General features: G+C 44.2%; 1 protein-coding gene across 1 annotated transcript; it reads left to right on the forward strand.

Annotated features, from left to right (window-relative positions):
* The first annotated feature begins 333 nt into the window (after positions 1 to 333).
* On the forward strand, positions 334 to 121,571 carry LOC124260217 (hemicentin-1-like). Its single transcript, XM_046694476.1, has 14 exons — positions 334 to 604; positions 1,548 to 1,805; positions 31,343 to 31,600; positions 44,436 to 44,690; positions 48,965 to 49,243; positions 95,637 to 95,933; positions 96,134 to 96,241; positions 97,569 to 97,883; positions 99,209 to 99,343; positions 99,597 to 99,618; positions 120,699 to 120,742; positions 120,887 to 120,985; positions 121,245 to 121,334; positions 121,549 to 121,571. Exons 1-14 carry the CDS (start codon positions 334 to 336, stop codon positions 121,569 to 121,571), a joined length of 2,454 nt encoding a protein of 817 aa, XP_046550432.1.
* Positions 121,572 to 138,191: the final 16,620 nt, after the last annotated feature.

Here is a 138,191-nt window from a genome sequence, read left to right on the forward strand (position 1 = left end):
ATTATAACCCACGCTGTCAGCATGTACTAGATACATGGATATGTGCACTATATAAATATCCTATCCTATAATAATATTGAGGAAGGGAGAAGCAGGACTTTGATGAGAGATTATGACAAATAAATAGATAGCAGGGACACAATCCACATGCTTTGTGGACATTTGGACATCGTGACCAAGGCAGTATCTGACTCTCAGTCAAAAGTACCTAAAGCTTTGGCTCAGTTTATGCTGTTGGGGAGAGATCACCATATATTTTATCCAACCTGCTGTTCAACCTGCAAGGAGGCAGAAGAAGTCCTCATATGGGTAAGAAAAAGTTTCTATTTCAACATGTCTCCACCAGATGCCCCAGTGATCACATCCGTCCCCAGCAACAAGGATGTGACAGAGAACACCAGTCCCAACATCGACTGTAGCAGTAACATCACACCAGGCAACCCTTCAACAACAAGCTACAGGTGGACAGGTCCAGGTGGTTACAGCAAGGATGGGGCTGTACTTGACAGACGTGTAACCAGGACTCAGGGAGGAGTGTACATCTGTACTGCCTCCAACACTGCAGGACTGTCAGACACAGCTCAGGTCAACGTCAATGTGCAGTGTAAGTATGTCATTCATGCTACCGCTATTACCAAATATGCCCTTTGCATGAACGCGTGATCACTTTGTAATACTGTACATTGGCATATGTGGTCATCATCAGCTTCATTAAAACAAAAAGTTATAAAAACTGTCGTTACAATATCCTTAAAACTGCTAATGTGGCTGTATTTTTAAAGACTTAGTTTTTAGACATAGATGCATTGAAATAGACATTAAAATACACTTCCTCAGACAGAGTTGAGTTGAGTTGAGTTGAGCTTTACGTCACATCGGCATTTTTCCAGCCATATAGTGACGAGAACAAGTTTGCATTAGTAAATATTGTAAGTACATACTCGGAATGAGTTTTGTTTCAAAGACATTTATTGGTTACATTGTCATTCAAAAGCAGAAAAAGTCATAGCATCAAATTTAAAGGCAGGCGGTTTGTTACATTTCATAGTTACAATTTATGGTTGTTACATTTCACAGTTACAATTTATGATACAGATCAACTTCCCTCAGGTAGTTCAGTATCAGATGGGCGCTCACGCGTGAGAACAGATCTTTTAGGTTTGTTGTATCATAATGTGAGTCCCTTGCAGGCGATAAGTCCACGCAGTCAAGCAGAATATGCTTGACGGTGATCACCTCATCGCAAAGATATGGACATACCTAATGCACGTGCTCTGTAAATTGCCCTGTGCAGTTAACCGGCGACTATATTTCAGTTATGTACATATTTATATTTGGTCATAATCAGACTAATTGAAATAAAGAATTTATAAATGCTATTTCTACAATATGTCTTAAAAACTGCCAATGATGTAATCAATCACTTACATTTGAGACATAAATGTATTGAAACAGTCATCAAGATATGGAAAAAACATATCAACGGTATTGTCCATACTTAAAAGGAGTTAACATGATATGTTCCTTTCACCATTTCTTTCAAACAGACGCCCCAGTGATCACATCCGTCCCCAGCAACAAGGATGTGACAGAGAACACCAGTCCCAACATCGACTGTAGCAGTAACATCACACCAGGCAACCCTTCAACAACAAGCTACAGGTGGACAGGTCCAGGTGGTTACAGCAAGGATGGGGCTGTACATGACAGACGTGTCACCAGGACTCAGGGAGGAGTGTACATCTGTACTGCCTCCAACACTGCAGGACTGTCAGACACAGCTCAGGTCAACATCAATGTGCAGTGTAAGTATGTCATTCATGCTACCATGATTCCTTAAAACACACGAAATTGTGGAAACTCTCTGTGTTATGTTCCCCGAGAACTGCAAAACCTTCTCACCCAGATGGACCCATTCCGGACCCACGTGCCCAAATTGGTGACTTGTTATTCCCTTACTTTTAAGCCAACAGTATGGTTGGGAAGAGTAGTTTCTGTGTTTAGTGCTAGCCATCCTATCAAAATTCTAAATATTTCAAACTATGAGGCCTACGTTATAGTTTTCGATCTTATATTTAACACATCTACTTGTTACCTTCTATAGTATTTAGTAACATAGAAATAGTCCACGCCTTCTTAGTCTGTCTGTCCGTACATCCGTAATCATTTTGTTTCCAGAGCATAACTTGAAAAAAGAAAATTCAACGACAGATATATCAGACAGATCCCAAAATTGTGCCTTTTGCTATTTGCAGATTTGTGGACTTCATTTCACTGATATTGGTGTGTAACTGACATAGATATACAAAGTTACAAATCCGAATTCCATTATATTACTACTACTCTTGTATATGGACAGACAGATCAGACAGAACTTCTCCCATCAAGTTGGACTTTAGGTAACTGTCAGATAATTTGTTCTTTTAATATTTTAAACATATCCTACTCACATAGTGTACTCTCATGATTCGACAGCTGAGTGGAAACAAACTACAAACAGTTTTTGGCCTCTCTTGTAACATTCGCCCAAAAAAACACGCCCCACTGCTCCCGATCCTGGAAAGCCTCAGCCTCTGTGAAGCATGCAGCAAGCCACTGTGAAGGGAACACTTTTTAAGCTCAAATAGTCTACCTCGGGCACAGAAGATTCTACTTCAGGGAAAAGGCAGTTTTGTTCTCAATGCTCTAAGATCTTCTCTTCCTCGGATCCCTGGTCTTCGTGTATGGTGAGTGAGTGAGACATATTTTAAAGTCACATCGGCAATATTTCAGCCATTTTTACTTCGTCATAAATACATGTAAATCACTAAAAGCCTGCCAACGAAGGACAATAAAACCAACTAGAATATCACCGACACAATAAATAAAACTAGTATCTATCTCTAAAACTGGATTTCAAATTAGGACAATGTAATATAAAAGACGGGTTGTGGATCACCAGCAACCGAAGGTAGATCACCATACTAGGGACCATGGGGACTTACCAGCAGCTTTGCTACCTGCATGGACCCCAGCTGGATTTATACCATCCCTTTGTCCGCTGGCGAGTGAAGGAAAGTTAAGCCATAATATAAAATCACATAAATACTACTTTTAAAAATCCTGGAAAGTTGAAATGTACTTTGAAGGTTTTGGGACTTACGTATCCTCACGGGGGTGCAACAATTTTACATTACTTTAACCGCCTTTGAGGGTACAGCCACTAACAATCTTAGTTGATAATCTCAAATACCAAAAATAAAACATTAATCTATTTACAAAACATATTTCAAACCTTATGCAGCAATTCTATTTCCTTTAAAAACTCGATAATTAAATGCTAGTTTACATTATTAAAAAGATCCTTGACCGTTTAAACACTGAAGTATTTATCCCTTGTGATGGAAAAATCAACAGTCAAGCAGGACATTGTTCACCGTGATTCTCCCATCACAAGGCATACAAAATGGAGGCCACTAAGACATCGTCACATAATGAGCTCTTCAAAGCTGAACTGACAGCCCAAGTAGGTGAAACCGATAATAGGCTTTTGTAATGTAATTTATTAACATCTACATGGGTGCCCCACTTCTGCATCAGATCTAGTATATAACACCCACTCCAGATGGGTCAAGATTCATTGCTGCACTAGTGCTGTCTCAAGAGAGAACCCTTTGACAGTAGCAAGAGTTACTTGACCTTCTTTTACCAGCTTTAACTCACTTCTAGTCGAAAGTGTATGAAGCTCCTCTTATCATCATCCGATGTAAAGTTGGAAGATTGCAGAAGTGGCATATAATCTTACTTGTGTACCCACTCAACCATCTATTGCACCAGATATCATTGCTCTTTGGAACTCGATGGACACCCACAATGGTTTCTATGCAGTTTCACTTTATTATCACATGGAGTAAATTCGTGTGTGTGATGTTTCGACTACATATTCGACAAAAGGCTATGCCCATGCACACTGGATCTAAAGCGTCAACAGAGGACTACTGCACTTTCGAAATAACGAAGAGAGCTGTGAAGCAGGTAGCGTTTTTGTGAGACAGTGCGATAATTGCTTCCATGCACAGATCCTACTACTTTCTTCAAATCCATGAGTACATTCAGTAGTGGTTCAACGAATCAACATTTCCGGGTCCGTTCTACGTCTGTTTCACTATGTACTACCCTCGTTGCCCCATCATGACTTGACAATTTGAATCTCTGTGTAAGAGTTTACTTGACACCGTTTACCCAACTCATCACCTTCATAATCATAGAGTGTCAAGGCTGTGGTCAGTAGACGAACAGTCCCTTCACATAAAGGAACTGAAGGTCAAGGTGGTCATTATAACCCTAAGACATGGGCACAGGACTTTCAGTCAACCAGCCTTCTGTTTCAATCAGACAACTCGACAGTAGTTTGGTACATCAATCATCTGGGCTCCAAGGTTCATCAGATCTTCTGGATAATGCGATTTTTCATCTGACACCCTGTGTATTACAGCAAGACTGACACATACCAGGGGTAAAGAATGTCATCGCCTATGCTCTACCACGACCCGACTGGCTGTCACTATCTGAATAGAGACTACATCTACAGATGTTCACATCAGTCTGCCTTCCGATCACCAACACACAAATAGATCTATTTGCAACCAGGTTCAACAGCCATCTTCCCACACTGTGTTTCCAGTTCCAGATGCCTGGGAGGGTCTAAGCGCTTACACATTTCCACCACCAGCTCTAGTAGTATATAGAACAGCGGTACGAGATCACTACTATTGAATCCCCAGCCAACTTCCTGGTCACTATGACCGTGAGCCAATACTTTCCTGGTCATGTGACACTATTGTCATCACTCAACAGTTAAATATTTTGAATCGCTACTTCTTGGGTTGGGGTAACATTGTGTCGTAAGGTATGACCAATAATTCCTCTCTGGCAAAACCTCTCAGCGGGCCATCTTTCAAATAGTACAAGTTCGGTTCGTCGTCTTTGATGTCCACTTTATCTCTGTTGTAAGTGTTGAACGACCATGTCGGGTCGGTGGCTCGTTTCCGAGTGTCTCCTTCATGTTCTCCCGGCTGGTAGAGTTACCTCACGAGAACCTGTTCGGGTATTTGTTTTTCTTTTCCTTTACAAGATGGTGCAGCCAATTCAGCATTCACTGATTTCAATTTAATAACGTCGGCTGTTTTTTTATTTGTGAGACGAGTGATTTTGTGATTGATAGCCGGCACCACTTGAGGTAGACACACGACCCATTCGGTGTTGGGTTTATTTAGACTTATTTCCTGCGCGTACTGATGCCTGAATAAGGGCTTGACCAAAGTCCTATTGAATCTCTCGACGATGGCTTGGCTGTGATGGGCTCCGGACGCACCACTCCTGGCTCGGATGTCATGCTTGGTTAGTAGTTGTGACACGGCACCCATGAACTCCCGTCTTGGATCAACTTGCAGCTCGGTGGGTCATGTCAGCAGACTCCGTTTGTATATGCGTTCGAACGCATGAGCTACTTGGGTCGAGTCTTTCGCGGTTAAGAGTTCCGCTTCTTTGTAGCGGCTGGCAACGTCAACGACAGTTAGGTTTCATGTCTCACCCTGTCGTGAGTAAGAAATAGGAGGTCGGCTTGGTAAATGCGATTGGGCGTTGACCCGTCAAATTTTCTTCAAGGTACGTAGGGCGGGGTTTGTAGGTAGATTTGCCACAGGGCTTGTTTTTCCAACCACACTTTGGCTTCGTTTTGTGATACTCTTGCTATCTCGGCAAGCTTGTGTCTGGCACTCGCGCCTTTCCAGTATCCACGCGGCTGTAATAAATGTTTTCAAATTTGTTTGGTTGTCGTGACATTATATATATATGTATATTTATTCTTTTAGTTCAATTTTTTCGTTTCTGTCGCTTCTCAGCGTATTTATTTGGTGTTTAATAGTGCAAGTCTTGAACAGGGCTTCCTTGAATCTGGCGTGTTTGATTTGGTTTTTAACCACATATTTTTTCACGCCTTTCGCTTTTCTGATTTCATTATTGTCTGCTTTCAGGATGGAATACATTTTGGGCCTCAAGCCGATGTATTCCGCGATGGGTGTGCCGGATCATTTGTCTTTCATCTTGCCGAGCACTTTGTTATTGATAGTGTCATGCATCAGGTGGTCCTTGGGGTAGTCGCTGGTGTCCGCGTACATGTCATCGGTTCGAATTTCCATCAGCAGGGAATCCATGTCTGTATACAGCACTTCAAACCTAGCACCGTACTGGCCCTTCAGTTCATTGTTATAAAAGTCGTACATCAGGTGTTTGGATAAGTCAAGGATGCTCATCCCCATGTAAACAGGCCGGTTGAATTTGATTTGACATTTTCTAATGTGCAACGCTACCAGATCGTCACTGAATATTTTGCTTCGGGTGAATGCTGGGCTGGCTATCAGTTTCCTGAGTTTTTCTTCCACTTTCGATTGGACTAGTTTCACGTTCACGCATGTTCTCAAATTCTCCATCGTCTTACCGAACACCGAGTTGTTCATGATCTTGTAAAGGTTTTTCTCGAAATCACTGTTGGCCTGCTTTTCGTAATCTGTGTTCATTCTAATGTTGGGCTCCATCCACGGACTCTGGTCGAACTTGAGCACCCTATGAATTTTCGTGAGTTTTAGTCCCAGCGACAAGTACAGTTGCAGGTTGCCATAGTGAACGATATATTAACGCATTCGCCCTCACTTTTTCAGAGATCCATGCAACAGGAAAACATGTCGCTATGTCAACACCCCATTGCCACTGATTTTGATGATGGTTTTCTGGATGATTGCACGACCCACGTTCCGCATGAGTTCGCGTTTGTCGTTGTCGGAAGTCAACGCGATATTAAATGCCAGTCGAACTGTGCCGGGAATGATAAGGTCATTCTCGCCCTGGTTTGGGAATCGAACCAACAGCTCAGATTATTGGTGATAGTCACTGACTGACGCACGGCTTTGGCGCTGAGAGGCTCTCTTAATCTTGGGAAAGGATCTAACTTTCTTCTGTATTCTGACATTGTTATATACATAAAATATATAAGTTGAATATAATTAATATAATGGATGATATTCAGATGGATAATTTGGGTGCTGGTGCGCTCGATGAGGGGGATTACGATGAAGAGACTTCGTTTACCAGCAGCGTCTTGAGCGACGATCTTGTCAAACAAACCGTCAACGATTATTACGATGGTTTAAAACGCGATAAATATTCGGTCGAGCCGCCGTACCGAGACTATTCACAGTTTGTTATCGATAACAAGGGCATACTGTGATTGAGAGCCAAATCAAAGATCGATCTCTTGAAACCATGCACGAGAAATCCGCTCGTTCTGTCAATGCTGGTTGGAAAACACAGCGTTAATTTTCTTCTGGATGAATTCAACCTGCAAGATTACAGTGGCCCACGACCCAAACAACTTCCACTCAAAGTAGTCTGTGATCTGCAAAACGTCAGGACCGAACTCAGCAATGCCGGGGACTTGCCCCAACGTGCTGATGAAACGTCGGACAGCATCGAAAAACTGTTGAGCATGTACTGGAACAAGCCTTTGCCGGGTTTCAAATTTCCTGCTCGAGAACTGCGAGGGCTAGACAAGGCCTTGCGACCCGTTCATGGAACTCTTGAAGAAGATTGGGAAACTGAACGAAATTGACGAGTACATCGCTCGAGAGAAAATAGAACTCTGGCAGGTCCAAGACGAGGAGTCTCTGAAAACCATCATCGAAAAACGATTGCGCGACTTGCAAGATGAGAGACGGACCCGATCAGAATTCACTTCATCGAATCTAGAACAGCAATACTCGGGACCTGATGCAAAAAAGGTGGGACACTCAAGTAGGAAGAAACAAACTCCATGAATTGAAGCCAACAATCGGTTATACCTACTTGGGTTGCCAGTCAAGACGCGATGAGGTAATTATACGACGATGTCGTATTGGCCACAGTCGATTTACACATGACTATCTGCTGAAAACGGATGGGGATGGACCCCCCATATGTGTCTCTTGCGATGAGGTGATCACCATCAAGCATATTCTGCTTGAATGTGTGGACTTATCGCCTGCAAGGGACTCACATTATGATGCAACAAACCTAAAAGATCTGTTCTCACGCGTGAGCACCCATCTGATACTGAACTACCTGAGGGAAGTTGATCTGTATCATAAATTGTAACTGTGAAATGTAACAACCATAAATTGTAACTATGAAATGTAACAAACCGCCTTCCTTTAAATTTGATGCTATGACTTTTTCTGCTTTTGAATGACAATGTAATAAATAAATGTCTTTGAAATAAAACTCACTCCGAGTGTGTACTTACAATATTTACTAATGCAAACTTGTTCTCGTCACTATATGGCTGGAAAAATGCCGATGTGACGTAAAGCTCAACTCAACTCAACTCGATCCCAGATCAGGCGCGTGCGGCAAACCATCGACCGAGCCCTGAACTAAGACACCACATTGGCCGACAGGATCCGAATTTTGTTCCGAGAGCAAGGGATCACCATTGCCAGGGTTCTTACGGCATTGGGCTACATCATATCAACTCTAGTCGTATCGCTGACGGGTGGCAGTGGCATACCAACACCACCGCCAGGTGGTGACATCAGAGACTTGGTAAAAAACTCCGCGAAGCCCTGGCTAAGCTTGCAGGCAAAGCCGCCGAAGAGCTTCCGGGTATCCTGTGTAGAATTTTGAACCAGATGAGGCACAGTCCAACCACGATGCCCCCGACCACCAGCGCTGTTTTACGATTGAGGTGTTCTTTATGTTCAACCACCTCGCATGGTGAAAGGGGCTGTGGTGGTTGTGGTCGAATCCCCCTAGGTTTCGGGGATGATGCCACTATGCCAGTTTCACCAGTCATAGTTGGCGTGATGGTTAAGATGTTGATAGTTGGGTTGATACCCAACTTTTGATCGGCGGTGGCGATGATGATTTCGTTGTTGTAGCCCACCATTTTATGGATTCTCAGTTGCATGTCGCTTGGAGCTATATACAATCCCACACAGAACACGTAGTCGACTTTCGACCGGGCATTCTAACACGTTTTGGTACCGTTGGATGGCACTTGGTAGATCAACTGGAGCATTAAAAGCATCCTCAATGTTGGACACGAACTGTTTCTGCGCATCATAAGTAGTCCCTTTATCCACGATGCTGGCACACGTGTGCACCTGCGAGCCCAGCACGGCCAACACATACGTTTGCATCGAACCGTTCAATCTGACAACAACCCCTTCGACGTACCCAACATATATACTTTCCAATCGTCTTCAACGTATTGAGGCTGCTCCACCTTTTGAACGGTGAAGGCAACACCGCCTTTAAGATTCATACGATCATCTTGCCATTCATTATTCGACAGAGCAAAGTCCTGAAGTAGTAAACCTCGTTACAGTAAATCATCGCTGCTTTCTTTCACAGTGCATTCTCCCATTGGCATTTCCGGAATAGCTCTAACTCCTGGCAATATCATTTCACGACTTCTCTGATTTGTTCCACGGATCTACTATACGGATTGCCCAACCCATGGTTCGTACCCGGTATACGCCAATCCGTGTTCAGATCGATTTCGAATTCTTTGTAAATCTCTTCGTAACCCCGCCGATCGTACCGATTTTTCGACGCATCCTACGACTTGTCCTGTGGAAGCACGGCGCTGATTTCTTTGAGTATGCGTCTGATCTGGTAGTACACGTGAAACGAGAATACAGATCGACTCAATGGGTTGCGACGCGTGTCGTTCAAGGTCACGCTGCACCCTGTCGTCGCACACCACAGGTCGAAATTGAATTGATTCTGCCAGAATTGCATAGGGTTGTGAAACCATGTGTGGACTGCCTTGACGTTCGTGACCGAAAGCCTATACTTTTCAAAGACATCGATAAATCGAGCTCGAAAGTGGGAACCATCCTTCGCATCCACCATGATTTTCATGTGCGTGAGATTGGTAGCACTTATATTATCGCTTTTGGGATAAATAACCCCCGGTTTTTACATTTTAAAATTATTATATAATGGATATGTATACTTTAATATGTACGTAACACTTCTAGGAATAACGAGCGGTGAGTCCGTTCAACTGATGCACGCGATCGATAACACGTCAGGTCAACTCGAAGATGCACTCTGCAATATCACCTACCTACAGCGATGGACCCACATCAACAGCAGCAACAACAGGCTATTCGTCAATGATAAACGTAACCACATAACACTACAGTGTGTGCTCGCTCATCGATGAAGTCTTCCGAGTTGAGTTGAGTTGAGTTGAGTTTGGCTTTACGTCACATCGGCATTATTCCAGCCATATAGTGACGAGAACAAGTTTGCATTAGTAAACATTTAAGTACATACTCGGAATGAGTTTTATTTCAAAGACATTTATTGATTACATTGTCATAATAACCTCCTCAGTGACCTCCAATGTGGTTTCCGAAAAAACCGAAGTACCATTGACCATCTGGTGCGTCTGGACTCATTCATCAAAAGCTCCATTGTCAACAAACAACATGCAGTATCTATCTTTTTCGACTTAGAAAAAGCATATGATACAACATGGAAACATGGTATCCTTAAAGATTTACACGAGTTTGGATTGAGGGGTAGACTACCTCAAATCATATCTCGGTTTTTAAATAACAGACAATTTCAAGTTCGGGTGGGTTCCACACTGTCTGACTATTTCCACCAAGATCAGGGCGTTCCCCAAGGCAGCATCCTGTCTGTCACGCTTTTTAGCATCAAAATTAACAGCCTCACTAACGTCCTGAACAGTTGCGTTGATGGGTCCCTTTTAGGTGGATGACTTCAATATCACATGTCGTGGTAAGAACATGCATGCAATAGAAGGCAGCTACAACTCTGCCTTAACAAAATCAAAAATGGGCCAATGAAAATGGTTTTAAGTTTTCAAAATCCAAAACGAATTGTATTCACTTTTGCCGTAAATACAAACCACACAAGGATCCAGACCTAACTTTAGATGGTACTCCCATCAAGGTAGTAGAAGAGGCCAAATTCCTTGGACTCATATTCGACCGCCACCTGACATTCTTACCACACATAAAATATTTGAAAACCAAGTGCTTGAAGGCTCTAGACTTGCTAAAAGTAGTTTCAAATACAGGCGGGGGGAGGATCAGACCACCCTCCTTCACTTGTACAGATCATTAGTTAAGCAGTAAACTAGATTATGGCTCCATTGTCTACGGTGGAGCCTGCAAAAGCAATTTAGAAAAATTAGACTCTATCCACCACCAAGGACTGATGCTCTGCCTGGGAGCTTTTAGGACCTCTCCGGTGAACAGTCTATATGCAGAGGCCAATGAACCTTCCTTGAACAACGCCGCATTAAACTCTCACTGCAGTATATCACTAAATTACGTTCAAATGATTCCAATCCAGCATACAATTGTGTTTTCAACCCACTCTATGAAAACTTATTTCCTAAACTGCCAAGCCTGGTTCCACCACTTGGAATCAGGATCAAACCACACATAACTGCAGTTAAAATTGATCTCGACATCATTGCACCATACCGACTTCTATCCTCACCACCATGGCAATGGGTGAAACCACAGAGTCGATCTCACCCTCACCAAACTCAAAAAGTCTGAAACAAATCCCTTGGTGTTCCAACAGGAATACAACCAGTTACGTTCTAAGTATAACACTCACAGATCCATTTTCACAGACGGATCCAAGGACGATGGCCAAGTTGCCAGTGCTACAGTCATTGGAGCTAAGACTGTCTCCTCTAGGATCCCCGACAACAGTTCCATTTTCACCGCTGAAGCCAAAGCTATCTACTCTGCTTTGACCTACATTCAACAGCAAAATCAGTCCAAAAACTTCATTGTATTTACAGATTCATTATCCTGCCTTCAAGCACTTCTAAATGTGACTTCAAGTCACCCAATCATCCTGGACATATTAGAACTGTACAACGACCTTTTTACTCGCCAATATGACATCATCCTCTGCTGGTTGCTGGGTCACGTCGGCATAGCAGGTAACACTAAGGCCGATGCTGCAGCAAAAGCAGCTCTCGAAAAGCCCCTATCTCCACTGCTAATCCCATACAGTGACCTCAAACCCACTATCAAAAGCTATACTCGGGACCTGATGCAAAAAAGGTGGGACACTCAAGTAGGAAGAAACAAACTCCATGAATTGAAGCCAACAATCGGTTATACCTACTTGGGTTGTCAGTCAAGACGCGATGAGGTAATTTTACGACGATGTCGTATTGGCCACAGTCGATTTACACATGACTATCTGCTGAAAACGGATGGGGATGGACCCCCCATGTGTATCTCTTGTGATGAGGTGTTCACCGTCAAGCATATTCTGCTTGAATGCGTGGACTTATCGCCTGCAAGGGACTCACGTTATGATGCAACAAACCTAAAAGATCTATTCTCACGCGTGAGCGCCCATCTGATACTGAACTACCTGAGGGAAGTTGATCTGTATCATAAATTGTAACTGTGAAATGTAACAACCATAAATTGTAACTATGAAATGTAACAAACCGCCTTCCTTTAAATTTGATGCTATGACTTTTTCTGCATCAGGTCCCGAGTATAACTTTTGATAGTGGGTTTGAAATCACTGTACGGGATTAGCAGTGGAGATAGGGGCTTTTCGAGAGCTGCTTTTGCTGCAACATCGGCCATAGTGTTCCCTGCTATGCCGACGTGACCCGGTAACCAGCAGAGGATGATGTCATATTGGCCAGTAGAAAGGTCGTTGTACAGTTCTAATATGTCCAGGATGATTGGGTGACTTGAAGTCACATTTAGAAGTGCTTGAAGGCAGGATAATGAATCTGTAAATACGATGAAGTTTTTGGACTGATTTTGCTGTTGAATGTAGGTCAAAGCTCAGAAGATAGCTTTGGCTTCAGCGGTGAAAATGGAACTGTTGTCGGGGATCCTAGAGGAGACAGTCTTAGCTCCAATGACTGTAGCGCTGGCAACTTGGCCATCGTCCTTGGATCCGTCTGTGAAAATGGATCTGTGAGTGTTATACTTAGAACGTAACTGGTTGTATTTCTGTTGGAACACCAAGGGATTTGTTTCAGACTTTTTGAGTTTGGTGAGGGTAAGATCGACCTGTGGTTTCACCATTTGCCATGGTGGTGAGGACAGACGTCGGTATAGTGCAATGATGTCACAGATCAATTTTAGCTGCAGATATGTGTGGTTTGATCCTGATTCCAAGTGGTGGAACCAGGCTTGGCAGTTTAGGAAATAAGTTTTCATAGAGCGGGTTGAAAACACAATTGTATGCTGAATTGGGCTCATTTGAACGTAATTTAGTGATATACTGCAGTGAGAGTTTAATGCAGCGTTGTTCAAGGGAAGGTTCATTGGCCTCTGCATATAGACTGTCTACCGGAGAGGTCCTAAAAGCTCCCAGGCAGAGCATCAGTCTTTGGTGGTGGATAGAGTCTAATTTTTCTAAATTGCTTTTGCAGGCTCCACCGTAGACAATGGAGCCATAATCTAGTTTACTGCGAACTAATGATCTGTACAAGTGAAGGAGGGTGGTCTGATCCCCTCTCCACTCTGTATTTGAAACTACTTTTAGCAAATCTAAAGCCTTCAAGCACTTGGTTTTCAAATATTTTATGTGTGGTAAGAATGTCAGGTGGCGGTTGAATATGAGTCCAAGGAATTTGGCCTCTTCTACTACTTTGATGGGGAGTACCATCTAAAGTTAGGTCTGGATCCTTTATTGGTTTGTATATACGACAAAAGTGAATACAATTCGTTTTGGATTTTGAAAACTTAAAACCATTTTCATTGGCCCATTTTTGATTTTGTTAGGCAGAGTTGTAGCTGCCTTTCTATTGCATGCATGTTCTTACCACGACATGAGATATTGAAGTCATCCACGAAAAGGGACCCATCAACGCAACTGTTCAGAACGTTAGTGAGACTGTTAATTTTGATGCTAAAAAGTGTGACAGACAGGATGCTGCCTTGAGGGACGCCCTGATCTTGGTGGAAGTATTCAGACAGTGTGGAACCCACCCGAACTTGAAATTGTCTGTTATTTAGAAACCGACATATGAATTGAGGTAGTCTACCCCTCAATCCAAACTCGTGTAAATCTTTTAGGATACCATGTTTCCATGTTGTATCATATGCTTTTTCTAAGTCGAAAAAGATAGATACTGCTTGTTGTTTGTTGACAATGGAGTTTTTGATGAATGATTCCAGACGCACCAGATGGTCAATGGTACTTCGGTTTTTCCGAAACCACATTGGAGGTCACTGAGGAGGTTATTGGTCTCCAAGTACCAGATTAATCGATTGTTGACCTTGTGCTCCATGGTTTTGCAAAAGCAGCTAGTTAGTGATATAGGACGGTAGTTTCAGGGATCAGTGTGATCGCGACCGGGTTTTGGTATAGGGATGATGATGGCATTGTGCCACGAAGGGGGGAAGTGTGCGGATGTCCAGATGTCATCAAATATATTTAGGAGTGTTTCCAGGCCTGTGTCAGGGAGGTGTTTCAGAAGCTGATAATGGATTTCATCAGCTCCTGCCGCAGTGTCGTGAGCCTGTCCTAGGGCAGTACGTAATTCATGGAGGGAAAATGTTTCGTTGTAATCCTACCCATTATCGGAGTTAAAATTGACTGGTTTCTTTTCTTGTTGAGTTTGATATTTCTGGTTGATAGGAGTAAGAATTGTTTGGAAGTGGTCGCTTCCAAAAAGGTCGTCATGGACCGACCATTCGAACTCATTTAAAAGATTAGAATCTGTAAGTGATAGATCGAGAGCAGAGTATGTTCCAGTGGCAGGATGGAGGTAGGTGTTGAAGATGCATACATCATTATTTAAGAGAAACTCTTCAAGTATCTTTCCCTTACTATTTGTATCAGTACTCCCCCATAGGGGGTTATGGCCGTTGAAGTCGGCCATGATTATGCAGGGCTTCGGGAGTTGATCATATAAGTTCTGAAGATCTGATAGGCGAACAGTTGAGGTGGGAGGGAGATAGAGGGAACATAGTGTAAACCCTATGTTCAGAGTCATGCGGAAAGCAACAGTTTGTAGGTTGGTTTTAAGTGCAACAGGGCTATGAAGGATGCCCTGCCTCACCAGGATAGAAGTGCCTCCTGTAGCCTTTACACCGGGAGGAGAAAAGGAGTGATAGGAACTGTACCGACGGATGTCAAATTTATCGGTCCTTTTTAGGTAGGTTTCTTGGAGACAAAACGCAGATGGTTTGAAGTCTTGAATCAATAACTGTAATTCATTATAATTATTCTTAAGTCCTCTGCAATTCCATTGGATCATGTTTTGTGGAGTCATGGTGCTTCCACTGGTGACATGTCACGTGAACGTGAGAAAGCGTTTGATGAACTTTTATTGGTGTCAGGTGGAGTTACCTCCATATCCAGAGGGCCAAAGGAGTTATGGACCTCGATGGGGACCTCTGAAGGAGAGGTGGCCTTTGGTTTTGTGTTTGGCAGTTCAAGTTGTTTTAGTCTCTCTAGCCTCTTTCTTTCCCTTTTTCTGCGCGCAGTTTCTGTTTCTGGTTTTGGCATTTGTTCTGGTGTTTGTGATTCAGAAGTTTTGACTTTTGGCGTTTGAGATGGAGTGGCTGAGATAGGCTGAGTTGTGTTGAGTTGAGTTGGCTGAGAAGACGTGACCCATGTCAGGTCAGTCTGACATGAGATGGTTGCATTAGTGATGGTAGGACGGGAGACAGCAGAAGAGTAGGTGATGGCTGAAGGGGCTGCAGTTAGACTTGCAACCCTCTTCTTTGCTTCGTGAAAGGAGATATTTTCTTTGTGTTTAATCTTCAGTATCTCGGATTCGCGTTTCCATACTGGGCAGAACTTGGAAGAGGCCATATGGTTACCACCACAGTTTGGGCACTTCACTTTCTTAGTACAGTCGTTGCCCTCATGCTTGTCACCACAGCGGTAACAGACAGCAGAGGAACGACAGGACTTGGATCCATGTCCAATTTTTTGGCAGTTGTAGCACCGGAATGGATTGGGGACATACACCTCCACACCAATGCTACAATAACCAGCTCTAATCGAGTCAGGAATGTTTGCTCGCGCCAAACGTGAAGAGATAGGTGTTCGTTGGTTGAACAACACCATCCTTTTTGAAGGTAAATCGTTTGACGGCTGTGGCCGGATTGCTGAGATAGTTCCTTGACAATTTGTTCTTCAGTCATGTCAGACAGGCATCGAGCTCTGTCCGTACAATGCCTCTACGAATTAAGGGTTTTGTGTGCTGAGACAGCGACCTTGATATTTACAAATTCTTGTATTTTGAGAAGATTTAAATATTGTTGTTTCCGGGTACATTCTATCAGGAGAGAGCCAGATCGGAGCTTTGTGACATTGGCAACCTCTCCGCAGATACCAGCGATACCTTTGGAGATTGCAGAAGGGTTCAATTGCAAAGGTTGCTTGTCACAAACCTCAATAATCAGGAAGCGTGGCCAGTAGTCAGGTCGGGGGGGGGCGTACTCTCGTCAGACGAGGAATGGTCGGTATCCATGTGTCTTCGTTTTGAACAGGGGTATTGGGAAGCCATGTCGTGGGTAATGTGGTTCGGCATCCTCTCTCCCCACCCACCGTGGAGTGTCAACAAGGACGATCTTATATTGCAGCGGATCTTCAAACTGCAAAGACCAGAGATAAGGAGATGGTATACTCCAGCGAATTTGACATGAAATGCTGTAGCTGCCTACCAGATTAAAGGTCAGGATGGTTCTGTACATGACAATCAATTGGAGACGTACAGAAATCGGAGGTCAGCATCACCAGATTGGCTCATGAGCTTTGTCTTCTGTGCATGGGTCTGCGAGGCTAAATTGTTTCGTAGAGTATTTGTTAACATTTTGAACATGGTCAAAAGTGTTATGTAATACCACGTTTTGTATAGACATTCCATGCACAGGGCAAGGCGTGACCAGCTGATTGGTAGAATCGGGCCTATTCTACCACCCATCTAGGCAAAGTTAGGGTCGAAGTGGTGTGTTGGATTATTGAACACTATTGCCGGTTCCGTCATCCTCAACCACCAGACTTCCTTCCTCTGCCGACACAGGGATGCAACCCACGGCAAGCGGGTTGCCCAATTTGGTCGCCTCTTACGACCAGCAATGGGGTGCTGTCGACCTATTCGACCCCGGGTCCACACGGGGGTGAAAAGCCATTCGCCTTACCCAGCACCCACCACAAGGAGGTTGCTCTTCAAGGGGTGCCATGAAGTCTTCAAACCCGTGGGGGTCGAACTCAAAATTAACGACCCGAACGGCATGAATAGACTGTAAACCCACGAATTGGATGTAAACTGTACGCCTTGCAACTTAAAAATAACATTTACAATCGCATTGAAGTCTCCGCCGGGTGATCCGAGAGTAACTTAAGTGATATCATCGATACCCAAGGAGTGAACAGCAACACTTGGTACGCCCTAGTCCGCAGGTCTGGTGTGGTTAAATGGCTGATATACCCAGCGTTTGTTGACAGCAAACTGTTTGACCTAGGCGACGTCGAGGCTACGATCGTCACTCGAAACAAGCAGTACAGCCTCGTCTTCACCGACGACAACAAATTGGTTTTGGTACAATCTCGAACCGACTGGTTTCTCAACATCACGCTTGGCTCCCCATACGTGTTCACAGAAAACAAAGACCACTACCTAAACAAAGTCTTGAACAACGAAACCCTGCTCGTGGCTTACGTCCCGACAGAGAGGCGCAGTGTGATCATCAGTGCACTCTCGAGTACGACATCCCACATGCTATCGAGTAAACCTTGGACCCAAAACGTGGGGTTGCAAATATTGTCTGAAATACGAGGGCATTGTCAACATCCGGGAAAATCGACCGGATAATTCCACGCTGGTCATCCAAGTCTACCTTGGTGAACCACCACCACGTGAAGTCGAAATCGTGAAAGGAATCATACAAGACAACGTTTGCTCTGTTTACGTGCGGGTGAACATTGATTCCCACACCAGTCTGCAGGGAGTCACCATGACTGTGAAAGACACGATATCACTCATCCAAATTTTCCTGCCCGACAACATACATTTCATGGGGTTCAAGTGCACACCGGCGAAATTATCAGAAAAAACAATTGGAAACTATTTTATAACATTTTATATAGATGATGAACAGTTGTCACCCAAACATCACACTCGGTGATCTAGGGGGCACAGAGGGGTTCGATCGACCCGGCGGGGAAAACGCCTTGTGCGTCCTGCCCTTTAAAGACAACGTGTATGAGCGGGTGTATGGCAGACTTGAAAGAACCCGAATGGTTGATCAACATGACCCTCACCACACCTTACATCTCTTTAAACAAAAATAGGTATGTCTCCAAAATTAGGAACAAAGGCGTGGCGTCTTTCATTCTGACTTCTGGTGACATAAGAGTTGGCCAAATACCACATCACACGGGCAACATGTTAGTTTCATACGTGAATTCAAATTTAAGGTTCAACTTACCTGTTTACCTATCAGATCTTATAACTATGAAAGCAGACACCACCCTCGTCATAGAAGTATTTCTCGGAGAGGGTTCAAGCTGAAAACTTTTACCTTTGTTGACAATACATTTGGAAGACATCATACATAGTAGCACCCATTGTCGCATCATCGTTGTCGTATCGTCGGAACCCTTACTGAGATTTATACCCCCCGTAGTAACCCTCTATGGGTTTCGTATAGGCCAAGATTTCCCTGTTAGACTTTCACATATTTTCCTGTACGAGTATCTAAACTGTATAAGCCTCAAATACATTGATCGACCATTAAATAAAACACAATTAAAAAATATCTTATAAAATATATATATGTACACAGGATGGGGATGTACCCAGTCGTAAAAGAAGTAGCAAAAACACTGGCTTTCAATTTCATGGATGGAGCTGACACCACCCTTATGGCAACTAGCATGGGATTAGGCGCGGTAGGTGTCGGGTTATTGTCCACCATCGTAGCCACCATAGTGTGCTAGGCATTGAAATAACAGCTGGAGTGTCAGGGTTGGTGGGATTGGTGTTTAAGTTTGTATCTCGCAAATTACATCATAAAGCATTGAAACACGACGAAATTAGAATTCTAGCCAAAGCAAAGTTAAACACAATAGCTGATCATATTTCCACTGCACTCACGGACAGTAAAATCTCAGAGGATGAGTTTAGTTTGGTCCTGTCTGAACTCACAAAATATCACAAAATGAAACAAGAGATTCGAACCAAGTCTCGTAAAAGCACTGCCATCAGTGAAGACGAGGAAAAAAAGTACATAGAACAAGGAACACAATAAGCCCAACAAGTCTTCATTACGAAACCAAAGAAATCATAAGAGATTCACATTAAATTGTTTCACGGAGATCAACATTATATAGGTTGATATGAAACAACATAGCCGAGTTACCAGGAAGTTGGCTGGGGATTCAAAAGTGGTATATACTTTAGCGGAAGAGATTAGGGCCTGATAAAAGCTTTATTTATGAAATAAAGCCTTACAGGCGCTTTTGTCAAAAGTGATCTCGTACCGCTATTCTATATACTACTGCTCTACTTCCAAGAGTGTTGCAGGAGCTTCAGTCCACCAAGACGAAAACACTGTTTTGGTTGTGTCCGGAGTTGGTTTGTTGATCTGCGGGAGCTCGCCAATCCAGACCCATTGGCTCTACCCAGTCGAGACGACATACTGGTCCATCTGGTACACAAGAAAAAAAATGGTGATTTCCAAAAATTTCCAATTTGGAAATATCATATTTCCAAAAATTTCCAAAATTGGAAAGATGATATTTCGAAGGCTTGGAAATTTTTGGAAATTTAGGAAGGATTTTACGACTACTTCTTTCAGTTTCTCCTTTTGCCAAGGATCCCCGTGAGTGTATAGACTGTGTATTCGTCCTCCTAGGAGTGTATTCGTCCTCCTATGCGATCAACTGTTACCAGGGAGACTATAAGACGTTGTAGATTATTCCTGGTATAACTTCTTTCGTCTGCATCCTTGTTGTTCTATGTGTCAAAAATTGACATTAACTGTCATATTTGCCCTGATATGGCTAGCATTTTCCAAAATACAGTTTTAAGTGTATGGTTTACTTATTATCCACAAAAGCGCAAATAGTTTTTGACCTGTCACGGTTTGCATAAACACAAATTACATAGACCTACGTTACATCATTGATTAAATAAAAGTTTACCGGACCCACTGACTGACTGGCCAGGGTTTATTACATGTCATAAAAGTGAACCCTTGCCAGGGAATAATAGGCTTATTGTAGTAGAATACATTCTTTAATGGTACCCTCTAATTAACACCTGACACAAGGGATGGACCGTTTGGGTGGTTTATCATTGCGAAATCAACAGTCAACAGACCATGAAATGTTGTTTTAAGACTGTAGGCGAATAGAGAGCAACCCGTTTGGGTTTGTGGTCAGAGACGGTGTTATGCAGTTGGTGTATTCACGAAATATCATGAACTTAATAATAGATAATTGGTTATATTGTCCACACACAGGCGGACTGGGGCAAAAAGAACCCAAATGAATTCCTTCTTACAAACTTCATAGTGTAACTAATTAATTTGGTCATATACAATAAAAGGTGACGTAACGTTAAATAATTTCTAGAGAAATCACTACACAAGTTTATATCACAGGTGATTCCAGAGACAAATAGTTTATCAGATTCTAGTTTATGAAAAGCATTAAATTCCAAACAAACCAATCTGTTCTCTAATGCTCATGAATTATTACCACTTACATACCATAGTTTGAGATGTCGACTCAGGAAGCCGACCTTTCGATTCTTATAATGCTCAGGACATTGACAAGGGGTACGCTTTAAAGTTTGGGTGTTATTTTAGCACATGGCTAATCTCATGTGACGTGTTATTACAAACTGGTGGTTGATGGAAGTGAACACATCGCACACTGAAGCCGACGGTGTAAAAACATGATCAAAACAATCATATGGTAAACACATTTAAAAGGACACTGATCCAGAGCAATTTCCGCTCACTGGTTGTTGCTTTTGTTATTGCTTTTCTCCCCTGAGCACCCGGATGATATCCCAGTATTTTGGATTGGTTCGTGACCTTTGCTGCGCAACCCGCATGCGCAATTGATCGTATAGGTGTAGATTGATCAACAAAAATAAAATCTTTTTTACTCGATTATGTTTCCATCATTTAATCATAACAAATGAAAACAGTTTGAAGTTTAATCATCTGCCAGTGGTAAAAAATGTCAGGACTGTAAAATAACGAAGTCAATGTATGTGTCAGGGTAGAGACTGCGATCTGGTAGAATCTCCGATCCTACCAGTAGAGATTGCGATCGGAGTCTCTACCATTCCTGCTGGCAGTTCGTCTCGTATTAGTTCGTATTAGTGTTGATGAATTTTACTTGTTCTGTACTTCTCTCAGGTGCATTAACATAACTACCCTTAACTGGTGCAGCTAGTTATCCCATGTTTGAGAGCGAAACTTCGCGACTCAGTGACCAAGACGCTGTCAAAAATGGGACACTACCTCCACATAAAGGAACAATATGCCATTGATCTGCAGCTGACAGAATCCTGTTCCATGTCAAGTGTCTTTTAACAGTCTAATACCCGAAAAAGGGATACATCGATTCAGTTTTCACATTGGTGTATAATCTCATTGGTCAACTAATTGCATGATGTCCGCCATTCTTTAAAAAGGTAATTTAATTAGCCAATAATGAGCATTTAATCCACTTGTGTTTTTCTTGGCTTGGTCATCTCCTCCTCACCCTCCCCACCCACCCATACCATTGTCTTGCTAATTAACATGGTCTGGTGATCCTCTTACGCCTTAAATAAACAACTTGCCCGACTGGTAAAAGAGGAACACCCCCCTCAACTTACTGGCGGTTAATACATTGAAGGAAAGATATTGTTTTTACACAGGTACAGGGTACAGGACAGGGTGTAATCAGTATAGATTACTAAATCTACATACATAAACACTACTTTTGACAAATCCGCTGTGCAAGAAAAAAGTAATTAATCAATCAGCGTGTTATCGGTTAATCCTTTGATCAATGTTTGTTTTGCATCTCAGCTGATAATTCGTCTTGCTGCAGTTCCATGAGCATATTGCATAACATGTAATACATTTGTCACATCAGACCTTAATTCATAATGCTGAGTAGATGTATTTACTCCAGACACAAGAAATGCGAAATGGGAACCTTTGGCGGGTAACCTGATTGGTATTACCATCATACCTGTTATAAATTCATTAACTGACCATCAAGTGATTGATGACAAATAACAAGTGTAAGTTTATACCACCTAACACTCAGCTGGTTACAGCAAAGAGGGTAGTAATCGCTGAATTGCATGCAATGTTAATTACCTGAAAAAAAGTTATGGGCCGACACTGTTTGGAGGATACGAACGGAACTTCATTGTTGCACAAGAAATACATATAAGCATTTGATGTGTACTGAAGTTAAAATTGTATATACCTGATTACATTTTCATTTGTCATAAATACAATATGTAATAGACATCATATGTTTACATGGCATGATTAAATATCGAGGTAAAAAAACACAGAAATAAGATCAAATTGGAAAATTGGATCAGTCACTATGCCATCTATGCATTAAAAAATTCGAAACGCATATACACTGCTTGTATACTTTATTGCAATCAGACAGGAACTACTGGGGGTATTCTCAAATACATGTAACAGCATCTGATGAGCATCCACCCTTCCTAATGTCCCGCTGTTTGGGTTGAAGAAATTTTGTCAAGGTGGCTAGAAGCCCAGTCCCTGTGTGCGTCACGGTTGAGGGAGCAGATACCGACAAGCATGCACTTTGGTTTGGTAATTAGACTATTGGCGAGAAACATTAATCGCTCTGGATCAGTTCCCCTCTTATTACATGGGGATATATACATGTAATGAGAAGAAGCATGAAAGTGTACATTCGATTTCGAAATGGCTAATGCTCAGCTTGAACATAAGTTTATTCCTACACCTCGTTGGTGCAATATGCCGAAGGCCAAAGACAACCCACGAAGAAGAAATACCGATACCTGGAACGACATCTTCAAGAACTGAGACACCAGTTTCAAAATGAAATGTTAACTGTTAGACAGTTTGCTGATTCAGCGTCTCTTCTTTTACATCTTTAATATATTTATAATGTACTTATAAATGTGTATGTATATTTATAATTATGTAATATTTTGAAACATTTCATAATGTGATGTAATATAACTATTTATAATTCCTGTAAGATGTAGCATGTTGTAACATGATTAAATAAAATCTGTCCATATAGTCTCCCGTTACCACTCGTGGCTTACGCCTTCTATGTTTTTTATGTGTTTTATATTTCAATGTTTATATGCTGTGACTGAAATGAAACACTATCTTTATACATATATTTGGCTCGTTTTCTCATTAGGTGTGCTCTCATTCGCATAATCCGGAATATCCTCTTCTATCAACATGTAGGCCTATCATTGTCTTTATAATCCAATGTTAATTTGCTAACGGACGGGACATCAACATTTCTCTTAACTCATCTGTTTGGACCAAAGGTCGATAGAGGGGAGTTTCCATGTATATTCTCACGCCGTTATCAAGATAACAGTTACTACAACCAGGTGAACAGAAGTATATATGCATAGTGACTAGCAGCAAATTAACACCAGGTAATTCAGCAACTAGCACATCGTTGGGGCCAACAGGACAGTAAGATCAACAAGTCTAAATCCACTCCTTTGTCCAAGTGATGGAATCAATCAACATTCAATCAGCTTGTCTATCCTGAACGTTGTACATCGGAATGCCGCTCTATGCAATAAACATGGAGTTGTTATCACATAAGTGGTATGTTTCGTTGTGTATCCCCATACTGTTTACTGCGGTATAAGTGAAATCTGCTTCACTTTGCGAATGACCAATCTTTTGAAGTTGATTTAAGTTCTACTTAAGTAAACTGCTACCTAACAGATTCATCTTAGATTAAAACATCTCATTCCAAAGTCGTGTTTTCTATTTCAGGTTCTAAGAAATACTGAATTTTACCAGAATCGGTACCAGTTTGACGTGTCTGGTCATGAGTTAACTAACATAGCGATTATATATTTTTGACCATTACATGTGTCATTCACACGTCATGTATGCCATTCTAATGTTCTCTGATCCATTTCATCATACAGCATTTATTTCATTCAATGTTTTGAAGCTCATATGAAACCATGAAAAATGTTACTGTTCCAGTTCCTTTTGAAGAGTGAAATTATTTTTGTTCTTGGAGTGTTCCAACCAATATAGTCATTATGCTTACAATCGGCCTGATTTTAATTAATACCTATCAAGGTAGATGTTATACACGCGTGCATGCACACACACCCACACAAAACATCCGTAATTTGTGAATTCTGTTCAGACGATAAAGAAATATCTAATTTGATAAGAATCACTCTATAAATTATCTTCCCTTACTCTGAGAGAAGCATGGCATTATTCGTTCATTTTTTAATAATTTTATCTGCATAAAAGAAGGTATTATCAAAAATGTGAAACAAACTTCCGTATACTACCATTTCACAAACATTGCGATATTAACCATGGAATAATGTTAAGTTTAGTCTGTTTTCAATGTCATAATATGTGAGGTTCCTCATTCACACATACATACAAACTGACAGCATAACACAAAACAATACTACACTGTTGACGAATCTCTCAGGTGTGTTAGAGTGATAATCACATCGCGACATGATTAACAAACCTACAGCTCAGCAGATTTTAATAACTTACCTTTTTAATAAGAAAAACAAGATTTATGGATGTCAACTTCTTTATTGTGAATAACACGAAGTTTCGGAGTGTATGCTTGCTCCTTCATCAGGTGAAAATCAGATCACAGTAATCCATTCCACTTCTTAATGCCCATCAAAGATTTAACTTACTTCCAGAGGCTTCTTTAAGAGGCATAAAAAACGTGTTAATTAAGTAGGCCTTGTTAACTGGGGACTCTTAACTGCCTTGACTCACTCATCAATCAACAAGGGATTAGGTCCTGGGACGTGCGAAGAACAATAATTTACCATCACCCACCAGTTATCTCCCCTTGTGGACATTTCCAAAATTGTACATTTTGGGAAATCTCATATTTCCAAAATTGGAAACATTGTTCTTGAATATGTCATGCTTCTTGCATATTTCATGCAATTCGAACAGCAACTGTTTGACTGCGTTTCTCCTTTTTTAACACATCCTTGCACTTTGCTATTGCTAGAAGACTCTGAAAATTTACTTAGGTAAATAGGTAAATACAGTTTTAGCACACAGCAAATGTTTATATGTATTTCTTATGCAACAATGAAGTTCTGTCCGTATTCTCAAAATAGTGTCGGCCCATAGGTTTTCACATGCAATACAGCAATTAATACTCCCTTGTTGTAACCCATGTTAGGTGGTATAAACCTACACTTGTCATTTGTCATCATTCACTTGATGGTCAGTTAATGAATTTATAACAGGTATAATCAGTGGTAACACCACTTAGATTACCCGACAAAGGTTCCCATTTTGCATTTCTTGTGTCTGGAGTAAATACTCAACAATATAAACATCGATCAAATGATTAACCCATACTTTTATCTTACACAGCGGATTTGTCAAAAGGTAGTGTTTATGTATGTACATTTACTAATCTATACTGAATACACTCTGTCGTGTCTGTGTCTGCGTAAAACAACATGTATTAGACTGTTGAAAGACACATCATTTGGGACAACTGCAGGTGAATGGTATATCACTCATTTTTGTGGATATTGATGGATACATTCCTTGAACAAAGTAATCGCCTGACATTGTTCTTATAACTCTAATCTGTTTTAATTTTAATAATTGCATTTTGTTGTTTTTTCATTTTTCGTAGCATTCCACAGAATCATTGTTTTCGTCGTGAAGTAATGAGACAGACAACATACACTAGGGCGTGTGCGAATTATGATTTACATTGGCAAACTATAAAATGTCTACATATTCCAGTTATAAGTATAGGCAGATCGCCTGATTTTTATTTAGTTTCAAAATGCATACAAGTATGATAATAAACTAATTAGGATAATAAGACCAAATATAAAGACGCACGTTGACTAGTATCTACATACTGGTGAGTGGACGTTTACCACGTGAATGTAGCAAGAAATTTATTGGGCAGTATTGTCACTTCGACCCCCACCTCGCTTCCGAGGAAGAAATCGTTATGTTACAAGTTGTCTCATGCCAAATCCTGTTGGCCATGATTCAAATACATATTTACCTACAAGTAGAAAGTAGTTTCGATTTTCTAACTTGATGAAAACAAACCATAATCTCATTAATTCTTTAACAGACTTTAGCCCGTGATGTTACGATTATTAAAAAACATCTGCCAGTTTGAGAACAAATGCTATTTAGGTTTGTTTTCACCGAGTTACAAAATCAAAACTACTTTGTACTGGTAGTAAAATCTGTATTTGATTGATGTCAAATAGGATTTTGCATGACATATCTTATAACATAACACTTTCTCTCGTGGAAGCGAGGTGGGTGCCAATATAACACTACTTACAATATTATTGCCACTTCCACCACAACCTCGCTTCCGAGAAAGAAATCGTTATGCTTCAAGTTGTGTCATGGGAAATCTTTTTGGTCATCAATCATATATTTATTGTACTACAACTATAAGGTTGTTTTGATTCTTTAACTTCCGCGAAGCGATCTGAACACATTTAAGATATCGTTCCAAGCTTCCACAACGCTCGCTTCGCACTCATAAACATAACCCATTTAGCACGAACTACGGGGTCCGGTGGAAATTAGTGCATGGTGACACCATCACTCGACCCCTTAGGAGGGCAACGCAACGATTCGTTTTGCCTCGAGTAAGTTTCGTTGTTCAGACCATCCTTTAATGTTGGAATATGGGCGAAAAGTAAATATAAAACAACATGAGCGCTTCTGCCCTCTGTGTATTGTACTTACCATTGAATCAGAGTACCAATTCTTTATTGAATGTTCATTTTACTGTGATCTGAGAAACAGCCTGCTACAACAATACTACATAAATAATCCATGTGAAACTAAATTTATCAACTTATTATTGTCTTGCAATTCTAGAACTGTTAACAATCTTGCTAAGTTTATATTTTTTGCATTGACAAAAAGAGCGAAGTTGTCGAATATAGAGTATAAGGTTAAATGAGACATTGTACATGTTAGCATACAGCTTAATATTATATATGGCGCTGGATTGTATTGTTATCTTCATAATTGTATAACGGGTCGGTGGCCCTTGTACGAAATTAACTCTCACTCACTAGATATAAGCTTCCGATGACACATACTTAAACTAAACGTGACAAAATTCACTTTTCACCCAAAACATTGAACATTTAAAATGTGTTCACCACTGCAATTTCAACTAGTCAAGTCGATCATCCTTTCGTTAACCCCTTAAACAATCATTACTAAAACAACACCAAACATCAAAGACTACCGCCAGTCGCCTTAACGACCCCATGAAACACTCATGCCGCCCCATGCCACTATTGCAATTAGCCCATGCAGAACAGTAATTTACCATCACCCCACCAGTTATCTCCCCTTGCGGATATTTCCAAGATTGGAAATTTTTGGAAACATCATCTTTCCAAAATTGGAAAGTCTTGGAAACATCATCTTTCCAAAATTGGAAATGTCTTGGAAACATCATCTTTCCAAGACATTTCCAAGCTTGGAAAGATGGATTTTTTTTCCAGTGGTACTGGCACAGCAGCTGTCCTCGGGTGTGACTCCATAGACTGTGAGGCAAAGTCTTGTACTGAAGAGGTGATCAACACTCACGCTCACTGTCCTCTATTCTTGTGAGCAATCACATCAGTGAAGACTTTAATTTACTGTATCTTTCTGTAAATTGGGACGAGGCAGGGAAACCTAATTAGCTCGGTCCTTTCATCTTCGGACGAAGATTGCGACTGAAAAACACACTACTGGAAAGTTGTTGCCTAGTACGCCAAGGAAGTCTGTGTAATAGTCACAACATAAGAGTTATGAAGTCAGTCAAGGGATTGTACTCATAACAGGCCTCTGTTGTACATTGCCATCACACGGTTCTTACCTATCTACCAGAAACTTAGTTGTTTACCTATCTACAGACACTGGGTAATGTGCAACCCGCCATTCGACCATGGGATAAGTACAATTTGTGAGACAGGATAAGGTTACAAATCGGGAGGTTTAACTACAAATTGTATATTTATGTAATTATCCTATCTCATACGATGGATGCTCACCCGACTACCCCACTACACAGATTACTCCCCATAAGAGAATGATAAGACAAGGGAGTCACATGGGCAATCAGGATACATGCTGCATGCTTCGCAGAAGCTGAGACTGACGAGGAATCGGAGCAGTGGGGAGTGTTTGAAAGAGAGGTTGTAAAGTTTGTTTGCAGTTCGTGTTCATTCAGCTGTCGAATCATGAGAGAGAGAGTACACTATGTGAGATATGATAAGTATATAAATATACAATTTATAGTTAATATTTCCAAATTTTGGTGATCAAATAAGCGTGTTTAATCAACTAAACTATGACCTCGATCTTCATGTGAAGTTATTCTAGATGTGGACATTGTGTATTAGATCGTGGTCCTGACAGTATCTGCTCAACATGTAAACCTAAGCATGGTAATAACGATAGTACATGTTTTCCATGTGCCCATCTGGTGTATTACGAATATGCCAACTATCTATCCATATATCTTCAAGGAAAAAAGGGCTGATAGTCCAGATTTGATGAGGTCATATTACAACGATGTATTGGCCACAGAAGATACACAGATTAATATTTATTTAAGGGGAAGATCCTCCATTTTGTATCTCTTGCTATGAGACAATCACAGTCAAGCATATTTTGCTTGACTGTGTGGAATTTTCTCTCGCAAGGGATATATATTACAAAGTTTCACATTTAAAGGATCTTTTTAACACACTCCGTTCTCATTTAATAACAAGGTTTTTAAAAGAAATGGCATTGTTAAGTAGCTTTTGAATGGATGTGTTTAACTGAGGTTGATGTAATCAAAACTATTATTATGTTACTATTTAATGGGGTTGAAGTATCGTAAAAAGAAGATTGTCCCCAGATGATGGCATAATGATATTGTAGTACATTGCAGAAAACCGGAATTATATTGCTTCAGTTGTATTGTTTAAATTTCTGGAGAGCATTGTTTACAACTACCAGTGGCTGAATTGATGGTAAAAATCCTGCTGGAGACTCATGCAGGAAGCTGACGTACTGTAAGTCCCCAGGATCCCTAGCTTTGCTTGTTGGTGGTCCATAGTCGTGACAGATATTTATCATATATACTAACTTTGTTCTCGTCATTATATAGCTGAAATATTGCCGGTGTGGCATTAAATGTTAACTGACCCATTCACTAAAGGAAAAAGAGATGGTCAAGAAGGGGGAAATCTCAAGGTCAACTTCTACAGAGCAATTGGCAAAATTAGAATTTGTTCGTTAAAAAAATCCTCTGAAGAGAACATTAATATTCAATCAATTCAATTTTCTTCTGACTCTGGTAGGCGGTCTATGGAGACGGATAGAAATGGTGCACGTAATAAGAGGAGAAGTGTCTTCATAAGAACTGCATAGTTTTCAGAAGTTATCAAAATTGAAGAAGGCATGAAGAAGACATCGTCCATCACAAAACTGTCTGCAAGTATCATTTCAGGATTTGCAAACCATTTGGCTACAGAAGAAGATAATGAGATCTGCAGGCAGGGTTCTCCGAAGAGAACCCTTCACGTAGACCTTTAGCAGGCTTCAGCAGTATTACAACCTCAAATTCTAGATTGACATTCACCGCAGCTACCTACACTTTGTTAAGCGACGTGGAGCATACATCAGACAGACTTCACGCAGCTCAGATTTACATGCAGCCTCAGCCTTTCATTCAACGTCACACCACTCGGCCATACATCATCTTTGAATGATGTCCGTATATATTTTACAGATTTATAGAATAAAAAGACTTTAATCAACGACGCATGAGTCCGATATCAGCTTGATCGTGTTCGGGTGCGATGTATTTGCTGTTCTTGGGTCATACAGCACATAGTTTCCACTATATCTTGGATGAAGGGAGAGAGAAGTATTGAGTATTAGTCAGAATAAGTGTAAAACAATATTATTTCTCTGAAAAATTCATTGTGGAAATCCAGCGAATAACGGCTGTCAAGAAAATCATTTACGTGCCTTATTAATCGTCCTGTGCCATGAAATGCGACAATATTTCAGTTATGTACATAGGAATATTTGGTCATGATCAGCCTAATTGAAATAAAGAATTTTAAAGAAATGCTATTGCTACAATATGTCTGAAATACTGCCTATTTAATCACTTACTTTTGTGACATAAATACACTGAAACAGTCGTAAAGATATGGAAAAAGCATTAACAACAGTCTTGTCCATACTTAATAGGAGTTAACGTGAAATGACTGAGACTCCTTGCTCCCTCTTTTACTATGTAATTCAGAGCAAGAAAGGTACGATTAAGAGAGGTTAAGGACATTCTGAACACATTGCTTATTTTTGATATATAATGTTATCGAGAAGCAAGTAGGATAGATGTCCTTAACTTATGAACAGTTCAGGAGCTTAAGTGACTTCCCACCACCATCTGACGGATTCAGACGATTAGTAGGTAAGTCAGGATAAGGATAAATATGCAATTTGTACTTATCCTGAATCATACACTAGTATAACTACCACTCGTGCACTCCACTAACACCTTTCTCCGAGTCAACAGACTTGATCGTGTTTAGGTGAGATGCCTTTACTGTTCTTGGGTCAGATAACACATAGTTTCCACTATATCTTGGATGAAGGGAGAGATAAGTATTCAGAATAACTGTAAACTAATCGGAATTCAGAATTAGTGAAAAAGAATATTATTTCTCTGTAAAAGTATGGGAGTCCAGCGAATGAGGGTTGTGAAGGAATAACAATGAACATGAAACCATATTTCTGTTATGTACATAGGGATATTTAGTCATGATCAGCCTTATTGAAATAAATAATTTTATAAATGCTATTTCTACAATATGCCTGAAATACTGCCAATGTGACCATACTATTTATTCACTTACATTTGAGACATAAATACACTGAAATAGTCGTCAAGATATGGAAAAGAACATGTCAAGACTATTGCCAATATTTAAAAGGAGTCATATGTTCCTTTCACCTTTTCTTTCAAACAGACGCCCCAGTGATCACCTATGTCCCCAGCAACAAGGATGTGACAGAGAACACCAGTCCCAACATCGACTGTAGCAGTAACATCACACCAGGCAACCCTTCAACAACAAGCTACAGGTGGACAGGTCCAGGTGGTTACAGCAAGGGTGGGGCTGTACTTGACAGACGTGTAACCAGGACTCAGGGAGGAGTGTACATCTGTACTGCCTCCAACACTGCAGGACTGTCAGACACAGCTCAGGTCAACATCCATGTGAATTGTGAGTATGTCATTCATGCTATCATGATTCCTCAAAACACACATCAATGTGCAGTCTGAGTATGTCAGTCATGCTACCATGATTTCTTAAAACACACATCAATGTGCCGTGTAAGTATGTTAGTCATGCTACCACGATTTCTTAAAACACACGTCAATGTGCAGTGTGAGAATGTCAGTCATGCTACCATGATTTCTTAAAACACACATCAATGTGCCGTGTAAGTATGTTAGTCATGCTACCACGATTTCTTAAAACACACGTCAATGTGCAGAGTAAGTATGTCAGTCCTGCTACCATGATTCCTTAAACACTTGTCAATGTGAAGTGTGAATATGTCAGTCCTGCTACCATGAGTCCTTAAAACACACGTCAATGTGCAGTGTGGGTATGTCAGCCATGCTACCAAAATTTCTTAATACACACGTCAATGTGAAGTGTGAGGTGAGTTGAGTTGAGTTGAGCTTTACGTCACATCGGCATTTTTCCAGCCATATAGTGACGAGAACAAGTTTGCATTAGTAAATATTGTAAGTACATACTCGGAATGAGTTTTATTTCAAAGACATTTATTGATTACATTGTCATTCAAAAGCAGAAAAAGTCATAGCATCAAATTTAAAGGCAGGCGGTTTGTTACATTTCATAGTTACAATTTATGGTTGTTACATTTCACAGTTACAATTTATGATACAGATCAACTTCCCTCAGGTAGTTCAGTATCAGATGGGCGCTCACGCGTGAGAACAGATCTTTTAGGTTTGATGCATCATAATGTGAGTCCCTTGCAGGCGATAAGTCCACGCATTCAAGCAGAATATGCTTGACGGTGAACACCTCATCGCAAGAGACGCAAATGGGGGGTCCATCCCCATCTGTTTTCAGCAGATAGTCATGTGTAAATCGACTGTGGCCAATACGACATCGTCGTAAAATTACCACATCGCGTCTTGACTGACAACCCAAGTAGGTATAACCGATTGTTGGCTTAAATTCATGGAGTTTGTACTTCCTACTTGAGTGTCCCACCTTTTTTGCATCAGGTCCCGAGTATAGCTTTTGATAGTGGGTTTGAAGTCACTGTACGGGATTAGCAGTGGAGATAGGGGCTTTTCAAGAGCTGCTTTTGCTGCAGCATCGGCCTTAGTGTTACATGCTATGCCGACGTGACCCAGCAACCAGCAGAGGATGATGTCATATTGGCCAGTAGAAAGGTCGTTGTACAGTTCTAATATGTCCAGGATGATTGGGTGACTTGAAGTCACTTTTAGAAGTGCTTGAAGGCAGGATAATGAATCTATAAATACGATGAAGTTTTTGGACTGATTTTGCTGTTGAATGTAGGTCAAAGCTGAGAAGATAGCTTTGGCTTCAGCAGTGAAAATGGAACTGTTGTCGGGGATCCTAGACGAGACAGTCTTGGCTCCAATGACTGTAGCGCTGGCAACTTGGCCATCGTCCTTGGATCCGTCTGTGAAAATGCATCTGTGAGTGTGATACTTCGAACGTAACTGGTTGTATTCCTGTTGGAACACCAAGGGATTTGTTTCAGACTTTTTGAGTTTGGTGAGGGTAAGATCGACCTGTGGATCGACCAGAAGTCGGTATAGTAAATGATGTTGAGATCAATTTTAGCTGCAGATATGTGTGGTTTGATCCTGATTCCAAGTGGTGGAACCAGGCTTGGCAGTTTAGGAAATAAGTTTTCATAGAGCGGGATGAAAACACAATTGTATGCTGGATTGTACTCATTTGAACGTAATTTAGTGATATACTGCAGTGAGAGTTTAATGCGGCGTTGTTCAAGGGAAGGTTCATTGGCCTCTGCATATAGACTGTCTACCGGAGAGGTCCTAAAAGCTCCCAGGCAAAGCCTCAGTCCTTGGTGGTGGATAGAGTCTAATTTTTCTAAATTGCTTTTGCAGGCTCCACCGTAGACATTGGAGCCATAATCTAGTTTACTGCGAACTAATGATCTGTACAAGTAAAGGAGGGTGGTCTGATCCCCTTCCCACTCTGTATTTGAAACTACTTTTAGCAAGTCTAGAGCCTTCAAGCACTTTGTTTTCAGATATTTTATGTGTTGTAAGAATGTGAGGTGGCGGTCGAATATGAGTCCAAGGAATTTGGCCTCTTCTACTACCTTGATGGGAGTACCATCTAAAGTTAGGTCTGGATCCTTGTGTGGTTTGTATTTACGACAAAAGTGAATACAATCTGTTTTGGATTTTGAAAACTTAAAACCATTTTCATTGCGGCAGGAGCTGATGAAATCCATTATCAGCTTCTGAAACACCTCCCTGACACAGGCCTGGAAACACTCCTAAATATATTTGATGACATCTGGACATCCGGACACTTTCCCCCTTCATGGCACAATGCCATTATTATCCCTATACCAAAACCCGGTCGCGATCATACTGATCCCTCAAACTACCGTCCTACATCACTAACTAGCTGCGTTTGCAAAACCATGGAGCGCATGGTCAACAATCGATTAATCTGGTACCTGGAGACCAATAACCTCCTCAGTGACCTCCAATGTGGTTTCCGAAAACACGACATGAAATATTGAAGTCATCCACGAAAAGGGACCCATCAACGCAACTGTTCAGAACGTTAGTGAGGCTGTTAATTTTGATGCTAAAAAGTGTGACAGACAGGATGCTGCCTTGGGGGACACCCTGATCTTGGTGGAAATAGTCAGACAGTGTGAAACCCACCCGAACTTGAAATTGTCTGTTATTTAAAAACCGAGATATGCATTGAGGTAATCTTCCCCTCAATCCAAACTCGTATAAATCTTTTAGGATACCATGTTTCCATGTTGTATCATATGCTTTTTCTAAGTCGAAAAAGATAGATACTGCATGTTGTTTGTTGACAATGGAGTTTTTGATGAATGATTCCAGACGCACCAGATGGTCAATGGTACTTCGGTTTTTTCGGAAACCACATTGGAGGTCACTGAGGAGGTTATTGGTCTCCAGGTACCAGATTAATCGATTGTTGACCATGCGCTCCATGGTTTTACAAACGCAGCTAGTTAGTGATATAGGACGGTAGTTTGAGGGATCAGTATGATCGCGACCGGGTTTTGGTATAGGGATAATAATGGCATTGTGCCACGAAGGGGGAAAGTGTGCGGATGTCCAGATGTCATCAAATATATTTAGGAGTGTTTTCAGGCCTGTGTCAGGGAGGTGTTTCAGAAGCTGGTAGTGGATTTCATCAGCTACTGCTGCAGTATCGTAGTATCGTGAGCTTGTCCTAGGGCAGTACGTAATTCGTGGAGGGAAAACGTTTCGTTGTAATCCTCCCCATTATCAGAGTTAAAATTGACTGGTTTCTGTTCTTGTTGGGTTTGATATTTCTGGAACTGAGGGTTATAATTTGATGAGGAGAAGTGGTTTGCCAAAGTTTCACCGAGTTTGTTTGCAATTTCAGATTTATTTGTTAGAAGGGAGTCACCTTCTTTCAGGCGGTGAACTCCTGATTTTGACCCTTTGCCCTTGATCTTTTGAATCATGTACCACACGTTGGACATGGGAGTGCGGGAGTTGATTTTGGACACATATTTCCTCCCTGACCGGCGTTTAGTTTGTTTGAAGGTACGTTTTGCCCTGGCATTTGTCATTTTAACAGCATTCAGGTCATGCACTGTAGGATGTTGTCGGAAATATTTTTCCGCCTTCTTCCTATTTTTCCTAGCTTGTTTGCAGTTTGTATCAAACCATGGTTTGCGTATGTGCGGGTTTGCAGAGGACTTAGGAATACTTTTGTCTCCGATGGCATTTAGGACGTCTGAAAATAGTTCCATGGGGTCAGGAACATTCCTGAAGTTGTCCGGCTTAAGTTTTTCTGAACATAGGGTTTGGAATAAAGGCCAATTGGCCTTAGTAAAATTCTATCTTGTTGATGGTGGTTCATCCGTGGGGTTGATGGGAGTAAGATTTGTTGGGAAGTGATCGCTTCCACAAAGGTCGTCATGGACCGACCATTCGAACTCATTTAAAAGATTAGAATCTGTAAGTGATAGATCGAGAGCAGAGTATGTTCCAGTGGCAGGATGGAGGTAGGTGTTTGATCCATCGTTGAAGATGCATACATCATTATTTGAGAGAAACTCTTCAAGTATCTTTCCCTTACTATTTGTATCATTACTCCCCCATAGGGGGTTATGGCCGTTGAAGTCGCCCATGATTATGCAGGGCTTCGGGAGTTGATCATATAAGTTCTGAAGATCTGGTAGGCAAACGGTTGAGGTGGGAGGGAGATAGAGGGAACATAGTGTAAACCCTATGTTCAGAGTCATGCGGACAGCAACAGTTTGTAGGTTGGTTTAAGTGGAACAGGGCTATGAAGGATGCCCTGCCTCACCAGGATAGAGGTGCCTCCTGTAGCCTTTACACCGGGAGGAGAAAAGGAGTGATAGGAACTGTACCGACGGATGTCAAATTTATCGGTCCTTTTTAGGTAGGTTTCTTGGAGACAAAACGCAGATGGTTTGAAGTCTTGAATCAATAACTGTAATTCATTATAATTATTTTTAAGTCCTCTGCAATTCCATTGGATCATGTTTTGTGGAGTCATGGTGCTTCCACTGGTGACATGTCATGTGAACGTGAGAAAGCGTTTCATGAACTCTTATTGGTGTCAGGTGGAGTTGGAGTTACCTCCATATCCAGAGGGCCAAAGGAGTTATGGACCTCGATGGGGACCTCTGAGGGAGAGGTGGCCTTTGGTTTTGTGTTTGGCAGTTCAAGTTGTTTTAGTCTCTCTAGCCTCTTTCTTTCCCTTTTTCTGCGCGCAGTTTCTGTTTCTGGTTTTGGCATTTGTTCTGGTGTTTGTGATTCAGAAGTTTTGACTTTTGGCGTTTGAGATGGAGTGGCTGAGATAGGCTGAGTTGTGTTGAGTTGAGTTGGCTGAGAAGACGTGACCCATGTCAGGTCGGTCTGACATGAGATGGTTGCAGTAGTGATGGTAGGACGGGAGACAGCAGAAGAGTAGGTGATGGTTGAAGGGGCTACAGTTACACTTGCAACCCTCTTCTTTGCTTCGTGAAAGGAGATATTTTCTTAGTCATGCTACCATGATTTCTTAAAACATACTTCAATGTGAAGTGTGAATATGTCAGCCATGCTACCATGGTTTCTTAAAAGACACGTCAATGTGCAGTGTAAGTTTGTCAGCCATGCTACCATGGTTTCTTAAAACACACGTCAATGTGCAGTGTAAGTATGTCATTTTCCCTCAGGTATTGTCTTGGTAAAGTCGCCGCAGTGTAATTTCCCTTCTTGGTATTCACAGGGACTACATTTGAACGTTTTGTAAAAAATTATCCATTGGAATGCGAGGCAAATCTATTCGTAGCCATTGCTAGATTTTGCAGACGACGCAACAAGAAAAACAGATTTGCAAAACATCGATAATTTCCGCACATCATATGTGATTCAATGTTATTCGAGATAAAGAAGTACTACCACGCTTGCTAGCGGGGTACATTGAAAATAGTAGAAGAGCGCTCAGCCAATCAGAAAACGACATTTATGTGCGAGGTAAGATAATATAGGTTGTAGCATCGTGATGAAGGGTATACAGGCTTATGCATCCCGTGTTAGGTTTTATAAAACCTGGTTGGGAAAAGCATCAACCCTGTACAACCCAAATTGTAATGTCACAACAAATTTATCTTACTGAATGTTTCAATCTCACAATATGTAAGATTTACACAAAATGAAATATTTTACTAACATGCTACCGACTAATCGATCCGAATCACTGGTTCACTGTTAACATGTCAAGATCATGTTCAACCAATCAGAGATGGACATTCTTTCTTGAGGTACATGAGGATAACATGATTTAAACACCTATGGATATGATTACTAAGAAAGTATAATCCCAAATATAACATATGTTACACCAATGGATATGCCATCCTGTCCTCATTGAGCATTTTATTTTCAGGGGTTCGCTGGTCGAATATCGGTCACATGTTGTTTGTTGGTACTGTCATGTATAACAATGGACTTCAGTTAATTAAAGATGTCACACAATCTTTGTCTTTATGAAGAATACATGAATTTGATGCATTAGCTTTTAAGTGGAAATTATAAACAAACAAGTGCATTTATCATTTCGGAGAAAATATTTTTTTGTATTTGTGTAGTTTTCTTGATAGCAAACTCACAGAAATTTCAATGTGAGAATGCGTTGACAGGTGATTACTTTTGGTCAATGAATTTCGCATCACATTCTGAAAATGGTTGGTCCAAGTTTGTATTAATTCATTAGCTCAGGTCAGCATTCGTTTATAGAATACACTAACCTGGTTGTTGTGCTTTTAGCCAAATTGCCAATGGAGAATCCGATATAGTGTCCGTTTTGTAAGTGATACATGACCTACAAAACATTCCTGGCAAATTCATAAAATGTCTGAATTATAATTGAAACACTTAAAACAATCTATGGTGACTCAAGTCTTGTGCATAGCATGTTGCACAATACATGATCCGGAACCAATGGAGATCTTTGCAAATTGATCTTCAGCGTCCTGAACTATTTTACTCAGGCTGGATGCATTGTAGAACTCTATTCAAGCCAATAATGCAGTTATTTGATGAAATCTGGTTCAGCTGGAATATGCACAGTTCTTTGGACGACATGTGTATGGTCTTGGTCCTATTAAAATATATGTGGTCCTCTCCCTCATTTTTTAATCGCCACGTTCACCCTGATTGAAGCATTGATCCCAGGTTATGACATGCTCAGTGATTCTGGAGTTTGGACTATTGCTACTTTCCACCTTGAATTAAATTGTTTATTTGTGGGCAAATGATTGTGCAAAAAGCTTTATCGGTGATCTGTCATGATCCCTGGATTAGTAATAGCATATATTGTTGTTGAGTTGGGCTTTAGGTCACATCGGCATTATTCCAGCCATATAGTGACGAGAACAAGTCTGCATTAATATACATTGTAAGTACAAAGTGGTTTCGTTTCAAAGACATACATTCATTACATTGTCATTTTAGAAAAGAGAATGTCATAGCACTAGAATGAAAAGCAGGTACATTCGTTATTGACATTACACAGTTACATTTTATGATATAGATCGACTTCCCTCAGGTAGTTTAGTATCAGATGAGCGCTCACGCTGGAGAACAGATCTTTCAGATTGGTTGCGTGATAATGCGAGTCCCTTACAGATGTAAAATCCACACAGTCAAGCAGAATATGCTTGACGGTGAGAGCCTCATCGCAGGAGAGACATATGGGGGGTCCATCCCCATCTGTTTTTAGCAGATAGTCATGTGTAAACCGACTGTGGCCAATACGACATTGTCGTAAAATTACTTCATCACGTCTTGACTGACAACCCAAGTAGGTATAACCGATTGTTGGCTTCAATTCATGGAGTTTGTTTCTTCCTACTTGAGTGTCCCACCTTTTGTGCATCAAGTCGCGAGTATAACTTTTGATAGTTGGTTTGAAATCACTGTACGGGATTAGCAGTGGAGATAGGGGCTTTTCAAGAGCTGCTTTTGCTGCAGCATCGGCCTTAGTGTTACCTGCTATGCCGACGTGACCCGGCAACCAGCAGAGGATGATGTCATATTGCCTAGTAGAAAGGTCGTTGTACAGTTCTAATATGTCCAGGATGATTGGGTGACTTGAAGTCACGTTTAGAAGTGCTTGAAGGCAGGATAATGAATCTGTAAATATGATGAAGTTTATGGACTGATTTTGCTGTTGAATGTAGGTCAGAGCTGAGAAGACAGCTTTGGTTTCAGCTGTGAAAATGGAACTGTTGTCGGGGATCCTAGACGAGACTAGGCTCCAATGACTGTAGCGCTGGCAACTTGGCCATCGTCCTTGGATCCGTCTGTGAAGATGGATCTGTGAGTGTTATACTTCGAACGTAACTGGTTGTATTCCTGTTGGAATACCAAGGGATTTGTTTCAGACTTTTTGAGTTTGGTAATAGCATATATCAACAACCTTCTTCTTCATTGTGCCAGACCTTTAAAAAACCGGGAGTGTCATGAATCTGTTTGATTTACTGGACCTTTTGTTTAGTTATTTCCCCTTTCAATGTTCACTTGATAGTACAGTTAGATTGGTTGATGATCAGCTAACTTATACTAACACAAGTCATGGTGCACAGGGCTGCAGGGATTACATAGAATGCAGAAGGTCCAGTTAGCACAACATTAGAGATAGCAGCAAAGACGGATTGTAGGAATTACAGTCATCATAGAACTAAGCCAGCTTATGATGACAGCTCAAGCTGCGTGGCACGCACAGGTGTTGATGTGTTGAGTTGGGTTTTACGTCGCATCGGCAATATTTCAGCCATATATTGCATTATTATTTAAAAACAGAAAATGTCACACCAAATGTATAGGCGAGCAGTTACAATTTGTGATACAGGTCAACTTCCCTTAGGTAGTTAACAATGAGATGTCCGCTCACGCGGGAAAATACATTTTTCAGATTTCTTGCATCACAATGTGAATCCCTTGTGGTCGAAAAATCCACACAGACAAGCAAAATATGCTTGATGGTGAACACTTCATCACAAGAGACACACATGGGGGTTCCATCCCCATCCGTTTTCAGCAGAAAGTCATGAGTAAACCAACTGTGGCCAATACGACATCGTCGTAAAATTACCAAAGTAGGTATGACCAATTGTTGGTTTCAATTCATCAAGTTTATTTCTTCCAACATGGGTGTCCCACCTTTTGTGCATAAGGTCCCGGGTATAGCTTTTGATAGTGGGTTTGAAATCACTGTATGGGACCAGCAGTTGAGATCAGGGTTTGTCAAGAGCTGCTTTAGCTTCATCATCGGCCTTTGTGTTACCTGCTATGCCGACATGACCAGGCAACCAGCAGAGGACGATGTTGCATTGGCCTAGGATGACAGGGTGTCTTGAAGTAACATTTTGAAGTGCTTGAAGGTAATACAATGAATCTGTGAAAATGATGAAGTTATTGGAATGGTTCTGTTGTTTAATACAGGTCAAAGCTGTGAGGATAGCTCTGGCCTCAGCAGTGAAAATGGAACTCTTGTCGGGAATTCTAGAGGGGACAGTCTTGATCGAATGACTGTAGCACTGGCAACTTGGCCATCATCCATGGTCTATACAAATGGATCTATGGATGTTATACTTGGAACGTAACTGGTTGCACTCCTGTTGGAACACCAAAGGATGTGTTTCAGACTTTTTGAGTTTAGTGAGGGTAAGATCCACCTGTGGTTTCACCATCTGCCAGGGTGGCGAAGACAGAAGCCGAAAAGGTGCTCTGATATAGAGGTCAACTTTACCTGCAGATATGTGTGGTTGAATTCTGATTCCAAGTGATGGGACCAGGCTTGGCAGTTTAGGAAACAGGTTTTCGTAGAAAGGGTTAAAAACACAATTGTATGCTGGATTGGACTCATTTGAACGCAATTTTGTGTTTTACAGCAGTGAAAGTTTAATGTGGCGTTGTTCAAGGGAGGGTTCGTTAGCCTCCGCATATATACTAGGCACATAAAGAAACTGTGCATACAAAAATTTAGAATCTAAATTTATCAAGCCTGTGTAGACGCATAAGGATTTAAACTCAGGGATTAGTGACATGTATCCAACATGCATGCACGTGCCACGTTCCGTGACGTCAGTGGGTTCGTCCTTGAGACGTGCAATACGTTGTTGCACGTGCATTCCGGGAAAGGGAAACAGAGCAAATGAATGCCAACCAATACAGTCACTTTGGAAAGCTCAAGCCCTTGCCTTTATGAGGATTTGTATAACAAAAACTCTTTTCTTGTTCCGCCTCTTGGGCTCAGAATTAAGCCATTTATTGCTGCTGCCGGCATTGAGCTGGAAAATATAGCTCCTATCCGTCTTCTTTCTTCTCCTCCTTGGCAGTTAGTTAGACCAGAAGATGACTTAACACTTACATCATTTAAAAAAATCGGAAACAAATGACTTACAATACAAACAAGAATATAATCAATTAAGAAGTAAATATAATACATATAAATCCATATTTACAGATGGGTCTAAGGATGGTGGGTGGCGCAGTGGCTTGTGCCACTGTCATTGGGTCCAAAACAATATCTTCCTGATTACCCAATGACTGTTCAATTTTCACAGCAGAAGCAAGCGCAATACTTACAGCTCTTAAATATATTCATAAACATCCTAAATATAAACAATATATATTTTCCGACTCTCTCTCTTGCCTTCAGGCTATTAAAAATCTTCCTTGTAAACATCCACATTTATTAGAAATTATAGAATTATATAATGTTCTTGCCACTGGCCAATACGACATCGTCCTCTGTTGGTTACCCAGCCACGTTGGTATTTCTGGGAATACTTTGGCCGATCTTGTTGCCAAGGCAGCACTCAACTAATCTGTGACACCACTTCTTATTCCATACACTGATTACAAAGCCAGCATTAGAACTTACATCCGTGATCTGATGCAGAAGAAGTGGGAGACTCAAGTAGGTATTAATAAATTACCTGAAATAAAACCTATATTGGCTACACCTACTTGGGTTGTCAGTCCAGATTCGAAGAGGTCATCATGCGACGATGTCGTATTGGTCATACCAGATATACTAATGAATACCTGTTAAAAGGTGAGGATCCTCCATTTTGTATCCCTTGTGATGAAAGAATCACGGTCAAGCATGTTCTGCTTGACTGTGTTGAATATTCCATCACAAGGGATATCTTTTTCAAATCACGAACTATGAGGGATCTTTTTAGTAATATAAGTTCTCATTTAATTATTGCAGTTTTAAAAGAATTAGATTTGTTAACTGATTTGTAAATAGATAAATATTATATTATTGGTAATTTAAATTAGTAACTGAGATTGTTAGTGGCTGTACCCTCAAAGGGGGTTGAAGTAGCGTAAAATTATTGTTCTCCTGAAAGGGTACGTAAGTCCCAAAACATTTAGTCAATTTAAGTGTACCAGGTTTTTAATCGTAGTATTTTTGTGTTTTTAATGTATGGCTAAATCTCATTATAAACGCCAATGGCTGAAGGGATGGTGTAAATCCAGCTGGGGTCCATGCAGGTAGCAAAGGCACTGTAAGTCCCCATGGTCCCTAGTATGGTGATCTACCTTCAGTTGTTGGCGATTACTGCTCATTTTTACATTGTATTGTCCAAAAATAATTTTCTACTTTTAAAGTATATGCTAGCTAGTTTTAACTCATTTTGTGATAATCTAGTGGTTTTACTGTCCTTCGTTGACAGGGTTTTATATATTATCTGTATGTATTATTAATTTAGAACTAGTTTTAGTCACGATATGGCTGAAATATTGCCGATGTGACTTTAAATTTTAACTCACTCACTCACTCAACCCCTTGCGATCGTTCAAAAAATTAAACAGCTTTTGAAACGCATAGCATGCCAAGGCTCACGTCTGAACAACGTCATGAGGCCATTGGGATGGTCCGTGGGGGAATGGTCCATAGTGATGGACGTTAACGTGCCTATAGACGCGTGGGAGAACGTTATACACAGGCCTGTGTCTTGGAGAGGAATCGCTTTGGTGGTGGTTCCGTGATGATTTGGGGTGCATTAACAGCTTTGGTGATTGTTCAGGGCAACTTAACCGGTGTGGGCTACAGGGATCCGATTCCTCGACCTGAAACAATGCACAGTTTCTTTATATGCCTAGTATACATACACAAGTTGATTTGTTAAGAGACAACATAAATCTGGCCTTTGAAGTGAAACATTATAAACTACTGAAACAAGTGTTCATGAGCATCGCCATGTTAAAAACATGGGTGTTCTGTAAATTCCCTTGAGGAGCATATATTAATGGTCTGCCGTTATTATTTGTTTGATTATATGTTGTTTCGTACTTTTAGAGCACATTGCATGTTGCTTAAAAGTGGCCTAAAGGGTGTATTGACTTATCCCGCGATAATGCAGCAATCTATCATAAAAGGACATCTTCTTGAGAATTAGTTTCTGATTAATCAATCCTGGGCTTGTGTTGTTGACCCTTTGCAGAGACGATCATTAGAATTAGAAGGTGCTGCAAAGGTCAGAATTCATTGACTGAGACACAATGGACAATCACAGGGAACCTGTTGTGGAGTTCTGCTTGTTTGAAAGATGCCAATAACAATTAGAAATCGCATTCTCAAATTAATTAAGCATACTGATATATCCACTGGGCTCTGCCATTTCACAGACAGTTAGAATTCAGTAGGCAGCGTTCAGCTATCCTTTTTGAATGAACATCAGCACTATCTTGTTGGGAGTCCACTGTACATTTCTGCTAATGACGTAATCATGTTTTGATCAATAATTTTGAAACTGGTGTAACACCAGGTGTGAACAAAGTGGTAGACAGGAGATATTTGTTGAGAAGAACTAAGATGCAAGCTTGCATTACTCGATATAATGTAGCCCTTGTCATTTGAATGTTGTTGATAGTGTTTTAGTGGCTCTGAATCTTTGTACATAGATCTAACTATAACGCAAACATGTGACTGTCAATCTAATTTAAGGTGGCCCCACCTTCCACACATTAGTAGAGGCAACATGACAAGCAGGGTATATTCTTCTTTCTGTAAGTGTCTAATTTCAGATGGACCACGAACCAGTGTCAGTATAATTTCCCTCCTTCCACATACTAGTAGAGGGAACATGGCAAGTAGGGTATATACTCAGCTGTAAGTGTTTAATTTCAGATGGACCAGGAACCAGTGTCAGTATAATTCCCCTCCTCCCACACATTAGTAGATTCAACATGACACGTAAGGTATATTCCTAGTTGTAAGTGTCTCAATTCAGATGGACCAGGAACCAGTGTCAGTATAACTCCATCCTCCCCCCACACGGTAGTGGAAGGAACAGGGCCTGTATCTATTAGATGTACTGCCGACTGTAATCCTTCTTGTGGACTCCAACTGAAGAAGGAGACTACTGATGTAGGTCAAGGTCAAGTCACATTGGACAAGGTCAACCGAGCCCAAGCTGGAGACTATACTTGTGAAGCTGAGAATGTGATAGGACGTGCCAGTAAACAGTTTACCCTTGTTGTTCACTGTAAGTATCAGCAGTTTTATGACTGTGTCATACTGATCATATGACTACTTCAGATATCATCAAATTTAACAACTATATGAAAGGAAATTGTTAAAACTGCACAGAAAAACTGGTTTGGAAAAATAACGACTCATGTTTGGAGAACCTATGACAAAAAAACTAATTTCTTGAACATTTTTCTCTATCATGGTTTAGCTTATCTTTTATGTCACCAGCATAAACTAGCTATATTGCATTGAAGAAAACATGTCATTGTTTTCATTTGTAAGCAGTTTGTTACTGAAAAACTGAACATCACAGGCACAGTTATTAATACCACTCTCCAACCAGATATCAGTTTGATACCGGATGCGTTGAAACAAGTTCTTTTGCAAGTCATTCAGGCTTCATGTATGTGCATCCTCCTTTTATGTCAAACTAGGCTTATGGTTATATGAAGCCTATGTTACGTTGCATGATCACTGTTGTTCCATTTCCAAATCTGCTGCTTCTATATGTCTTTGTGCACAGCATGAGGTTCATGAAACTTTCTGTCAACAAAGTTCCCCACAAGACCCATAAAGCCTCACCCTGCACATAGTTGGTGAGGATTCCTACATTTGGTCAAGAAGCCAGAACACCAGTATGAATTAGAGATCTGGTTGACATCAACAAACAGATTCCTAGATAACATGAAATTGATATAAAAGCAACCCAAAATTGTGAATTTTTTCTCGATGTTTTATTCATGTGAAATTGTAAAATTATTCATCAAAACCTTTTTGCGATATTTTCTGTTTTAACAAAGATGTTTTGAAAATGAACCAGGATTTGGAAGAGCTCAGTTAACCAGGAAACAGTATAATCCATATAATTAGTTGCTGTTCACCTTCCAGTATTCAAAACATAAAATATTAACTAACTGTTAATACAATTAATGTGACTATGTGACAAGTAGTCAGACGCTGTCACTGTTGAGTTAAGACTCAGTTAAGGTTTAGGAGTATTTCACAGTGCCGGAATGAATATGGGGTGTTTCAAATCTCTCCATATTGTCACTTATAATCACACATCATGGCTGATGTTTAACTGCTCTTTTAAATATTGTTGACTGAACCACAACAAATAACTCTTGTCTGCACCTACTGTCGGCTCTACTCTCCTTTGTGTGTTGCTGAGATTCAGGAGGATCAAAATTGGCATTTTGGGGGACATAAAGGCCATGTTACATCAGGTGAGACTTCTACCCCAGGATCAAAATCGTCTTCGCCTCATTCTGTGCCACACGAACCATGATGAACAATGTACAAATGGCAGGTAGTTCATTCGGTCCCACTTGCAGTCCCTGTTTGGCCTCATTTGTCTTACTGAGGCATTCCATGACTGAGAACCACAAGTACCCAGAAGTGACCAGATGTGTGAGTGAAGCATTTGTCTTAACAGCTTGACTAACTCTTGTGAAGGAACTTGTGATAAACTCAGAATGGTTCTGGCTAAAAGCGCTTTGGATATTCGTCATTGGGCATGCAACTCATCTTCAGTGTTTGTCCATTTACCTGTTGAAGTCAAGTCAGTCTCTTTTGAACTTTGGTCAACCCTGGACCAAACAGATAACAGTATTAGACAAGTGGTAGACAATTGACATTATGTCATTACAAAGCACAACACTGCCAGTGATCTAACTTCATGAACGTTGCTGTGAATCCCCCTGGCACAATGGACGGCCATCTCTCTTTCTCAACGACCTTCAGAACTGCTGATGTATCGTCACTATATGGCTGAATTATTGCCGAGGTGATGTTAAATTTTAGCTCAGTCACTCACTCAGAATTGCTGAGGCAATGCCTTGTGAACCGAACTCCCATGAAACAGACAATGAACTGAGAAAGACAGTAACAGCCATGTATCATATCAAACATCCCTGACCCGGTTAATTCAAAACATTTAACTCTGTAGTAAGTGCCACTAACGAGGACCATGATGGAGCGGCAGATGAGACTGTTGAAGATGCAGAAATGGCTTTCTTTCATAGAGGCCTTGAGCATTGCATACTCGAAGAAAATCAAATCAGTAAGGGCACACAACCATGTTCCCTCAACCAGAAGGCTTCTTGATCTGGCACCAGAATGTGATTCTTCCACAAATCTGATACGGGTAGGTGGTAGGCTTAGAGTGACACTCTTTTCTCCTTGACCCCATGACACCCTATCATGAAGCTACTCATCAAACAGTATGACAAGGAGCTTAGAAGACTATGTGTCGGAGAGATTGCTGGCAGGAATCAGTTGGAAGTTTTGATTCATTTGAGGACGTGAAGCCATTAAAATGCACCGGAGGGAGTGACTGAAACTCAGATCAGTTGCCAGAATTTCCCAAGAACGCAGACCTGCCAAAGGCCAAGACCCAACTTCACAAATATGTGTTCTACTCCACTGGTGTAGACTATTTTGGCCCAAAGTGGGTCAAGTTGTTTCCTGAAGAGAGAAGAGATGGGTTATTCTGCTCAAGTGTAAGATCACCTGAGTAGTGAACATTGAATTGCTCGAAATTATGACAGAGACGGAGATATATTTCAGGCAAACCCTCCAAAAATCAGACTGATTGTGGCACCACTTTTAAAGGGGGAGATAAAAGGATCGATGATTTCAGTGCTATGAACCTTATTGTCCCATCAGAAGTTCAAGTTCAAGTACAATCCACCGTTCGCACTGTACATTTTGCCGGCTATATGGAAAGAAAGTCAGGTCAATCAAGCAATGTCTTAAAGCTATCCTAGGAGATCAAACAGTGCCAGAACCTGTCTTCAGAACAGCATTAGTGGAGATATCTTGTATTTCAAGACAACTGGGATGTATCTCGACAGGCGCAACCGACATTGATCCGGATACGTTGAACTCTCATCTGATTGGCCAACCCGAAACGTCACTCTTACAAAGTGTTTACCCAGGAGATGAACTGTTAGGTCAAAAGCCTTGGCGACATTGACAAGTCCTTGCTGGCCAGTTCCGGAATGTCTTCACAGAGAGTTGCCTATCTATGCTGCAGACCCGTGGCATGTGGCACAATGACTATGACTGTATCAACAGTGATGATGTTGTAATGATTATGGATCCACAACGAATCCGGGCCAACTGGGTCATTGTGAGAGTTACTGAAGCCCTTACAGGTACTAATGTCAAAGATCCTGGAGTCAGTGTTGGAGAGCAACCTACTAAAGACCTTTCTGTACAGCTGACAAGATCTGATATTGGTTCATCTTAAAGTTATGTGTAGTTATCCCAGTAGAGACTCTATGCTGTAACTTGTTGTGTTGTGATCAGAAGTTTTGATTATTTGTTATATTCATTTTATTTCAATGTTCACTGATAATTGCAAATTTCGAATCAATAATTGGTTAGATTTTTGTTGTTTATTATTGTTGTTGTTTCGTTTGTTTTGGTTTTGTTTTGGTTTTTTGGGGGGTCTCGTTTTTTGTGGTCTTTTTTGTTTGGGGGTGGGGGGTTAAGAGTGTAGAAGTATTCCCTTAGAAGCACGGTACCTATTGGTGCCTGAAATAAGATTAGTGCATGTCAGCCTTGTTGCATCGTGTGCAGAGCAAGGTGTACTTCTTGATTAAAAAACACAACTTGACAATACTCATTTATGTTTCAAAGCTTTTTGCTATTCTATTTTTTTTTTCCAATCAAACATAATGCTTCTGCCAACGCATATGTCAATGCTAAATAGACGTTATCACATGAGTGTGTTTTGGGATTGCAAATATCCTGTATTTACGAATAATTATTGTCAACATGCACCCTGTTTTATGTCTCATTGGAAACTATGGGACCAGTGGAGCTTGACTTCGTATGCTTGATGAAATTAACTCTACCATGGCTTGTTTGAACACCTTTTCTTCAGAAAGCAAAGAATGTTGAAAATAGTAAACTGTTTATCTCACATCTCACTGAATGATGAAGGTCCCTGTTACACAGTATGGTGTAACAGTATGACTTCATTTGGATTGAGCCCTGTGGTGGGGAGGTTGAATTTAGTTAAAATGATATTAAGTTAAAATGAAAACAATGCTGGCGAAGCCATGTCTACATTTGCAGTAATTCAATTCAGACAGTTGTTCTCAGAGAGTTATGAATATAGCAATCTAATCCTATATGTACCAGTATATCAGAGTTATATTTTCACTCCTCCCACCTCCCCACCTCAATTTTAAGAGTGTCACATGTGTTCTTAACAGGCATATGTGTTCAAACTAGTGGGTTTTTTTATTTTAATAGTCAATTTGGTTTTATTTTCAGATCCTGTCAACATAACTATCTTTACGGTCAACTCGCTCAGTCGTTCAGTGTCAGTAAATGAATCAGATCAAGCCACCTTGAGCTGCCAGGTTGACAGTAATCCAAGGTCAGTCATCAGGTTACTGAATGGAAGTGAGGAGTTGACAAGGGCAGACAACTCTCTGACAGCAACATATAGACTGGATTCAGTGGACTGTAGACAAAGAGGGAACTACTCCTGTACTGCCACCAACAACATCGGGGCACCTGTCACCAAGACGGTGGAGTTGCTTGTCAAATGTGGGTATTATTTCTATACAACCTCTTCCTGTATTACATCATTGCCCTAATGATGTATTTGTGACTCAAGTGTCACTAACACTAAACTTCAGATTTTTAACATGTGTAATAGAATCAGTATTCGTAGAATTATAAACAATGATAACTATTGTTTATTTTCAACATGTCGCAAAGCTGCTAATAGATTCCCTGGGACATTTTATATTATGCATGCATTTTTCAGTGAATTGACATCAGCAAATGGCAGTGTGAAAACCTGCAAAGTTGGCAAAGATATAAAAACACTTCTCCCACCCTTTTCCATGGATGACAAAAAAGAAAACTGAGGACTAGAGTATGCATTTAAAATATGGATATAAACAAGCACATAGTTATGTATACATGTTAACCTGGGTTTGTTTATATTTCTTGTTCTCTATTGTCTGGACCTTAAAGGCCCGGTCATGGTAAAATCATTTGGGGAATGTATCATTGACAGCCATAATCCCAGATAGCATTGATATAGGCGTGTTCTAATTCCGCCTACATCCCAATTCGCCTACAGCCTTAAAACAACATTTCATGGTCTGTTGACTGTTGATTACGCCATGGTTAACTAGTGGCACCCCTATGATCTAAACGTGGACTCTTCTAGTTGAAGTAGTTGTAGAACAAAAAGAATTTATTTCTGTTATTTGTCTGTTATGTATTTACTCTGTTATTTGTCATTTTCCGATCACAGTGATATTCACATCATATCACATTAGTGTTAAGTAAGTGAACTTGTGCAGATGTCCATTTAGGAGATAAACATACTGTGTTAGAAAATTAGAGGTTTATAATGAAATTTCAATAGTTCTAAATTTGAATTAAAAACAAACGCATTGTGTGAGGTTTTAAATACAAAATTTATAGCTATTATAATTTTGTCTCTGTTCTACCTTAGCCGTGTTATTAAGATTAAAAAATACCTGTTGAATTGGAAAATCAGAGGGATATAACATGATTATATACATCTGAATAACTTGAAACATTTGGTAAATACAATTTGAGGTGTAATGATTTTAGAGAGAAAACCTTCAACAGGTTGTAAACTGTCTTTATTCACTTGTCCTAAACAATTTCCAAATTGTTCGATGTTTTAATAAACCAGTTATGATTTAGTTTAACATGTATTAACGTTTATGAAATGAAAGGAATTATACAATATTTGCTGTTACCTTCAAGTACACGTTTTGCCTTCCAACCAAAATTTAGGTTTTGATGCATTTTCAAATTATTTGTGCTTACCGAAAATTCCACTCGTCTCCCAGATGTATAAAATAGATATCTAACAACGATTTGTTTGTGAAAAGAACACTAAGTGGTACTATCTCACTTACACCAAACAAAAGTACCAAAATTGTTCTATTTTTATAAAGCTTGAGGTTATAAAACATGAAAGAAACCATGATATGGCTTCAGACTCTCTATTTTCATTAACATATTGTGCATGCAGAACAATAGTGAATTGGGATGTCAGGCAACATACAATCCATCTAATCACTGGATATACAAGGTATGATGTTGGTATTTGTAGGCAATTCAGATCTGATCCACCAACTTGCCACTTTTAGAGATTAGTGATGGCAACTGATTTTCATAAGACGCAAATATGTTGACTTTACATTTGTAAAAAGAATTACAAAGTGCAAGCAATTCTATTGTGGACCCCTTGTACCCAGGTGTGTACACTTTTCGTTGGAATCGACCACATATCCTTATAACAACAGTGGATCAAGACGTAGTTTGGCACTAACCAGTGAGTCAGGTTCATTATAAGAGTAGGGTACAATTTCTAATCCCAGTTTGCAAACATTATTTTAAAATGCGAAATGGGATGTAGGCGAATTCAGATGTGGGCGAATAGAGACTAAACCTTGATATATTGGCCCTAGTTGGCACATAATCACTGTTTTGATTGGTCCATGGCTGTTAAACTGACGATGGGCCCCCTTGGATATGCTCATCGGCTTCACAGTGGCCCATCATGTTGGCTCATAGCTGGGCTAACGAACAGAAACCATGGCCCATACCTGGCCCAACGCAATGATTGTGTTGCCTTATGTTGGCACACCTGTGTTCCAGCATTTAGTTCTTTATTGACCTTGTACTAAACCATGGCCCATACTTGGCCCACCGTAGTGATTTAGTTGGCCTTATGTTGGCACAACCATATTTCAACATTTAGCTCTTTCCTGACGTCTGCAAGCAGAAACATATATAAACAACATAAGTTAATCAATTCTTTTATTTTCATTGTTATTGAACAATATTGTATTTCCAGAAAATATGCTTGTCTTAGGTATTTCAGCTGTGGTCGCTGGTGTTTTGCGCACTTCTCCTTAAATTCCCCGCCCTCCTCTCCCAAATCTCATAACAACATTCATGCTTTACCCTTAACAGATTTCATGAACAATTAACTTCCGTCATCAACGATCCCCGACCGCGTCATACCAAAAGACGTTAAAACATGGTACTTGTTGGTTACTGCCTGGCACTCGGTATTAAAGGGTACAACAAGGAGTGGTCGGCTCGGAGTCAGTATAATGTGTCTGAGTGGGGTATTCATGCTTCAATGCGGCATGGTATCTCAGTGGGCTAGCACTATAAAACCAGCTTAAGTCTGGGCTAATACAAGCAGCCGCACATACACATACACATGCATGCACGTCGTCGTATCAGCGAAATATTCTCAAGCACGACGTTAAACCTAATTTCACCCCCACCTCACCTCTGTCATCAAACTGTCAGATATGATGATTTTAGACATGAGATCTATCATAAAAGGACAAAGTATTTGACGTTATGTTTTATTTGAAAATGAAACATACAACTTTATAGATGATAACTTCTTGTTTATAGCATTGAGCGACGTTTCGATGTAGCTTCTTACACAGTTATCAAGCTAAAAGTGACTACAACCAAATGATGGGAAGTATATATGCGTAGTATATTTTGATAACCAGCAGATTGACATTAACACCAACATATAATTGAATAACAACTGGTACATAATTGGGAGAGGCCAGTTGGGTCTAAGAACAACAAATGGATCTGGTGATCTGGAGCCAATAAACAAGGGGGGATTAGATTGTAAGAACAAGCTGATAGGGTGCTTTGATAGAGTATAGTTCTATAGCCGATTAGTTCTTCATAGGCCAATGGTATGTACAGTAGTTGGCCATAAGTGAAATTCCCATAGACTTGCATGTTAATTAACACTTGCAAGAAAAATTTTCATGAATTAAGTGTCGATCAAATTGCTTTCAATACTTATCTACCAGCTGGGAAATCATCCAAGCTACATACACGTACTTTCCATTAAATTTTCCGATGATTATTAAGAAAACTGCAACTATTTAAACAACATATATTATACATACCGATCATGTTTAACATGGCTGTCTATGGGATAGATTAAAAGCTGTACTTTTATATGGTGCTTAATCAGGTGTCATTCGATAACTAATCAACGGAAAGATGAAAGAAAATTATGTACACGTAGCTGAAGATGACTTCCAAGATGTTTGCAAAATATCAACATAGAATTACTTCTACTCAATTAATGAAAATTATTCTTGCAGCAGTTATTTAACATGTAAGTCTATGGAAGTTTCACTAACGATGACTCACTTATGGCCAACTACTGTACTATCCTTGGTTTTTGTCGATCAAAGGCCATTTACACTGGCTATCCAACCCTCAGAACTATCTTCCAAGCCAATGACCATAACCCACTCTCCAAAAAGCAATCCCCGAAGGAGTGATTGACAAGATTTATTGTGGATGTGTGACTCTTATATAGGTGAAACATCCCGTCCCGTTAATACAAGCATAAAAGAATTAAAACCTCAACAGCCAAGGCAGACAGCAATTAAGCCCTCTCAGATCACCAACAAATACTCCCCAGCCATCTAATCCAGTATGACAAATATGAAATCTTATTCACCTAGAATCAGGACCTCACAAAAAGAAAACTGTTTGAAGGCATTGAAATCGGCAGCCACAAAACTTTGTCATCCATAAAGTTGTGTGTTTCATTTTTGACTCACCATCTTCTAGAATGCCGATCAAACCATGTTTTATTGGGATATGACGTTTAACTACTAAAACAATGACACATATATCTGGTATGATGATGTTTAGCAATTATTGGTTGAAAAGATGAATAATAGAGAGAGCTGTATATGGAAAGAGGATGTTAATAAAGTAAACACAATACGTTTAAATAATCAATGATGACAGGTTTGGTATTCAAACTGACAAAAACAATGCTGTGAAATTCACTTCAGCATAGTTGAAAGACAAAGAGTAGTATATACAATGGGGGTTCTGGATCACTTTCAACAAAAGCCTCTGCAAAGCCTTATTTGTGAAATAAGGCTTTGGTCGGGCCCTTAGCTCTTGCTACCATTACCCCTACTATGAAAAAGTTTGGGGCGCTAGCCGGATACGAACGCGCCACCGGGGACATGGGGGAAGTAACGGGTATTGCATCATCCAATGCTGGGCTGTGTCTAACGTGCCGCTATGCCATGTTGACCTCAATGAAACAGTTTAACATGAATCGCCTATGATCTCTTTCGTGTTCATAATTAGGCTTGCCGGGCTTTTTGTACTCCCTGTTCTATGTACTTTTTTTTCTCATCCTCGCTGATAGCAGACTTACGAGACTTGGATCGAATCTCTTGTTTCATTCTATTATTTTTTGTGAGTTCAGAGAGGATTGAACTAAACTCCTCCTCTGAGATCTTACTGTCAGTAAGTGCCGTGGAAATACGCTCACTTACTGTGTTCAGCTTTGCTGCAGCCAGAACCCTGATCTCGTCGTGTTTCAATGCCTTACGATGCAGTCTGCGTGATGCAAACTTAAGCGCCAACCCTAACACCCCTGCCACCCCAGCTGTTATTTCAATGCCTAGCACTACGGGGGTAGCCACGATGGTAGCTAACAACCCAACACCTGCCGCCCCCAGTCCCATGCTGGTTGCCATAAGGGCAGTGTCAGCCCCGTCCACGATATTGAAAGCTCTATGGTACTTCTTACATAGTGCTTTACGCGTGTCGCGGTCTTGTTCTAGTTGGCGTTTTACATCACATAACTGTCTCAAACGGAACCCGTCTACGGTTTCCAGGGTTTTCGCTACTTCCTCTACGACTGGGTACAGACCCATCCTATAATATATATTACAAAAGATATTTTAATTGGGTTTCATTTAACCTTCGGCTAATGTACTTAAAGCTGATAATACTTAGATTAGCGTACGTGTAAAAAAGCGGGGTCTTAGCTCTACTTCCATTAAAGAGACGAACTCCATCAAGACTTGCTACAGGTCTGTTTCCCGATACCTTAGTAATACGGCAACGTTTGCCATTACACCTGTCTTCCCAAGTTATGATCATATCATCTATAATGTTAAGATGACTAGGAAACGGGGTATCTCCGAGATAGACGTCTATGATGAATGTGAAGTTTTCCGCGACATTTCTAAAGACCTCTTGGGGATCAAGTAATTTGATCTCTGTCTTCAACTTCTCCCTGGAAGTTAACATGTTGCCCGAGTGGTTTGGTATTGGTGCGATAGATACATTAGATTCCGGATATAGCACTCCTTCTACAACTATGCCTTTGGGTTCCGGAACGAACGCTCCTATAATTATGCCGTTGTTCTTAATCTCGGAGATAGTACCATCTAGTCTCAAGGTGTTATAAGGTGCGGTGAGGGTTAAGTTGAGTAACCATTCAGGCTCTTTAAAATCTGATAACGACACCCGCCTGTACACGTTGTCTTTGAAGTGCAGGCTGATCGAATCCCTCCATGTCCCCTAGGTCGTTAAGTGTAGCGTTGGGGTGATGACTGGTCATTGCTATAATACTATTAAGCGATAATTTCCAACTGGTTTTCTGATAATAGGTCAGGGGTGCACTTCACCCCCATGAAGTGTATGTTGTCGGGTAGGAATATCTTGGTTAGTGATATCGTGTCTTCCACGACCACTGTGACTCCCTGCAGACTGGTTTTGGAGTCAACACCCACCCGCACGTAAACTGTGCAAACGTGATACTGGTGGCGTTTCACCCACCCGAGTTTGACCCCCTTCACGATCTCGACATCACCCCGCGATGGTTCCCCTAGGTAGACTTTGATGATCAGTGTTGAGTTCGCCGGTAGACTCTCCAGTATCCTGACCACACCTTCGAACTCAGCCACCAACTGCAATGTCACGTTTTGCATGCCCGGTTTACTCGATAGCATATGGGCTGCCATACTGGCGACTGGGCTGAGTTGAGTTGAGTTGAGTTGAGCTTTACGTCACATCGGCATTTTTCCAGCCATATAGTGACGAGAACAAGTTTGCATTAGTAAATATTGTAAGTACATACTCGGAATGAGTTTTATTTCAAAGACATGTATTGATTACATTGTCATTCAAAAGCAGAAAAAGTCATAGCATCAAATTTAAAGGCAGGCGGTTTGTTACATTTCATAGTTACAATTTATGGTTGTTACATTTCACAGTTACAATTTATGATACAGATCAACTTCCCTCAGGTAGTTCAGTATCAGATGGGCGCTCACGCGTGAGAACAGATCTTTTAGGTTTGTTGCATCATAATGTGAGTCCCTTGCAGGCGATAAGTCCACGCATTCAAGCAGAATATGCTTGACGGTGAACACCTCATCGCAAGAGATACACATGGGGGGTCCATCCCCATCCGTTTTCAGCAGATAGTCATGTGTAAATCGACTGTGGCCAATACGACATCGTCGTAAAATTACCTCATCGCGTCTTGACTGACAACCCAAGTAGGTATAACCGATTGTTGGCTTCAATTCATGGAGTTTGTTTCTTCCTACTTGAGTGTCCCACCTTTTTTGCATCAGGTCCCGAGTATAGCTTTTGATAGTGGGTTTGAAGTCACTGTATGGGATTAACAGTGGAGATAGGGGCTTTTTGAGAGCTGCTTTGCTGCAGCATCGGCCTTAGTGTTACCTGCTATGCCGACGCGTGACCCGGCAACCAGCAGAGGATGATGTCATATTGGCCAGTAGAAAGGTCGTTGTACAGTTCTAATATGTCCAGGATGATTGGGTGACTTGAAGTCACATTTAGAAGTGCTTGAAGGCAGGATAATGAATCTGTAAATACGATGAAGTTTTTGGACTGATTTTGCTGTTGAATGTAGGTCAAAGCTGAGAAGATAGCTTTGGCTTCAGCAGTGAAAATGGAACTGTTGTCGGGGATCCTAGAGGAGACAGTCTTGGCTCCAATGACTGTAGCGCTGGCAACTTGGCCATCATCCTTGGATCCGTCTGTGAAAATGGATCTGTGAGTGTTATACTTCGAACGTAACTGGTTGTATTCCTGTTGGAACACCAAGGGATTTGTTTCAGACTTTTTGAGTTTGGTGAGGGTGAGATCGACCTGTGGTTTCACCATTTGCCATGGTGGTGAGGATAGAAGTCGGTATGGTGCAATGATGTCGAGATCAATTTTAGCTGCAGTTATGTGTGGTTTGATCCTGATTCCAAGTGGTGGAACCAGGCTTGGTAGTTTAGGGTATAAGTTTTCATAGAGCGGGTTGAAAACACAACTGTATGCTGGATTGGACTCATTTGAACGTAATTTAGTGATATACTGCAGTGAGAGTTTAATGCGGCATTGTTCAAGGGAAGGTTCATTGGCCTCTGCATATAGACTGTCTACCGGAGAGGTCCTAAAAGCTCCCAGGCAGAGCCTCAGTCCTTGGTGGTGGATAGAGTCTAATTTTTCTAAATTGCTTTTGCAGGCTCCAATCAGAGACAATGGAGCCATAGTCTAGTTTACTACTGAACTAATGATCTGTACAAGTGAAGGAGGGTGGTCTGATCCTCCCACTCTGTATTTGAAACTACTTTTAGCAAGTCTAGAGCCTTCAAGCACTTGGTTTTCAGATATTTTATGTGTGGTAAGAATGTCAGGTGGCGGTCGAATATGAGTCCAAGGAATTTGGCCTCTTCTACTACCTTGATGGGATTACCATCTAAAGTTAGGTCTGGATCCTTGTGTGGTTTGTATTTACGACAAAAGTGAATACAATTTGTTTTGGATTTTGAAAACTTAAAACCGTTTTCATTGGCACATTTTTGGATTTTGTGAAGGCAGAGTTGTAGCTGCCTTTCTATTGCATGCATGTTCTTACCACGACATGAGATATTGAAGTCATCGACAAAAAGGGACCCATCAACGCAACTGTTCAGGACGTTAGTGAGGCTGTTAATTTCGATGCTAAAAAGTGTGACAGACAGGATGCTGCCTTGGGGGACGCCCTGATCTTGGTGGAAATAGTCAGACAGTGTGGAACCCACCCGAACTTGAAATTGTCTGTTATTTAAAAACCCAGATATGAATTCGGGTAGTCTACCCGTCAATCCAAACTCGTGTAAATCTTTTAGGATACCATGTTTCCATGTTGTATCATATGCTTTTTCTAAGTCGAAAAAGATCGATACTGCATGTTGTTTGTTGACAATGGAGTTTTTGATGAATGATTCCAGACGCACCAGATGGTCAATGGTACTTCGGTTTTTTCGGAAACCACATTGGAGGTCACTGAGGAGGTTATTGGTCTCCAGGTACCAGATTAATCGATTGTTGACCATGCGCTCCATGGTTTTGCAAACGCAGCTAGTTAGTGATATAGGACAGTAGTTTGAGGGATCAGTATGATCGCGACCGGGTTTTGGTATAGGGATGATGATGGCATTGTGCCATGAAGGGGGAAAGTGTCCGGTTGTCCAGATGTCATCAAATGTATTTAGGAGTGTTTCCAGGCCTGTGTCAGGGAGGTGTTTCAGAAGCTGATAATGGATTTCATCAGCTCCTGCCGCAGTATCGTGAGCTTGTCCTATGGCAGTACGTAATTCATGGAGGGAAAACGTTTCGTTGTAATCCTCCCCATTATCAGAGTTAAAATTGACTGTTTTCTTTTCTTGTTGGGTTTGATATTTCTGGAACTGAGGGTTATAATTTGAGGAGGAGGAGTGGTTTGCCAAAGTTTCGCCGAGTTTGTTTGCAATTTCAGATTTATCTGTTAGAAGGGAGTCACTATCTTTCAGGCGGTGACCTCCTGATTTTGACCCTTTGCCCTTGATCTTTTGAATCATGTTCCACACCTTGGACATGGGTGTGCGGGAATTGATTTTGGAGACATATTTCCTCAATGACTGGCGTTTAGTTTGTTTGAAGGCACGTTTTGCCCTGGCATTTGTCATTTTAACAGCATTCAGGTTATGCACTGTAGGATGTTGTCGGAAATATTTTTCCGCCTTCTTCCTATTTTTTCTAGCTTGTTTGCAGTTTGTTTCAAACCATGGTTTGCGTATGTGTGGGTTTGCAGAGGACTTAGGAATACTTTTGTCTCCGACAGCATTTAGGACGTCTGAAAATAGTTCCATGGGGTCAGGAACATTCCTGAAGTTGTCCGGCTTAAGTTTTTCTGAACATAGGGTTTGGAATAAGGGCCAGTTGGCCTTAGTAAAATTCCATCTTCTTGATGGTGGTTCATCCGTTGGGTTGATAGGAGTAAGAATTGTTGGGAAGTGGTCGCTTCCACAAAGGTCGTCATGGACCGACCATTCGAACTCATTTAAAAGATTAGAATCTGTAAGTGATAGATCGAGAGCAGAGTATGATCCGGTGGCAGGATGGAGGTAGGTGTTTGATCCATCGTTGAAGATGCATACATCATTATTTGAGAGAAACTCTTCAAGGATCTTTCCCTTACTATTTGTATCATTACTCCCCATAGGGGGTTATGGCCGTTGAAGTAAGCCCATGATTATGCAGGGCTTTGGGAGTTGATCGTATAAGTTCTGAAGATCTGATAGGCGGACAGTTGAGGTGGGAGGGAGATAGAGGGAACATAGTGTAAACCCTATGTTCAGAGTTGGCGCGGACAGCAACAGTTTGTAGGTTGGTGTTAAGTGGAACAGGGCTATGGAGGATGCCCTGCCTCACCAGGATAGAAGTGCCTCCTGTAGCTTTTACACGGGAGGAGAAAAGGAGTGATAGGAACTGTACCGACGGATGTCAAATTTATCGGTCCTTTTAGGTAGGTTTCTTGGAGACAAAACGCAGATGGTTTGAAGTCTTGAATCAATAACTGTAATTCATTATAATTATTCTTTAGTCCTCTGCAATTCCATTGGATAATGTTATGTGGATTCATGGTGCTTCCACTGGTGACATGTCACGTGAACGTGAGAAAGCGTTTGATGAACTCCTATTGGTGTCTGGTGGAGATGGAGTTACCTCCATATCCAGAGGGCCAAAGGAGTTATGGACCTCGATGGGGACCTCTGAGGGAGAGGTGGCCTTGGTTTTGTGTTTGGCGGTTGTTCGAGTTGCTTTAGTCTCTAGCCTCTTTTTTTCCCTTTTTCTGCGCCGCAGTTTCTGTCTCTGGTTTTGGCATTTGTTCTGGCGCTTGTGATTCAGAAGTTTTGACTTTTGGCGTTGGAGATGGAGTGGCTGAGATAGGCTGAGTTGTGTTGAGTTCAGTTGGCTGAGAAGACGTGACCCATGTCAGGTCGGTCTGACATGAGATGGTTGCAGTAGTGATGGTAGGACGGGAGACAGCAGAAGAGTAGGTGATGGCTGAAGGGGCTGCAGTTAGACTTGCAACCCTCTTCTTGCTTCGTGAAAGGAGATATTTTCTTTGTGCTTGATCTTTAGTATCTCAGATTCGCGTTTCCATACTGGACAGAACTTTGAAGAGGCCATATGGTTACCACCGCAGTTTGTGCACTTCACTTCCTTAGTACAGTCGTTGCCCTCATGCTTGTCACCACTGCGGTAACAGACAGCAGAGGAACGACAGGACTTGGATCCATGTCCAAACTTTTGGCAGTTGTAGCACCGAGTGGATTGGGGACATACACCTCCACACCAATGCTACAATAACCAGCTTTAATCGAAGTCAGGGATGTTTGCTCGCTGAATGTGAAGAGATAGATGTTCGCTGGTTGAACAACACCATCCTTTTGAAGGTGAATCGTTTGACGGCTGTGACGGATTGCTGAGAGAGTTCCTTGACAATTTGTTCTTCAGTCATGTCAGACAGGCATCGAGCTCTGTCCCGTATAATGCCTCTACACGAGTTAAGGGTTTTGTGTGCTGAGACAGCGACCTTGATGTTGACAAATTCTTTTATTTTGAGGAGATTCAAGGATTGGTGTTTCCGGGTGCATTCTATCAGGAGAGAGCCAAATCGGAGCTTTGTAACATTGGCAACCTCTCCGCAGATACCAGCGATACCTTTGGAGATTGCAAAAGGGTTCAATTGCAAAGGTTGCTTGTCACAAGCCTCAATGATCAGGAAACGTGGCCAGTAGTCAGGTCGGTGGGGCGTACTCTCGTCAGACGAGGAATTGTCATCATCCATGTGTCTTCGTTTTGAACCGGGGTATTGAGAAGCCATGTCGTTAGCAATGTGGTTCAGCATCCCCTCTCCCCACCCACCGTGGAGTGTCAACAAGGACGATCCTATACTGCAGCGGGTCTCCAAGCTGCAAAGACCAGGGATAAGGGGGTGTTATACTCCAGCGAATTTGACATGAAATGCTGTAGCTGCCTACCAGATTAAAGGTCAGGATGGTTCTGTCCATGACAATCAATTGGAGACGTACAGAAATCGGAGGTCAGCATCACCAGATTGGCCCATGAGCCACCGCCTTCTGTGCATGGGTCTGCGAGGCTAAATTGTTTCGTAGAGTACTTGTTATCCCCCGCAAAGCGTTTTGCGGGGGGTATTAAAATGGACTCCGTCCGTGCGTGCGTGCGTGCGTGCGTGCGTGCGTGCGTCCGTCCGTCCGTGCACATTTGTCTTTTCCGGAGCATAACTCTAGATCCGTTCAATGTTTCTTCACCAAACTTGGCACATAGATAGATCTGGTGGTGAACTGGTGCCTTTTGGTAGTTTTGGAATTCTGAATAAAATATTTTTGGCGTTTCCATGGCAACAAGTTTGACTTAGCCTGAAATTGGTGGTAGGACTCTTTTCCGGAGCAGTACTCTAAAACCGTTGAATGTTTCTTCACCAAACTTGGCACAAAGATAGATCTGGTGGTGAACTGGTGCCTTTTGGTAGTTTTGAAATTCTGAATAAAATATTTTTGGCTTTTCCATGGCAACAAGTTTGACTTAGACTGAAATTGGTGGTAGGACTCTTTTCCGGAGCAGAACTCTAAAACCGTTGAATGTTTCTTCACCAAACTTGGCACATAGATAGATCTGGTGGTGTACTGGTGCCTTTTGGTACTTTTGGAATTCTGAATAAAATATTTTTGGCGTTTCCATGGCAACAAGTTTGACTTAGACTGAAATTGGTGGTTGTGCTCTTTTCCGGAGCAGAACTCTAAAACTGTTCACTATTTCTTCTCCAAACTTGGCACATAGATAGATCTGGTGGTGTATTTGTGCCTTTTGGTAGTTTTGGAATTCTGAATAAAATATTTTTGGCGTTTCCATGGCAACAAGTTTGACTTAGACTGAAATTGGTGGTTGTGCTCTTTTCCGGAGCAGAACTCTAAAACTGTTCACCATTTCTTCACCAAACTTGGCACATAGATAGATCTGGTGGTGTATTTGTGCCTTTTGGTAGTTTTGGAATTCTGAATAAAATATTTTTGACGTTTCCATGGCAACAAGTTAGACCTAGACTGAAATTGGTGGTTGTGCTCCTTTCCGGAGCAGAACTCTAAAACCGTTCAATGTTTCTTCACCAAACTTGGCACATAGATAGATCTGGTGGTGTATTTGTGCCTTATGGTAGTTATGAAATTCTGAATAAAATATTTTTGGCATTTCCATTGCAACAAGTTTGACTTAGCCTGAAATTGGTGACCAGCCGATTGGTAGAATCGGGCCTATTGTACCACCCGTCTAGGCAAAGTTAGGGTCGAAGTGGTGTGTTGGATTAGTGAACGCTATTGCCGGTTCCGTCATCCTCAACCACCAGACTCCCTTCCTCTGCCGACACAGGGATGCAACCCATGGCAAACGAGTTGCCCAATTTGGTCGCCTCTTACGACCAGCAGTGGGGTGCTGTGGACCTATTCGACCCCGGGTCCACACTGGGGCGAAGAGCCATTAGCGTTACCCAGCACCCACCACGAGGAGGTTGCTCTTCAAGGGGTGCTGCGACTGGGCTGATGGCTACGCTACGTCTCTGAGTCGGGACGTAAGCCACTAGCAGGGTTCCGGTGTTCACGACTTTGTTTAGGTGGTTGTCTTTGTTATCCGTGAACACGTAGGGGGAGCCGAGCGTAATATTGAGAAACCAGTCGTCTTTATCGGGTAACAACACCCACTTGTCATCTTCGTTGAAGACGAGCGTATATGGTTTGTTTCGGGCGACGGTAGTGCTCTCAACATCAGTTAAGTCAAACAGTTTGCCCCCGAACGATGGGTATATTATCCATTTATCATCACCGGTGTTGACTAGGGTGTACTTAGTGTTGACGACCACTCTTGAGGTATCTATTATATCACCTAGGGCTCCACTGGAGGGGACTTCGACGCATTTGTAAATGTTGTTTTTCAGTTGCAAGGTGTACAATTTACCATCTACTCCGGGAGCGTCGAATCCGCGTGTGTCCCCGAGGTCGGAGATCCCCAAATTGATGCATTTTTTCACCCCAGGCCCTTGTGCGCTGGTCATTTTATGTGAAGCGTTAAGCTGAGGTATCCTATATTGACGGGATTATGATTTATATCTAACACCGATATTATCAGCTCAGGTATGTTGCCCTGAGTCAACCTCTTATACTGCCGCGGTGAAAACGACTCGGTTCTACCGTCGTTGTATTTCTCCGTTTTAACCGGCACTGCTCTCAGTATAGTGGAAGGGTGGCCCCTTTGAATGTTGTACGTTGTGCTCACCTGGTTGAGATGAATGTACAGCTCTCAGTACGGTACTAGGTCGGGTAACTTCATGCCTGTGACGGTAGCTGTTGGTTTTATATCGTCAGGTGACATACCGAGTGTCCTCGCCAATGGCCGGCCAAGCCTCAAGGAGTTTCTTCCGTTGTTGATTAACACCACTGTGCCGTTTGAGTCGTTCATCTTGAGTTCGCCCCCCAGGGGTTTGAAGACCTCGTCGCTTAGCGAGCACACGCTGTAGTAGCCGTCAGTTATCTGGCTGCGAGCTCCACTGACGAACAGCTTATTGTTGCTGGCGTTGATGTTAGTCCATTGCGGTAGGTAGGTGATATCGCAGAGTGCGACTTCGAGTTGCCCCGACGTATTATCGATCGCGTGCGTCAGCTGAACGGCCTCACCGCTCGTTATTCCTGGAAGTGTTATGTACATGTTAGAGTATATATGCTCATTATATAATAGTTTTAAAATGTATTCCCCTGGTGTGTTTTACCCTAAACTGGACGTAGATTTCTCACCCATGAAAATCGCGGTCGCTGATGGGGTGTATTTCGACTCCCAGCTTTTAGATGTGTTCGGTTTGTATAAACTTTCGGTGACTAACGTCAAGGCAGTCCACGCTTGGTTCAACAACCCGATGCAGTTCTGGCAGAATCAACTCAACTTCGCTGTGTGGTGCGCTACAACGGGGTGTGGTGTGACATTGACCGACACTCGGCGTGGGCCGCTGAGTCAGTCTGTGTTCGAGTTCCACGTGTACTACCAGGTCAGGCGTATCCTTAAAGAGATCAGCGCTCCGCTCCCACAGGACAAAGCATGGGACGCAGTAAACAACCAGTACAATAGACGGGCCTACGAACGTATTTGCAACGAATTCGAACTAAACTCGAAGACGGATTGGCGTTTGCCGGGGCCGAACCATGGGTTGGGTATTCCATATGATGGGGGGCGACCCGTGAAAGAAGTCAGTGATGATTTACTGAAACGAGATGTACTATGCTAGGACTTTGCTTTGTCGAGTAATGAATGGAGGGATGACCGTATGAACTTTAAAGGTGGTGTTGCTTTCACCGTCCAGAAAGTGGAGCAGTCAACCACAGACGGTTGGAAAATGTTCATGCTGGACACGTCGAAAGGGTTTACTCGTGCCGGGGTCACCAGATTGAACGACTCGATCCGAACGTACGTGTGGGCGCTGTTGGGTGCACAGACGCAAACGCGTTCCAATATCCTCGGTAAGGGGACTGCTTACGACGCTCAGAAACAGTTCGTTGCCAACGTTGATGATGCTATCAATGCTCCAGTTGATCTCCCGAGTGCCATCAAACGCTACCAAGACGTGTTGGAATATGCCAGGTCGAAAGTCGACTACGTGTTCGATGTGGGACTGTACATGGCTCCGAGCGATATGCAACTGAGAGTAAAAAAAGTAGTGGGCTACAACAAAGAAATAGTCATAGCCACGGCGGGTCAAAAGTTGGGCGTCAACCTCGATGTCAACGTCCCCCACGTCCCACCACCCACGACCGGTGAAACAGGTATAGTGGTGCCACCCCCGGAGCCTAGGGCTCAACCAACACCCCCTGTGGGGGTTGACCCCACACGTTCAGGAGCAGCACATCGATCGTAAAACAGCTATGGTGATTGGTGGGGTAGCTTTGGGGCTTATTTGGTTAAAAATTCCTTAGCCGCTACGTACACCAAACCCATCACGGCGACGATGGCTGCCCACAGGTTTTTACTGAGCCACGTGGCAGTTTTAGCCAAAGCACCCAGCAACCACGAGACGATGCTACCCAGGATGCCGGGTAGGGCTTCGGCAGCCTTACCAGCCAGTTTAGCCAGGGCCTCCCCTAGGGATTTCAGGTGTTTTTTTATCCAGTCTTTGACACCACCTGTCGGCGTACCACTGCCGCCGGCAGGCGTGGGGGTACCCCCTGTCAGTGACACCACCAGGGTTGATATGATGAAGCCCAATGCGGTCAGAATGCTGGCGATGGTGATGCCTTGATCCCGGAACAGGATCCGAATCCTGTCAGCTAGCGTGGTGTCTTCATTTAGGACTCGATCGATGGTTTCCCGTACTCTACTGATCTGGGATCGGAGGGCTTCCCGGTTAGAGGAAGCGGATTCCAACCGAGTCCGTCTCTCGTCTTCCAAGTTTTTTATTCTCTCCTCAATACGCCATTTCATATCATCGTCTTCAGTTTCGGTGAGTGTTATTTTCTCGCGAGCAATGTGCTCGTCGATTTCGTTAAGTTTCCCCATGTTGTTCACGAGTTCTCCGCGTACATGTTTCAAGGCTTCGTCTAGGCCTCGCAGTTCCCTCAGAGGAAATTCGAGACCCGGCAAGGGTTTGTCATGGTACGTAGCCAATATTTTTTCGATACTGTCTGACGTTTCTTTAGCATGTTGGGGTTCATCGCCTTTGGGCCTGGCTGCTTGCAGATCGTGGACGACCTTCAGGGGAAGCTTAGATCGCGTGCCGCCGTAATCTATGAAGCCTAGTTCATCACGGATCAGTTGACCCCCACCAGGGCGACTGGTGAGTGTTGACAAAGCATACGGCTTCTCGTCTTTTTTTATGATATCGACCCCCGGGTGAGCCTTCAATCGCAGCGTGCCCTTCTTATCGACGGTAAACTTGGAATAGTCCCTCCCCAACAGCTTGATGTTGTCTCTATTTTCAACTGCGTTGTAATAATCGTCGACAGCCGGCTGTATAAGTTCAGTACTTAAGGGGGTAGTGAATGAGGTCTCCTGCTCGTCGAATGCCTGAGCACTATCATCCCACATATCATCCATAGGTATGTACTCGGCCATTATTTAGTATTAAAACTTATATATTTCATTTATATAACAATGTACGGTAGAAAACTAGATCCTTTCAGAAGATCAAGAGAGCCTCTAGGGGTCAGAGCCGTCCGCCAGTCGGTGACCATCACCAACAATTCCAGCAAGATAGACCAGAATCAAACTCTGCTGGTTAGATTCCCAAACCTTGGCGAGAATGACCTCATTGTACCAGGCACGGTTCGACTGGCATTCAACCTCACGCTGACCTCCGCCAACGACAAACGTGAGCTAGTGCGGAACGTAGGTCGGGCCATTATCAAGAAACCACCATCAAGATCAACGGTAACGAGGTGTTGAGTATTGACGACAGCGACGTGTTTCACTGCTATGGGGACCTCTGGAAAAGCGAGGGGAGAACGTGTCAATGACGTGTACCAAGGTATCAGCAAATCGACCCGGTCGCGCATAGGGTATGGCTTCACGCAAGACCAGCTAGATAAGATCACGGACGGTGAAAAGGCCATCGCTCTAGCGTACGGGAACCGGTTCTCCGTTCCACTCGACTTCCAGTTGCTCACGGGACATGCGCCGTTTTACCAGGCCGCGTTGGGTGATAGGCTTGAATACGAGCTCACGTTTAACGACTACAGCAAAGTAGTGCGGACGTCGAATGGTGATGAGGCCAGTTACGCCATCGACAACATCTCTCTGGACTTCGACATGGTCACTAGCCCGGAGCTGGCCAGGCAGGTTCGAAGCCAGTACTCGGGGAAGATGGCCATCCTGTACGATCGCATACTGAGGCATAGATCAGTCGTGCGAGATAAGAGCGACACTGTGTGGAATATCAACCTGAACGTGCCGGCGCGATCGATGAAAGGCATCCTGGTCGTCCCTGTGGAGGATTACGAGCCGTTCCGGAGGGACAGTGAGAAGTTTTTTCAACCCCGAGATTGAAAAGGTGGAAGTGACCATAGAGGGCGTGCCCAACCAGCTGTTCAGTCATGGTATGAGGCCATACCAACAGTGGGATGAGATAAAAAAGCTACCGAGCAAACAACATTACATAACCAAGGACCTGGACCTATCCTCCGTGAAGATCGGTGAATACCTGACCACCAAGTACGCGCTGTGGTTGGATATGCGATCCACAGATGATGATAAACTACACGGTAGCGGGCGCCGTAAAGACAATGGCAGTGAGGGGATTACTATCCAGATTACCAAGAAGGCTCAACCCGCTGGTAAGTTGAAATTATATCTGTACGTTATTATGGACGCGCAACTTAATATAGACAATGGGAGATTCATGCAAGCCATCTACTAAGCCACCGGCATGCAGTGGCATTGATTTGCCCCGCGACACACACTGCGCCATAGTGTGTGGGCAGACTGGTTGTGGGAAGACCGTTTTCGTGTTGGATATCTTGGAGGGTTACTACAAGGATGTGTTTGATAACATCGTTATCATGTGCCCTACTCTGAGCATGAATAGAACGTACACGGAAAGACCTTGGGTGATGACGGACCCGGACGTACACAAAGTCGACCCGGGAACACACCTGCAGGACTGGTTGAAAGCTCTTCACGAGAAATTTAAAGGGGAGTCGACGCTGTTCATACTGGATGACTGCAGCGCTAATCGTGAGATAACAAAAAAGAGAGACATGCTATCGTACCTGGCCTTCTCTGGTCGACACACAAATCACAGCGTCTGGGTACTGACGCAGAAGTTCAACTCGGTGTTGAAAGACCTAAGGGAGCAGACGCGATGGGCGGCCTTAATTCACTGCAAGGACAGGGATTCGTTTGAGGAGTGTTTGAGAGAGAACGATGTGATGAGTAAATCAGAACGGGAACGGGTGAAGAAACAGCTCGCTGAAACTAAACACGCTAAGCTCGTGCTCAAGACCGACCAACCAGTAACCTATAGGGTGTTTTAGCTTAGCAAAGCTTAGCAAATGCTTAGCAATGCTTAGTATAAATGCTTAGTGTTTAGTTATAGCTATGATATTTGAAGTGTTCGTCGTGTGCAACTTAACCTTCATTTCTCTCTGTTTCGCCTATATCGTATATTATATAGTTAAAACTAAATCTTACTTGTTACATTATAAGATGGAGTGTGATGAACTGCTCGAACAATTGTTGGTACCCCAATCACCACAGGTGGACGATGACAAGCGAGAGAAACTGGTGGCGTTGGCTGTTGGTGGCAAAGCCAAACATTACTTTGAGGAGTACACCCCAGATAAAATTCACAAAATGTCAACCGAAGAAATCGATAAACTGTACGCTAGATACGAGTCCCGGCTCAGAGCAGAAATGACAAAGACAATAGGATCGGCTATGACCCAGATATACACTGGTATTGCGTCGTACTTCCTTCCAATCCCAAAGCGTCGACTTTACCTGTGGGAAGACCTCGAGAAAGACCCTTTTATCGAACACGCCTTGAGCTCTATTAGCTGCGAGCTGTACCACAAATACGGTATGTTGTTAGCCCCGGTGACGGCGGTGATTATCACGGCAAAGCATTGTCAATTTGAGAGGAAAAATAATAATAATAGTATAGATGGATCCTGCACAGGAGACCCCACCCCAACAACTGGGGAAGACCCCTTCAGAGGTGACGGTGGAAACCCCACCCCAACAACTGGTGGAGACCCCTCCCACAGTAACCAGGCAGAAGTTGAGTTGAGTTGAGTTGAGCTTTACATCACATCGGCATTTTTCCAGCCATATAGTGACGAGAACAAGTTTGCATTAGTAAACATTGTAAGTACATACTCGGAATGAGTTTTATTTCAAAGACATTTATTGATTACATTGTCATTCAAAAGCAGAAAAAGTCATAGCATCAAATTTAAAGGCAGGCGGTTTGTTACATTTCATAGTTACAATTTATGGTTGTTACATTTCACAGTTACAATTTATGATACAGATCAACTTCCCTCAGGTAGTTCAGTATCAGATGGGTGCTCACGCGTGAGAACAGATCTTTTAGGTTTGTTGCATCATAATGTGAGTCCCTTGCAGGCAATAAGTCGACGCATTCAAGCAGAATATGCTTGACGGTGTACACCTCATCGCAAGAGACACACATGGGGGGTCCATCCCCATCCGTTTTCAGCAGATAGTCATGTGTAAATCGACTGTGGCCAATACGACATCGTCGTAAAATTACCTCATCGCGTCTTGACTGACAACCCAAGTAGGTATAACCGATTGTTGGCTTCAATTCATGGAGTTTGTTTCTTCCTACTTGAGTGTCCCACCTTTTTTGCATCAGGTCCCGAGTATAGCTTTTGATAGTGGGTTTGAAGTCACTGTATGGGATTAGCAGTGGAGATAGGGGCTTTTCGAGAGCTGCTTTTGCTGCAGCATTGGCCTTAGTGTTACCTGCTATGCCGACGTGACCCGGCAACCAGCAGAGGATGATGTCATATTGGCCAGTAGAAAGGTCGTTGTACAGTTCTAATATGTCCAGGATGATTGGGTGACTTGAAGTCACATTTAGAAGTGCTTGAAGGCAGGATAATGAATCTGTAAATACGATGAAGTTTTTGGACTGATTTTGCTGTTGAATGTAGGTCAAAGCTGAGAAGATAGCTTTGGCTTCAGCGGTGAAGATGGAACTGTTGTCGGGGATCCTAGAGGAGACAGTCTTGGCTCCAATGACTGTAGCGCTGGCAACTTGGCCATCGTCCTTGGATCCGTCTGTGAAAATGGATCTGTGAGTGTTATACTTAGAACGTAACTGGTTGTATTCCCGTTGGAATACCAAGGGATTTGTTTCAGACTTTTTGAGTTTGGTGAGGGTGAGATCGACCTGTGGTTTCACCATTTGCCATGGTGGTGAGGATAGAAGTCGGTATGGTGCAATGATGTCGAGATCAATTTTAGCTGCAGTTATGTGTGGTTTGATCCTGATTCCAAGTGGTGGAACCAGGCTTGGCAGTTTAGGAAATAAGTTTTCATAGAGCGGGTTGAAAACACAATTGTATGCTGGATCGGACTCATTTGAACGTAATTTAGTGATATACTGCAGTGAGAGTTTAATGCGGCGCTGTTCAAGGGAAGGTTCATTGGCTTCTGCATATAGACTGTCTACCGGAGAGGTCCTAAAAAGCTCCCAGGCAGAGCCTCAGTCTTTGGTGGTGGATAGAGTCTAATTTTTCTAAATTGCTTTTGCAGGCTCCACCGTAGACAATGGAGCCATAATCTAGTTTACTGCGAACTAATGATCTGTACAAGTGAAGGAGGGTGGTCTGATCCCCTCCCCACTCTGTATTTGAAACTACTTTTAGCAGGTCTAGAGCCTTCAAGCACTTGGTTTTCAATTTCAATTTGGCCTCTTCTACTACCTTGATGGGAGTACCATCTAAAGTTAGGTCTGGATCCTTGTGTGGTTTGTATTTACGACAAAAGTGAATACAATTTGTTTTGGATTTTGAAAACTTAAAACCATTTTCATTGGCCGATTTTTTGGATTTTGTTAAGGCAGAGTTGTAGCTGCCTTTCTATTGCATGCATGTTCTTACCACGACATGAGATATTGAAGTCATCGACGAAAAGGGACCCATCAACGCAACTGTTCAGGACGTTAGTGAGGCTGTTAATTTCGATGCTAAAAAGTGTGACAGACAGGATGCTGCCTTGGGGGACGCCCTGATCTTGGTGGAAATAGTCAGACAGTGTGGAACCCACCCGAACTTGAAATTGTCTGTTATTTAAAAACCGAGATATGAATTGAGGTAGTCTACCCCTCAATCCAAACTCGTGTAAATCTTTTAGGATACCATGTTTCCATGTTGTATCATATGCTTTTTAAGTCGAAAAAGATAGATACTGCATGTTGTTTGTTGACAATGGAGTTTTTGATGAATGATTCCAGACGCACCAGATGGTCAATGGTACTTCGGTTTTTTCGGAAACCACATTGGAGGTCACTGAAGAGGTTATTGGTCTCCAGGTACCAGATTAATCGATTGTTGACCATGCGCTCCATGGTTTTGCAAACGCAGCTAGTTAGTGATATAGGACGGTAGTTTGAGGGATCAGTATGATCGCGACCGGGTTTTGGTATAGGGATGATAATGGCATTGTGCCATGAAGGGGGAAAGTGTCCGGATGTCCAGATGTCATCAAATATATTTAGGAGTGTTTCCAGGCCTGTGTCAGGAGGTGTTTCAGAAGCTGATAATGGATTTCATCAGCTCCTGCCGCAGTATCGTGAGCTTGTCCTATGGCAGTACGTAATTCATGGAGGGAAAACGTTTCGTTGTAATCCTCCCCATTATCAGAGTTAAAATTGACTGTTTTCTTTTCTTGTTGGGTTTGATATTTCTGGAACTGAGGGTTATAATTTGATGAGGAGGAGTGGTTTGCCAAAGTTTCGCCAAGTTTGTTTGCAATTTCAGATTTATTTGTTAGAAGGGAGTCACCATCTTTCAGGTGGTGAACTCTTGATTTTGACCCTTTGCCCTTGATCTTTTGAATCATGTTCCACACCTTGGACATGGGTGTGCGGGAGTTGATTTTGGAGACATATTTCCTCCATGACCGGCGTTTAGTTTGTTTGAAGGCACGTTTTGCCCTGGCATTTGTCATTTTAAGGTTATGCACTGTAGGATGTTGTCGGAAATATTTTTCCGCCTTCTTCCTATTTTTCCTAGCTTGTTTGCAGTTTGTATCAAACCATGGTTTGCATATGTGCGGGTTTGCAGAGGACTTAGGAATACTTTTGTCCCCGATGGCATTTAGGACGTCTGAAAATAGTTCCATGGGGTCGGGAACATTCCTGAAGTTGTCCGGCTTAAGTTTTTCTGAACATAGGGTTTGGAATAAGGGCCAGTTGGCCTTAGTAAAATTCCATCTTGTTGATGGTGGTTCATCCGTGGGGCTGATAGCAGTAAGAATTGTTGGGAAGTGGTCGCTTCCACAAAGGTCGTCATGGACCGACCATTCGAACTCATTTAAAAGGTTAGAATCTGTAAGTGATAGATCGAGAGCAGAGTATGATCCGGTGGCAGGATGGAGGTAGGTGTTTGATCCATCGTTGAAGATGCATACATCATAATTGGAGAGAAACTCTTCAAGGATCTTTCCCTTACTATTTGTATCATTACTCCCCCATAGGGGGTTATGGCCGTTGAAGTCGCCCATGATTATGCAGGGCTTTGGGAGTTGATCGTATAAGTTCTGAAGATCTGATAGGCGGACAGTTGAGGTGGGAGGGAGATAGAGGGAACATAGTGTAAACCCTATGTTCAGAGTTATGCGGACAGCAACAGTTTGTTGGTTGGTGTTAAGTGGAACAGGGCTATGGAGGGTGCCCTGCCTCACCAGGATAGAAGTGCCTCCTGTAGCTTTTACACCGGGAGGAGAAAAGGAGTGATAGGAACTGTACCGACGGATGTCAAATTTATCGGTCCTTTTTAGGTAGGTTTCTTGGAGACAAAACGCAGATGGTTTGAAGTCTTGAATCAATAACTGTAATTCATTATAATTATTCTTTAGTCCTCTGCAATTCCATTGGATAATGTTTTGTGGATTCATGGTGCTTCCACTGGTGACATGTCACGTGAACGTGAGAAAGCGTTTGATGAACTCCTATTGGTGTCTGGTGGAGATGGAGTTACCTCCATATCCAGAGGGCCAAAGGAGTTATGGACCTCGATGGGGACCTCTGAGGGAGAGGTGGCCTTTGGTTTTGTGTTTGGCGGTTGTTCGAGTTGCTTTAGTCTCTCTAGCCTCTTTTTCCCTTTTTTTCTGCGCGCAGTTTCTGTCTCTGGTTTTGGCATTTGTTCTGGCGTTTGTGATTCAGAAGTTTTGACTTTTGGCGTTGGAGATGGAGCGGCTGAGATAGGCTGAGTTGTGTTGAGTTCAGTTGGCTGGGAAGACGTGACCCATGTCAGGTTGGTCTGACAGGAGATGGTTGCAGTAGTGATGGTAGGACGGGAGACAGCAGCAGAGTAGGTGATGGTTGAAGGGGCTGCAGTTAGACTTGCAACCCTCTTCTTTGCTTCGTGAAAGGAGATATTTTCTTTGTGTTTAATCTTCAGTATCTCAGATTCGCGTTTCCATACTGGGCAGAACTTGGAAGAGGCCATATGGTTACCACCACAGTTTGTGCACTTCACTTCCTTAGTACAGTCGTTGCCCTCATGCTTGTCACCACAGCGGTAACAGACAGCAGAGGAACGACAGGACTTGGATCCATGTCCAAACTTTTGGCAGTTGTAGCACGGAGTGGATTGGGGACATACACCTCCACACCAATGCTACAATAACCAGCTCTAATCGAGTCAGGAATGTTTGCTCGCGCGAACGTGAAGAGATAGGTGTTCGTTGGTTGAACAACACCATCCTTTTGAAGGTAAATCGTTTGACGGCTGTGACGGATTGCTGAGAGAGTTCCTTGACAATTTGTTCTTCAGTCATGTCAGACAGGCATCGAGCTCTGTCCCGCGTACAATGCCTCTACACGAATTAAGGGTTTTGTGTGCTGAGACAGCGACCTTGATATTTACAAATTCTTGTATTTTGAGAAGATTTAAAGATTGGTGTTTCCGGGTACATTCTATCAGGAGAGAGCCAGATCGGAGCTTTGTGACATTGGCAACCTCTCCGCAGATACCAGCCGATACCTTTGGAGATTGCAAAAGGGTTCAATTGCAAAGGTTGCTTGTCACAAGCCTCAATAATCAGGAAACGTGGCCAGTAGTCAGGTCGGGGGGGCGTACTCTCGTCAGACGAGGAATTGTCGGTGTCCATGTGTCGTCGTTTTGAACCGGGGTATTGGGAAGCCATGTTGTGGGTAATGTGGTTCGGCATCCCCTCTCCCCACCCACCGTGGAGTGTCAACAAGGACGGTCTTATATTGCAGCGGATCTCCAAGCTGCAAAGACCAGGGATAAGGGGATGTTATACTCCAGCGAATTTGACATGAAATGCTGTAGCTGCCTATCAGATTAAAGGTCAGGATGGTTCTGTCCATGACAATCAATTGGAGACGTACAGAGATCGGAGGTCAGCATCACCAGATTGGCCCATGAGCCACCGCCTTGTGTGCATGGGTCTGCGAGGCTAATTTGTTCCGTAGAATATTTGTTAGCATTTTGAACATGGTCAAAAGTGTTATGTATTACTACGTTTTGTATAGACATTCCATGCACAGGACACTAAGTGAGTTCCTGCCGGTAAAAAACGGTGGTGTAACCAACATAAAATTATCACGGTGACTCACCCGACCCGACTCTTGTTGGTTGTAGGTGTAACTGCTGCCGTGGCTATCTCATGGTTATATACACGACACAGGAATCCCAAGGATTCCGGGGAGGGAACCCCTCACAGTGAGGGAGACCCTCACAGGGACCCCAGGGATCCCCAACAATTAGAGGTCGACCCACATATCATGTTATAATTTAACATTTTTATATCATATACATAATGTCTGAGGGGAAAACGTTCGCCACCGTGGTCGCCAGTCTAGCCGTAGGGTACGCTCGGTTGACCAAAATGGTGCTTAAACAACCGACTATCAAGCTAGATTTCAACCTGCAGGATATGGGTATGCTTATAATGAACCTTGGTATGGCGATGGCTACAAAAGACATCCTAGTAAAACAAGGGATACTACCTGAAAATATTATGAAGTAAATATAGGATGGCCACGATTGCTATGATGGTTGGTGGGGCGTTAGTAAATGCCCTAGCATTTTCCGGGAGTAATTTCCTCTTCTCGAAACTACGAGAGTCACACGCGGCTGAAATACAGGAAGAGAGAAAACGGCACGATCTCGCTATTGAGAAATTACAGGCCGCACAATCCGAGTACGCTAAAAAACACCTGCCGAGGATCGATTACATTAACGAACAACTCAGGCGTGAAAACCATGCCGTTCAAACATTCCACGATGTCGACGATGCAGCGAAAGAATACTACTTATTAACTGGTAAACAGTTGCAACCACTCAAAAAACCCACACTCGCTCAGTACTACACACCATCCAAGGGGCAAATGGACTGTGGACTGGTCTTCATAGAGCTGGGTATAGCAGCTACTGCGTTGGTTGCGAAACAATTAGACTAAATACTCATATAAGTATGCTAAAGATGAGACCTGCTGCATACCGATGCGAATACATACTTATGGGGAAGACCAAGACCTGTGGTAGGAAATGCAGGACTCAGGGGTACTGTTGTTTCCACATGGGAAGCCCTAACTACGCGTGTTCTGTGTGTGGTATCGGGGTTAAAGGGCACTACTGGCTATGTAAAGCTCACGGGGCGAACGTAGTCAGACATCATCTCATCTACGAGAATAAAAAGGCCTACATAAAAGAACGTAGGCGACTTCTCAAGATAGCAGTGTAGTGCCCCAATTAGGGATTATACACACCTACGTATAGCTATGTTTGTGGAAATTGAGCCCAGGGAAGGTTGCCTGAGCAGCTGGCAGATGGATGTGTGGAAAAGATATTAGTGTCCTCAAGCCCATGATTATTAGTGAACTATATAAGGGGTGCTCGTTTACAATCATGGTAAAAGTAGGGTTTGATGTGCCATGGGCTGGGCACACTTGGAATTACTTTGATGGGGGGCGAGTAGATGTGCATGGGGATATAGATATACTTGTTGATGACTCGTTGCAAGTAATACAAAACACCCTACTATGCTGCGCATATTCCGGGTGGGTTGAGGGAATAATCGATAAGGTGTATCTTGATTTTTTACCTTTACTGTGGCCCAATTAGACATTGGTTCTCTTAGGTGTGTACGCAATTATGACTACTGTTGGTGAACTTAAGCGAGTCGCCAGGCAGAGGGGTGTAATTGGGTATTCTCGAATGCCCAAACCAGCATTGTTGAAATTACTAGGTTTAGAAGCCCCTCCTACGGTAAAACAATTAAAAGCTCAAGCAAACAGCTTGGATTCAGGGGTTATTCAAACCTGGGGAGAGCCGGGTAAGTCGCATTGTTATCACATGCACCTGTAGCCAAACCTCCAACTGTAAAACAATTGAAAGTTCAGGCACGTGATTTGGGGTTAGGGGGATATTCCCGTATGAGGAAACCACAGCTTGTAGAACTGTTACGGCAGAATAGAGCTATTGACCTACAGTTCGTGCGCACTGAGGGCGCTGTAGGTAACTATTTGAGAGGCTGGCGCATGCATGTTGATAGGAACATAGATATCGCAGATATCAAACCTCTGATAGCTGATAAAATAAACCAGGAACTAAACAGTCTAGGAAGTATCAAATTTCAAATCACAGTTAAAATGTCACTCGATAAGCAGGTAGGGGGAGGGGTCACTGAGTACGTTCATCCTTACTTCCGTGGTAAACAGCAGGTCGTGACCCATATAGAGACCATTGACGCATCAATCGATACCAGTTTTCAGCAGATACGAGAATACGTAGAACGCTACACACACTTGGGGTCCGGGTGGACTGTAGATAAAATCGATAATGTCTATCTAGACATAGCTAACTACTTGCCGTTCAGAGGCGGGTCATACCTAGACTTGCCACCCTACTATAGGAAAAAACATGCCATGGTCAACGTCAGGAATAGAGGAGACGATTGCTTGAGGTTAGCTATCAGGTCAGCCTTGTTTCCAGCTGACACTAATTTGAACAGGCCTTCTAGTTATCCCCAAGACGATGGGCTCAACTGGGATGGTATAGATGAACCAACCCCCATATCCCAGATAACTAAAATAGAAAAACAGAATAATCTGGTTATAAATGTCTTCGGGCACGAAGGTAACACAAGAATAGTGCACAGAGTCAGCTCAGCATTGGGGAACCCCCCCCCCCCCTAGCGTTATCAATATATTCATGATTCAGCGAGGTGACAAGTACCACTACACATGGATAAAACACTTTAGCAGGCTGTTGTATGACCAATCAGCACACAGAGAAAAGACCCAACGGTGCCTACATGGCTTCACACGAGCTGATTTATTAGAATCCCACCGGGAGGACTGCCAAGGTGTGGGGCAGACGGCTATACGGGTCGACATGCCTAAGGAAGGTGATAATATCCTAAAAATCGGTAACCACAAGAACCAAATGTCTGTGCCTTATATCATATACGCCGACTTTGAAGCCTTGGTCAAACCTGTTACAGGTGGGGTTGTTGGGGGGACCCCAACCACACAGAAAACACAAGAGAATGAAGCCTGTGGGTTTGGATACATTGTCGTCCGTTGTGACGGGGAAACAAAAGCTCCCGTAGTGTATAGAGGTCCTGACGCGGCTGAAAGGTTTCTAAAGTGTTTGCAGGAGGAAGAAAAAATTATTAGGAATGCCCTGTATACAGTCGCTCCCATGCGTATGACCCGAGCCGACAGGTTAGCTCACGCCTGTAGCACTAACTGCCACGTGTGTGACTCACCACTTAACGGTGATTTGGTGAGAGATCACTGCCACGTAACCGGTAAGTATAGAGGCGCCGCTCACAGCGCGTGTAACCTCAAGCTTAGAATCATCCCTAAGACAATAAACATCCCCGTGGTCTTTCACAACTTGAGAGGGTACGACTCTCACTTAATCATGCAGGCCATCGCGAAAATCGATGGTAATATAACGTGCATCCCCAACAACATGGAGAGATACATCTCCTTCAGCTTAAACGGGCTTAGGTTCATAGATTCAGTACAATTCTTATTGTCTTCACTAGACAGTCTGGTCAAGGCCAATGATACCTTCCCTATTACCGATCGATACACAGACGCCGAGACTAGACCCCTGCTTATGAGGAAGGGTGTGTACCCCTATGAGTACATGGATAGTTGGCCCAAGTTCACCGAGACCAGACTACCCCCCATCAGAGAATTTTACAGCAATCTGACAGACTCGGAAATATCCCAAGATGATTACTCCCACACTATTAATGTATGGAATAAACTGAGTTGCCAGAATCTGGGTGACTACCACGACCTATACTTGAGGACAGATGTACTGCTGTTAGCCGACGTGTTTGAGACGTTTAGGCGGACATGTTTCAAGCAGTATAAACTCGACCCCGCATGTTATTACACCAGCCCAGGTCTGTCGTGGGATGCCTTGCTTAAAAAGACCGGAGTTAAGTTGGAATTGCTTACAGATTATGACATGCACCTATTCATTGAGAAAGGCTTGCGAGGTGGGATCTCCATGGCAACCAAACGATACGTGAAAGCAAATAATCAATACGTGAAGGGCTACGACCTTAGCAAGCCAACCAATCACATTCTCTACCTCGATGCCAACAACCTGTACGGCTGGGCTATGAGCCAGTATCTACCCACAGGGGGATTCGAATGGGTGCCGCCCGATTTTGATGTTATGAGCATCGCACCAGATTCGAACAATGGTTATATCCTCGAGGTTGACTTGGAGTACCCCAAGGCATTACACACATCACACAACAGTTACCCCCTGGCCCCCGAACGTATGAGGGTTAACCCAGACTGGATGTCTGAGTACCAACATAACTTGTTAGGCGGGCGGGTGACGGACGTTGAAAAACTCGTGCCCAACTTAATGAATAAGACCAAGTACATCGTTCACTATCGCAACCTACAGCTGTACCTGTCGTTGGGTATGAGGCTGACCAAAATACACAGGGTGCTCGTGTTCAACCAGAGCCCATGGATGGAGCCCTACATCAGAATGAACACAGACCTCTGAAAGCTTGCTACCAGTGACTTTGAGAAAAATCTCTACAAGCTCATGAACAACTCGGTGTTTGGTAAGACTATGGAGAACCTGAGGAAACGCGTGACCGTGAAGCTGGTTCGGTCGAATGAGGAAGACAAGCTCAGGAGACTGATAGCCAGTCCGGCATTCAACCGTAGCAAGATATTCACCGATGACATAGTTGCCCTACACATGAAGAAAAGCCACATAAAATTCAACCGGCCTTTTTACGTGGGGATGAGCATCCTTGATTTATCCAAACACCTGATGTACGACTTTTACTACAACGAGCTTAAGAAACAGTACGACGACAGGTGTGAAGTGCTGTACACTGACACGGATTCCCTGCTGATGGAGATTCGAACCGAGGACGTGTACGAGGACATGAAAAAACACCTCGATTTGTATGACACCAGCGACTACCCTAAGGACAATGCCATACACCGCACGGTAAATAAAAAGGTCCTAGGTAAGATGAAGGACGAGTGTGCTGGCACGCCCATAGCCGAGTACATAGGTTTGAGGCCTATGATGTATTCCATACTGAAGGCCGACAATGGTGAGATCCGGAAGGCTAAGGGTGTTAAGAAGTACGTGGTGAAACAACACATCAAACACGCCAGATTCAAGGAAGCCCTGTTCAAGACCCGTACCTTTAGGCATAAAATGAACACACTTAGAAGTGATGGGCATAAGATATATGGACTGACTATAAACAAGACGTCCCTGTCGCCTATGGACACTAAACGTTGGATAGCTATTGATGGGATAAACACGTACGCGTACGGGCATGAGAAAATTGAACCAAGAAAATAGATATAAATATCGGGACGACATGTAACGGAACCAAAGAAAGTTTGAGGCTATTTACTACAGCCCGCGTGGGTACTGGAAAGGAGCTAGCGCTGTAGATAAGCTAGCTAAAATGGCGCGAGTACCCCCGGAGGAGGCCAAAGCGTGGCTTGAAAAACAAGCCCTGTGGCAGATCTATTTACCGGCACCACGCTACGTGCCTAGAAGGAGGTTCGGTATTAACATACCTAATAGCGTTCACCAGGCAGACCTACTGTTCATACCCCACGACAATAGGTACAAGTATGCCTTAACTGTCGTGGATGTGGCTAGTCGTTACAAGGAAGCCGAACCCTTGGCCACGAAAGATTCTGCCCAGGTAGCCAGAGGATTCGAGCACATATACAAACGCAGTCCGCTGACGTGGCCAACAGAGCTGCAAGTTGACCCCGGGCGGGAGTTCATGGGTGCCGTGTCACACCTGTTAGCCAAACATGATACAAAGGTCAGGCGTGGCACGGCAGGAGCCCATTGCAGCCAAGCCATAGTTGAGAGATTTAATAGGACTTTGGCTGAGCACTTATTTGGACATCAGTATGCTAGGGAGATGGCAACCCTGGGAAAACGATCAACTGAATGGGTTGCGAGGTTGCCTAAGGTGGTGTCGGCAATCAACCATGAAGCCACCCGTCTCACCGGCAAGAAACCGGCAGACGCTATCAAACTAAAATCAATAGTTGCAGAGTCGGCTGCTCCATTGCGTGGAAAAGAGAAACAGATACCAGATAGGGCCCTAGTTAGGTATCTATACCAGCCGGGGCAACACGAGGGTGATAGCCGTAAGCGAGCCACCGATCCTATATGGTCAGTCAAAACTTACAACATAGATAAAGTGGACATCAAAGTAGAGGAGCCGAACTTGTACTACTTGAGGGATGGGCCAGGTAGGGGGTTTGTAAGAGCGGAATTATTGATCGTACCGTACGGCACAGTGTTACCTCCAGTCAACACGGCATAGCGGCAATACCCGTTACTTCACCCATATCCCCAGTGGTGCGTTCGTATCTGGCTAGCGCCCCAAACTTTTTAATAGTAGGGGTAATGGTAGCAAGAGCTAAGGGCCCGACCAAAGCCTTATTTCACAAATAAGGCTTTGCAGAGGCTTTTGTTGAAAGTGATCCAGAACCCCCATTGTATATACTACTCAGAGAAATAGATTATTTCATTTTGTCTGCGTAATTATTTGAAGTTTCATCAAATCTTAATACGAAAACATGGCTCAAATGGCCGTGTGCTTACACTTTTATTCTCAATGTTTGGCAAACGTTGAGCCAACTTTGTGAAATAGATGTAAAATCAGGGAATATAGGTAGAGTTTTTTCAAATGTTGGACAAACGTGTCCAAAGCTACCGTTACTTTTAAATCATTAAGACAACGTTGGGCCAATGTTGTCAAACCGTTGGCCAACCAACCAACCATATACCAACATTGGCCCAACAAACCATTGCTATCGTGGAACGTTGAACATGCGCAGTCGAAAAAAGAATGTACATTTAGAAAGAATAAGGCAATGTATACATAAACACATGATCACCAATTAAGCACCAGCTATCAAAAGTTATTGGACGCATGTTCACATTAAGCAAAAGCACCAAGAACTTTGATCAAAAGTATGTGCTTTTAAAAATTATTGGTGTGCATGAAGCGGGGATATCTTAACATTGATGCTAACTTGAACACTGACCACACGGTTATTAGCCAACTTATGAAGAAGTATGTCCAATACCTTGGTGACTGAAGAGGACCAGTGACTGTGATGACTGTGCCCTAGTGGTCAACAGGAAGTAATACATGCTACCATCATGCTACATTTTGATAACCACCCCCCTTGGCACTTCTCATAGATTACAATGCTAAACCTCATTGCCTTTTTCAGAACGGTGCTGTCAAAATAGTGTGATGACCCTCAAAGAGCCCTGATATGTCTCCATCGGGGATCTTGTCGATTGTGGTGACAAAGTTTGTGATTCTTGTGTTCAAAATCTGCAGGAATTGATGCTGACACTCCATTAGAAATTACAGAGGATATCAAAACTCAGATCTTTATGCTTCACTACCAGAATGAGGAGGAGTTTAGCAGATGTTATCCGTGAGGTACCCATGGCTTCCCAAGGTACTGATGTTGTCCAAAGTGGTGGTTCATACAATCACAGCAATCATTATTTGAGAACTGTGTGACAATTAGACTGGTTGCGAGTCATGGTGACCTTACTTTCCGGTATTGTTGATGTTCACAGGTTTTGGGTATTCCTCTCAGATTACACCTCCACTTACATTTCTATGCTAGGAAACATTAGAGTCCACCATGTTCTGTTTTAGATGTTCACATGTCAATGGAACTCCAATAAGAGCCATAAGTTTGGTCCTGTTGGTGTCCTTCATCCAGTTTTGCTTTTCGCTTTGCCTGTCATTGAATTCTTCCCAGCTACACACTTTCCATTTTCTGATTTGATTATACAAAAATCTAAGGGCTCTAAGTATATATTTTCCTCACCTTTCGACACCATAAAAAGGGTAAATGTGAAAAATTTATGTCTCATCACTAAGTCAAGGCTAGAGCCATCACCTCAATCGAGGTTGTGAAGCCATGTCTGGAAAGTCACAACTAGACAGCACATCTCCAGGTCGCCATGACTTAGAGCGACCCTTGATATGTACGTCAGACCTCAATCATGGTGGAAATTTCAGCCAGCTGCACCCCGGCCGTAATGGACACACCAGCCATAGGGGTGATACAGATCACATTGACCATATGGTCACTCAGTCTTAGATGCAGCAGAAAGAGCTCTACAGACCCCATCTCCATTGATGATCGGTCAGCACAAGTTATAGTGCATGAAGTTTCCCCTTGGGATGGTGGCAGTATCACCAGCAACATGCAGCAGCCTAGCCACAATGACCACACCAGCTATCAGGTACAGGCTAACCGAATGCTTCACACCATCTGCACGGACTGTACCAGCCACAACTGTCAAATTTATCACAGCCCATATCACATGACTATAATCACCGATAATATCGACAGCACTAGCAATCGAGATACCGCACGGGTTCTTCAGAGAGGTAACGTACCCACAGGAAGCCATCCATTACAGCTGTAATATGTTATTTTTTAAACCATAGACTGACTATCAGCACGCTGCACGCGTTAAGCTCTAGCCGCGTTAAGCAAGGGAGACTTTGGATGTCCATGCAACGCGGCTACTCTTTAGCAGTTAAGCCTGCTGCTCTAGAGGTCCTCTTTTCAGATGTCATGACGCCTGTTGTCAGATTAGAACAAATTTACAGTGGAGACCTAACATCTGGAGGGCAATGTTTTCAAACGGATATTTTGACGGGCCTGGATCACAGCATCAGCTCCTTGAAATACCTTGATCGTCTGTGCTGTTTTACACTTTAAGTGAGGGGCTCATACGCAACAGGCCACAGAGATTTGCAGTCATCATGTCCCTCACTAGACAAGGGCTCCAGGGATTCGTGATACGTTTCCAGAGCACTTGACAGTTAAGGAATAGAGAATCAGAGATTTGATGAGTCTGTATGCATGATCAACAATATCCAGGGTTTTAACTACAATGTCATGTTCATCTCCAGTATCAGGAAGATGTTGCCACCAACTATGGCTGAGACAGCTGATGATCAGTTAAGATAGAGTTTACAGACAACACAGCCCAGATGCTATGTAGCTACCTGGATAGTATGGCAAAGCGGTATTTGACTCAGTTCACAAAGAAACCTCTTTTGCTGACACACCCAGTGACACTTCGATATCACAAACCCAAGCTTTCAGCGACAAACTCCTAGACAAGGAAGCTGTTGTTGGCCTGAATACAACCAACTCAGGTTAGTCTCTCCAGCATTTCTGGTACGAAAGAAGGATTCAACAGAAATCAGAATGATGATAGGCCTGAAGATCAGGAGACGACCACAGAAGTTTCTGATGGAGTCCATGTGGAACTTCTGACAGATGATCTCCATAAGGGATTCTGTGATCTCCATGGATCCACAGGATGCATATCCCCACATACCTATCCATCAGGTCTCTCAGAAATATCTATGCCTTGAGGTCAACGAGAGACCATTCATGGTCCTTCCATTTGATATATCGACAGCTCCATAACTTTTTTAAATCAAATAAATCACAGTAAGAAATACATGCAATATGTCTTCTTAGGTACTAGTATTTTTATAAAAGTACATTATCAACGAGCTTCATCATCATGTATAGATTATTCTGTAAATATATCTGTACTGAAAATCTAACTGCTTACAATCATTTGTATATTTCCTGCAATATCTGAATACATCACTCCAAAATATATCATTTTTGCCAATTACATCATGCTGAGATTATATCTTGATAAACGCTATTAATGTTTAATTGATTTTAATAAAAACGGAGAGTTCCGTTTCCTACAAGTTGTCTCCAGTTCACTGGAATGTTATTAACAAATGATGATAATCTAAGAAGGGTCCTCTTATTTTGTACCTCTGTTTTAGATCTTCAAAACTGAGAAATCCTTTTTTCATAACAAATATGGCTGATGCAGCTGATGATGATCAGTTAGTTAAAAAAAACACAGTTATCAGTTGCTCAGCTCAGATGCTACGTGGCTGCCAGGATAGTATGGCCAAGGAGGTATTAGTCTAGTTTGCAAAGAGACCTCTTTTGCTGACATCCCCAGTGGGACCTCGATATCACCTTCACCAACCCAAGCTTTCATCGACAAACTCCTAGACAAGAAAGCTGTTGTCGACCTGAACCCACGAACTCAGGTTATTCTCTTCAGTATTTCTGGTATGAAAGTCTGAAACAAATCCTTTGGTGTTCCAACAGGAATACAACCAGTTACGTTCCAAGTTTAACACCCATATTTCCCTTTTCACAGACGGATCCAAGGATGAGGGCCAAGCTGCCGGTGCTACAGTTATTGGATCCAGGCTGTCTCCTCTAGAATTCCCGACAAAAGTTCCATTTTCAATGCTGAGGCCTCAGCTATCTTCACAGCTCATTGACCTATAGTAACCAACAGAACCATGTCAAAAACTTCATCATCTTTACAGATTCATTATCTTGCCTCCAAGCACTTCAAAATGTTACGTCAAGTCACCCTATCATTTTCAAACTTTACAACGATCTTTCTACTAGCCAATGTGACTGAAATTGCAAACAAACTTGGCGAAACTTTGGCAAACCACTCCTCCTCATCAAATTATAACCCTCAGTTCCAGAAATATCAAACCCAACAAGAAAAGAAACCAGTCAATTGTAACTCTGATAATGGGGAGGATTACAACGAAACGTTTTCCCTTCACGAATTACGTACTGCCCTAGGACAGGCTCACGACAGTGATGCAGGAGCTGATGAAATCCATTATCAGCTTCTGAAACACCTCCCTGACACAGGCTTTGAAACACTTTTAAATATATTTGATGACATCTGGACATCCGGACGCTTTCCCCCTTCATGGCACAATGCCATTATCATCCCTATACCAAGACCCGGTCGCGATCATACTGATCCCTCAAACTACCGTCCTATATCACTAACTAGCTGCGTTTGCAAAACCATGGAGCGCATGGTCAACAATCGATTAATCTGGAACTTGGAGACAATTAACCTCTTCAGTGACCTCCAATGTGGTTTCCGAAAAAACCGAAGTACCATTGACCATCTGGTGCGTTTAGAATCATTCATCAAAAACTCCATTGTCAACAAACAACATGCAGTATCTATCTTTTTCGACTTAGAAAAAGCATATGATACAACATGGAAACATGGTATCTTAAAAGATTTACACGAGTTTGGATTGAGGGGTAGACTACCTCAAATCATATCTCAGTTTTTAAATAACAGACAATTTCAAGTTCGGGTGGGTTCCACACTGTCTGACTATTTCCACCAAGATCAGGGCGTCCCCCAAGGCAGCATCCTGTCTGTCACACTTTAGCATCAAAATTAACAGCCTCACTAACGTCCTGAACAGTTGCGTTGATGGGTCCCTTTTCGTGGATGACTTCAATATTTCATGTCGTGGTAAGGACATGCACGCAATAGAAAGGCAGCTACAACTCTGCCTTCACAAAATCCAAAAATGGGCCAATGAAAATGGTTTTAAGTTTTCAAAATCCAAAACAAATTGTATTCACTTTTGTCGTAAATACAAACCACACAAGGATCCAGACCTAACTTTAGATGGTACTCCCATCAAGGTAGTAGAAGAGGCCAAATTCCTTGGACTCATATTCGACCGCCACCAGACATTCTTACCACACATAAAATATTTGAAAACCAAGTGCTTGAAGGCTCTAGACTTGCTAAAAGTAGTTTCAAATACAGAGTGGGAGGGATCAGACCACCCTCCTTCACTTGTACAGATCATTAGTTCGCAGTAAACTAGATTATGGCTCCATTGTCTCACGGTGGAGCCTGCAAAAAGCAATTTAGAAAAATTAGACTCTATCCACCACCAAGGGATGAGGCTCTGCCTGGGAGCTTTTAGGACCTCTCTGGTAGACAGTCTATATGTGGAGGCCAATGAACCTTCCCTTGAACAATGCCGCATTAAACTCTCACTGCAGTATATCACTAAATTACGTTCAAATGAGTCCAATCCAGCATACAATTGTGTTTTCAACCCGCTCTATGAAAACGTATTTCCTAAACTGCCAAGCCTGGTTCCACCACTTGGAATCAGGATCAAACCACACATATCTGCAGCTAAAATTGATCTCGACATCATTGCACCATACCGACTTCTGTCCTCACCACCATGGCAAATGGTGAAATCACAGGTCGATCTTACCCTCACCAAACTCAAAAAGTCTGAAACAAATCCCTTGGTGTTCCAACAGGAATACAACTAGTTACGTTCGAAGTATAACACTCACAGATCCATTTTCACAGACGGATCCAAGGATGATGGCCAAGTTGCCAGTGCTACAGTCATTGGAGCCAAGACTGTCTCCTCTAGGATCCCTGACAACAGTTCCAATTTCACCGCTTAAGCCAAAGCTATCTTCTCAGCTTTGACCTGCATTCAACAGCAAAATCAGTCGTTTTTACAGATTCATTATCCTGCCTTCAAACACTCCTAAACGTGATTTCAAGTCACCCAATCATCCTGGACATACTAGAGTTGAGTTGAGTTGAGTTGAGTTGAGCTTTACGTCACATCGGCATTTTTCCAGCCATATAGTGACAAGAACAAGTTTGCATTAGTAAATATTGTAAGTACATACTCGGAATGAGTTTTATTTCAAAGACATTTATTGATTACATTGTCATTCAAAAGCAGAAAAAGTCAAATTTAAAGGCCGGCGGTTTGTTACATTTCATAGTTACAATTTATGGTTGATACATTTCACAGTTACAATTTATGATTCAGATCAACTTCCCTCAGGTAGTTCAGTATCAGATGGGCGCTCACGCGTGAGAACAGATCTTTTAGGTTTGTTGCATCATAATGTGAGTCCCTTGCAGGCGATAAGTCCACGCATTCAAGCAGAATATGCTTGACAGTGAACACCTCATCGCAAGACACACACATGGGGGGTCCATCCCCATCCGTTTTCAGCAGATAGTCATGTGTAAATCGACTGTGGCTAATACGACATCGTCGTAAAATTACCTCATCGCGTCTTGACTGACAACCCAAGTAGGTATAACCGATTGTTGGCTTCAATTCATGGAGTTTGTTTCTTCCTACTTGAGTGTCCCACCTTTTTTGCATCAGGTCCCGAGTATAGCTTTTGATAGTGGGTTTGAAGTCACTGTATGGGATTAGCAGTGGAGATAGGGGCTTTTCGAGAGCTGCTTTTGCTGCAGCATTGGCCTTAGTGTTACCTGCTATGCCGACGTGACCCGGCAACCAGCAGAGGATGATGTCATATTGGCTAGTAGAAAGGTCGTTGTACAGTTCTAATATGTCCAGGATGATTGGGTGACTTGAAGTCACATTTAGAAGTGCTTGAAGGCAGGATAATGAATCTGTAAATACGATGAAGTTTTTGGACTGATTTTGCTGTTGAATGTAGGTCAAAGCTGAGAAGATAGCTTTGGCTTCAGCGGTGAAGATGGAACTGTTGTCGGGGATCCTAGAGGAGACAGTCTTGGCTCCAATGACTGTAGCGCTGGCAACTTGGCCATCGTCCTTGGATCCGTCTGTGAAAATGGATCTGTGAGTGTTATACTTAGAACATAACTGGTTGTATTCCTGTTGGAACACCAAGGGATTTGTTTCAGACTTTTTGAGTTTGGTGAGGGTAAGATCGACCTGTGGTTTCACCATTTGCCATGGTGGTGAGGATAGAAGTCGGTATGGTGCAATGATGTCGAGATCAATTTTAGCTGCAGTTATGTGTGGTTTGATCCTGATTCCAAGTGGTGGAACCAGGCTTGGCAGTTTAGGAAATACGTTTTCATAGAGCGGGTTGAAAACACAATTGTATGCTGGATTGGACTCATTTGAACGTAATTTAGTGATATACTGCAGTGAGAGTTTAATGCGGCGTTGTTCAAGGGAAGGTTCATTGGCCTCTGCATATAGACTGTCTACCAGAGAGGTCCTAAAAGCTCCCAGGCAGAGCCTCAGTCCTTGGTGGTGGATAGAGTCTAATTTTTCTAAATTGCTTTTGCAGGCTCCACCGTAGACAATGGAGCCATAATCTAGTTTACTGCGAACTAATGATCTGTACAAGTGAAGGAGGGTGGTCTGATCCCCTCCCCACTCTGTATTTGAAACTACTTTTAGCAAGTCTAGAGCCTTCAAGCACTTGGTTTTCAAATATTTTATGTGTGGTAAGAATGTCTGGTGGCGGTCGAATATGAGTCCAAGGAATTTGGCCTCTTCTACTACCTTGATGGGAGTACCATCTAAAGTTAGGTCTGGATCCTTGTGTGGTTTGTATTTACGACAAAAGTGAATACAATTTGTTTTGGATTTTGAAAACTTAAAACCATTTTCATTGGCCCATTTTTGGATTTTGTGAAGGCAGAGTTGTAGCTGCCTTTCTATTGCATGCATGTTCTTACCACGACATGAGATATTGAAGTCATCCACGAAAAGGGACCCATCAACGCAAATGTTCAGGACGTTAGTGAGGCTGTTAATTTTGATGCTAAAAAGTGTGACAGACAGGATGCTGCCTTGGGGGACGCCCTGATCTTAGTGGAAATAGTCAGACAGTGTGGAACCCACCCGAACTTGGAATTGTCTGTTATTTAAAAACTGAGATATGAATTGAGGTAGTCTACCCCTCAATCCAAACTCGTGTAAATCTTTTAGGATACCATGTTTCCATGTTGTATCATATGCTTTTTCTAAGTCGAAAAAGATAGATACTGTATGTTGTTTGTTGACAATGGAGTTTTTGATGAATGATTCTAAACGCACCAGATGGTCAATGGTACTTCGGTTTTTTCGGAAACCACATTGGAGGTCACTGAGGAGGTTATTGGTCTCCAGGTACCAGATTAATCGATTGTTGACCATGCGTTCCATGGTTTTGCAAACACAGCTAGTTAGTGATATAGGACGGTAGTTTGAGGGATCAGTATGATCGCGACCGGGTTTTGGTATAGGGATGATAATGGCATTGTGCCATGAAGGGGGAAAGTGTCTGGATGTCCAGATGTCATCAAATATATTTAGGAGTGTTTCCAGGCCTGTGTCAGGGAGTTGTTTCAGAAGTTGATAATGGATTTCATCAGCTCCTGCCACAGTATCGTGAGCTTGTCCTAGGGCAGTACGTAATTCATGGAGGGAAAACGTTTAAAATTGACTGGTTTCTTTTCTTGTTGGGTTTGATATTTCTGGAACTGAGGGTTATAATTTGATGAGGAGGAGTGGTTTGCCAAAGATTCGCCGAGTTTGTTTGCAATTTCAGACTTATTTGTTAGAAGGGAGTCACCATCTTTCAGGTGGTGAACTCCTGATTTTGACCCTTTGCCCTTGATCTTTTGAATCATGCTCCACACCTTGGACATGGGTGTGCGGGAGTTGATTTTGGAGACATATTTCCTCCATGAGCGGCGTTTAGTTTGTTTGAAGGTACGTTTTGCCCTGGCATTTGTCATTTTAACAGCATTCAGGTTATGCACTGTAGGATGTTGTCGGAAATATTTTTCCGCCTTCTTCCTATTTTTCCTAGCTTGTTTGCAGTTTGTATCAAACCATGGTTTGCGTATGTGCGGGTTTGCAGAGGACTTAGGAATACTTTTGTCTCCGACGGCATTTAGGACGTCTGAAAATAGTTCCATGGGGTCAGGAACATTCCTGAAGTTGTCCGGCTTAAGTTTTTCTGAACATAGGGTTTGGAATAAGGGCCAGTTGGCCTTAGTAAAATTCCATCTTGTTGATGGTGGTTCATCCGTTGGGTTGATAGGAGTAAGAATTGTTGGGAAGTGGTCGCTTCCACAAAGGTCGTCATGGACCGACCATTCGAACTCATTTAAAAGATTAGAATCTGTAAGTGATAGATCGAGAGCAGAGTATGATCCGGTGGCAGGATGGAGGTAGGTGTTTGATCCATCGTTGAAGATGCATACATCATAATTGGGAGAGAAACTCTTCAAGGATCTTTCCCTTACTATTTGTATCGTTACTCCCCCATAGGGGGTTATGGCCGTTGAAGTCGCCCATGATTATGCAGGGCTTTGGGAGTTGATCGTATAAGTTCTGAAGATCTGATAGGCGGACAGTTGAGGTGGGAGGGAGATAGAGGGAACATAGTGTAAACCCTATGTTCAGAGTTATGCGGACAGCAACAGTTTGTAGGTTGGTGTTAAGTGGAACAGGGCTATGGAGGGTGCCCTGCCTCACCAGGATAGAAGTGCCTCCTGTAGCTTTTACACCGGGAGGAGAAAAGGAGTGGTAGGAACTGTACCGACGGATGTCAAATTTATCGGTCCTTTTTTAGGTAGGTTTCTTGGAGACAAAACGCAGATGGTTTGAAGTCTTGAATCAATAACTGTAATTCATTATAATTAAGTCCTCTGCAATTCCATTGGATAATGTTTTGTGGATTCATGGTGCTTCCACTGGTGACATGTCACGTGAACGTGAGAAAGCGTTTGATGAACTCATATTGGTGTCTGGTGGAGATGGAGTTACCTCCATATCCAGAGGGCCAAAGGAGTTATGGACCTCGATGGGGACCTCTGAGGGAGAGGTGGCCTTTGGTTTTGTGTTTGGCGGTTGTTCGAGTTGCTTTAGTCTCTCTAGCCTCTTTTTTTCCCCTTTTCTGTGCGCAGTTTCTGTCTCTGGTTTTGGCATTTGTTCTGGCGTTTGTGATTCAGAAGTTTTGACTTTTGGTGTTGGAGATGGAGTGGCTGAGATAGGCTGAGTTGTGTTGAGTTCAGTTGGCTGAGAAGACGTGACCCATGTCAGGTCGGTCTGACATGAGATGGTTGCAGTAGTGATGGTAGGACGGGAGACAGCAGCAGAGTAGGTGATGGTTGAAGGGGCTTCAGTTAGACTTGCAACCCTCTTCTTTGCTTCGTGAAAGGAGATATTTTCTTTGTGTTTAATTTTCAGTATCTCGGATTCGCGTTTCCATACTGGGCAGAACTTGGAAGAGGCCATATGGTTACCACCGCAGTTTGGGCACTTCACTTCCTTAGTACAGTCGTTGCCCTCATGCTTGTCACCACTGCGGTAACAGACAGCAGAGGAACGACAGGACTTGGATCCATGTCCAAACTTTTGGCAGTTGTAGCACCGGAGTGGATTGGGGACATACACCTCCACACCAATGCTACAATAACCAGCTTTAATCGAATCAGGAATGTTTGCTCGCGCCAAACGTGAAGAGATAGGTGTTCGTTGGTTGAACAACACCATCCTTTTTGAAGGTAAATCGTTTGACGGCTGTGACGGATTGCTGAGAGAGTTCCTTGACAATTTGTTCTTCAGTCATGTCAGACAGGCATCGAGCTCTGTCCCGTACAATGCCTCTACACGAATTAAGGGTTTTGTGTGCTGAGACAGCGACCTTGATATTTACAAATTCTTGTATTTTGAGAAGATTTAAAGATTGGTGTTTCCGGGTACATTCTATCAGGAGAATGCCAGATCGGAGCTTTGTGACATTGGCAACCTCTCCGCAGATACCAGCGATACCTTAGGAGATTGCAAAAGGGTTCAATTGCAAAGGTTGCTTGTCACAAGCCTCAATAATCAGGAAGCGTGGCCAGTAGTCAGGTCGAGGGGGCGTACTCTCGCCAGACGAGGAATTGTTGGTATCCATGTGTCTTCGTTTTGAACCGGGGTATTGGGAAGCCATGTCGTGGGTAATGTGGTTCGGCATCCCCTCTCCCCACCCACCGTGGAGTGTCAACAAGGACGATCTTATATTGCAGCGGATCTCCAAGCTGCAAAGACCAGGGATAAGGGGATGTTATACTCCAGCGAATTTGACATGAAATGCTGTAACTGCCTATCAGATTAAAGGTCAGGATGGTTCTGTCCATGACAATCAATTGGAGACGTACAGAAATCGGAGGTCAGCATCACCAGATTGGCCCATGAGCCACCGCCTTGTGTGCATGGGTCTGCGAGGCTAAATTGTTTCGTAGAATATTTGTTAACATTTTGAACATGGTCAAAAGTGTTATGTAATACCACATTTTGAGTAGACATTCCATGCACAGGGCAAGGCGTGACCAGCCGATTGGTAGAATCGGGCCTATTCTACCACCCGTCTAGGCAAAGTTAGGGTCGAAGTGGTGTGTTGGATAAGTGAACGCTATTGCCGGTTCCGTCATCCTCAACCACCAGACTCCCTTCCTCTGCCGACACAGGGATGCAACCCACGGCAAGCGGGTTGCCCAATTTGATCGCCTCTTACGACCAGCAATGGGGTGCTGTGGACCTATTCGACACCGGGGTCCACACGGGGGCGAAGAGCCATTAGCGTTACCCAGCACCCACCACGAGGAGGTTGCTCTTCAAGGGGCGCCGGACATACTAGAACTGTACAACGACCTTTCTACTGGCCAATATGACATCGTCCTCTGCTGGTTGCCGGGTCACGTTGGCATAGCAGGTAACACGAAGGCCGATGCTGCAGCAAAAGCAGCTCTCCACAGCTAATCCCGTACAGTGATTTCAAACCCACTATCAGAAGCTATACTCGGGACCTGATGCAAGAAGGTGGGACACTCAAGTAGGAAGAAACAAACTCCATGAATTGAAGCCAACAATCGGTTATACCTACTTGGGTTGCCTGTCAAGACGTGATGAAGTAATTTTACGACGATGTCGTATTAGCCACAGTCGATTTACACATGACTATCTGCTAAAAACGGATGGGGATGGACCCCCCCATATGTCTCTCCTGCGATGAGACTTTCACCGTCAAGCATATTCTGCTTGACTGCAAGCATATTCTGCTTGACTGTGTGGACTTTACATCTGCAAGGGACTCGCATTATCACGCAACCAATCTGAAAGATCTGTTCTCCGGCGTGAGCGCTCATCTGATACTGAACTACCTGAGGGAAGTTGATCTATATCATAAATTGTAACTGTGTAATGTCACTAACGAATTTACCTGCTTTTCAATTTAGTGCTATGACATTCTGTTCCAAAATGACAATGTAATGAATGTGTGTCTTTGAAACGAAACCACTTTGTACTTACAGTGTATATTAATGCAGACTTGTTCTCGTCACTATATGGCTGGAAAAATGCCGATGTGACGTGAAGCCCAACTCAACTCAACTCAACCAATGTGACATCGTCCTCTGCTGGATGCCGATGCTGCAGTTAAAGCAGCTCTTGACAAGCCCTTATATCCACTGCTGATCCCCTATAGTGATTTCAAACCCACTATCAAAAGTTATACTCTGGACCTCATCAACTTCATCAAATAAAGCCAATATTGGTCATACCTACTTGGATTGTCAGTCAGGACGCGATGAAGTAATTTTGCGATAATGTCGTATTGGCCACATTCGGTTTACTCATGACTATCTGCTGAAAACGGATGGGGATGGACATCCCATGTGTGTCTCTTTCGATAAAATGCTCATATACAGCTTGACCGTGTGTAATTTTTTAACTGCAAGGGACTCGCATTATGATGAGACAAATCTGAAAGATCTGTTTTCCCGCGTGAGCGGGCATCTCATTGTGAACTACGTGAAGGAGGTTGATCTGTATAATAAATTGTAACTATGTATTGTGAATAGCGAATTTAGTGCTAGGACAATTTCTGCTGTTAAATAACAATGTAATGAATATGTGTGCTTTTAAAATAAAACTTAACTGGACTTGGTACTTGAAGAGAGTATTACTTTAGACTTGCTGTCGTCACTATATGGCTGGGATAACATCGATGTGACGTAAAACCCAACTCAACTCAACCATATGGAATCTCAGACGGGTGATCTCCATAAGGAACTCTATGATCTCCATCGATCTGCAGGATGCATATCTCCACTTATCTATCAATCAGGACTCTCAGATATATGTTTGCTTTGCCGTCAACGAGAGACTATTCCCATTCATGGTCCTACCGTTTGGAACGTCAATAGCCCCATAACTTGTTATGATAACAGCCCCAGTTCTACCACATCTCCATCTACAGCGCACATGTCAGGATTCATGGATGCCTCAATGATTTCTCCAAATGTCGATGAGGGTTTAGACGTCTCACGTTGTCTGAACTGAATCCATCAGTGACGTCATCAAAGGTACTGATAGCGGAAGTGATGTCATCAGAACTCACTGTGTCATCATCTGAGGTGTCATTGACCAAGAACTATATAGTCCACCAATTATTAAGTGCACCAGCAAGAAACGATCTTGACTGTTGTCCCAACAATCAAACACAGAAGTATTTCTCTTATCAGTAAACATTGAGATATGTGAGTTTTGTGATTGTCTTCCAAGCCTAGTCCTGGATACTCTAGGCCCACCCAGCAAACGTGGGATTTGGCAATCACATGTCAGAGGGACGTATTCGAAATAATTCTGAATTACTATTGTAACTATAATCCTATTGTCTGGCATGTTCCATTATGCTGAAATCCACCCGGCCGTCCCGACTAACCACGTTATATACAACCTTTCTATTCAATTTCTCTTTATTGGCCGAAAATTACACTGAAACCTAACAGGGAGTGGAGTCGGGACTCATTGTTCCGTCACGGAACATCTTGTTGTCCCATCATATTGCGGTGGATTACCTCACCTTTGACTGGTCGCCGATCATACAGACACTGAACAATTTGTGTTACGCGCTTAAATACCCTGCAGCTGCCCTACGTCTTACGTAACAACCTCGACACGATTGGCCAGCCAATCTGCCAACCACCAATCAGAATTGCTCATACCAAACAACCTGACTGCAACAGAAAATGGCGGCGAAAACAATTCAACCACCCACGGAACAGAATCAAAGTATGACACCCAAACCTCGCAGGAAATACATTCCTGCACCCACGACTAACGAAAGGTACAGTTACTAACGCAAGTTAACGACCAACACCCGGAAGCAAAATGTCTGCACGAAACACGTGCTCCCCGTTACACTATCAACAATGATGACAATTCTTAGTATACTATCTCTTCCGCTTGTGGTAAAGTGTCTTGGGTAATGCACTACTGTTCCTGTGGTGTCCTCGGCTAAGTACGCTGGTTGTGTTCTGCTCAGTGACATTAGCTATGTCCTGACGAGCAAGGTTGTGACTTGAATATCATAGGGATTCATCTGCTCAAGAAGAGTGTTTTCTTCATGAATTTTGACTTGTTTTTTATATACGTGTATGCCAGTGTATTCTTTAGAAGCCCTATAATACATGCCTGTGCCTGTGGATACCATAAATAATGCAATAAAATGCAAGCAGTAATCATACTAAAGCCAGACTGATACAGTCAGCCACCCTAATCACATACTTGTTGATGCGTACATGGTTAAACGTGTATGAACATATCCAGCTGTGATAGGGCTATCATCATGGCTGTTTTGAAAATGTGATTTTTTACTATGACAATTTTAAAACGTATTCTTTCTCTCGTTAGTCATTTTCTCGTGATTTCATTATATTTGTTTTCATAGTTCCAGTGATTTCAGAATCTTATGACCCTAGTGTTGCTTTCTCAGGTTCTCCTCGACTAGATGAAACAGTGCCCAAGCAACTCAAGTACGCCTCCAGGCTGGGTGGAAACGTGACTTTGTCTGTGTCAATCTTGGCCTACCCCCTTCCTACATTCACCTGGAGTAGATCCATCACCACCAGCCAGCACCTCACTGTTTCCTCCAGCCCTGTCTCAGACATCTCAGTCACTGCCAGATTACACCTTACTAACCTCCAACATCAGGACTTCGGGGACTACAGTCTTACAGTGGACAATGGTGTTGGCGGGTCTGTCCCATACACAGTCGGCATTGTGCCTACAGGTGAGAGTTGATATAAAAAGTGCACTGTATAATTTTCCAGATATACTCCGAGACTACACCTTACTAACGTCCAGCAACAAGACTTCGGGGACGACAGTCTGACAGTGGACAATGGTGTGGGCATGTCAGTCTCATACACAGTCAGCATTGTGAGAGTTGATACCAAAAGTACAGCGTTTAATTGTTTAGCTATACTCCAGGATTACACCTTACTAACCTCCAACAGCAGGACTTTGGGGATAACAGACTTACCGTGGATAATGGTGTAGGTGGGCTAGGGGCATGGACACTCAGCATTGTATCTGAAGGTAAGTGTCACTCACTGTAGACAATGGTGAAGGTAAGACAGTATAGTGGCTTAAGCTGACTGTTGGTTTAGCTGACATGACTGTCACTGTTCTTATGGAATACAGATAATCCAACCACAGACCCGCTGACAAATGTGATGTTTCATTATCATGGCTCAAAAAGAAGACCTAAGATGGCACGGTATCCTGAATATTCGCCTTGCAGTTAGACATTCAAATAGGGCAGGATAAAACGGTGCCTTCTGGTCATATCTTGGTCTTGCCACGAAAACAAAGATAAGTTTAATTAGAGTGCCAGAGCAAAGACAGTTGAGATTCCTAGCAGCCTCCAAAACTGCTCACAAGCACAACAATACATTGTCACATCCATCCTGTGCATGTGTATAAAATGTGGAAAATCAGGACGTATATAAAGGCAGATTAAGAATATTAAACATTAGGTCACATGTGGTGCCTGACTCGAATCCTGGGTGGGACTCAACCTTACAAACGTACAAGAATATGTACTCGGTCTAGTCATGCTTATCTCTTGACTGAAAGACACATTGTCTTGTTCATTTATTTGATGCGACCACAACATATCCCGCTCCTGTGAAGGGACAAGTGGCTACGTTTCACATGTATTGAAATGAAGATGAAACGTTCCGTTCACTAACGAACGATTATACGCACCTTGTAATTCAAAAGTTATTGAAGATGAATTTGCCCTGCCTTGGTCCTAGAAAAGATAAAAAGGAAAAAATATGTTCACAGGTATTACTGTAGAAACCCAAATGTGCACAAAATGAACCAGCATCTTCACTGCTTTATACTGGGAACAATTAGAAAATTAGCAATATTTTGCAAAATAATAATGTCTCACTTTAAGCAAACTAGAAAAACAAATAAGGATGAGAGTAACATTGTTCATTTAAATGGATAAATTCGTGTATTTACACAGTTTATTCTTGCCACCAACCAATATCTATGTATTACCATTTTGTGTATATTGCACGTATTTAGCGTTGTACACGTTAAACATAATAATGATGTAGACATGTACTTCTAATGCCCCGTTCAGTTCAGTTCAGGTTAAACACAACAATGTGATGCATTGAAACACTTCACGAATATTCTTAACTTCCAGTCATCTCCAAATATGGTGAGAGGATTTCCCACACAGCTCTTTGAAAACTAGCAAATACTTTAATAATTATTTCAGATATTCAGATGTGTCATATCATGCAGACATTAACCCGACACACTATTCTTGACCAATGAAATTAAAGTATTTCACATGACGGTAAGATATACAAAAGTGTAGTGTCAATCTGTCTTCTGTTTCCAGGACCACCAGGTACCCCAACAAACATCAGTGTCTCCCCAGAAGGCCCCTTCACTCTACATGTTTCCTGGAAGGAGGAGTTCAATGGCGGAGCTACTCAGACATTCACTGTAGAATACAGCACAGATGAGAAGGACTGGAAGACAGCAGGGAGTTATACGGAGACAGGGAGTGGGAATTATATGACATCAGTCATCAAGGATCTCAACTCTGACACACTGTACTATGTGAGGGTTGTCGCTAGGAACCAGTTTGGAAACAGCAGTTACACCACTGAATATGTGACTGGACTCACGGAGAAGAAAGTTACTAGTATACGTACGTCTCATTTTATATTCAAGGCATCATCTCAGGTAAAGCTGTTAGTTGCTTGTGTTTTTACTCAAGAGGTAATCAATTTTGTTATTGAATTGGGAGAATCTTTATTTGTAAATCTTCAATATCGGTGTGATGTTTAGAAGCTACACCTATTTGCATCCATTCCAGATGGATGTGGCTTGCAAAGATTCCGTTGTGCAGTCCTAATACTGTCATACACTTTGCTACTTACTTTCCCTTTCAGCCCGTGTAAAGATTTACGTATTACTTCGTACACCATGCCCCTTTCGTGTAACGAATATTTATAAACACAACTGATATATTCATCATGATCATCTCCAGAACACTGGAAAACCAGGTGCTCACCACCTCATCACATGTCGTGTGGGGAGACTAAATTTATAAGTGTTCAATATTCACATGCTGCAAAGGTATCACCGGAATATTGCTAAGTGTGAATAACAAGAATTATTTACTCACTCGCTATAACTCAATCTCGTGATATTTCTTTCAATTAATGATTTTGTTTCTCGACAAAAAAAGCCAGCGGGTATAATCGGTCTCCGTTTAGGTTACATAAGGACTGGTACACAAATATAAATGGACATATAAGTACTACTTCATGTCACTTCAAAGAGACATGGCATCGCCTTTTTCTGTGTACTTGTTATCGTTATGAAAATATAAGTGATAGATAGTGTAAATCAATGTTAAACAATGACAACACTGAAACATTTCCAAATTTGGCAAACTTTGAAAAACAATTTAGCGAGACCATATCTTTGGTATCTTTGGTACATATGCGTGCAACAATCTTACCAAAGAAGCCGGCAGGATTTCGCAACTAATATATTTTTCTAATGCTTTTGAATTCACAACCAATATCAACAATTTGATCTTTCTCGTTATTTGTTATTTATTATTCGTTAGTATACCCGTAACAACCTGCATTTCATCTAGTCTTTTAGAAGCTACTGCTAATCTGCTACATCCAGACCAACTAACTATTTAACTATCATAGAAGATGCACGGACACCCTCTGTAATCTATCAATGACTTAACAGTAATCAGCTTTTCTTATAGGTGTATAGAACACATTCTTCAACCACTGAAAGACAACATATTCGAGACATTCATTCTGTAAGTGGAGGGTGCTAAGCGGAGAGCAGAACTATTTCATGAACACCTGGTGTTATGACCGATCTCCCAACCTCCTTGCATATATTTCTGACCACAGTGTTTGTTTTACTTAACTGGATCTCATTCTCCATTCCTTGTGGCAATGTAGTGAGGTATTGTTTTTATGTGGGATATTTCTGTTTTAGCTCCTGCAGCCCCTGCACAAGCTGGATTAATAGCTGGAGTGACAGTCGGTGTGGTATTGGTCGTCGGCATTGTGGTCGTCGTTGTCATTATGACCAGGAAAGGATACAGATGCATATGTAAATTGCAGAAACCAGGTAGGTGTACTGTATGCAGAAAAACACAGTCTTGCATGACAACACCAAAAATGTATTTTCAAATGTATTAATGAAGGCATGTTGCCTCATCACAAGTTTGTCAAAATTTAAGGTACAGTATAATGCAGCAACTAACTGGGACACGAGAACAAACATGTAAACAGGGTTCATGTTTTAACTTGCTCCTTGATAGAGAAACTACCACAATTCTGCTGAGAAGTTTGGCATGACAGTGTCTTTGTTATCTCCACAGGCTCCACAGACACACAGAATACGTAAGTACCATTGTTCCCTAAAACGCATAACCCCTGGAATGCTGTGCATGCATGCACCGAAGTTGCCACGAAGTGGTGAGGTCTGTAGAGAGTTTGGGGCACACACACGCACAGGCGCACACACAACACACATAGACCGCAAACTTTGAAATTTTATAGCTTTTCAGAGCATTTAATCAGCATTCGAAAGTCAAACAACCCGAGAGAGAGTGTAATTTGTTGTTTCCTGGGGAAAATATTTTTTTCGGTTACCTGTTGTGTTTCACAAACCATCAGTTCACATGTCCACAAGTCATCGACATTATTTTGAAGAAAGATCAACTCAACTTTCACCCATTCAACGAGTTTGACAGTGTCATAAATAGTTTGGTTTAGAAGCCATTTTCAGCTATGTACATTGAACTATTCCAGCTAAGTATGACAGACAAAGTTAATGCCATTATGGACCATTCTTAATGAGGCCTCATGAATATTCATATTTGTACCAAAACGAGGCTAAATTTGGCAAGGACACATTCGCACCAATGGTGGCAAATCTCAATGAATACTTCAGGGTTTCAAATTTCCCTTGAACGGTGCATTTCGAAACTGTCCAGTAGTTCAGGGAAATCGCGGAGAAATGGGAAAGGGCTACACAATGTTTCTGAAGCATATCCACGGATTGAAGGGTGAATAATTATTGTACTTCACGACTCATCACGATATGTCATATGACCTAGATATCTAGCTTAACTTTTACCATGTTGCGCAGCATTTATGAAGGGAAGCTACTCTAAAGTCACAATAGTGGAAATATTACCAAGGGAAGTCAATCACGTTTACTTTATCAACATATGAACAAGGCAAAAGACTCAACGTATTTCCTGACCTCGATTCAAATCATCCACTTACACATGAGAGTAGTGTTGTGTAATTCTTGAGCTGGATAATTGATATTATAAGTAGTATGTATATCAAGATAGCTCACCTCGAGTGGATCTGGACCAAACAAAATTGTATTATTCATGTGATAGAACTATTTGTTTGGTATTTTTTCTGTTTAAAATGTTTTGTCCTATCAAGTAGATACATATTTAAGGGTTTTTTTAACAGCATGTGTGTGTCCTGCATATACATGTACTTGAAATGTTACTTTGATTTGCTGCCAATCTAATTTCACTGATACACAATATTTGCAAATAAAATTCCCTTGCCTTCATGACAAGAGCGTCTCCTTATGTTCATATGCCCATATGCTTTAAAAAATATATATAATGGACCGTTCATAATTTATGGCTAGGGAAGGGTGGGGTGGTCGGGGGTTGATGATGATTTTAGGTGCGGTGTTTGTGGGGGCTGGGGTCCCCAATTTGTTTTGGGGAGGAGGTGGTCACTGATTTGGAACATGACAATGTATGTTTGTGTGTGGGGTGTGTGTGGGTGTGTGTGTGTGGTGAATGTGCATGTGTGTGAGTGACATTCACATTGTCCATGTGCCCATAATATTAAAACCTTGTATAGTGAACAGTTTGTACATTTCACGACAGATCTAGACTATTGCCATGTCCTGTAATGATTGTGTACTTAGTATGAATCATTTTCCAGAATCTTTCCGTATTTACGTCAACCATTGCCTTCTGATGACCTTATCCTAAAAAGATACCGTAAAATCCTAACCAGCATCATTCGGACGCAAAGGCACACAGCAGTAATCTTTCCTTTTTGAGGTCGCCATTTTCAAGGTTGGGTCAACCTTTTTAAGCCTCGCTTTCGATTTTACCTCGAGGTCATGCATATTGGCTAAAAATGGTCTATATCACTTGACTTCTGCATTGTGTCGGTTACGTCACGTGACACTTATGCTGTTTGATGATTGTCAGAAACTTTGGTAGTTTTTTTGTTTCAGCTGTCTTGCACTGATGAACAGGCGATGCACATTGTGGGTCCCGTCCCACAAACCAATTTTAGCTCTAAGTAGATAGTTGTAACGGAATAGAGTTTTTATCAAGTTTGCTTTGTAAGTAGTGTGTAACGTCTCCCTGGCGCCTTTTTCAAGATGGCGGCACATCCGGTCCCCATGGGCGCCGCCATCTTGGATCAAGATGGCGACCCACGGGACCGGATGTGCCGCCATCTTGGATCAGTCACTTCCGGTCAGGGGAGATCACTCGTGTTCCGGTTCCGGTGCTTCCGGTTCCGGTGGGTGCGCACGCATCGCGATGACGTCACGACCGGTTCCGGTGGGTGCGCGCACATGACGATGACGTCACCTCCGGGCCAAGATGGCGGACGCGTTTCAAGATGGCGCCCCATCCGGTGGGATCGGGTGAGATCTCGCGGGATCTCGTGGATTCTCGCGGGATCTCGCGAGCGTAGACGCCTTTCAAGATGGCGGAACGGACGAGCGGCGGACGGGACGGGACGGAGGAGGAAGGAAGGGAAGGAGAGGAGGAGGAGAGGAAGGGAGGGAGAGGGGTGAGGCGGACACGATGGCGTGGCTAGACAAGTGTTAGTGTGTGTGTGTGTGTGTGTGTGGTTAAAACAACATTGGATGTAGCATTCTTTCGAGCCAGGTGGGTGGCCCTGAAAAGGGCCGTTGTGATGGTATGGACGGGAAGGTGAGACCTCACTTTGTGGTGGCGATGGTACATAGACAGAGCAGGTCGAGGCCCCGGAAAATAAATTTCCGGGGCAGACTTCGTCGTGGAGATGGTTAGCCCTTTGCGGACGCCGCCCCGCAGTAGGTACACACGTAGTACGGTGCACCTGGGGTGACATCGAATTGGTTGGACGGCAAGGCTTTCCAACACGTTTGGCATATAATGAACTTCCAATTGGGTGGTAGACATTGCCATGCCGGTGGCGGAGGTGGTACTGCCGTGGATGGTGGGGCTGCCGCTGCTTCTGTCTCTTCCCTTTTGATGTCAGCCTTCCCTTGTAAGGTAGGGCTGCATCGTAGGCATTGCTGCCTACCACAATTTTTCCTGTAAGGCGTCGGTCGCATGACTTCTACTTTTCTTGTATTCATGTTGCATGAAGATAGCTCTCACTGACCCATGCTGGAGTTTATATATGGGCGACCAGACAGCGATGACGTGTCGTCGATGACGTGGTATCGATGACGTGGTATCGATGACGTCATGGTCGCGCGTGAGGGGTAATGACGTGGTATCGATGACGTCATGGTCGCGCGTGAGGGTCATGACGTGGCACCGCTGACGTCATGATCGTGAGCTCTCACTATATAGGATGAGCGGAATGACCGAAGCAGTGTTACAATGGACAGAATGGAGAACTGGGAGTTAGAGCTGATACCCTTGGAGGCACCATCGCCACCCTCCTTACCGGCATGGCAGTGCCAACGATGTCATGGCTGCCTGCCTGTTTACGCTAATGGGACTGATGACTATCGTGGTACCTTCCAATGTGTGTACTGTGGCACTGTCTTGAAGGACACGTACATCCGGCCGCTTGACTCATGGGAGCAAGTGCCCGTCAAGACAAAGATGACCATCCATCCCTGCCAATGTATGACCCCACTGTGGTCCCTGGAGTGAAGTACACTCCGAAAAAACGGCCCTTTTCAGGGCCATCCATCTCTCTCAAAAGAAAGGTTCGTTTCAATGCCAACAACAATAATAACAACACTAGGTTGACATTTTTCAAACGTTTTATTTCCCCCGCTAACAAGAACACTTTGACAAAAGAGACAGGATTAGGGGCGTCCCTGATCTTTTGTTTACAAACGGTATGAACTGTAACATTAGAACTGTAACATCAGAACTGTAACATCATCACATCAGAACGATAAGGTTGTGTCCTTTGGCAGGGGTGTGGATCATGGTTAGCGTTGTTGTTGTTGTCTGTCAGGCGTGCGGGTTGAAACCAACGTCTTACACGTTCTTCATTGACGAGGGTATCGTAGGGATCAAACTGTTCCATCACTTCGTCAAAAGACCATCCACGGGCACGATGAGCCAGTACATACAAACAGTACATTCCACAAGAGGCACTGAACCAGGGTTGAAGTGACTGGCCATTCCACCGTTGTTGGAGCCATCCGGCGAAGGTCATGACATTCCGAAAGTCTGGATGCTGTTGATAGGGATGGAGTCCATAACTGTCAAAGTAGTCCATGGCACCTGGTACTGGACGATACACGCACACCCAGTGTTGTCCTGGGAGATGGCTGGGGTCCGTATTGACAATGTAGGCTTTAGGATAATGTCCCTCCTGCTGTTCACACAGCACGGTGGTGGCAAAGTGATCTCGGGCAAAGGTACCTTGGTAGAGGGGGTCGCAGCAGGGGATCCTGTTGTGCGTAGGCGTTCAAGTGTCTGGTCGTCAAGCCACTGTCGTCGTCGTCCATCCTTAGACCATCAGGCGTTGCGGAACCGATCAATTTCAAAAGCGCTTTTCGTATTCCTCGTAGCAGACGGCGTGGCCGGGGCGTGGTAGGGGTTCTGCAAACTGAAGTTCAAGTCCCAACTTGCCCGTCTGTCGTGGGTAGTTATACCCTTCATCTGCGCCCAGATCTGCCGTCAGATCCACCACCCACACGGTGAATCCGTTCCTGAATTCGTCAGGGTGAGGTTGCAGGGATGTTCTTGCCACAGGTGTCCCGTGTTGCGGAACAGGTTCATGTACAACTGTTTGAGCGAGGCACTGTTGTCCTGAAAGTCGCTTTTGATTTCGGTGCCATGCACTTCTTGCCCATTGAGTTTCAGCTTGAGACTGGTCACGTTGTTGTGCTTGAAATGGTAGGGGTTCTTTTCCTTGCTGCCAGCAAAAGCATCATTGTCCACTAATCCCAACACCACTCGTTTGGGCAGTTGGCCTCAATCAGTTGATCTTTGTGGAAATCGCGTCCTCCTCCTGAGATGTCGTGGGCTGTGACTTGGACTCGGGTCAAAGGATATTTGGCCGTGACTCCTGGTGACATGTGTTTCACGTGTTGTTCCGTATGGCAGGATCAATGTTGACTTGGCGCGCACGTAAAACTTCGGCTTTGGTCAGTTCAAATCGGCACTTTCGGCGTCTCCAGCACTCATCAAGTAGAAATCACTTTCGGGCTGCGAATCAGTTCTAGTTTCATGGGGACTCCATCCACCAGGTACCGGTCTTGGAGAAACAGGTCACAGTGGAGACGTCCTGTCAGTTCCACGTCTCGGGTGGGTAGAATGACCCCTCGTCGTCGCGACAAGTCCGGCGTTGGCATTCTGGAAGCCAGCATTAAAGTGATCCATTTTTCCAGCTTCATCGATTGTACCATCCTGGACACTGGAGATGGGTCCCTTTGGCTGCCTTCCCATAACTCAGCAACGTTTCCAAATAGGCTCGGTAGGGATAGGTACCCATGGAAGGAGTAATTTCCAGTTGGTTGTGTCCCACTTGTACGCGCACTTCGCGAAGAGGGAATGCATCATGTTGTTCACCGTGGACACGGCGAGTGCCCCATCGCCCTCACGAACTGCATTCGTACCATCTGCATTCTTGATTTTTGAGGCAGATGCGGAGGTAACACTGGCTCAAATCGATGTAGGCATTGACAGGGTTAGCAATGTTAAATTGGAGGGGGCCCGCGACCGAAGGGGGTGCCAGAGGGCTGTATCGAATCCACTGACCTTCTTGGACGGACGTCACCACAGGGGGCACAGAAAAGAGATCCAGTTGGGCCTTGGAGCATTCACAGGCATCTCGGCGCATCATCTTGACAGCTGATCTGGACCACAGGTCTATACAACAGGTCTGCACAACACGTCTTGACCCTACGGTGTCTGGTGTTGAACTGAACTCCTTTCCCATCGGGGTGGGTCTTTATCTCTTTCTCTCAAAACAAGGGTTTACGTTTCTTGGTGGATCCCACAGGCTGTTTCCGTTTTCGTTTGCGAGCGGGTGATCCTGGTGGGGGGTGCTGTCGCAAGGTGGCGAGTAAGGCTTGTTTTCCATGATGTTTCAAACTGTCCCCCACACTCCGGTGTCCTGAACGGATATCTTGCACCAATCCGGCAACATCTTGACGCCTGATTTGAAGCGGATTTTCCCACCGTCTTGAGGATGGAGCGCTGAACGTCCCAAGTTACCCAAGATGTTACGAAACCTCTCCCTCGTTGATGAATCGTCCTCGGTACGGCTAAGCCGCCTCCTCCTCGCTGCTGTCCACCCAAGCCGCTGCGCTCGCGCGGAGTCTGATACACTGATGTCCTACCATGCTGATTCTCGAGTACGTACCCAGGCGGCGGGGACGGAAATGAAGTGTCACGATGGTCTTCCCAGTCTGGAATGGCACGAGGCGTCCTCGTCATCCGTTAAATAGATTCGAATGGCATCCGTGGTTCCCTGGCGCAATCCCATGTAAGCGTAGGTGCTGAGGGGTTTTGATCACGGCGCTGTCTTCCATCATCATCTGGCGACACGGGGACATACATCAGTAAGGGAGCCATGGTATCCCCCACGATTTGATCTTCCACTGCATCCGAGTAGACGTACACGGTATCAAAACCAGCCAAATGGTGTGCTTCCTGTTCACCCACGACGTGAGGACGGTCAAACACAGCCACCTGCACAGGCTGAGCAGAGACTTGACTTATTTCTTCTGCTTCGTCCACCATGGGGAGCTGTATGAATCCCAGCATACGTACTAAAGGAGCAGGCAACACCAATCGGGTGGTGTAGGCAGACCTGGTGGCATCGTGGCCAGGTTGACTTGCGGTTCTGCAGGAGGAACCCGTGATGGCTCTGCACATGTCTTTCGGGGTGGGAGCATAAAAGTTGACATGCGTTTTGCCACGCATTTCAAATCGGAGCTCTTCTTTGGGGTAGTTCACGGTGACGGTGAAACGAGCTCGGGCATCCGCTTGGTAAACATCTTGCGTATGCTTGTCCAACAGCCGTGCACAGGTGTGTTGAAGCAGGATGTTCAGTCTCTGGACCAGTTGGCGACAGGAATACACTCCTTCTGGAATAATGACCTTTTAAGCTGGCGGCTCTGATGATGCCTGGGTTCTCTTCTGTCGCGGTCGCATCGGCGTTCTGCTGAACTGTAAGTCCGGGTCATGCGTTCCAAGTTCACATGAAGGACAAACCAGTTGAAGGGGTATGACACATTGTACCATGTCATGGGGAAATGAAGTTCACTGACGCCGACTTCCCACTCCTGACGATTCACTTGAATGGGAAAGGGTAGTTTGACTTCGTAATGATTCACTCTGTTGTCGGGATGAACATCCATGGACGCATCGCTGGGTAAGGTCACGTAAAAGTCCCGCTTGGAAAACACAGACACCGACATCTTTCTCTCTCTCTCTTAGGGAACCAGACTGGATACAGAGGGGGTTGGAGATGTAGCCGAGGAAGGTGGCAACGTGGATGATGATGACGACGACGACGACACCAACGTGGGTTGTGGGAGCAAGTACCCCAAGCTACTGGCCAACAAAGCTGTCCACAACTGTTTCTCACCGTTGTCCAATGCCAACTGAACCATGCTCATGATGACCACGCCATATATCAGAAACGCGGGAGAAAAACACCACTTCACTTCGTGGCAAGTCCATGCCAAAGCAACACCAGCGTGGGGATGGCTTGCCGCCCTCCTTACACCTTGAGATCGGTTCACTCTGCATGATGGTGGAGGCTCCACTGACGGTGGGAGACTGGAGGCCACGCTATTTAAAGACCAGATGAGCCGCAGGGATCCATGAATCAAAGCTGGCAGGGTATCCTGACCATCTCACCAACACTTCATCCTTTTTTTGGCGGCGTCGTCGTTTCAGGACCCTGATCCACTGTGTACACATCATCCGTTTTCTGAATGGGTTGCAGTTCTTGCGGGTAAAAGGTGCCTTGCAGCACTTCTCCATGATCATCTTTCACTTGGTAGACAGGAGGAACACGCCCTTTCACCACCCGATCCACGGTGAACAGTTCGGTGGTCCAGTTGGGAAGGTACCCTTTGTCAAGCGTGCCCTTGGTCTTGTTCAAGCGGACACGGGTCCCGGGTAACAAGAGAGGGTACTTCTTCTTCTTCTTCTTCTTTGTCTTGAGTTGGCGCTGCTTCTGCTTCTTCTGTCGTTCCATGTGATCCAACACTCGAATTTCATCGTAGGGGCGTTAGGACGTACATCCGCGGGGCGTTGTCAATCGTACGATGGACGCGATGATTGTAGGAATGCATCAGTTGGGGTAAGGCCTTCAGGTAGTGGCGTGTCCCTTGTTGGGTGAAATAACGCCACATACGGTTTTCAACGTCCTTTGAAAACGTTCCACCACAGAGGCTTTGGTTTCTGGGTTTTGACTGGTGTAGAAATGAATACCCCGTTTCTTGAGGAAGGCTTGAAAAGGGGCATTGACAAATTCAGTCCCTTTGTCGGTCTGTAACTGGGATGGCACACGTCCTTGGGCTTGTTTCAGGATCCGTTGAAAGGCCTCTATCAAAGTGGCACCGGTCTTGGCTTTCATGGGCTGCACCCAAGCCATTTTGGAGAAAACATCGATGACACACAGCAAATACCGGTTGCCTTGGTTCTCTTTCTGATACGCAAGGAGATCGCTCAGATCGGCTTGCCACAATTCATCCACGCCACCCCGCGGTAATGATCCTGGGAAATGGCGTCGGGCTGGTTTGTGCAAAGGTAATGCGTGTCCTGGGTTTTCAACCATTGCCGCACCTGGCGTTGGGTGGGCCTTGGCCCCGTTTTGCTTCCCCCCTTCCTGGGTCCTGCTTTGACTTGATGTCCTGCTTTGGCTTGATGTCCTGCTGCTTGCCACAAGGCAAGCCACCCTCCATAGCCTGCTGGGTGTTTGGGATCGTAATAGGTGTGGTGGAGCCATCGTGTCCATGCAGGTGACAAAGACGATGATGATGATGATGATGATGCTTTGCTGATGTTGTTTCTCTTTGGACGTCTCATGATGACACTGTCGTTGACATCACCCTCTGCTCCCTTTTATTAAAAGTGAATCCACTGACGCACCCGGTTGAGAGGGGAGGAGGGGGTCTCTACAACTTTTCTTCTTCTGGGGTTCCAGAGGAAGGTTGGATGCAGGGGGTGTCAAAAACAAGTCAGCGGGTGGAGGGTGTGGACGCTTCACGGGGGTGTCAGGAGGAGGCTGGGTGGATGCCCCTTTGGTTTTCATCATCCAGGACCAACGTAGAGGGTTACCAATCAGTTCATGGGGTGCGTTGCTGGAGGCGAGATACTGACCCAGAATATTCCAACCCGTGGAGGCCTAATTTGATGCGTTGTCGAACAAGATCATTGATGAGATCCACCATGTGCGTCCCAGGCATGGGTTCCCCTTCCACCACGAATTGACCCGCCTCATTTCCAACCCAAGTCGGGATGAGCACGAATCTGGCCATCAACTGCCTGGCCTTGGTCTGTAGCGTTTTGGGAACCGTTTTTGCGACTTCATTCAGAATGGCCGACATCATCGGGTTCTGAAACAAAAAGAACAAACAAACCATGAGCCACTGCTCGACCCGGCCAGCGGACTCCTTCTTAGGAAGGCGACCTCTCACAGCGGGACATGTAGATACGACTCAGTAAGTCAACCGTACTTACGGTGAGGAGATCCAGTCCTGGGGGTGCCAACCCTGGGAGTGCCAACCCTGGGGGTGCCCGTGGCCTCTAAAGGTCGTGGTTTGACAGCGGCTTGGTCTTGAAACGCCAAGGTGTGTTGCAGCAAGGTGTTATACTGTTGCTCTCGGTCCCTAAAAGGAACCGTGTCATCACGGACGAGGGTATCCATATCGTGAAGCGTGTGCACACGTTTCTGTTCCAACAGGTTGGACTTGAGCAAATGTCGTTGACGTTTTTCTTCTTGCAGACTTTGCCATACCTCTTCTGGGACCATCACCATCTTCCGTGCATGCTTCATCTTGGTGGTAGGACGGTGCAGATGCAACTAACGTCAATCTAGGATGTGTCCTCTATTTATGATCTTCCTTGAGGATCTTCCTTGAGGATCTTCCTTGAGGATCATCTACCCAACAGGCCAGACACCAAAGGGACCCACCACCGATGCCAAGGCAGACAAGAGACCTAATCCCCTTCCTTTCTGCTGTAAAGTTGACGTTTCTTGGACACAGACACCTTCTTTTTCATCAACGTATGCATCAGTGACCCATGCTTTTGTAAGCGTTGACGTTGCTGTGCTGTCATAGGAATGTTGCCTCCATACAAATTCACCACGCATTCACAGATGGCTTGAATCAGTTCGATGGGGCCTGTTTCAAAATAGCCTGTCGCATGGCTGGTGTCGCAGAAGGACTACACACATGACAGAAGCTTCTTTGTGGCGCTTCAAGCGTGCCGACATGATGATGATGATGGTGTCGTCCCTGCAGCTGCTACCATTGAACTGACCAGGATGGGGTGGGAGGCCTCTATTTATGGTAATGTGGCTGGAGGGTGGGGGTAATGCCGTTGTGGTCTTCTTCTTCTTCTTTTGACTTACGTAACACCATCGGGTCAAGGCTGCACCTGGGGCTGAGGGTGAAGTGACCCTTTTCTTCTTCTGCTTCTTGTTCTCTTGTCGGGTGGGTGACTTGCGGCCCCTGGGGTTGCTTAGGACGACGCGGCGGCGGCGAGAGTGCTGAGGGCTTCTGCTGTTTTCCTGTAGGTAGGACTGCCAGTTCAACAAGATACGAGTCAACACACCAGCCAGCGTACCACTTCCACTGCGTTTCATCAGGTAACTCAGGCGTTCATCCAAAGGTAGTCGTGGATTCGCAATCTTGGTCAGCATGTCTTGGTGTCTCAACAGCCAGGTCTTGTGCTGCGTCTTCAAAGGAACCGTCCTGCTCGCAGATTTCTCACGGCAATGACAAACCATTGCAACAGTCGATGGCGTCCTTTGACAGCCACGCTCTCTGCGAAGGAGTCGTTTCTTCCGCGATGATGGGTTTGACTTTTCTGCGGGCGGGCATGCTTCTGTGGCTTCCTTTGCGTGGGGTGCCGGGCTGGGGCGTTTAGCACCCGTACGTTTCTTGCCGGTGCGTTTGGTGTTGGTGAGTGCGCCGTTGGGTCAAAAGGTTGAAAGGGTTGGATCATGGTGGGAGAGGGAGGCGATGGAAATGAAGGGGAGGCGGAAAAGAAGAAGGGGAGAGAAGGCAGCAGGAGAGGCACGATACGTACTGACAGGGACAAACGTGTTCATGGTGGGTGCTGTGGGGTACAACTGCTTTAAGGAACGTCTTTGTTTGGAGGAGGAGGAAGCAGAGGGAGGAGGAGCACTTAGACTTTCGTACAACCGTTGCACACCTGACCGATGTTGTTCGGTGGGATCACGACCCAAGGTGGTCAAGAGTGTTTTATGGATCGGTTTAAACAACCCTGTGGCAACAGCACGTTTGCGGGGCTGGGTCTGTTTCCGTCTGTCTCCCATGGCAGCTCTGGGTCAACTGGCGTAGGGTAGGCGCTCATCTCTATTTATCACGACTTGGGAATGTAAAGGATGGTGGGGTTCACGAAAGAGATGGGACCGTACACGGTGCTCTTTGGCGTGGTCGGTTTCAAGTCCAGAAACAAATAGGAATAAGGAGCCAAAGTGGCATCCTCATAGGCTTCGAAGGAAGGCCGTCTGTCCTGGAAAGATTTGTCTGGCCAAGTGATCCATTTGCGCGGCGTCCCTCGGGTTTTAAACAGCACCATGTAGTGGGCATTTAAACTAATAGTGCGATGATGGCGATGAAGCAAAGAGGTTTTTCGTCAAGTACAACACGGACGTGTTGCGATGATGACTTTTCTTGGTAAACCATCGCCAGAACCCGGCTTCTTCCTCTTTGGTATTGTCGCCCAGCAAATCATCAATGATCAACCAATGGGGCGTAGGCAAACCCTTCTCGGTCTTAGCCCCAGACCCTGCAGGTAACTGCGTGTTGGCTTCCCCCATCGTTTGCACAAATGTCAGGGGTATCCCTAACCTCGAAGTCAGAACTTCCAAGTCCTCATGCATGGGTTGCCATTCACTGTACACCCCCACGATGCCCTGAGGTGGAAGATCTAGGATCCCGGTTGAAACACATGTTCCATGAAGGCTTTGACAAACGATGTTTTACCTGACCCTGTAGGGCCTGCAATTAACATGGTAAAGGGATGGACGTAACGTGAGTGGGGTGACCATGGCCTCCACCAGGTCTGAGTCTAACACTGTCCCTGATAGTGTCCCTGACATACTGACACACGTCTTACCACCCTGCGGGTTGCACCGGAAATGACCTCTAAGAGCTAAGATCCCTGAAGATATAGAAGACACAACCCTTTGAAAATGGAATTCACAATTTATTGAGGAACAACATCAACATGGCAAACAGATCAACAATAATAATGATGCATTAACAGATCAACAACAACAGGTCATCCACAGATCACCACCAGTTCAGGTGATCATTGGGATTACAAGTCGAACACCGTAAAAGTCCATTTGACCGGGATGAAAATGGTTTTCATCGTTAAACATGGGAATGTCGGCAAAAGTCTCTGACTCCTCCTCTGGAGCCGTCACTGAAGCCATCACCAGATCCGTCTCTGGAGCCGTCACTGAAGCCATCACTAGATCCGTCTCTGGAGCCGTCACTGAAGTCATCACCAGATCCGTCTCTGGAGCCGTCACTGAAGTCGTCTCTGGAGCCCTCTCTGCTCTCACTCTCTGCTCTGCCCTTGTTTGCTCTGCTTCCATGGTGATAGCCATCGGGAGTAGATCATACAAGTCTTGCAGATCTGGAGGTAACTCTCCCCCTCTGATAGCCCCAGGACTGATCCCTTGACCCTTCTCGCTCTCCCACAAGTCAGTCATCTCCAACTGTTTCTTTGGAGTCTGGGGTGCTTTGAGACTCTTAGGCTTGGGGGGTGCCTTCTTGGTGAGTGTCTTGGGAGGGGACGTCTTCTTGGTGACTGTCTTGGTGGGGGCCTCCTCCTTCTTCTTCTGTTTCTTTGGAAGTCGTGGCCAGGGGTCCCCTGGGGAGGTGACGTCATCTTGGTGGGTGCCTTGGGAAGGGGCGGGGTGGAGACCTTCTTCTTCTTCTTCTTTGGAGAAGTCTTGGCAGGCGTGGTCTTGGGAGGTATTCTTTTTGAGAGGCCTTGCGGGCTTGGGCGTCATGTCGGTGACCTCTGGATCATTGGAGAACAAAGGTAGAGTGCAGGTGGCATATCGAAGATCATAGCTGGGTGGGTGAGGCCAGAGTTTCACCTGGAGTTTGGCCAGCAGCTTGCTGTACAGTACACCATGGTCATAGGTCATAGGGCGTCCATTCCTCAACTTGAACACGATGTGGAACATCTTGTTGAGGAAGGTCTCCCCTGCATTTTCCTTGGCATGTGCATCGTTGATACCGATGAGGATCAAAGCGAACAGAGTTGTTGGCTGTCGGAGAGGATCATGCAAGTGGTCTTGGTGATCGCCATCCAGTAATAGTCTTCCTCAGTCAACTCACAGAAGCGACCCATCATGCCATACAGTGTTTCTCTTTTCGGCTGAATATCTGCCAGCTTGCGGATGATCGGCGGCAACTTTTGTTCCATCACACGCGCAGCGGTCCTGGAGATCCATGTAGTTGGTCTTGTATAACTGGCTTTGAGTCATCATGGTGTTGTGGAGATGGGCCATGTCAGAAGCGAGGTCCTTTGCCTGCGAAGCCAAGTTGTGAAGGAAGAAGGAGGTTGCCTGGAGATGCCATCTGCAGCGACTGAACTGATGCAACTGATGACCCGCTCGATCGATCCTGCGTTTTATAGGCAACACCAACAGCAGCGAGCTATGGCGTCACTTCAAATGGCGTCACTTCAAATGGCGTCACGATCGTGTTGTTTCTGGATGGCCTCTTGCACGGCTTTTCTGAACTGTTCTATAAAGTGTCTCTCTTCTAGATAGGTGGCAAGCACAAAGAGCAGCGTGAACAGCATGATGACGAATCACGATGGGGTCAGAGTCTTTTATAGAGATACACAGGATGACGTCACGTGGCGCGTGCATGGATGACGTCACGTGGCTCGTGCATGGATGACGTCACTCACAACAACAACAGCGTGTCACGAAGATGCATGAGTGCTTTTCCCAACTTGTTTTTCCCCGACCATGTCCAGGGTTTGTCAATATTCGGATGAGATACACCCATTCCTATTCCCCATCGTTGATCGTAGGGACTAGCTTCAGCTAACGACTTTGGGTAGGATTGAATCAATCTCTGTTTCAAGTCCTTGTTCTGGGAAAATTTAGCCGTGATCGCCTTGGTCATCACTTCCAGACTGACCGTGTCCCACACTGTTTGAGTGAAACCTTTCACACATCGCCCCAGACGTTTTGCTTTGCTGGAACAGCCTCGTGCAGAATCTGGCGTCGCACTGTCGTAATCTCAAAGTACATGGCTTTAGAGTACATGTAACACTGTTCAACACAATTAAATGTAACACCATCCAAGGTAAACACAGCTGGATGAAAGTTGCTGAACGGTGACTGGATTCCATAGAAGAATAACCAGGGGAGTGTCACTTGTGACTGTGCCTTGTCCGTGGGAGTCTTGAGACCCAGCAAGGTCATGGCTTCTGTTTCTCCACATTCCTCCAAAGCTTTGCAGAAGAGGGAGTAAGCTTGGGGTCCACGTCGGGGAAGCATGTCTAACAATTCTCTGACCACGGTCAAAGGAGGTCCGAGGTTTTCGATAATCTCTGCCTTCATGAGGATGGTCAGGACTTTAAGCGTCATCAGTTTGTCCACCACGGCCGACCTGCTTGATAGCGACGCGAGACCACAAGCGATTCTCCCTAAGCCTATCGCAGTGAGCGGAGATTCCATCCTTCTCTTTTCTTAGACAACAGAATCTGTAATGACTCTGACAGAAACGTCTCTTTATATAGACACGCAGGGTCGTGATGACGTCATAGGGTGTGTGACGTCAACGTGACCGTGGTCTCCACCAGGTCTGAGTCTAAGAACAGGGTACAACAGGATTGAGGGTGACCATGGACTCCACCAGGTCTGGCCCTGAGAGAGAGAGAGACGACTTAACACAAGAGTACAATACAATCACAATTTATTGAATGATAGAACAACAAATGAACAAGGCAATCACATTTTATGGGTTAAACATCAATACATCAGAGCATGTCTGCATCAAAGTCCATGGGAGGGATGGGTTCACTCTTTATAACCATAGGGGAGAGTTTCCCTGGGGACGCCTTGGGGTCGTACTGCACTCGGCGTTTGGTGTAGACCAAGCGATAAGTTTTGGTGGTGTCCTTGGACAACAACACGTTGCCCTGACAAAGTCCTCCGCGAATGATACGGTGTGGAGTGCGGGACCGTGATGTTGGCTTGATCCCTCTGACAGGCGAGGTTCTTCATGCTGTCAAAGTGGACATGTTGGCTCGCCCTGTGATTTAAAGTAAATCCTCGGACCTTGCTGATGCCCACACTGCCGTCAGATTGAGGATGGCGCAGCTTGTAGCCATAATTCTTGGGTCCTGCCGAGACAAAGGTTTGAATGCTGTTGCCCCTCCCAGTTCATCAGTCAGCTCCCCAAGGTATCTCCCAGTGGCGGGTTGTAACTTCGTGGGACGGTGAATGTAAATGATACTGTCCGTATCAAAATAGAGGACACGTCGATCAACGGTTGCAAATAAGAATACAACTTGAGGCGGGCTTGTGCTGTCACCCAGGCTGCAATGGCCACATTGTGGGCTGGATGAGAGTCGTGAAAGTCTGCCTGAGGTTCGTGAGTGACACAGATGAGGTCTTCATTGATGATGTTAATGTCTTTCACCACCACGAGCTCATCCCGGAGGAGGGCAAAGTACCTCTCAGGGGAACTGATATATTCCGTCTTGCCAAACCCAGCGTTGACCAAACTTGCCCCAGTGATTGTTCAGGCAGGCCTTGGCTAAGGCACGTAGTCCTGGGTTTTGTGAATCGCGAGCAGGATCCAAGGTGACTCCCTCTTTCTGCTGTATCTCGTGGATGTAGGGCTTGGGTCTGGACAACCCGGGGTAGCCACTGGCCTCTTGCTTGATCTTGAAGAAATTGTTGACATACTTGGCAAACAGTCCTCCCTCTTGGGTGTCAGGGTCGTAGGTGGCAAGCGTGTCAAAGTGCCAAGCCTCAAAGATGTGAAGCACTTGATAGCCGCACTTTTCAACAGCAAACTGAAGCTCTTTGCTGGCGTAGGTACCGATCCATGCCGGTCTTCATCCCGTGGGGGCAGGGAGCATCAACTGCTCTTCAGCACACGTACGGCACAGTGGAAAGAGCAGTTTGCCTTGACACTTGTAAGGAAGAACAGGATGATAGAGGTCGGTGGGTGGCAAGACTCGACACTGGATCAGGCCGTGGAGCTCAAACAAGTCAGACACGGGAGGATGATCTTTGATCTCGGGGTGTCCCACGGGAAAAGTCCCATACTTGCAGATGTAAGGGTACAGCGAGCAAACGTCCACATATTTGATTTCTTCATCTTCTTTGGCCGTAGTACAGTTTGGTGGCGTTGGTACGACCTCCAAAAGCATCTCTAGGATTCAACGGGTCAGGCATGTAGGCATGGGGTCCTTGCAGGGTAGTCAGGAAGGCTCTCAGATCACCGTTGTCTTTCTGTTGTTTCAGAAAATCACATTCCCAGAGGGTCACCACTTGGCCAATGTCGGGATGTTGGCGTAACACACCCAGTCGGTACATGGTATGATGGTATCGTTCCCAAGGGGTGGTACCCAAGCTAGTATGGCGTTCACATCGGTCCGTCTTGTAACAGCGAGTACAACCATGCCAGAAACAGCCCAAGTATTCGTACCACGGTGCGTGTCTTGGCGTCGTAGCCATCTGCCATGTAACGACTTCCGTCAGCACAGTCAAAGCCTACTTCTCCACCATTCCGAGCATGTTGGATGTGAACCCCAGGGTGTTGATGCATGACCCAGTTGAGCCAGTGGAGACACTGAAGCGAGTAGCGACGCTGGGGACGATAACCTTGAGTAGGTAGGATGGCGATGGTGCGGGGTTCCAAAAACTGTTTTCGGAAGGTGAGCATGCAAGCCATGGGTAGCGTCACTGCTTCATAGAAAGGGTCCACGTTGTTCTGTTGGATGAATATGTTGCGGAATGCAGCACAACCTCGACGCAAAATGTCCACATCACTCTGACAGTAAGTCAACAATTCTTCATCCAGATCAAAGACAGTCCCTTCAGCCACTCGTGCATCGTACCAGGCCAAGAAAGCTTTGCGTTCGGCAGAAAACATGCTGTCAGGATCGTAAGTAGACACGGGAGGATAAGGACCCACATAGCCTTGGTGAGCTTCGGTGTTGAAGAAGTGAGGGAAGTAGCCTTTCTTGAGTTCCGTCAAGGCAAACGTTTTTGGAAACTGCTTCAGAGCCATCGTGAGGAAGTTGAGGGAATCCTTGAAAACCAGACGTCCCACGGTCATTTGCAAGATGTGATTCCCTCGAAGTGTGACCTGGGGTGCTTTCACGAGATGTTGATGGAAGTACTGTTGGAGCAAGTGTCCATCATACCCACGGTAGTTGTGAGCAATGACCAAGGCGTCGTCATCATCGAGGGTAGGAGAAATGTCGTCTTAAATAAGCCTTGTTCTTTGTCGTCGTTGTCTTGCTGTTCTACATCATCATCATCATCGGGTTCTGGTGATACCAGTTTGGGTTGTTTGGAGGCACGGCCTGACGACTGCTGCTGGGATGCCTTACGTTTCTTCTTCTGCTTCTCTTTCTTTTCCGCCAGGGACATCAGCCAGTCGCCCATGTCCTTCAAGGTCGTCGATCCCCGAAACACTTTGATGCGGCTAGGCCCTTCTCCTTCCTTACGCCAGGGGCACTTGTCACACAACTGATCCGAAGCCTCGGAAATACATTTTCCACATCCTAGATGCACCACACACAAGTTGGGAACATGAGTCCCTTGATCTTGGGTACATTCAAAGTCGTAGAAGATGAACTGACGCTGTTGCCGTTCTTTGTCTTCATCCATTTTTTCACCGTCTTCATTTAGTTTCGGTGGTTCGATGACGGACATGTAACACTGGTGGTTGGGTTTCAAGGGTTCTTTGCAGATCTTACAGTCCCAATTCGTGCCACACTGGTGGTTGGCCATGCCCTGAATTTTCCTCACGTTGACTTTGGCATAGCAACGATGACAGGTGTGGATGGTGGAGCAGGTGCTGGGATGCTTGGCGGAGGCCATCCGATGGCGTTCAAAGCAGGTAGGGTTTGGAACCATCCGCCACATTGGAGACAGGAGAGTCCTCCCCTGACCACGTCGCCACAGTATCCAAGACATTGGCACCAGTAACATCGAAATTCTCGGGTGCAACGATGATCTTCAGCGTGGGCGTAGCCTTGGTCACACGTTTCACAATAGTAGGGATAACCTGTGAAGGCAGGCATGGAGGTAATGACATCGTAATGGTGATGGTGATGATAGAGGTGAAGGATCTTGGTGGGTTGAGGCACTTCACTCTTGTACAGGAGGCGATTCATCACCTCTTGGGAGTAGACTTTGAGCTGATAGTAAGGGGCCAAACGTTGACTGAACAACTCCCACGTGGGACGCCCTGTACAAGGACCTTCGGGGATCTTGAGTTGGCGAAACAAGCCCTTGGCAGCCTTCAGTTGCGCTGGTTTACGATGGTCACACAGGTATTTCCATTCCTTGGTCCATTCTTTGGTCACAGGATCGGGTTGGTGTTCGTGGTGACTGGCCACGACCAGAACACGAGGCAAAGCAGAGCTGATCCTCATTCTTGATTTGAGCGATGCATTGTTTCTTTTCCAGGAAGCGTTTAAGCCAGCGAGGTGTGTTGCCCTGCCGTGTCCCTCACCGATACGATCAGGATCCTCTACATGCAGTAAGAAAATGTCCATGGTGTCATCGATATGTAAGTCGTGGTTTGCTTTGTTGTACTTTTCCACTTCGCCCATGATGTGTTCCCCTGGAGGTCACCCATCCGCCGAAACGTGATTCGAATGTCTGTATCCAGGCGGGGTGTTCCAGGGCCAATCCAGCGATCACCATCCTGGCCACCCACATCGTCTCTCAAATCTGCTAACACGGCATCAAACTGTTCTCTGAGAACGACGGGAAGGTCTTCAGGCTGTTGACGCTGCAGCCAAACAGGGTTGAACTTCAGGTGGTGGCGCTGGGTACCAGTCGAATTTCTTGGTTGTTTTGAGTCGTCCGCTCCAACTCGTAGGGCACAGGCTCCTCTTCAAGTTCATCTTCGTTCATTCGTGGTGACGACATGGTGAGAACTGGTCAGAGCCACGCTGAGCCTGGTTTATATACATCACGTCACCCTATGACGTCACAATAGGTCGTGCCAGTGCGCACCATGAGCTCATGTGTTATTTATAGGAATGATGTCATACCCCATGACGTCACACTAGCCTGTTGAGTCAGGAGGAGAGTGGTGCGAACCGGATGCAACCGGTGCGAACCAGAGGCGTCAAAGTGACGTCATCAACCCCAGCTATATAAATTCAAGGTTTTCCAGCACTCCTCATCAGTTGCTCACTGAAACTGGAAGCATGCAGACGTCTCCCGCCTCCGCCTCCGCCTCCTTCCGTTGCCGCCTGTGCGAAACAGATGACCACAGTTATCTACACTGTCCCAAGGTGACCTGTGCCGAGTGTGGTGCTCAAGGTCATCGCTATTACGTATGTCCCAAGAAGACCAAGGACAACAACAAGCACGATAACAACACCTGCTACAACTGTGGAAGAAACGAAGGTCATCTCAGTTACGCCTGTCCACATCCCTGTCGTCACTGTGGTGAAGAGGACCATAAGAGTATCAACTGCTCTAACAACGGCCAGAAACGTCCGGCATCCGCCCACCAGCCAAGTGAACCGCCAAAGAAAGTGAGTAAACGTGAAAGCCATCATTTACTGGCTCTACTCCATGACAAGGTCCTCCTCGTTCAAGATCGCATAGACACCATGTACTCTCTACTTCAACGCATCTTGGAGTTTGTCGAACCCATGGACGATTTCAGTAGCAGTGCCTCCAGTGCACCACCATCACCACCATAGATACCACGGTGATCTCTCACCCACTCATACCAACGGCCCTTTTCAGGGCCACCCACCTGGCTCGAAAGAATGCTACATCCAATGTTGTTTTAACCACACACACACACACACACACACACACACTAACACTTGTCTAGCCACGCCATCGTGTCCGCCTCACCCCCTCTCTCCCTCCCTTCCCTCTCCTTTTCCTCTCCTTCCCTTCCCTTCCCTCTCCGTCCCGTCCCGTCCGCCGCTCGTCCGTTCCGCCATCTTGAAAGGCGTCTACGCTCGCGAGATCCCGCGAGAATCCACGAGATCCCGCGAGATCTCACCCGATCCACCGGATGGGGCGCCATCTTGAAACGCGTCCGCCATCTTGGCCCGGAGGTGACGTCATCGTCATGTGCGCGCACCCACCGGAACCGGTCGTGACGTCATCGCGATGCGTGCGCACCCACCGGAACCGGAAGCACCGGAACCGGAACACGAGTGATCTCCCTGACCGGAAGTGACTGATCCAAGATGGCGGCACATCCGGTCCCGTGGGTCGCCATCTTGATCCAAGATGGCGGCGCTTATCAGGACCGGATGTGCCGCCATCTTGAAAAAACGCCAGGGAGACGTTACACACTACGAGATAAAATCGTGGTGTGTGTGTGTGTGTGTTTGTGTGTGCGTGCATGCGCGTGTGTGTGAACGATTCGGCACACTATCTGGCGAGGACGCTGTTTATAAACCTTGGGATTTCGGTAACTTCACCATGTTCACCAACAGACGATGTCATATTTCAGTATCATGAGAATTTAGAATATAACTACCCAGAACACAAAATGCTTTGCAGAACAAGCAGGTAGAAAATATCGTGCGTGAAATGTGGATATATTTGCGTGAAACGCGCAAGCTTTTGCGTTAACCCGAATACAGTTTTACTCATTAACGTTAACATCTATAATTAGCCTTCCCAATCAATACGATCTCTTCCTCTTCAGACACATCCCCAATCACCTGAGTCCAAACATGGTTATGTATGTGTATGTAAGTATGTGTGAATTCCATGTCCCTGTAACAGTGTTGTCGTTTCTACTGCAGGTCACGGATCCCCGAAAATAGAGGAGAACACGTGAATTTCCAAGGTATGTCAATATTCAAAGTACATGTAAGATGTATATAAAAGTACAAGCATGTATGATAAAATGAAAAGGGTCCAATGACTTGCATCAGTGTTGTTAAATAATGCCTAATTCATGTCTGCACTTGTCTGTTTTTCTTCAATACAGATGTTAACCAGTACTCTGGCCTGCAAGATAGCGCGGATGACAAACAGACTTACACAGAACTGAAGAATTATGAAAATACAGGATTCCATTCTTCTAAAGGTATCCAGCCGAACGTGTATATATCCCTAGATCCCTAAGCTAGAGGTGGGCAGGTTTTATTTTGACAATACCATCAACTACTAAAGTGCCAATCAAATAATGCATACTTAAAGTGTCATTCCTTCGTAATAATGCTCTCGAAATCATTAAATTTGCACTGATAGATTATCTATGCAAGTATCATTCCTATCTTATCAAACCCTCGAAATCATTCTGATGGATTTTGTGGTTATTATATGCAAGTTATAATTATTTTCAGACACTGTCAACACTATCAACCAGATCTCAAGACATGCTTATGAACTCGACAAGCCTGCCATGTATGTGAATGCTGATATCAAAGGCAAAGGTATGACTGATGTGGAAGTTAACGAGAGCACTACAAAACAATGCATAGCATGATAATATCCAAGCAGGAGTCCAGGAAAGAATAGGTCCCCTCCTATCTGTCGCTCGTAACTCATAATTCATGTAAACATTCTACTACATAATTATTTATGCATTGGGTATTACCATACTGGGGACAAGTGCTATGTATGAATATTGTAATGTTTCTGTTTCAGATTCGCCCTATGTGAACACCTGAAACCAACGACTGAAGCATCATTACCTCTGACATCATAATGGGTGACTTTGAAGGTTACACACCAACTCAGTTGTGTCTCAACCTCTGCAACCTTCACCAAGAGGAACGTGCTGGTTTGCTGAAACCTAACCTTTTCAGGAACCCTGCCTACAGACAGCAGTTAAAGCTCCAATGAACAACTAAATGTTTTATACACTCTCTCAAAAAAGAAACGCAACCCCTATCTAAATATCTGACATTATTTCTAGAATAAAGATGGTGAATGTAAATTAGAATTTTCTTCAAAACACTGTTAATACGTTCCCATCTGATCAGTATAAGCTCCCAAACGGAACCATTGTCACACATGATGACCTTTGTATCCGTGTTATTTGAGAAAGTGCGAAATTGTCATGTACAAAATGCTAAAAGCCTGTTGCACGTGCAAATCGTTGAAAACACAGTTCATGTAGAGGGTTTTAAAAGCACGCGTAGTTTGTAATTTTTCTCTCATAATTTGCTCTGCAAATCAAGTCCGAAAATGCCCCGTTTGAGTACAACAAATCGAAATATTGCCATTGGTCGCATTGAGGCCGGGGAAAGCTTTGGAACAGTTGCCCGTCATCTAAACGTACACAAAACAACAATCTCACGACTTTGGAATCGTTACACACAGTTCCATGCAATTGAAGATCGTCCCAGGAGCGGTAGACCTAGGATCACCACACCCGGCTCAGGATCGCTTTATTCGACTCAGCCACCTACGTAATCGGCATGCCACACCCACCATCACTGCAACACAGGTGCCAGGTTTGAGGAGAGCATCGGCCCAAACCATCAGGAACCGTTTACATGAGGCAAATTTACGTGCAAGAAGACCAGTTGTTGGGCCCGTCTTGAAACGCCAACATCGACGCCAACGTCTCAGGTGGTGTACTAACGTAAGGAGATGGACCCTAAGAAACTGGAGAAGAGTCTGGTTTAGTGACGAGTCTCGTTTTCTTCTTCAACGACATGACGGTAGACAACGTGTCTATAGACGAGCAAATGAACGTTTTGCACCGAACTGCGTTCGACAGGTCGACAGATTTGGAGGAGGAAGCATCATGGTATGGGGAGCCATGTCTTACAACCAACGGTCAGACTTGGTCATCGTTCGTGGCAATTTGACGGCATAACGGTACATTGATGACGTCTTACAGCCACATCTTCTGCCGATAATCGACCAACAGAGGGAGTTGTTTCAACATGACAATGCCCGCCCTCATACAGCTCGTGCAACAGTGGCATTCCTACAGAATTCAAACGTCAACGTGATGTCGTGGCCCTCCAGACATCAATCCTATCGAACATCTGTGGGACCAGCTGGATCGTCGAGTTCGTGCACGTACACCACAACCGCACACGTTGGTTGAACTGGCCGCAGCACTCCAGGAAGAGTGGAGAGCAATCCCCCAGGAAAACATCCGCCGTCTGATTCGTTCTGTTCCGAGGAGGTGCACTGCTGTGATTAGAGCTCGTGGCTCTACAACGAGATACTGAAGACAACGCCCCCTAGCGTAAATTGAGAGTTCGATACTGACCTGCATTAACTGTTACCTTATACCGTGTTGACCTCAGGTTCACCATGTCAAATTTCATGGCATTATCTTTCAAAATACAAATGTAATAACCAGTTCAAATTGATATAAACATTACCAAAAAAAACAGGGGTTGCGTTTCTTTTTTGAGAGAGTGTATTAACTTCTTTATGACTTTTAATGAGTGTCTTGCACTATAGCCTAAGCATGCCTAAATGAACACCATATTCATTCTCAACGTCCCTCGTTTACGTTTCTTTATGTACAACTGGTATGAACAACTGATGCGAATTGACTGTATATGACAATCACGAGGAAGCATATAATTTTAGCATATGTGCATTGTCAGTTGATTCAAAGTTAGATTTTATCGATATATTTGTTTATGATGAATATGTCCGGAGTAGTAGAGGGAATGATTGTCCGGGACCAGGTCCAACAAAAGCCTCTGCAAAGCCTTATTCCCCAAATAAGGCTTTGGTCGGACCTTTAGCTCTTGCTACCATTACCCCTACTATGAAAAAGTTTGGGACGCTAGCGGGATGCGAACGCCCAATGTTACACCTCCTAACCGCACCACTTAACCGACTGAGCTACCGGGGCCATGGGTGAAGAGTGTTGGTTTAACGGGTCTATCCTGGGCTCCATCTAACGTGCCGCTATGACACTAATATACCTATAGAAAGGTAGAAAGGTTCTAAAAAGTAGTAAAATGTCCCCGGCAGCCACAATTCCCCAAGGGTGAAATCGAAAGATGATGTTGCGCTTCCTCCCAAGGGGAATTGTGCCGGCTGCCTTTCTCTCACCATGAGAGTGCCCCACTCAGCTAAGCCCTTTTCAGCGACCCAACTGATATGATCTTGATTCCTTACCGAAACACCTCACATCACACAAAGTTGCAAGGAATCTCCTGAGGCAATGGCGGGATACGAACCCACATGTATAGCTCGCGCAAACTATACATAATGGGCCGCACCACTCAACCGATTGAGCTACCGGGGACTTAGCTGAACAATCTTGGTTTAACGGGTCTATCCTGAGAGCACTTTCCTGATCACGTGACACTATGCTGTGTTGACGGGAGGTAACATTGTGTCGTACGGTACGATCAATAATTCTTTTCTTACAAAACCCCTCCCTGGCCCATCCCTCAAGTAGTACAAGTTAGGCTCGCCTGCTTTCATGTCCACTTTATCTATGTTGTAAGTTTTGACTGACCATATAGGATCGGTGGCTCGCTTACGGCTATCACCCTCGTGTTCCCCCGGCTGGTATAAATATCTCACTGGGGCCCTGTCTGGTATCTGTTTCTCCTTCCCACGTAATGGAGCGGCTGACTCTGACACTATTGATTTTAGTTTGATAGCGTCTGCCGGCTTTTTACCGGTGAGACGGGTGACTTCATGGTTGATTGCCGACACCACCTTAGGTAACCTCGTGACCCATTCAGTCGATCGTTTTCCCGGGGTGGCCATCTCCCTCGCATACTGATGGCCGAATAAACGCTCAGCTAAAGTCCTATTAAATCTCTCAACTATGGCTTGGCTGCGATGGGCTCCAGCCGTGCCACGCCTGACCTTTGTATCGTGTTTGGCTAGCAGTTGTGACACGGTACCCATGAACTCCCGCCCGGGGTCAACTTGCAGCTCTGTTGGCCACGTCAGCGGACTGCGTTTGTATATGCGTTCGAATCCTCTGGCTACCTGGGCAGAATCTTTCGTGGCCAAGGGTTCGGCTTCCTTGTAGCGACTGGCTACGTCCACTACGGTTAAGGCATACTTGTACCTCCTATCGTGGGGTAGGAACAGTAGGTCTGCCTGGTGAACGCTATTAGGTATGTTAATACCAAACTTCCTTCTAGGCACGTAGCGTGGTGGCGGCAAATAGATCTGCCACAGGGCTTGTTTTTCAAGCCACGCTTTGGCCTCCTCCGGGGATACTCGCGCCATTTTAGCCAGCTTATCTACAGCGCTAGCTCCTTTCCAGTACCCACGCGGGCTATAGTAAATAGCCTCAAACTTTCTCTGGTTCCGGGACATGTCGTCCCGATATCTATATCTATGTTCTTGGTTCAATTTTCTCATGCCCGTACGCGTACGTGTTTATCCCATCAATAGCTATCCAACGTTTAGTGTCCATAGGCGACAGGGACGTCTTGTTTATTGTCAGTCCGTATATCTTATGCCCATCACTTCTAAGTGTGTTCATTTTATGTCTAAAGGTACGGGTCTTGAATAGGGCTTCCTTGAATCTGGCGTGTTTGATGTGTTGTTTCACCACGTACTTCTTAACACCCTTAGCCTTCCGGATCTCACTATTGTCGGACTTCAGTATGGAGTACATCTTAGGCCTCAACCCTATGTACTCGGCTATGGGTGTGCCAGCACACTCGTCCTTCATCTTACCTAGGACCTTTTTATTTACCGTGCTGTGTATGGCATGGTCCTTGGGGTAGTCGCTGGTGTCGTACAAATCGAGGTGTTTTTTCATGTCCTCGTACACGTCCTCGGTTCGAATCTCCATCAGCAGGGAATCCGTGTCAGTGTACAGCACTTCACACCTGTCGTCGTACTGTTTCTTAAGCTCGTTGTAGTAAAAGTCGTACATCAGGTGTTTGGATAAATCGAGGATGCTCATCCCCACATAAACAGGCCGGTTGAATTTTATGTGGCTTTTCTTCATGTGTAGGGCAACTAGGTCATCGGTGAATATCTTGCTACGGTTGAATGCCGGACTGGCTATCAGTCTCCTGAGCTTGTCTTCCTCATTCGACCGAACCAGCTTCACGGTCACGCGTTTCCTCAGGTTCTCCATAGTCTTACCGAACACCGAGTTGTTCATGAGCTTGTAGAGATTTTTCTCAAAGTCACTGGTGGCCAGCTTTCGCAGGTCTGTGTTCATTCTGATGTAGGGCTCCATCCATGGGCTCTGGTTGAACACGAGAACCCTGTGTATTTTGGTCAGCCTCATACCCAACGACAGGTACAGCTGTAGGTTGCGATAGTGAACGATGTACTTGGTCTTATTCGTTAAGTTGGGCACGAGTTTTTCAACGTCTGTCACCCGCCCGCCTAACAAGTTATGTTGGTACTCAGACATCCAGTCTGGGTTAACCCTCATACGTTCGGGGGCCAGGGGGTAGCTGTTGTGTGATGTGTGTAATGCCTTGGGGTATTCCAAGTCAACCTCGAGGATATAACCTATGTTTGAATCTGGTGCGATGCTCATAACATCGACCTCCTGTGGTACCCATTCGAATCCCCCCTGTGGGTAGATACTGGCTCATAGCCCAGCCGTACAGGTTGTTGGCGTCGAGGTAGAGAATGTGATTGGTTGGCTTGCTGGGGTCGTAGCCCTTCACGTATTGATTATTTGCTTTCGCGTATCGTTTGGTTGCCATGGAGATCCCACCTCGCAAGCCTTTCTCAATGAATAGGTGCATGTCATAATCTGTAAGCAATTCCAACTCAACAACAGACCTGGGCTGGGCTGGTGTAATACCATGCGGGGTCGAGTTTATACTGCTTGAAACATGTCCGCCTAAACGTCTCAAACACGTCAGCTAACAGCAGTACATCTGTCCTCAAGTACAGGTCGTGGTAGTCACCCAGGTTCTTACAACCAAGTTTATTCCATACATTAATAGCGTGCGAGTAATCGTCTTGGGATATTTCCGAGTCTGTCAGATTGCTGTAAAATTCTCTGATGGGGGGGTAGTCTGGTCTCGGCGAACTTGGCCCAACTATCCATGTACTCATAGGGATACACACCCTTCCTCATAAGCAGGGGTCTAGTCTCGGGGTCTGTGTATCAGTCGGTGATAGGGAAGGTGTCATTGGCCTTGACCAGACTGTCCAATGAAGACAATAGAAATTGTACTGAATCTATGAACCTAAGACTGTTTAAGCTGAAGGAGATGTATCTCTCCATGTTGTTGGGGATGCACGTTATATTACCATCGATTTTCGCGATGGCCTGCATGATCAAATGAGAGTCATACCCTCTCAAGTTGTGAAAGACAACGGGGATGTTTATTATCTTAGGGTTGATTCTAAGCTTGAGGTTACACGCGCTGTGAGCGGCGCCTCTATACTTACCGGTTACGTGACAGTGATCTCTCACGGAATCACCATTCAGTGGTGAGTCGCACACGTGACAATTAGTGCTGAGCGTGAGCTAGTCGGTCGGCTCGGGTCATACGCATGGGAGCGACTCTATACAACAGCGTTCCTAATAATTTTTTTTTCTTCCTCCTGCAAACACTTAAGAAACCTTTCAGCCGCGTCAGGACCCATGTACACTACGGGAGCTTTCGTTTCCCCGTCACAACGGACAACAACGTATCCAAACCCACAGGCTTCATGCTCCTGTGTTTTGAGTGTGGTTGGGGTATCCCCAACAACCTTAATAGGTTTGACCAAGGCTTCAAAGTCGGCGTATATGATATAAGGCACAGACATTTGGTTCTTGTGGTTGTCGAATTTTAGGATATTGTCACCTTCCTTGGGCATGTCGACGGCGTATGGCCGTCCTGCCCCACACCTTGGCAATCCTCCGGGTGGGATTCTAATAAATCAGCTCGGCTGAAACCGTGTAGGCATCGCACACAAAAGTGTTTTTTCCCAACGTGTTTCGACTGGTCGTGCAACAACCGGCTGAGATGTTTTATCCACGTGTAGTGATACTTTTCACCTCGTTGGATCATGAATATATTGATAACTTGGCGACCCTTCTCCCCCAACACTGGACTGACCCTGTGTACTATTGTTGTGTTACCTTCGTGCCCAAAGACGTTATAAGCTAGATTATTCTGTTTTCTACTTTAGTGATCTGGGATATGGGGGTTGGTTCATCTATACCATCCCAGTTGAGCCCATCATCTTGGGGATAGCTAGAAAGCCTGTCTGAATGAGTGTCAGCTGGAAACAAGGCTGACCTGGTAGCTACCCTCAGGCAATCGTCTCCTCTATTCTTAACGTTCACCATGGCCTGTTTTTTCCTATAGTAGGGGGGTAAGTCTAGGTATGACCCGCCTCTGAACGGCACGTAGTTAGCTATGTCTAGATAGACATTATCGATTTTATCTACAGCCCACCCGGACCCCAAGTGTGTGTAGCGTTCTAGGTATTCTCGTATCTGCTGAAAACTGGTATCGATCGATGCGTCTATGGTCTCCTATATGGGTCACGACCTCTTGCCTACCTCTGAAGTAAAGGGTTGAACATGAACGCACGCTGAATTTCGCACTGGGCCAAAACAGATTGGGCACCATAAAACAAACGGTACCCTGATTACATCTCTATCACGGGCTTCCTTTCTTTATAAGTATGTAACAGCAGAACGGTCATGCTGCGGTGTTGATCCATTAGGCATAAGCTTCAACGATGTATACTACCGCTTTCCTGTCAGTGATTCCGGTCCATTGCCTTGGATGATGGCGGTATGGTTGACCGGTGCGGCAGTTTGTTCATCGTAATCATCTTCCGCTTTGCGCTCGATGGTATGGTCGATTGTTTCGAGCATTTCGGTTTTCGCCCTAAGTGCATTCCGTCGCCAAATCGATCCTCTGAACCGTTTTAAAGCAATACTCCGGAACATTGCTGGCATTTCCTTCGACTCAAAACAAAAGCTTTACCATTTCCAACGTCGCCATTGTTGAAGGAAGAGGTTTCACTCCGGAAAGCTACCGAAAGGCATTCGCCTGCGATATAAGCAATCAGCAAAACATCTGTTGCTTCCATCGGCACTTCAGGTAATATCACTAACACCGGATATCTTCTTTCATGGCCCGCTCTTCCGCACCAAAGTTCATACTTTTCATTTCCCATCACGGGTTAAAATCCATTTGATAAATTAGTTTGACTGGCTTTGTTTAATTCCAACGGCCTTCGACTACGTTGGCGACCGGTAGCCATTCGATACGTTCCCTCCGGGCATGATATAAATATTATAACGCTGTTAACGGACGACTCAATTGGCAGGAGAAAGTTTCCTCAGCTGAGATCTTCGGGACCTGTAGCGTTCCTCAGCGGAATCTTCATTCTTCGGCGGCTGTGCGTCCATACCGTAAAGTGGAACGGGGCGAATACCCTGATAATTTTATCGTGATTTTCCGTTTTTTACCGGTAACTTCCTGCTGGATTGGCTGCCACAGATTACGGTGAAGAGTTGAAGTTTCCCCAACGTGAGATTCATCAGTTAGGCGGAACGGGTCTATTCTCCTTATTTTCCTCTCAAATTGACAATGCTTTGCCGTAATAATCGCCCGCCATCACCGGGGCTAACAACATACCGTATTTGTGGTACAGCTCGCAGCTAATAGAGGCTCAAAGCGTGTTCAATAAAGGGTTCTTTCTCGAGGTCTTCCCACAGGTAAAGTCGGCGCTCCGGGGGTATGGGAAGGAAGTATGAGCCTTAATACCAGTGTTTATCTGGGTCATAGCCGATCCTATTGTCTTTGTCATTTCTGCACCTAGTCTAGCCTCGTATCTAGGCGTACAGCTTATCGATTTCTTCGATGACATTTTGTGAATTTTATCTGAGTGTAATTCCCAAAGTAATGTTTGGCTTTGCCGCAAACAGCCAACGCCACCAGTTTCTCTCGCTTATCATCGTCCACCTGTGGTGATTGGGGTACCAACAATTGTTCGAGCAAATCATCACACTCCATCTTATAATGTAACAAGTAAGTTTTAGTTTTAACTATATAATATACGGCATAAAACACAGGAAATGAAGGTTAAGTTGCACCGACGAACACTTCAAATACCATAGCTATAACTAAATGCTAAGCATTATACTAAGTATTGCTAAACTTTGCTAAGCATTGCTAAGCATTGCTAAGCATTGCTAAGCTAAAACACCCTATAGGCCACGGGTTGGTCGGTCTTGAGCACGAGCTTAGCGTGTTTAGTTTCAGCGAGCTGTTTCTTCACCCGTTCCCGTTCTAATTTACTCATCACATCGTTCTCTCTCAAACACTCCTCGAACGAATCCCTGTCCTTGCAGTGAAATAAGGCCACCCATCGCGTCTGCTCCCTTAGGTCTTTCAACACCGAGTTGAACTTCTGCGTCAATACCCAGACGCTGTGATTTGCGTGTCGGCCAGAGAAGGCCAGGTACGATAGCATGTCTCTCTTTTTTGTTATCTCACGATTAGCGCTGCAGTCATCCAGTATGAACAACGTCGAATCCCCTTTAAATTTCATATGGTAAGCTTTCAACCAGTCCTGCAGGCGTGGTCCTGGTCGACTCTGTGTACGTCCGGGTCCGTCATCACCCAAGGTCTTTCCGTGTACGTTTTATTCATGCTCAGAGTAGGGCACATGATAACGATGTGGTCGAACACATCCCTGTAGTACCCCTCCAACATATCCAACACGAAAACGGTCTTCCCACAGCCAGTCTGCCCGCACACTATGGCGCAGTGTGGGTCGCGGGGTAAATCAGTAGATGGCTTGCACGAATCTCCCATTGTCTATATTAAGTTGCGCGTCCATAATCACGTACAGATATAATTTCAACTTGCCAGCGGGTTGAGCCTTCTTGGTAATCTGGATAGTAATCCCTTCGCTGCCGTTATCTATGCGACGTCCGTGGATCGCATGTCCAACCACAGTGCGTACTTGGTGGTCAGGTATTCATCAATCTGCACGGAGGATAGGTCCAGGTCTTTGGTTACGTATGGGTGTTGTTTGGCCAGTAGCTTTTTTATCTCATCCCACTGCTGGTATGCCCTCATGCCATGACTGAACAGCTGGTTGGGCACGCCCTCGATGGTCACTTCCACCTTTTCAATCTCGGGGTTGAAAAACTTCTCGCTGTCCCTCCGGAACAGCTCGTAATCGTCCACTGGGACGACTAGGATACCTTTCATCGAACGCGCCGGCACGTTCAGGTTGATATTCCACACAGTGTCGCTCTTATCCCGCACGATAGATCTATGCCTTAGGACGCGATCGTACAGGATGGCCACGTTCCCCGAGTACCGGCTTCGAACCTGCCTGGCCAGCTCCGGGTTAGTGACCATGTCGAACTCCAGAGAGATGTTGTCGATGGTGTAACTGGCCTCATCACCGTTCGGCGTACGCACTACTTTGCTGTAGTCGTTAAACGTGAGCTCGTATTCAAGCCTATCACCCAGTGCGGCCTGGTAAAACGGCACGTGTTCCATAAGTAACTCGAAGTCGAGCGGCACGCAGAACCGGTTCCCGTACGCGTGGGCGATGGCCTTTTCACCGTCCGATAGCTTGTCTAGCTGGTCTGTCGTGAAGGCATACCCAATGCGCGACCTGGTCGATTTGCTGATGCCCTGATACACATCATTGACGCGTTCTCCCTCGCTTTTCCAGAGGTCCTTGTAGCAGTGAAAGACGTCGCTGTCGTCGATGCTCAGCACCTCGTTGCCGGTGATCTTGATGGTGGTTTTCTTGATGATGGCTCGACCTACGTTCGCACTAGCTCGCGTTTGTCGTTGTCGGAGGTCAACGTGATGTTGAACGCCAGTCGAACAGTGCCTGGTACAATGAGGTCATTCGCGCCAAGGTTTGGAAATCTAACCATCAGCGTTTGATTCTGGTCTATCTTGCTGGGATTGTTGGTGATGGTCACCGACTGGCGCACGGCTTTGATGCCTAGGGGCTCTCTTGATTTTCTGAAAGGATCTAGTTTTCTTCCGTACATTGTTATATAAATGAAATATATAAGTTTTAATACTAAATAATGGCCGAGTACATACCTATGGAGGATATGTTGGATGATAGTGCCCAGCCATTCAACGAGCAGGAGACCTCATTCACTAACCCCTTAAGTGCTGAACTCGTACAGCCGACTGTCAACGATTATTACAACTCAGTTGAAAATAGAGACGACATCAAGCCGTGGGGAGGGACTATTCCAAGTTTACAGTCGATAATAAGGGCGTTACGATTGAAGGCTTACCGGAGATCGATCTCATGAATAAGCGACGAGAAACGCAGCTTGCCTTATCAACACTCACCAGTCGCCATGGGAGTAACTTTATCCGCGATGAACTAGGCTTCGTAGATTACGGTGGCGACGACCTAAGCTTCCCGAAGTCGTCCAAGATCTGCAAGCAGCCAGGGTCAATACTGGGGATGCTAAAGAAACATCGGACAGTATCGAAAAATATTGGCTATGTACCATGACAAACCCTTGCGGGTCTCGAATTTCCTCTTAGGGAACTGCGAGGCCTAGACGAAGCCTCGAAACATGTACGTGGAGAACTCGTGAACAACATGGGGAAACTTAACGAAATCGACGAGCACATCGCATTTCGCGAAATTAAAACTCACGAAACTGAAAACGATGATATGAAACGTCGTATCGAGGAGAGAATAAAAAACTTGGAAGACGAGAGACGGACTCGGTTGGAATCCGCTTCCTCGAACCGGGAAGCCCTCCGATCCCAGATCAGCCGCGTATGGGAAACCATTGATCGAGTCCTAAATGAAGACACCACACTAGCTGACAGGATCCGAATCCTGTTCCGGGAGCAAGGCATCACCATCGTCAGCATTCTGACTGCATTGGGCTTCATCATATCAACCCTGGTGGTGTCACTGACAGGGGTACGCCCATACGCCTGCCGTGACCCAACACCCACAGGTGGTGTCAAAGCCTGGATTAAAAAACACCTGAAATCCCTCGGGGAGGCCCTGGCTAAACTGGCTGGTAAGGCTGCCGAAGCCCTACCCGGCATCCTGGGTAGCATCGTCTCGTGGTTGCTGAGCGTTCTGGCTAAAACTGCCAAGTGGCTTAGTCAAAACCTGTGGGCAGCCATCGTTGCAGTAGCGGGTCTGGTAATGCGTAGCGGCTAAGGAATTTTTTAACCAAATAAGACCCAACCCCGACAGCGACCCCACCAACCACCAGGGCCGTTTTACGATCGATGTGCTGCTGATTGGAGGCCTGAACGTGTGCAGGTTGTGTGTGTGGTGGTGTTGGTTGAACCCTAGGCTCTGGGGTGGTGCCACTATACCCGTTTCACCCGGTCGTGGGTGGTGGGATGTGGGGATGTTGACATCGGGGTTGGCCTTAACTTTTGTCCGCCGTGGCTACAACTATTTCTTTGTTGTAGCCCACTACTTTCTTTATTCTCAGTTGCATATCGCTCGGAGCCATGTACAGCCCCACATCGAACACGTAGTTGACTTTCGACCTGGCGTATTCCAACACATCTTGGTAGCGTTTGATGGCACTTGGGAGATCAACTGGAGCATTGATAGCATCCTCAACGTTAACAACGAACTGTTTCTGAGCGTCGTAAGCAGTCCCCTTGCCTAGGATATTGGAACGCGTTTGCGTCTGCGCACCCAACAGAGCCCACACGTACGTTCGAATCGAGTCGTTTAACCTGATTACCCCGGAACGAGTGAACCCTTTCGACGTGTCCAGCATGAACTTTTTCCAGTTATCCGCTGCCCCCTGCTCGAACCTCCAGACTCGGTAATCCTTGCTGTTGTCGAAAGCCATATAACGGCCATCCCACTCGTTGGTTGTGAAGAGATGATACGACTTGTAACCCCAATCTTTCACCAGCTGTTTGCTGGCATCCACGAGGTGCATGTTGTGAACGATGGGGATACCCAACCCGTGGTTCGGCCCCGGCAAACGCCAATCCGTCTTCGGGTTTAGTTCGAATTCGTTGCAAATACGTTCGTAGGCCCGTCTATCGTACTGGTTGTTTACTGATCTCTTTGAGGATACGCCTGACCTGGTAGTACACGTGAAACGTGAACACAGACTGACTCAGCGGTCCACGCCGAGTATCGGTCAATGTCACACCACACCCTGTTGTAGCGCACCACACGGCAAAGTTGAGTTGATTCTGCCAGAACTGCATCGGATTGTTGAACCAAGCGTGAACTACCTTAACGTTAGTCACCGAAAACTTATACTGACCGAACACATCTATGAACTGGGCGTTGAAATACAATCCATCAGCGACCACGATCTTCATGTGGGGGAAATCTACGTCCAGTTTAGGATAAAACACACCAGGGGAGTACATTTTAAAACTATTATATAATGAGTTTATATACTCTAACATGTACATAACACTTCCAGGAATAACGGCGGTGAGGCCGTTCAGCTGATACGCACGCGATCGATAATACGTCGGGTCAACTCGTAGTAGCACAATGCGATATAACCTACCTACCGCGATGGACTAACATCAACGCTAGCAACAATAAACTGTTCGTCGGTGGTAATCGCAACCAGATAAGTGCCGGCTACTACAGCGTGTGTTCTCTAAGCGACGAGGTCTTCAAATCCCTAGGAGCCGAACTCAAGATGAACGACTCAAACGGCACAGTGGTGTTAATCAACAACGGAAGAAACTCCTTGAGACTTGGCCGACCATTGGCGAGGACACTCGGTATGCAGCCTGACGAGATAAAACCAACGACTACCGCCACAGGCACTAAGTTACCCGACCTAGTACCGTATCGAGAGCTGTGCATTCATCTCAGCCAGGTTAGCACAACGGACAACATTCAAGGGGGTCACCCTTCCACTATACTGAGAGCCGTACCGGTGAAAACGGAGAAATACAACGACGGTAGAACTGAGTCGTTAACAACGGAACCCTGCTAGTGGCTTACGTCCCGACTCAGAGACGTAGCGTAGTCATCAGCCCACTCGCCAGTATGGCAGCCCACATACTATCGGGTAAACCCGGGATGCAAAACGTGGCATTGCAGTTGGTGTCTGAATTCGAAGGCGTGGTCAAGATCCTGGAGAGTCTACCGGCAAACTCAACGCTGGTCATCCAAGTCTACCTAGGGGAACCATCGCGGGATGATGTCGAAATCGTGAAGGGAGTCAAACTCCGGTGGGGGAGACAACACCAGTATCACGTTTGCAACGTTTACGTTCGAGTGGGTGCCGACTCCAAAACCAGTCTGCAGGGTGTCACCGTGATCGTGGAAGACACGATATCACTAACCAAGATCTTCCTACCCGACAACATACACTTCATGGGGGTGAAGTGCACCCCTGAACTATTATCAGAAAACCAGTTGGAAACTATATCGTAATAGTATTATAACAATGTCTTGGCTTCGTCCCAACACTACACTTAACGATCTAGGGGACACGGAGGGATTCGACCAGCCTGGTGAGGAAGGCACCTTATACATCCTACACTTGAAAGACAACGTGTATAGGAAGGTGTCGTTATCAGATTTTAAAGAGCCTGAATGGATAGTCAACTTAACCCTCACCTCACCTTATATCTCCTTGAAACAAAATAATACTATCTCCGAGATTAGGAACAACGGCATGATTATAGGATCGTTTGTTCCGGAATCTAGTGTACAAGTCGTACCAATACCAGACCACTCTGGCAACATGTTAGCTTCCAGTGGAAGGGTAAAGACAGAGATCAAATTACTCGATTACCAAGAGGTCTTTAGAAATGTCGCGGAAAACTTCACATTCATCATAGACGTCTATCTCGGAGATATAAGTTTGACTAGTAATTATATTAACATTATAGATGATATGATGATAGGTTGGGAAGCCAGGTGTAATAACCAACGTTGTCGTATTATTAAGGTATCGGAAAAGGACCCTTTACCAAGCCTTGATGGGGTTCGTCTCTTCAATGGACGTAGAGCTAAGACCCCGCTTTTTTACACGCATGTTAATCTAAGTATTATCGGGTTTAAGTACATTAATCGAAGGTTAAATGAAACCCAATTAAAATATATCATGGGATTGAGCTATATCCCTGAACTATTACCAGAACGCTAGTTGGAAACTAGATACCCAATTAAAAACTATCTCATAAGATATATTATAGGCACACAGGATGGGGCTGTACCCAGTCGTAGAGGAAGTAGCGAAGACCCTGGAAACCGTAGACGGGTTCCGCTTGAGGCAGTTATGTGATGTAAAACGCCAACTAGAACAAGACCGCGACACGGGGAAAGCACTATGCAAGAAGTACCATAGAGCTTTCAATATCGTGGACGGTGTTGATACTGCCCTTATGACAACCAGCATGGGGCTAGGGGCGGCAGGTGTTGGGTTGTTAGCTACCATCGTGGCTACCCCCGTAGTGCTAGGCATTGAAATAACATCTGGGGTGGCAGGGTTGCTAGGGTTGGTGCTTAAGTTTGCATCCCGCAGACTGCATCGTAAGGCATTGAAACACGACGTGATCAGGGTTCTGGCTGAAGCAAAGCTGAACACAGTAAGTGAGCGTGTTTCCACTGCACTCACTGACAGTAAGATCTCAGAGGAGGAGTTTAGTTCAATCCTCTCTGAACTCGCAAAATATCATAGAATGAAACAAGAGATTCGATCCAAGTCTCATAAGTTTGCTATAAGCGAGGACGAGAAAAAAAAGTACATAGAACAAGGGGTGAAAAAAGCCCAGCAAGCCTTTATTAGGAACACCAAAGAGATCATAGGCGATTCACATTAAACTGTTTCATCGAGGTCAACGTGACATAGCGGCGATGATACAATCCCAAGATAGACCCTTTAAACCAACACACTTCAGCCATGTCCCTGGTGGCTCAGTCGGTTAAGCGGCGCGGTTGTGGGGTATACATGTGGGAGTTCGTATCCCGCTAGCGTCCCAAACTTTTTTATAGTAGGGGTAATGGTAGCAAGAGCTAAGGGTCCGACCAAAGCCTTATTTGGGGAATAAGGCTTTGCAGAGGCTTGTGTTGGACCTGGTCCCGGACAATCATTCCCCCTACTACTTCCGGCATTCGAGGCAGAGGCAGAAAAACAGACTTTACGTTGGATGCCTCACTGATGAGTTTGATTTGTACAACAGGTGTCGTAGATGCCTCAGTCTTACGACGTCAATATGCCCTAGCATCGTATATTACAGTTAGAAGACCCTGTCAGATACTTTATCATTTCATTGAGTTCTCAGCTGAACAGAACCGGTATCAACTTCTGGCATACCTGAGGGCTCATCTTGTATCATGGTCATTTGTGAGATACAATTGATTGGACACACTGAGGAGCGTAACAATACTTACGGGGGCAGGGGGCCAGTGCTTTAGACATATTCATAAACTCCAACGATGTACCATACTGTTAGCTGTAGTTTAGTAACTAGGTCACAGCGAGTGTAATTTTACATGTTTAATGAGATAAATACTTTAGTAATGTAACAAGGACATCTGAAAGACTGGAATTTTCATTAGTCTTTGAAGGTGAAGATGATCATAGATTTACTAGATCGCAAAAGCTCCCCCTTCTCCAAGTCATTTACCATGAAAAATCGAGCTCATTCAAATAGCATCATTTCATCTGTATTCCCAAGACAATTCCGGATTCATCAATCCTGGCATAATTCCGCATTCGTGTAATGTCAACGAAGTTCGTTCCTTCCCACTCTATGGGGGCAGAGCCTCCTCTGTTGCGTGGTGAATTGTTGTTGACATGACGCACGCGCCAGCTACGGCTATCACAGACACAGGTGACAAGTCTGGACTGAGTGATGGAAGTGGTAAGGTGATTGACCCCTCCTTTAGGAGGTGGAAGTAACAATACGAATCATGTGTGTGTGTCTTGGGCTGTCATCGTGAACTAGAATATAACGATGTTCATGTCGGTGCGCAAATGGCACCACGTGTCCCTCCAGGGTGTTGTCACGGTAGTACTGCCCAGTGACACGTCCGTAAATAGCGTAAAGGTGTTCTGCCAGTCACACTGATCCCACCACTCACCATTACTGAGCAACATCCTAAACGATCCTTCTGTCACATGTTAAAGACAATACAATATCAGAACTGAAATCAACATTGACATATGTCACTGTAACTTTAAGCCCCAACCATGTTCATGTACCCATAATAAAAAACGCTAACGTTCTTTCAAGAAATTCATTACACGTTGTGAATGAAATGATCTTCTGAATCCGTGTTTCAAATTCAACTTGGCAACTTTCTTAATAGTATCACACCCAAATGGAATATGTCTGTTATCTCATATAGAAAGTGTAGAATTGTTTCAGTGCATGCTACAAGGCAAGGGTTACATCAGCTTTTACGTGTGTTTTTTTGTTTTA

Source organism: Haliotis rubra, unplaced genomic scaffold (assembly GCF_003918875.1).
Source record: "Haliotis rubra isolate DU_JTF1 unplaced genomic scaffold, ASM391887v1 Scf755, whole genome shotgun sequence".
NCBI classification, from domain to species: domain Eukaryota; kingdom Metazoa; phylum Mollusca; class Gastropoda; order Lepetellida; family Haliotidae; genus Haliotis; species Haliotis rubra.

What these genes read in the sequence shown, in the direction of transcription:
- LOC124260217 (XM_046694476.1), top strand. Translation starts at nt 334, where the DNA reads ATGTCTCCACCAGATGCCCCAGTGATCACATCCGTCCCCAGCAACAAG. An exon ending in GTTTACCCTTGTTGTTCACT is followed by an intron (nt 44,691 to 48,964) that starts GTAAGTATCAGC and finishes TTTTATTTTCAG; the next exon opens with ATCCTGTCAACATAACTATC. An exon ending in ACTCAGCATTGTATCTGAAG is followed by an intron (nt 96,242 to 97,568) that starts GTAAGTGTCACT and finishes TTCTGTTTCCAG; the next exon opens with GACCACCAGGTACCCCAACA.